At 37.9% G+C, this 144179-nt stretch overlaps 1 protein-coding gene and 1 long non-coding RNA gene across 3 annotated transcripts; one reads left to right on the top strand and one right to left on the bottom strand.

Annotated features, from left to right (window-relative positions):
- The first annotated feature begins 41932 nt into the window (after positions 1–41932).
- On the top strand, positions 41933–56494 carry LOC121036130 (uncharacterized). Its single transcript, XR_005793253.1, has 4 exons — positions 41933–42104; positions 42559–42616; positions 52837–52922; positions 56210–56494. It is a non-coding gene; the product is annotated as an uncharacterized LOC121036130 (long non-coding RNA).
- Positions 56495–80074: 23580 nt separating this feature from the next.
- Positions 80075–140131, bottom strand: NSUN3 (NOP2/Sun RNA methyltransferase 3). 2 transcript variants are annotated; one of them, XM_040484250.1, is made up of 6 exons: positions 139950–140131; positions 139022–139131; positions 127456–127799; positions 113118–113272; positions 112277–112398; positions 80075–81927 (listed from the first exon to the last, which is right to left on the bottom strand). In XM_040484250.1, exons 1-6 carry the CDS (start codon positions 139950–139952, stop codon positions 81657–81659), a joined length of 1005 nt encoding a protein of 334 aa, XP_040340184.1. In that variant the 5' UTR covers positions 139953–140131; the 3' UTR covers positions 80075–81656. The 2 variants fall into 2 exon arrangements, with proteins under 2 accessions (XP_040340184.1, XP_040340183.1); XM_040484249.1 differs by having other exon boundaries at positions 139903–140128.
- Positions 140132–144179: the final 4048 nt, after the last annotated feature.

Genomic DNA, 144179 nt, shown 5'->3' with positions numbered 1-144179 from the left:
GGCACCTGGGTGGCTCAGTCGGTTAAGTGTCCAAGTTCGGCTCACATCATGATCTCATGGTTCATGGGTTAGAGCCCCATGTTGGGCTCTGTGCTGACAGCCCAGATCCTGCAGCCTGCTTCGGATTCTGTGTCTCCCTCTCTCTCTCCCCCTCCCTTTCTTGTGCTTCCTCTCTCTCACAAATAAACTTTAAAAAAAGGTAAAGATAAAAAATAAAAATAGTTATCTTAGCACATAAAGAAGCGTCCAAACGAGTGATAACAAAAGGTAAGTGAGTGTGAACAATCAAAGATGTAGAGGTATTAGCAATGGCGTACTGGTTTAAAACTGGTTCTGGTGGAGTAGTGGATCCTGATTTTTACTGTTCGCCATTTGCTATTGTGCGAAAATTCCCACCACCACCTGTTCCAAACTACTAAGGAGATGTCCCTGAACACAGAGTTGAATACACTTGTTTCAGGCTCCAGCACACCAATGTTGGAATTTGAGGGGTACCGTGAAGGACTGACTGAATTAGAAAAAAAATGTTAGAGAGTAGAAAAAGTTCCAAGTTGAGAGGAACAGCTGCAATATAGCCTCTGAGTCAGGACAATGCATGGAGTATTAAGGGAGATGGTGGGAGATCAGTCTGGTAAGAGTATAAACGGTGAGTTTGGATAAGATTTTGGCAATTTCAAGGAGAGTAGACCGAAGGGTTTGGCCTTCATTCAGCTGCAGATGAGGATTCACCAAAGATTTATGAAGAGACGGTGTACGTCGTGAAAGTATTCATTTAAGAGGAGTGATTGTGTTCTGAGACCTGGAGAACTGGTACAAAACGAGAGCAGCAGGAACCCACTGTCCACGCTGAGTGAAAAGGCAGACAGAACTGGAAGTGATAATGCCGCGAAAAAAATTTTAATGGCATCTTAAGGCTTCTTGGGCATGGAGGATGAGGAGAGAGAAAAGAGAACAGTGGCTAAAATTTCCACTTCTGGGTTTAGAGTAGAATTGCCATCTCAATGAACAACTGAGGAGAAAAAACTGAGCAGAAGCTGGTTTATGGAGGCAGCCCATAACTTCAGCTTCAGACATGTCCACTTTAGATCCTAGTAATGGCTGTTCTATTCCCTGCCCTTCAGAATTCCCCGGGCACGGAGATCTAAGTCCCCTCCTCATCTACCATGCCCTGTCATTCTTGGAGCCCAAGCCCGACATCAGAATTTCTCTCCAATTAAATGATACAGCAGAGAGCTTAAATTCTTTTTCTTGATGAAATAATCTTATCTCCTCCCTTCCCTGTTATCCTTTTTCACCCCTACCCTCTCCATCTACATTTTTTTTTCATCCAATTCTGAGGATCTTTCTTTTATAGTACATATTCTCAGTTTAAAAAAAAAAAAATCCTTTCTGTAGTATATTCCTGTACTAAGACAGTGTTATAGTGTTATAATTTGTATTTTGAATATCTCACTTTAGACATAGTGGTATATTTATTATTCCATCCATTCACCTAAAAAAATCCTCTGGGATAAGTGAGGGTAGCTATAATTAACCTCGTTCTGTAAATGGAGAACCGAGGCATAACAGATAATTAATATAATCAAGTAACTGATTCAGAGGCAATCACTGATTTACAAATTTCTTTTCAATATGCTACCCAAAACAAAATGTTCCTTCCAACCTCTTACTTTCCTTAAAAGATAGGTGCTACATAAATTTAGTTTTGTTGGTTATGGCAATTCTAATTGCATCTCAAAGCAATGTAAGGTAAAATCTAAACAAGAATTAGGAATAAATGCCTCCTAATCAAAATCCCATTGCCTATTTCCAAACTTCACTTGTTTTCTAGGATTATCTATAATAACCAGAGGTGAAGACTACTAAATAAAAATTCTAAAAGAAGATAATCCTAATGCTTTTTGATCTTGCGTGCCATGATTTACTACTCTAATAGGATAAATTAGAAAAAAACGCACTTAGTTTCCATTACCATCTCCAGCCTGGGCATAAAGACCTTATAATTTTTAGTATATTATAAGCAATAGAGTGTGTTTAAATACAAACAAAAGGATATAAAGACAGAAACTCTGCAAGACAGTTTCAGGTCCAAAAGGTGCTTACTCTGTAAGTATCTCAGACTGCAGTCTCCTCACGTCTCAGATCCCTAGCAAAAGGCATGCAATCAAGCCTCCATTGTGAGCAGAATGCTTCTAACTTATTAATTCTAACAGACAAGATAAGGGGAAAGAAACCCTCTGAAGCATGTAAATTCCATTGTTTTAATGTTTAAGTAGGTTTAACCCTAAAGGGTAGCTCACCAACTATTGAGGAGCTCTCAAATGTTGAATGAATGTTCTTCAGTTCTTTAAGTTCAACAGAATTATTCTGTATATGGCAACTGTTCCTGACAACAACGGTTTTAAAACTTAAACCAGTTGTTCTCAATGCTGGGAGGCAGACCTATGAAAAGCAATAGGGTCACAAGATCTGAAACGATAAGGATGCAAATGCATGGAATGCAGACTGGACAGAATATCATTCTGCATTTATAGAATGAGGTTAATGAGAGCTACCCTCACTTAGCTCTTTTTTTTTTTTTTTTTTTAGGATAATGGATGGAATAAAAAATATTCCAGCGTAATTCATAGTAAATTTTCTAATTGCATATTTTCCAATCAACGGACCTAAAAATGCAAATTCCATCTTTTTGGCACATTCATAATACTTTGCTACTGTGCAAGAATTTTCATACTAAAAAAAACCATAAGTTGGGGATCCATTACTTGAATCTTGGAATGTGCAAAGTACTGCACTCCTGGTAGGATTGTTATTATTTAATCTCTTGTGATATTTTCATTTTGTATATTTTGGAAAGTATTTTTTTTTTTTAATATTTACTTATGTTGAGAGAGAGAGAGTGTGCAAGCAGGGGAGGGCAGAGAAAGACAGAGAGACAGAGAGACAGAGAGAATCCCAAGCTGTCAGCACAGAGTCTGATGCAGGGCTCAAATCTCACAAACTGTGAGATCATGACCTGAGCGGAAATCAAGAGTCAGATGCTCAACTGACTGAGCCACCCAGGTGCCACTTATGTTTAATGAGTAAACATAAGAACCATGTATAATAAACAAAACAGGTAAAATATAGAGGGGAAAGGTTATTATTGGGATCCCTCAAATTTGGCTGTTACTGTGAACTATCTCTAGAATATGTCCTACCTGAAAAATGGGAATATAGTTCCTTTATAACTTCCTTATTCATGGAAATGTTTTTGTAACATTTTAAATTTGGGGATTAATAGCAAAGTCATATCTATAAGTACACTCAACTCCTTGGAGAAAGGGACTATGTAAATGCAAAGCATCACTATTATTACTCTGCAATAAATCCCAGCTAACATAGTAGGTAATTAAGGGAGAGAGCTGGGGAGTAATTAAAAGTAATTGATATCTCACTGTCCTTGCAAGGTGCTGTTTTTGCTCCTTCTTGATACCTTCAAAGCGGTGTCAAGTACAAAAAATAAATACATAACTCTTAGATGAAAGAAATCTGTCAACTCCCCTGTTTCCAACCTGGGCATTCTGAGCCACGGTATCACCAACCTGAGAGGGGCTCTCAGGAAAGCATGCCCCCCATTATTAACAGAAAAAAATATAGTTTCACAGTCCACAGTGTCATCTAGGGTCTTTGCACTTCTCACATGAGGGGTCACTGTTAAAGCATTGACAGGAAATAATCTGAAGACTTAAAGGTTTTCTGATTTCTTGCCAGGAATGAAGTAAATTGCTTAGCGCTCAAAAACATGTATTGCTGGGGTGCCTGGCTGACTCAGTTGGTAGAGCTTGCAACTCTTGATCTCAGGGGTATATGTTTGAGTCCCATGTTGCATGTAGAGATTACTTAAAAGTAAAATCATTTTTTTGGGGGGCGCCTGGGTGGCGCAGTCGGTTAAGCGTCCGACTTCAGCCAGGTCACGATCTCGCGGTCCGTGAGTTCGAGCCCCGCGTCAGGCTCTGGGCTGATGGCTCGGAGCCTGGAGCCTGTTTCCGATTCTGTGTCTCCCTCTCTCTCTGCCCCTCCCCCGTTCATGCTCTGTCTCTCTCTGTCCCCAAAAAAATAAATAAACGTTGAAAAAAAAAATTAAAAAAAAAATAAAAGTAAAATCATTTTTTTAAATAAAATCTTAAAAAAAAATACATATTGCCTAATTGTGTCAGGTATGAGGGGCTGAAAAGTTTATGGGTACTAAAAACACCTTCTCACAGAGATTCCTCCTGCCTCCTTCATTTCCCCTGAAACCTCACTACCTGGTGTTTAAACTTTTTGAATTAGCCAAGACCATCCCCGGTGGCACAAGTCTGTTCATTTCTCATCTAAGAATGGCCTGTTCCTTCTTTACTACATGCTCAAATCTTGTCCATCATTCAAGGCCTACCTCCCACAATTCCATTTTTCAGAAAGAATTTAGATATGTCTTCCTAGGGTTATATTTAGAATGTTTTGCTCCAAAACCTTAGTGATTCCTAAAGACAGTAGCCACATGATAAGAGAAAACACAGATATTTAGCAAAGATTTTTCTGACCAAGGTTACAGCTGAATTTCTGGATGAGGGAACCAAAAGAAGATTTGAAAATCCTTTTGTGTTCTTTCAGAGTGTTATAGTGTGAGGTCATTAGCAATCCACATAAAATCATCCTGGAGTAAGGCAGTAGGGAGGGCAAAATTGACCAGGACCAGTAATCCTGTTATGCAGCAGGAGCCTCTTGGCTTCTTTTAGACTTGGGTAAACCCAGGCATTAATAAGGACACCAAACAGTAATTGTTTTGTCCTGACACTGTATCTCCAGACTGGCTTTAGACTTTCCTCCAACTACAGGTAATGCCTACATATTTAGTTATCAACACAGTTCCTTCAGCAATAACCCTTTGGTTTTTTCCCTTCCCCGCTGGAACTCCTTGTGATGGCTATTCCTGAAGTTACCGTTATCAATGAAGCCACCAATTCCACTGGGGACAGCCTCCTCCCCGAGGTATCACCACTGCTAATTATGGCTGGCAGAGACTTCCCAAGTCGGCAGACGTGTCTAGAGATGTCAGAATCTTAAGGAGTTTGTTTCTGTCCAAGTTGAGATTCCCAAATAGTGAACAGCTGAGGTAGATACAAAGAAAAAATAAAGTTCCATTTATAGCATTTGGTATGCCAGGTTATTAATGCTGGTACAGTCAGTCCTTACAATAATCTTATTGAGGACACAGAGACTTGAACAAGTTAAGTAATTTTCCCAAGGTCACATTATTTCAGAGCTAGAATTGCAATTCAGGTCTGTGCAACTTCAAAGTCCTTCTTTCCACTGTGTGCTTGGGCGTGTCTGGCGTCCAAGAAGCACAAAACCCACTGAAAGTGCCACGAAAGGAGCAGCTGAGTGAGCTCAGGCTATTTGCTCCCAGAACTGCTTTTAATGCTGGTCGAGAGAGAGAACTTGGGACTTATCCATGGTGATTATAATCAGATGGCTTCTAGAAACTGTAGGTGAATAAATCTGCCCTCCAGGGATCCTGGGACAAAAAAAAAAAAAGATGGGATTTCCTCTCAAATGTGAATGGAAAGAATAAAATAAGTGAAAGGAAGCCAAAGCTATGCTCCAGTGTTTGGAGAACACTTCCAGGTCTGTAGTTTTATATCAATGGCTGCTGCAGACATAGGGATCTCTGCCATCGTGAGACAGTTACCTGTCTCATCAACAGCACCTCTTAAGTTGAAGTGCCATGAGACACACGACAAATGCATGTTGTCAATCAGATATTGACTTGCTATTTTCTATTAATTTAACGTATGCCGTCTTCCCATATGCCTTGCCTCTTCCTGCTACACATTTCCTTCCCACTCTCCCTCCCCCTCTGCATGTGTCACCTTCTGTTCCCTCCCCTGCTTCTTCTGCTTTCAGTTTAGTGTTGTTAAATGTTTCAAGTGTGAAACAACATGCATAATACTAAGGGTCTTCAAGAGAACAATAGAAATATACGTACCATTACCCTGTATAGGTGTCTGTGTCTCTGTGTGTGCGTGTGTGCGTGTGATTATGGTGTATGACCACAGTAACAATAACCTAGTACGAGATCTGAAAAAAAAAAAGTGATATGGGTGAGTTAAGGTGTTAATAAAAACACAGAGTATGTCTCAGGGCACTCTAACTGTCCTTCTCTGGACCTTGATATCCACTGCTATCCATGTATCATTACAGAAGCACTGGCAAAGGCAAGAAGCTCTGATAATTATTTTGCAGAGTAGTGTAAAGGTCTGTGTGGCTCTGAAATGTTTTGAATATATCAGCATGACAATATAGCATCTACTTGGTAGATGTAGTAAGGATGTGGATAAATTAGAGCATTATATATTTCTTTGATATTAAAGAGCCACAAGGCACTATACAGACGACAACCAAATTTACAGAGATCTCAAGCGCAATAATACATAGGGTCCTCTGTATGAGTAATCTTTAAAAAACTGATGATCTCTGAAACAGAGTTCATAGTTCAGTGATACCTGAATTAACACAAATCTCCCTGAATCAAAGGTTCAAATACGGACATGGTTGGGATAACAGCTACTGTCCTTAGCACAAGGTCAGTAGATGGAACACATGAAGAAGACAGATAGTGATGATTTTTTTCAAGCAAATCATTTCTGGGTGACAAGAAGGCATATTCTGGGCACTGCTGATGGGCTCAGTCATCTAGGAGCTGGGGAGCAGGGGGAAGGCAGGCTGCTGCTGGGTTTGATCTTGTTTTGCCTCCAAGAGAAACTTGAACATCCAAATACTTTAGGATCAAGAATGCATACACACAAATGGAGAAATGAGCAAGGAGCAAAATTCCTTCCCAAGACAATTATAGGAATTAATCTACTTTTCAGAAGTATTTCCCAATCCTTCCTATATTACTTAGTAGCAGGACTTGTAGTGGAGATAGATTCTGCAAGAAAAAACTGCAAGTCAATGAGACAGATGCTATCATGCAGGTATATAAAACCTGCTATGGTGGTAAAAGACAGAATCCTTTCCTTGACTTTGAGATGTAAGGATTTTAGGGAAAGTTCCAGAAAAGAGGTTATGTTAGGACAGATGTTAAATCACGAGTTGGAGTTTGGGCAGAATGCCAGGGTAGAAACCCAGATGGTAGGGAAAGCATATGCAAAAACAAGGAGGGTATTTAGGAAATGATGAGGAAGTCAGTGATGAATAGGACAGGGTGTGTGGTGCGAACTGCTTAGAATAGGGTTCGGAAATATTTGATAGGGTTATGTACTGAGGTATTTTGTCAGCCGGTTTAACGATTTTGGACCTGAGGCTAACCTTAGGCAGGAGTATGACATGGTCAGATTTTTATTTTTAAACGGCAAGTTGGAGAATCATCATGAATCATGATGGTGGTGAGATTTGGGATAACAAATGAAACTACTGACTAGATGCTGAGGAATGAAGACACTAAGACTATAATGATCTAACTTGTACTGGAAGTATAGGGAAAGTGAGGAGGTGAAGATTCCAGGTGGACAGATTAGATATAGAGTGTTAATAAGGAGAAGAGACAAGTAAGATATCAGGTTTTCACTCATATGTGGAATTTGAGAAACTTAACAGAAGACCAGAGGGGAAGGGAAGGAATAAGCTACAAATACAGAGGGAGGCAAACCCATAAGAGTCTCTGAAACATACAGAGAACAAACTCAGGGTTGATGGGGGTGGGAGGTTGTCAGGGGTGGGGAAAATGGGAGATGGGCATTGAGAAGGGCACTTGTCGGAATGAGCACTGGGTGTTGTATGTAAATGATGAATCACGGGACTCTACTCCCAAAGCCAAGACTGCACTGTATGTTAGCTACACTATATGTTAGCAGATTTCTCTGCGTGAGGTGGGGAGGCCTGCATGGCTCAGTCAGTTAAGTGCCCAACTTCAGCTCAGGTCATGATTTCATGGTTCATGAGGTCATGATCTCACGGTGAGTTCAAGTCCCACGTCAGGCTCTCTGCTGTCAGGACAGAGCCTGCTTTGGGCCCTATGCCCTCCTCTCTCTTTGCACCTCCCCCACTTGCACTCTCTCTGTGTGTCTCTCAAAATAAATTTTAAAAAATATATTAAAAAATATTTCTCTGTATGAGGGACAAAGTAGATGACGCTCTTAACCAAGGCAGAAAATATAGCCCAAATGTCAATTTTTCAATAGCCTTCCATCTGATAGCAGCAGATCCTGCTTCCTCCACAAAGCTTTCATTTTTTAATATACCCACAAACCGGTAAGTTGACTAGTCATTATGTTGCACCACCTATGACTGTTTTCTCTTGATTGGGCTCCCACTCACCCACATCTGCTGCCTGCAAAGTAAGTTGGAGCAACTTCTCCGTCACGAGAACATGCCTTGTCAATGACCATATCAAGGACACTATGTCTAAGTGACAGTATGGCTTCCATGTTTACAACCTCCAGAATGGCACTGTGCTCCATGCCAAGGCAGAACACTAGGCAAATTTGGACTCACTGCTAGAATTCCTCCTCCATTAGAACGTATGCTCTATGAGTGCGGAGATTTTTGTTTCATTTACCGCAATATCTTCTGTATCTACAATAGTGCCTGACATATGACAGGGGCTCAATAAATACTTTTTTTTAAAATAAAGCTTGAGATAATTATATCCTCACATGCAATTTTAAGAAATAATACAGAGAGATCCAATGTACCCTTTAGCAATCTTCCCTGTAGTAACATCTGGAAAAACTGTAATACAATAACACAACCAGGATACTGATGTTAAAGTGGTCAAAATACAAAAGAGTTCTGTCACCACCTCAAGTTGTTCCACAATTAATTTAATTTTTACATCAGTTTAAAGAAACTTAAATGTGGGATGCCTGGGTGGCTTAGTCCGTTAAGCGCCAGACTACAGCTCGGGTCATGATGTCACTATTTGTGAGTTCAAGCCCCATGTTGGGCTCGACAGAGTGCTGATAGCTGGGAGTCTGGAGCCTGCTTTGGATTCTGTGTCTCCCTCTCTCTCTGCCTCTCCCCCCCACTCGTGCTCCCCCCACCTCTTAAAAATAAGTAAACATTTAAAAAAATTTTAAAGAAACTTAAACGTGAAAAATTGAGGCTGTGGTTTAAAGAAAAACAAGACAAAAATTTCTAGTTTGTGCAGCTAATTGGATATTGGCTCTAAATCAAAAGATTGGCAAATCGTTTTTACTTATAGTATATGTATTTAGGTTAAAATAGAATTACATATGTATACACTTCTTTTAGGATTATTACTCCATATTTTATAAAACTTTCTCATCAAACAACTACTGATCCCAACCATCTCAAGTGAAAGGCCTTTTGTCCTAGTCCATCACTGGAGTTATGTCTTCCACTTTCAAGATGTGGCTCAAACTCAGTTCAAGGGAACTTTGGGGCACAAATGCCCTCTCTCCTGCTTCGCTATTCTTCTGTTCAGACTTGCTTCTCATCCCAAGTTTTGTTCTTCTCTTCCAATTGCAAAACAAAAACGTCCATGAATATGATTTAAAATACTGATGTGAGATGTCAAGGAGGAGGAAGAATAAAGGTCACCATCTTTAAGCAGCAGCAAGCCACAAATGCTCTCCTATTTAAAAAGAAAAAAAAAAATGAAGCAATGGGAAGTTTAAGGGGAACTGGCCATCAGAAAATGGGTTCAAGATTGAAGATGATATGTTTCAAGACCTGTCCCATTTATATCCATCATCAAAGGAGCCAAACTTGGTCACATGACTCCCCTGCCTGGCTCCCCATTACCTACAGAATGTCCAAAGTCACTCACATGGCCTACTGAGATACTCTGTGTTCTGATCCCTGGTCATTTCTCCAGTCTTTTCACCTATTTCCTGCCACATACTTCCAGTGTCCAACTGACACTTTCCTATACACACACAAAGCTGTGTCTCCCTTCCGAGGAGTGCTAGTTCTTCTACCCTGACTCGCTCCTCATATCCATCTTTTCCCCTTCCTCTGGCTAGAGCCTAATTCTGACTCATTTAATAATTACTCACTTTACTCATTACTTCTTCCACAAAGCTTTCCTGGAAGCCTTCTCTGACAACTACGGAGTTAGATAACTTGAGTCTATTAATCAATATTCTTTGTCTCTGAGCCACAGAAACCCAATTCAAATGAGTTTAGGAGAACAAAGAAAATCTGTCACTCAAGAATAAATTATAGAAAGAGTAGCCCATGGTAAGAGATATCCATTTTACTGTGAAAAATCTCCACTGTTATACTTAATACAGGGTATTATAACCTGTTTATGTTTCTATCTTCCTCAGCCTCCAGGCCTGAAGAAACTAATCTTAGATTTTCTCAATGCCAAATGTGATTTCCAGATGATCAAAGTTAAATACAGGCTGGTTGAGTAAAGGAAATCATTACATTTTGGTTGAAAATTCAGAATTTTGATATCTAGAGGGAACACTTTATGTACAGGAGATCTTGTTTATAAGTACAGATAAAGAACTTGATGGGGGTGCCTGGCTGGCTTAGTCAGTGAAACATTCGACTCTTGATCTTGAGGTTGTAAGTTCAAGCCCCACGTTAGGTACAGTGATTACTCAAAAAAATAAAATCTTTAAAAAAAGAAAAAGAACTTGAATAATTTCAGAATGAAGGAAAAATTTATAAAAAATCTTTAAGGACAGATGATGATTCCAGACTTACATTTTAACCTTAGGGAAAACCCTGGGATGCCTTTCCATTGAGATGGGAGGAAAGGGGGTAAAGTCAGTGATGATGCAAATGAGATCAGAAGTGAGGAGATGATTTGAAAGAGCTTTGCCTACTGGCTACTCTTTTCCCACAAAGATAGTAGATAATGTCACATGCTTCAGAGAGAGCAGTGGTATTTGGAACTGAGGTAGCAGGACTGATTAAAATAGTAACTACTTGGAAAAGCTTCTGAGGAAAATGCGAACAGTTTCTTTTTCAAGGGACAAGGAAAAGTGAAGTGGAGGGATAATTTGATACCCGCTTCACTAAAGACCCCATGACCCACAGCACAGCCACAACAACATGGCCAGGAAATTCCATTAATGTCAATGTGTCACATTACCCACTAAGTTGGCTCTTCTTAGAAAGCAGTTCCTTCTATTTACCTCTATACTTACACCGATATTTTTACCTGTCTTTAATCTCTTTTCCCTCTTCCTGTGAATTTGCTCAAGTCTTACTTACCTTGAAAAAAGAACTTTTTATTTCCAGGTAGCTACAATCTTTTCTCCTCCTCATCCCCTAAATTTTTGAAGAGTAATAATTATTCACTCTCTCCTTTTTTTTTTTTTTTTTTTTTAGTGTTTTTGTTTATTTTTGAGAGAGACAAAGAGACAGAGACAGAGTGTGGGTAGGGAAGGGGCAGAAAGAGAGGAAGGCAGAATCTGAAGCAGGTTCCAGGCTCTGAGCTGTCAGCATAGAGCCGCATGCGGGGCTAGAATTCACAAACCATGAGATCATGACCTAAGCTGATGTTGAAAAGTTAACTGACTGAGCCACCCAGGTGCCCCTCCCCTTTAACTTACTTTCCATTCCCTCTCTCATCCACTGATCTTTGTTTTTGGCTCCAATGCTACTGAAATAGTTTTTACAAAGGTCACTATCATTTAGTTACAAAGAACTGTAGCCTTTTTTCTTACTCTTCCTTCTTTCTGGAATTTCTGAAAGTTTTTGAGCCCACTGACAATTCCCTTCTTTGAAACATTCTCATCCTCTGGATCTGAACATAGCCATCAGAATCACCATACAGAAGAAGACACAATGCAAAATTGTGACCTGAATCCAGACCATGCAGTTTCCCCACTGTGTGGTTTTGGAGAAGTTATTTGCCTTCTCCACACCTCAGTTTATGTAGCTACAAAACAGTTATAATACCACTTAGAGTATTGCCTTCAGAACTCAAGCATTCAAAACTTAAACATCAAATGTCAACTGTGGACCAGCTACTCTCTTGAGAGCCTGGGTACATTAAATGCAAAAAGAAAAAGACAAAATCCCCTGCATTATTCAGCTGGGAAAGGGAGACAATAAATAATAAATGTATTAAATATAATAATAAATATAATAAATATGTACATTCTACATTATGTTAGAGGGTGATGATGATGTAGAAAAATAAAACTAGGGAGGGGATTAAAACAGTCACAGTGGTGAATGGATTGCAATTTTCAATAAGGAAGACAAGGTAGGCCTTATTGAGAAAATGACATTTGAGGGGCCCCTGGGTGGCTCAGTCAGTTAAGCGTTTGATTCTCGGTTTTGGCTCAAGTCATGATCTCATGGTTTATGAGTTCAAGCCCCACACTGGGCTCCATGCTGACAGTGTGGAGCCTGCTTGACATTCTCTCTCTCCCTCTCTCTCTGCCTCTCTCTCTCTCTCTCTCTCTCTCTCTCTCTCTCAAAAATAATAAATAAATAAACTTTATAAAAAAGAAAAGAAAATGACACATTTTGGAGGGGAGGGGATTATGTAGAAATTTGAGGAATAAGTGTTCATGGCAGAGAAACACACTGCATAAAGTTCAGCAGGAGATGAGTTCAGAGAGTTAAGGAAGAGTAGAATGTGCCCGGGTAGGTCATTTGAGGACATTGCCTTTTATTTTGAATGAAATTTGAAAGCCTATCAGGGTCGGGAGTGAGAGGTGACATAATCTCTAAACGCTGGAACAGGCCCACTGCAGCTCATGTGCAAAGAACAGACTACCTGAGCTAAGTACAAAAGCCAGAGTCCAGGGTGCTACTGCAACAATCTTAGTGAAAGATGACGCTAGTACATATCAGAAAGATGGTGACAAGTTGGGGGAAAGTGGTAAGAAGTAATTGGGCTACAGACAGATGTTGAAGGTAGAAATTCAAGTATTTTCTAATGTGATTGTCTGTAAGCAGAACAGAAAAGAAATGTACCATCCCAAGGTTGGGTTGGCCCGAGCAACTGAAAAAGAACTTTTCCTTTTCTGTAATGGAAAAGACTAGCAGAGGGAATGAATGTTACATCATGAAATTTTTATATCAAAATATTCCACTGTGCTTTAAATTTGCCTCTTTGATTCTTAGACAGCATACTAAGCTCCTTCCTTATCACAGTGTTGCAGCATTCTTGAGCAAATTCATATACAAACCTTCGTTTACTTTGATATTTACAACTGGGTTTTTTTTAGAAAGGTAGAAAAGATAGGATTCCCCATGTAACAGATCTGATGGCTAAGGCTTAAAAGAGCTATGCGATTAACCTAGGCTATTAGAATGGATGATACAGTAGAACACAGGGTTTTGTCTCTTTATCTGGTTAACTGTAGATCATATAGTGCTAAGAATTGGGGCACTGCAAGATAACTTCAAGACCATACAGTCCAAACCCTTCTACATTACACCCAAAGAAACTAACTAAGACAATCTATGCAATCTACTTTTTCACCCTGTTTTTGCTTTTGAAACCTCCTAGACATTCCCAAAGACTTGAGATTGAGATTCCATCTTGGTATGTTGAATGACTAATGTACTACATTTTTCAATCAGAAAATGCCCCATCAGAAAATTTCAATCAGAAAATGGTATAGAAACGAAACCAGAGGACAGTAATGTCCTAAATGCCAAATGAAGAAAGTGTGTTGTGTGATGGAGGGCAATCTACTTCACTAAATGCTGCTGAGCAAGAAGGATGAGGCCTGTAATTGGCCAGTGGCTTTAGCAAATGATGATCACTGAGGACCCAGACAAGAGCAGTTGCAGCATACTGGTAGAAGCAAAAGCCTGACTTGACAGGCTAAATGTGAAGAAAGGAGAAAACTTGAAAGCAGCAAGAGGTTTATTACAAACTGGAGCAGACACATTAACAACTCAGGCAACAACAGATGTTGGTGAGGATGCAGAGAAAGAGGATCTCTTTGGCACTGCTGGTGAGAATGCAAGCTGGTGCAGCCACTCTGGAAAACAGTATGGAGGTTCCTCAAAACATTAACAATAGAACTATCCTATGACCCAGCAATTGCACTAGTAGGCATTTATCCAAGGGATACAGGTGTGCTGTTTCGAAGGGACACATGCACCCCAATGTTTATAGCATTACTATCAACAATAGCCAAAGTATGGAAAGAGCCCAAATGTCCATTGACTGATGAATGGATAAAGAAGTGGTATATATATATATATACACACACACATACATACACACAATGGAGTATTACTTGACGATCAAAAAGAATGAAATCTTGCCACTTGCAACTATGTGGACGGAACTGGAGGGTATTATGCTAAGTGAAATTAGTCAGTCAGAGAAAGACAAAAATCATATGACTTCACTCATATGAGAAATTTAAGATACAAAACAGATATACATAAAGGAAGGGAAGCCAAAATAATATAAAAACAAGGAGGGGGAAAACATAAGAGACTCTTAAATATGGAGAACAAACAGAGGGTTACTGAAGGGGTAGTGAGAGGGGGGATGGGCTAAATGGTAAGGGGCATTAAGGAATCTAACTCCTGAGATCATTGTTGCACTATATGATAACTAACTTGGGTGTAAGTTTAAAAAAATTTAAAAAAAATAAAGAAAAAGGAAAAAAACAAATCAGAGCAGAAAAATGAAACCAAAAGGAAAATATTTCTCTCTCTCTCTTATTTAAAAATGGGGATAAGGGGAGCAGGTTTGGGGGCTAATGAAACACCCTAGTAGAAAGGAAAAAAAAAATATTGGTGATATAGGAGATAGAGGTAAAAATCATGGGGCCAATGCCCTTCACTGTGCAAAAGAGATAAAATCCAGTGCCCAAGGAGAGATTGACATTAGAATAAGATGTGTGTAGTTCTTCTCTGTAGCAGGTGAGAAAGTAAAGTATGCAGATACAAAGGCTGCTAGGCGAGTGGATAAGGGAAGTCTACGGACGTTCCTCTGAGTTTCTCTAAGTGCACCGTAAGGTGGGAAATAGGTCATATACAGAAAGTGAGGATAAGGGAGAAGAAATTGGATGTGAGAGGAGAGAGAAAGTGGGAGAGTGAGTGAATTGGGCAAAGACAGCATGATTGTCAGGTAAATCAAAGATGTACTTGATGTGCCTGGTCCAGAGCCATGAGACGTCCACAGTCCAAGCTGGGTACCCCTAGCGGCAGGATCCAAGGTTCCCTGGGTGTTGAACAAGTAGCAGCTATTACTATTGTGTTACTCAAAAGCACCCTCTCCCTTAACAGAGGTATTAGACAACACTGAATTACCTGCCCTAAAATTGCTTGACATGTTTTTAGGGAGAAATTTAAGAATTTCCTCTTTAATGTCCAATTACTTGGCATTTCCACAATCCTTTATACTTGCAAATTGCCCCACAGTCATGCTTATTATATATGCTTCACCATATCCCTGACTTACACGTAGAATAAAATCAAGTTAAGTAAATCAGAGGAGGCACAAGGTTTTGTTCAGTCAGTACTTGGCAGCAGTGAACAGAGAAGAATTACTCATCCTGGAGTCAACAGTTTAGAGCAGCATTTCCTCAAAGTATACTCTGTGGACCATTAATCCCAACTGATGTTCCATGAGCAAGAGTTCTAAGGTCAAATAAGTGTGAGAACTCTACGTGGTATATCTCTTAGATTGTCACAAAGTTCATTAGCATCTTTGCTTACCCCTGGCGTTAAAGAGATCTGATTAACATATTTAACCTTGTACTTCTAAGGCTTGTTTGACCACGAAATTCCTTTTATTTTCTTTAAAGCTGAGCCCAGTTTTATGGGTGTGTGTAGCAGTCATTGATACAGCCAATTCCCATATCCATCCCTCTCTTCTCCTTCTGCAGCCCAATCCAGTTTTAGGTGGGCACACTGATACTTAGACAACAGGTTATATTTCCTGCTTCCCTGGCTGCTAGTCTTGGCCACAAAACTAAGTTTTAACCAATGAGGCAGCCAATGAGAAATGATATGTATAACAACTTATAAATAGCCTTAAAGGCAAGGGGCACACCTTTCTTTGTACCACTCCCTTCCTTCTTTCGGCTGGCCAGAAGGCAGAGTAATAGTTTCAGCCTTAGTATTTAAACCTGTAAAATGCTCATTAAAGAGGAAAAAGCTGCAAGACAGCACGAACCTGGCTACTTTATCATTGTGGAGCCACCACATGGGCCACACAGTGCCTACCTCCAACTCCTTTAAGTGAGAGAGAAATAATTCTTCAGTTTTGTATATAGCACTGTTACCTTGTTCTTCTGTTGCTCAAGGCTGAACCAAGTCCTAACGAATACAGCATAACACGTATCATCATCTCCTAGAACAACGTTCTTCAGAGGACACTCTCAGAAGTACTGGTCAGCCACTGAAACTACATGCCTCCTTCCTCCAACAAATACATTTTTGTCTGAGTCCACACACATGGAATCTTCATTTATGTCTGCCATTTCCATTGTTTCCCCAAATATTTGTGAGCAAAAGGCAGCAGCTAAATGGAAAGAGCAATGGTTATGTCAAACAATAAACAGTCAAGGCCTACCTCTGCTTCTTGACCTTAGGCGAGTACTCTAAAATCTCTGCTCCTCAGTTTCCCTGAAGATGTAGAAGAAATAGTATATTCTCGGCTTCATAGTGTTGTTGCACTAATGAAATATACACTAAAAGAAATCATAATGTAGCCTACTACACAAAAGCTCTTACTGTTACTGTTATTCCACTATACCAGAGGGAGCTCTGGTCCAAACCTACTAATGCATAGGTATGCATACCAGAGTTGTCTCACATCATTTCTATAGATATCACTTCTCTGTGGACAGGTGGAACCAGATAGCCTCCTTGGTCCCATTCAAATGCAAATTCTAAGCACAAATGGCACTCTTAGAATCTTGAGGCTAGGATGGAACCTTTGGGAGACTCTTGAGTCTATGACTCTATATTAAAGTGAGATACACCTAAACCATCTTGGAATTATAAATTTACTAGCTTAGAAAGACCTTGAGAGAATAAATTCTAAATTTTGCCTTCAAGTGAATATCTGAGGGCTTAACAGTTCTCACCATAAGAAAATCACTCCTCAGAATTAAATTTAAATTCCTTACCCTAATTTAAGTCTCCGGTTCTCTTGTGCATACTTTGATAGTCTGCAAAAAGCTGGTACAATTTGTTCAACATTCACCCTTTATGTTTGATGACATTTCCTAAGACAATCTTCGTGTGAATATTGAGTCTAAAACTCACACTTGCCATGGCAACTGTTGTTTCTATATTTAAAAAAATAAATCATGCAAGATAATCCAACTCACTGATGAGGACTTTCATGAACATAATACAAGTACTTTATTTCTAAAGTTATGGATATTTAGAAATCTATTTATAAGCAAAGAGATTGGGTAACAAATTTGCAAATCAAAACATGCTTTAAAGCTAAAATTATCATTTCTAAACTAAGTAGCTGAAAAAAAATAAGACTATTAGTTAAAATAGGTACATACATTATTCAAATGATACAGCTAACATTTTTTAAGCTTAAAATAACTGAAAAACAAACATCTAATTGATATTCATTTATTCTTGTCACTATATAACCAGAACAGTGCAAACTAGTTTTGTATGGCATCATTCACAGAAAGAGTATTCCAACATCCTTTACAAAATTAAAATAACTCATAATATTAATTTTGTTTGTTTTCAGTTTCTAGGACATGTCTGACATATATTACCAGATATACTCAGTCTCAGTTTGCTATTTTTATTGTAAATCCTGATGAAGGGTGTTAGCACTGCACTCAACAAAATCCATTAAATGATTGATTTTCTTAAGCCAATATGAAATTAGCCTAGTAAAATGGAGTTACTAAAAAACATTAATTAAATGTCTGTGTTTGCTTATCAACCCCTATCCCCTGTACACTATTTAACTGCATAACTCTACAGAACTGGTAGTTTCCATTTGTCTCTATTGACAAATTTACCTTTATAAGATCTGAAATGCCAAGAAAGTAGTTGAAGTTAGAAGTAGGAAAAGGGAAGCTATAAGGGGGAGTGTCTCTTTGGTAACCAACAAAAGTCAATTTTTATATATAAAGGTATTGTGGAAATAAGAGTGAGTTTTCTCACTGTGGTAGATTAGAATCCAAATGCCTTATCAGTTTTAATATAAATATGAATAGATAGATACAGAAATAAATACAAAATACAGATATGCCTATATGCATAGGTGAGTTTACGTATGTATATTGCTCAGGTATGTCCACCGAGAAAGTCTAAGTAGCAATACTGCTCCAGTAGGAATATAAATATCTAGCACCCATATTTTAGTTTCTAAATACTTTCCTCCAATAAAAACAAAAAACGAAAAACAAAAAAACAAAGCAGAGCTCCTAGAGGAGTAGTGAGTGGATTCCAGGGCCGAAAATATGTAGGAATGTAGGAATGTAGGAAAAATATCAGACAATCCTGGAATATGTTGTTGTACCAAAAAGAAGGAAATACTAGAAAATGATGAGAACACATTAAAGAACAACTTGAAGAATTTCAATGGCCAAATTTGAGTAAATCTGAACAATTAACTAACTGATATATTTGATTTTAATCCATATGCCATCGTGATATAAATAAGTAATTGAGTAAATATATAATGAGAAGGGATGGCTTTTATTATAGTCAAATTCTAATTATAAATGCAGATGGAATGATGAAAATAGAAAATCACTATTAGGCAAATACCACAGTAATGGTTATTACAGGCAAGAGTCACAGATGGATGTTAAAATTAGTAGGTAAAAATATGATAAGAAACAGGATATTTGCACATTCAAAATATCTCCTCACAAGACATTTATTATTAATTACAAATGAAAAAATAACCATACAGTGGAGAAACATGGCAGATCCTACCTTAAGCAAGTGAAAAAAATTGGAATTGCATAAGGTACCATGAATTCTTAATACCATACCTCCTGATATGATACACTGAGAAGGTTATAACATTACTTCTGTGATATTCTTGGCAAAAAATGCATAAGTTGAATTTAATCATGAGGAAACATCAGATAAACCCAAATCAAGTGACATTCTACAAAATAACGGGTCCCTGCTCTTCAAAATGTCAAGGTCATAAAAGACAAACTAAGACAGAAAAATTATAATATATTTGAGAAGGCTAATAAAATGTAACAACTTAAGGTAAAGTGGGATTCTGGATTAAATCTTGGACTAGAAAAGTGGCATTAGTGGTACACCTGGGAAAATTCGAAATCTCTAGGTTAGTTAATGATATTATTCTGTAAATGTTTATTTTTTGCAGTCATTAATTTTGTCATGAGTAGGCAAGATGTTAACATCAGGGGAAGTTGGGTTAATAGTATATAAAAGCTGTCTCTTTTTGCAACTTTTAGTAAGTGCAAGATGATTTCAAATTAAAAGTTAATTTAAAAAAGTGCAATCTCCACCCCCATCTCTATGAGCTTCAGGGGACAATATTTTACCTCAGTGTTGTGATGTGATTGTCTATTGCTGTGAAATAAACTACTCCAATCTTAGTGACATAAAACAACATTGCGTCTCATTTTCAGGGGTTTTAATCTGAAATCACCTGATACTTGCTAAAGTTGCAAAAATGGCACAGAGAGCTTTTATATATCATTCACCAAACTTCTCTTAATGTTAATTTGTTATATAACCATAATATAATTAATGAGCTAAAAACGAACAGTGATACAATAATACTACTGTTCTTAGGTGTCATGGTTCTAGTGGCTGATTGGACTGAACTGGTTGGTTCTCACTCAGAGTCCTTCATGTGGCTAAGATCAGGCAAAGTGACACTGGTAGAGTCATCTGAAGACTGCAATTACCATACTTTGCATACTGGGAAACATTGATCTACCTGAGCTCCCTCCAACATGAGCATTCTTGATCACTTATATTCTCTTGCTGTAATCATTGTTCTCTCTCTAATAGTGACACACTCTTGAGGATTTATGAAATATTTGCAAGAGACACATTTAATAAAAGACTGCTACACAAAATATACAAAGAACTCTTAAAACTCAACAACAAGAAAACAGCCCAATTAAAAACGGTCAACAGGGGTGCCCGGGGTGGCTCAGTCGGTTAAGTTTCCGACTTCAGCTCAAGTCATGATCTCACCGTTCGTGGGTTTGAGCCCCCCATTGGGCTCTGTGCTGAGGGCTCAGAGCCTAGAGCCTGCTTCAGATTCTGTGTCTCCCTCTCTCTCTGCCCTTCCCCTGCTCACACTCTGTCTCTCTCTCTCTCTCTCTCTCAAAACTAAATAAACATTTAAAAAAAAATTTTTTTAAAAAGGTCAACAGTCCTGAACAGACATCTCATTAAAGAAGAGACACAGATGAAAAGTAACCATATGAAAAGATGTTCAATGGCATATGTTATTAGGCAATTACATACAAAAACAACAATAACATACCATTACACACCTGTTTGAATGGCCAGAATCCAAAACATTAACAACACCGAATGCTTGTGAGGACATGCAGCAACATTCACTACTGGTGGGAATGCAAAATGGTACAGCCCCTTTGGAAGACATTTTGGTGGTTTCTGATAAAAGTAAACATCCTCTTACCATATAATCCTGCAAACACACTCCTCAGTATTTACCTAAATGAGTTGAAAACTTATATGCACATGAAAATGCGCACATAGATTTTCGTAGCAACTCTATCCATATTTATTCATAACTGCCAAAACTTGAAAGCAACTAAGATGTCCTTCAGTAAGTGGATGAATAAACTGTAGTACAACCAGACAACAGAATATTAATCAATGCTAAAAAGGCATGAGCTATCCAGCCATGAAAAGACACATGTAACTAAGTGAAAGAAACCAATCTGAAAAGGCGACATACTGAATGATTCTAACTAGGTAACCTTCTGGAAAAGATAAAACAATGGAGACAGTAAAAAGATCAGTGGTTGCCAGGATTAGAGTGGAGGGAGGTATGAATAGGCTGAGTGCAGAGGATTTTTAAGGCAGTGAAAACTATTCTGCAGATAGTCCACTGGTTGATACATGTTATTATATATTTGTCACCCATAAAATGTACAACACCAAGTGAACCTTAATGAAAAGAAGAAGAGCAAACTCTAATGTAAACTAAGGACCCTGGGTAATTGTAATGTTTGTACCACTTATTGATTGTAATAAATGTACCACCCTAGGGCAGGATGTCAATAGTCGGGGAGGTTGTACGTGTGTGAGGACAAGGGGTACCTATGGGGAATTTGGGGCACTTCCCACTCAATTTTTCTGTGAACCTTAAAACTGCTATTAAAAAAATAAAGTCTATTAATTTAAATTTTTAAAAAATAAAAATGGGCATAGATGACATTTTATAGAAATTCTTAAGGAAAATACAAAAAGTGCCAGCCACAAATGAAAAGACTGATACATCTGACTCATTAAAATAGAAACTTCTGTCAACAAAAGACACCATAAACAAAAAATTACTTTAAAGCTTCAATCTGCGAAAAGATATTTGTAACTCATGCAGGTCCAGACCATATGTAGAGAAAAATACAAATTATTCGGTAGAAAAGCAGTAAAGAAAATGAATAAGAATTCACAAAGGAAGGAACCCAAATGGCCAACAGAAATAAAATGGGTGCATAACCTCACTAGTAATCAGGAAAACACAAGCTAAAAACGTCAGTGAGATATCATTTCACAATTGCCAATTCGGTAAAAAATTTCAAAAGCCTAATATCTGTTGTGGAAGTGGAGACATACAAAACTTACATCCAGTGATGGGAGGATAAATTGGCATATCCACTTTACAGAACAAATGAGCAGTATCTTATAAAGTTAAAATGAAAATGCTCAGCCATTCCTAGAGATACTTTTTCCCAGGGGACTGAAAAAATATGTACTTGAAATGCTGATTACAACTTTATTTAACCTAAATGTCTCCCCGAAAGAAATGATAAAGTAAATCATGATATATTTATTCAATGAAGCGCTATACAACTGTTAAAAAGATTGAACTAGAATCACGTGTATCATCATGGACTGATTTCAGAACCAGAATTGAATGAAAAGAGTGAGTTATTGTATGATGTATAAAATAATGTATTTGTTTAAATCTAGAAGATACACAGAATAGTGCTATGTATTGTTTATGAATACATGCAGTTTTAGTTGCTGTGTAGAAATCCGGAATGATAAATACTAACTTGGGCTTATTTATCTCAAGAAAGGAAGGGAGAGTAAATGGATAGGAGAAAGGTACCCAAGGTAGTATCAACTTTATCTATAAACTTTTATTTCATTTTTTAAATTTAAAGCAAGTAAAACAAAAGGGCTACATTTTATATAACATTCTTTGAAATGTTCTGGGTGTTTGGGGTGCCTGGGTGGCTTATTCAGTTAAGCGTCGGACTTAGGCTCATGATCTCACGGTTCGTGGGTTCAACCCCTGCGTTGGGCTCTGTGCTGACAGCTCAGAGCCTGGAGCCTGTTTCAGATTCTGTGTCTCCCTCTCTCTCTGCCCCTCCCCCACTGGCACTCTGTCTCTCTCTCTTAAAAATAAATAACAAAATTTTAAAAAAGAGAGAAATGTTTTGTATGTTTGAAATAGGTCTTAATTATGGAGAAATGTGATAAAAATCAAATAATTTGAAAGTCTATTTTCTCTCTGCTCATTATTACCTATCCCAGCATTAGTGGGACATCGTTCCTGAATTTCACAGTTGGAATAGGGGAAATTTTGTAATAATCTGATTTTGACCAAAAGAAACGGACTAGGAACTAAAACCAGGACAAAAATTGTTCAGAAAAGTCAAGGGCCAGGAATCCCCCAAAACCACCATGAAATTGAAAGAATGCCTCAGGCATTACCTTTCACTGTTCAGTAAGAGCACTGTTCACTGACAGAGCACGAGTATGCCAGCACTATAGTTTATTTGGTTCTCTTCCTCAAACTAGTCAGTAGAGGAAACTTCCCTCAGGAAGTGAAAGGCAAAATTATAGAGATGTCATTTTAGTAAGCAAAAGGCTAGCCTTTCATCCTGAAAGGAGAAGTTAACAGGAAGCATACCTAAGTGAGAGCCTGAATTAGCATGCAGTAATTTTGTGCCTTGTGGCTGATGGCGGAAGTCCGCAGAAGTGGCAGTGGCAGGATGAACAGCGTCACCACACCATCATCCCAGAATGGGATCGCCACCAGGGAAAAGGAAGAGCCACGTATATTCCAAAGAGAAACGCGTTTGAGAAAAACTCAAAAACCCTTTGATTAGCTTCCCTATTCCTTCTACTTTTATGCTTTTGTTCATTCCCCGCAGATTGGTTTATAGATATTCCGAAGCTGAAAAAGCTTCGCGCATCCTGGTGCTGGAATGAAAAGGTGGAAAAGCCACAATGACTTCAAACGCTATCGTTGCAAACTGCGCAGACCCCCTACTCCCTGCAGAGTGAGGCCCAAGAAGGAAAGATACATGGTGTTCTACATCCTTGAGGTTTTGCACAATTTCATTTAAATTACATTTTAGGTTTTATCTTTATGTTTCATCAGGTCCTAAAAAGTCACTCTCATTTTATCAGCTTTCAATTCTAGGGCTAAAGAAAAAAATTCTAAACTACTAAATTATTCCCTGCTTTAAAACCTGGGCTGTCACTTATCTGGGCTCCTGCATTGGTGGTATAATCCCTCTTAGGGAGCAGCTAATGCCGTCTCCAGACATCCAGATTAAAAATGTAAAGATTCATGAAAAATCCAGGTATTATATGCTTTAATCATAGAAAATATTATATATTAGGGAGGGCTTCTAGATAAACAATTGGGTTTTTTTTCATTCCATGTTTGTTTGTTTGTTGGTTTGTTTGTTTTACCTTACCCTATACAACAGATACAGTTTTGCAATGAGAAAATGGATAGCATGGCAGAGAGTGAGTTACTAAATACTTATAAGATTATGGGCAGTTTCCCAGAGTTTCACATGTTAAAGAAAAAGTTTACAAAGGTGTGGGAAAGAGTATATTAAGGAATTGAAACATAAAACTTATTCATATTCAATTAGCCAGTTTTTTTCATATTAGTGATTATGATTCAAAGGATTTTATTTACGTAAAATCATAGGAAACAATTTCCCGTGTTTGATTTTTTTAAAGGAGAGGTTTTATACGTGTGAGTTCATTTACTCAACAATTTTACCTTAAATACTTTCTAGTGATTTACCAAGATAAAAAATGAGAAGAAATGAACTTTAAAAAAAAAAGATTATAGGCAGTTAATTTTCCCAACAGCTCATTTCTTGAGATGTCTGCTACAAGCTGAAAGCATGTTGGGTGCATCATGAAATTCACAAGAAGCCTTTATATCTGAAACAATGGAAACCTTACAGCATGCTGTCTTATATTGTTGGTTACTTTACAGCTTCCACAGGAAAAGCATAGAGTCTGCAATACTGATGTTTGAACTACTTGAGCCCTTCTCATTCACAACCCTGAAGAATGAACTAAGGAAATATACTTATGATCCCTATATTCCCTGTCTCATACTACCTTCTGATTGTTATAGATCATAAGAAGACAGACCAGGGGCACCTGGGTGGCCCAGCCAGTTAAGTGTTGGACTCTTGATTTCGGCTTAGGCCATGATGTCACAGTTTGTGAGATCAAGCCCTGCATCAGGCTCTGTGCTGATGGCGTGGAGCCTGTTTGGGATTCTCCCTCTGCCCCTCCTGCCTGCTCTCTCTCTCTCTCTCTCTCTCTCTCTCTCTCTCACTCTCTCGCTCTCTCGCTCTCTCTCTCTCAAAATAAATATACAAACTTAAAAAAAAAAGAATACAGACTATATCATTGCATTAGTTTTCTGTTCTTAGTGGAGTGCCTGGTGTCTACAAATAAATTCTCCACGTTTCACAAATGCAAAAAGTAAGATTCAAAGGAGTATGCACAAGGTAGAAAAGCAAATCCCAAGCCTGGTGACTGTAGCAGTGCCCTGGCCCTCACCCTGGCCCGCGTTGAGGTGTGGAGAGCCCCTAACACAAGACTCTTCTAGGCAGCTTCCTATGAAGACTGCAGATATCTCATGTTCCTCAAAACAAAGATGGCTCAGAGAGAGGGAAACTTAATTTATAGGATACAATGTGGCAAAATACCATTTACTGATAGTGATAACATCCTGATGAGGTAAACTAATGATGACATATCTGACTGATGCCTTACTTCCCAAAACTGCTAAAAAGGATAATTTTCTGTTCGTACATGATTAAAATCCCTTGAGATCCATTTATGCTTAATGCAATCTAAGACCAAAAATGAACATTTCTCCCGACCACATGTACTTTGATGCATTTGCCCTTCAGGAGGATTATGTAACAGACACCTTTCAGGAGATTCTGTGTCAATTAAGAGAAAGCAACTTTAATTGTGATTACGAATATTTAAACCAGGTGTGATTTCCTGGCTGCGTTTAGCCAAATCTCCTGCACACCCTTTCCATACAGCACCTCTCGGTTCACCCTAGGTAGACTGGCATACATTACAGTTAACTGTGGCTCAGCAAGCTTCCAATAGAATCTTGTCAGTGCAATTTCACACAATGGGTGGGCATGTGTGTTCTGCATATTAGGAAAGCTCTTTGCCAATGCAACAAGCTTTTTATTCTGAATTCATTTAAAGCTTCAAATGAGGTTCCAATGGCAGCATCAGAGAGGGAGAAGTTAACAATGACAGTCACGGTTCTCAGAACACCTTGGCTTTGTCAACCAAACCATTTAGGCAGTAAACTGCCTCTACTATGCTCTATTTCTGCTTCTTGCTCTCATGATGACGTCTTATATTAGTAAGGGTCTGATTATTTTTATTAACAGGAAAAAAATTTATTGTTTTTTTACGGCATATAAATGAAACACATAGGGGTGGTAGAATTAATTTGCATTTCTTACTTTATATATTTTGCATTGTTTGAACTTTTAAATAGCATGTGCTACCTGAATAATTTTATATATTAATGAAATGATTTTTAAAATAATGGACATTTTCCCAAGTAAGCAAACACAAGCAATACTTGCTTGTTTTTCAATATACAGACAATAAGAAAATATACAAAATAGAAAGCAACCATCGTCTACAGATATCAACTGATATATTACATATTTATTTATTTACTTATTTATTTTTAATTTTCCTAATGTTTATTTATTTTTGAGAGAGAGAGAGTGCAAATAGGAGAGGGGCAGAGATAAAGGGAGACACAGAATCTGAGGCAGGCTCCAGGTTCTGAGTTGTCAGCACAGAACCCGACGCAGGGCTCGAACCCACGAACCGTGAGATCATGACCTGAGCCGAAGTCAGATGCTTAACCAACTGAGCCAGTTAGATATTTATTTATATTAAATTGTGAAAATACTTTTAATTTGGTTAATACAGTTTTGTTACATATTTCTTTCTCTTAATAATATAGAATGATCATCTTTCCATATGAATGTATAAGTTTCTGCAACATTATTTTTTTTAATTTTTTAATGTTTTATTTATTTTTGAGACAGAGAAAGATAGAGCATGAGCGGGGTAGGGGCAAAGAGAGAGGGAGACACAGAATCCGAAGCAGGCTCCAGGCTCTGAGCTGTTGGCACAGAGCCCGATGCGAGGCTCAAACCCAAGAACTGTGAGATCATGACCTGAACCGAAGTCAGACACTTATTAACCAACCAAACCACCCAGGTGCCCCTGTGACATTATTTTTAATAGCTTCAACATATTCCATTATGGGCATATCCTAAATATTCTTTACCCCTAATTATATACATTTAGTTTGCTTCCAATTCCTCAGCATTATAAACAATACTACATAAACATTTCTAACATTTATATTACATATAATATGCATTTATATTACAGGAGTATCATGTAAAAGGTTGAACCCATTTGTATTCCTACCCACCATAGAGCAAAGTTACCATCCATTTATAATGGTTCTCCTATTTCACCATAAAAGAAAAGAAAAATAATTAGTTTTAAATTAATGAAAACAGAAGCTAGGGAATCGAGGGTACTAACACCAGCAGTAGCCTTATACAAATTCCTTTCCTTAGGAGGAAGGAAAGAACTAACTACAATGTTTTGAGAACCCACGATGAACTAGTCACTATGCAAAACGTTGACATAAGCCATTCCATCCAGTCTTTCATAACGACCCTAGGAAACAGGTACACATGTATTATTATCTCCATGTTACAGAGAAGGCAACTGAGGTTCATGAAGGCTAAGTATATTGACCAAGGTTACCTAGACAGTAAGTTTCAGCCCTGATATACAAGCATATTTGTCTGACATCATGTTCTTTTGCCAGTCAGATTCGATGTTCTCCACCAGGTTTCCCACTCTTTAACATGTTTGTGACACATGACCCTGCTGAGTTGCATGTAATGTAAGGTAGTCCTGGTCTCGGGATGAGCACTAGGTGTTACATGTAGGGGATGAATAACTGGATTCTACTCTTGAAATCATTATTGAACTAACTTGGATACTTACTTACTAAATAAATAAATAAATAAATAAATAAATAAATAAATAAATAAATAAATAAATAAATAAAGTACTCCTGGTCTCAACTCTGGAAGAATTACCTACTTTAACATTTACATCTTTTATAGGAAAACACAAAAAGCAATTTGAGGGGAGATAAGTATATTATTTTGTAACATTTTCACAGAATCTTCAGCTCGGGTCATTCATACTTTATAAAACTTGTCAAAGTTTCAGACATAAAAACTTTGAGAAATAAGTTTTAGGAAAGTTATTTTCAGCTACACACATTTGCCTTAAATTAAAACAAAACACAACAAAACAAAAAAACAACTTTAACTTACTAATGAGTACACACCTTGAGAAATAAATGGCAGAGAAAAATAAAAAGCCCAAATGAGAGCGATGTCAGATGCTGGGGAATATGCACTTAAGAACAATAATGACAACTTCTAATGCATAACTCACATCCCACACGCCCATATGAAAGGCGACATCTTAAGTAATAGACTTAACTGTCAATTACACTATCTGTTCTCACATTTAGTGTGAATGAAACTGGAGCTGCAGGAGGAGAATGCACATAATTTTCGTTAGAAACAAATGGGTGACTTCATTTGTTCCAACTTGTAAAATTCCTTTTGTTGACTACACTTTCAGATTTTTTTGACATCGGAATTTAACCATAAGGCCGTCATTTCTTCAAAGAAAATTATCCCCTGAAAATAGTGCAGTATCATGGCAAAATGTATAACTTTAAAGTTTCCTACAAAAATAATTACTCCTTAACTTGGCATTTTCATGAGGCAGGCAGAGCAACCAAGATTCTGTAAGATTTTCCTAGACCCCAAAAGTAAGGCAGTTACCCAATCCTAAATTTTAAATCAGCTGATTATGAAATCTTATATTTCTCTTTATTTCAATAATATATTTCCTTCTCCTCCAGTGTTGCAACATCCTAATATATTGTATATATTGAAATATATGAAGTACCCTCATTATTATGGGAAATTCTGGAAATTCATAAAATGCTAATCTTGCTTTTTTTTTTTTTTTCTCACAACTTCAATTTGTAAAGTGGCAAAATTAAAGTCAGAAAGGAAGGAAACTAGGAAAATCCTAGCTGATTTACCCTTGGGAAAGAGGAATGTTTGTTCTTTTTCTGTTTGCACATATAAGCCTAAAGAGAAAAAAAATTAGGAGCAGAATGATGCTGGCATTCTCATCTAATCTGATATTTGAAAAGCAAATCTTCATTCTTATTTATCTGGTTGCGGGAAATCGTTTTTCCCCATGCTTTGACAAAAGGCATCCTCCAGGATGCTGACATCGATGCACACAGGACGGCTATCCTCAATCTGAGACCAAGTTCAGAGTGCCCCTCTGCCCCCCCCCCCCATCCCGCCGCAACACACATACACACAGTACCCGCTTTCCTCACCGAAAACCCCTGGGGGGGGGGGGGCTCCAAAGCATTCACCCTGTGTTCTCACAATACTCCTCTCAACGGAAGCACTTCCTATATAAAATCAATTGCTTCAATCCTCAAAAAGAAATCTCTCTAAATCAACAAATAACTTGGAGAGTATGACATTATTTTTACTGAGGAATCAGGAGTTTTAGATTCATCAATGTGCGGAATGGTGAGTAAAATGAATGACTTCCTTGCAGATATAAGACATTGGCATTCATTGTCCATAGGATTAAAATATAAAAGGTTATGATTATACAGTAGTTGATTAATCTCAATTTTAAAAAGCCACAGATAAGCTCGGTTTAACATAATTTGTATGGGTCTGAAAGCATCCCTCAGTTTTCTTAGACATACTGGGAATATAGCCTCATCCGGCTCCCATGTCTCTGCCTCTGCAGAAGCAGTGTTTCCACGTGTAAGAAGTCTGCCATTAGAGGAATATGTAAGAGCAAGGACACCTGTGCTCTCATTGGCATTTAGCGTTCATTAGAACTCTGAGAGCTGAGGTCTCTCACCAACTCGATTTAAGCAACTTTTATTTATGTAACACTTAGAAAATCCATAAAGAAAGAATAGGTGGCCTTCAGGCTATTCCTAAATGACCCCAGGGTGATACAACTCCTAATTTCTGCTGGGTAGGGAATCCACTTACTTTTCTAAAGAGGGGCTTAATTTTCCCTTTCACTTTTATTGACAGCAGCATGGGTCTACTCCTACTGTGATTCAGTCCCAGAGGCATTTTCAATTATGGCAAACAGAAGCTTCTTAACATTCTTTCCATATCATGATCCAAATGTCCTAAAATCCAGTGTGGGACAATGCACGGGTTGGAAGCTGGTGTTCACATACGATTTATATAAGCTTCTTTGCAGCACTCCAAAGATGTAGGATTGGAGTATTGAAAATCATGGAGACGGTACACTTAAGAATCATCTGGTTGCTTTCCAGGCCGTGAAAACTACCTGTGAGCTAGACCAGACATTAACCTTCAAAATGCATGTTCAGTGTCGGATGGTGGGGAAGAGCAGAGGAGGAGGCTGGGGACTTGTAGATTAGGGAAGGGAAGGTAGTCAAATGCATACCTCACTTTGTGGACAGTTGTTGCGTCTTGTAAGAAGTATTTGAAATATTTTTAAGGTTTACATTCAATGTTTTATATACTTTAGGAAAGACCATTTCAAAGTGTCTGTGCTACACCTATATTATTTTTTAAACTTTTTTTTTCAACGTTTTTATTTATTTTTTTTTGGGACAGAGAGAGACAGAGCATGAACGGGGGAGGGGCAAGAGAGAGAGGGAGACACAGTATCGGAAACAGGCTCCAGGCTCTGAGCCATCAACCCAGAGCCCGACGCGGGGCTCGAACTCACGGACCGCGAGATCGTGACCTGGCTGAAGTCGGACGCTTAACCGACTGCGCCACCCAGGCGCCCCTGTGCTACGCCTATATTAATGAGAAAATAGGAAGAGCAAACCTAAGGTAGGTACTATTGTTATCATGCTGTTTACAGATGAGGGAACTGAAAGTTTAGGTAGTTTACCCAAGGTCACACAGCTAGTAAACTACTGGTAGAGCTGGGTTCATACCCAGGCATTCTGGCTCCAGAATGCACTGTTTATCACCGCATTATACAACTTTCGGTTTTCAGAAAATTTATTTTTGAAGTTTTTAAAATCTTATTTCCCTTTTAAATCATCATACAGAGATATTAACCTGATTATTCTCAGCTATCCAATCCCCCCCCTCCACCTCCATGTTCCCTGACTAGGTTTACCCTAAAGGAACGCACCTTTAAGCTTTTATTTTCTCAGATGATTTTGTAAAGAGTGTAAAGTTCTTTGAAATTCCCAAATAAATGCAAACAAAGTTCTGAGCCAATATTTGATGCACTAGCAATCTGTGCCAAAGCAATTTTTATCACTATAAAAAGCAAATTCCAGTGGCCCAATGATTCTTTTATTTATTTATTCAATTATTTATTTATAACATCTAGAGCTTATGATCTTTTGGGTTAATCTCACAGTTGAAAAATCTCATAGAGAGTGGAGAAATGAACAGATGGCATAATTCCAGGAAAGGCCAGGAAACTTCATAGGTTTCTGCATAGCAATTTAAAATTCACATCAAAACTGAAGCGCATGCCTAGTTAAAGCAGGCAATCTGTTGTCTGGGTTAGAGTTTACAGGAAAAAGCATAAGTACCACCAATAAGCATATCATCTCTGACTCCAGGGATGTTTCCATACCCTCTAATTGGTGCCATTCTGTACTAATCAATACATTACAAGCACCTAATAGTCACTCCCGCAAATCCTGGCAAAACAACTCACACCATAGAAAGCACTGTAGCCCTGAATATTCATACCCAAGTGCAAATGTTAATTCATGCAGTGCTTGCGTTAAACTGGTCTAATTATCTACTGAAGGAATCTATTAAGGGCATGCTGTCAATCCTAAAGATTGGGTTCAGCAAAGTGAAACTGAATTGGGTGCCTTTTCAACTAATTACAAAATTCTGCCTGACATGCTTTAAGAACGGTCAAAAAAAAAGTACACATGGCCAACACACAGCTCCCCAACACCCACGGCAGCTCCTCTTGTCAATCAAGAAAATACAGAACACAATCTTAGTCAGAGAAGCACAGCCTAGGAGACCATGTGTCCTTTCATTACACCTCTCATTGTCTCATAAGAAATGTGGCATGCCACACATAACCAGATTTTTTATAAATCTCAGGCTGCCCATAAATGGATTTTCATTGTACAGTTTAAGCCAATAACCAGTAACTTTCGAACAAGTAGAGATATTCCTCATTGACTATGTTTTAGTATTCTACACATTTAGCTTTAGAAAAATCTGTTTATAGAATTGTTTTTTTCTTTTGTCTCCAATGTTAACCTAAAAATGGAAAGGAAAGTATGATTCTTCCCCTTCTGCCCCTCCTGTTTTCTCTAGGTCTTAAGTTTCGCTAAGTTTCAAATTTCTACAGCTCATCCCACACTCATAGAGCACTGAGTAGTCCTTATAAGGATGACAGTTTGCAATATAACATCTCGATAATGTTCTAAAATATTTGGTGGTGTGGAGCCAACTTACTGTCAAAATCAGACATTCTTTTCCTTTACCAGAAAATGTCCATCATTGCCTGGCCAGATTTCCCATATCCTTTCTCCTGACATACTCACACCTTAGGTTTTATACCATCCACATCTCTATTTAGGACACCTATACAACAACTGAAGTTCAAATAATAACACTAAGCCATCAACTAAGCTGATTTGGCATCGGCACACTTTTATAGAAGCCATGCAGCATTTATAGAGATTTTACAAAGATTATCCTCAATGATGAATAAGGGATTGGTGATTAAATGATTCAAACAATTCACTATATAATAATTCATAGCCTTTCCTCTTTCTGTCACATCGCATGTCCAAAACATCAGTAAATCTCATTAGCATTACCTTAAAAATCTATCCAGAGTCTCTCTACCTCTACTGGTACAGCCATGTTCAAGGTACCATCATCTCTTACCTATAGTTACTGCAATGGCTTCAAAACTTGAACCTCTGCTTCCACCTTTGCCCCTCTCTTCGTGTATATATCCCCTCCACATAGAAGCTATAATATAAAGAAAACATAACAATGAAGTCAAAAATATAAAAGTCATATCAAAGTGAAATAAATCAATCACAAAATGACAAATACTGTATGATTCCATTTAGATGAGGTATCTAAAATATTCAAACTCATAGAAACAGAAAGTAGAACAGTGGGTGACAAGGGTTGGGGGAGGGGAAAATGGGGGGTTTTCGTTCAATGGGTATAAGGTTTCAATTGTGCAAGATGAAAAAGAGTTAGAGATCTGTTGCACAGCGATATAAATATAGTTAATGTTACCGAACAGTATATAGAGAACTGGTACTTGATTTTTTTTTTTTTTTTGAATCACGGTAGAGCTTATTTTTCCTCAACTCAAAATCCTCCCATAACTTCACATGTTATTCGCAAAATCCTGAACTTTTTCCTTGGCCCAGAGGGCTAAGCGTGATTGCCCCCACCACCACTCTCTACAGTGTCTACGCCAACCCCCACACCCACCTGCCTGACCTCATCTCCCACTTTCCCATCACTCATTCCCTGCAGTTGAACTGGCCCTCTCCCCTTGTCTTTAACACACCCAGCAAACATCTTTGTGAGGTAAACTCTTTCCTTCAGAGATTCACACTATTCACTTGTTTATTTCACATAGGGCTTGGATCAAAAATCACCTGCCAGTGATGATGCAACCGAACGAAATACCTAAAATTCATTGGTGCCTTTCTCCTGGTTTATTTTTCGTTCTAGCATTTATTAGCACCTAGTCTAGTCAACTTTCTAATTCTTTCCTGTCTCAACTAAAAATAGGAACTCCAAGAGATCAACACTTTTGTTTTGTTCACTGTTCTATCAGTACCCAATAAATATTTATTGAATAACTGAATGAATAAAGAGCATGAGTTAATGTGATTGGAGGTAACTGAACAATAAAGGGAAATAAATTTCATTAATTGTTTTTGGTCTTTACCCCATTCCTGACCCCATTTCCTAAGGATGCTCAGCTTAACTCAAAATTATTTTATTAAAGTGGAAAAATTATTTATGGAGATTAAGAAATATGTTAATATGGAAGTACCAAAGGTGTTTTGTCTAGCTTTTGATGTTGTATATTTCTTTTCATTCTTCTGAGATTACAATACACCCAAAAGACGCCACATGACAGGAGCAGTGTGCTTATCAAAGCTGTCCTGTAGCACAAGAATTCATTGGTCTCATTTCTATGAAGTAGTCATAAATTACAGGCTGATTCACACACACACACACACACACACACACACACACACACACACACAAAACATGTGTGTTGTCTAAAGCCAAACTTATTAACATAGGCCTATAATCCTGACTGTTGATATGAACTAGTGCCAAGAGACCTGTAAGGATGAAGAAAAAAAAAGGAAGGTAAACAAAGAGGCGAAACTGTTCAGAAAACTGGAGCAAAATGTAGAGACAAAAGAACACTAAATCTGTAGCAGGAAGGTAAATCAGAGCCTCTTTAAATTGTTATAAGAAAAGTCAGAAATGCAATATCAGAAGTTAAATAAGGTCATTCATAAGAGAATATCTGTAGCATATTTCCAACCTACTGTGGAGTAAAATTCATGAATAATATTAAAGGTATTTACATGATCCACTGTTCTCCTGAATAGTGTTTGCCTAATGTAATAAGATCCGGATTGCTTGAGCAAAATACAAATTTGGGGTTGTAAGACTTAAACCTGACTGCCCATGTTATTCAAAAAAGATGAACTTTCTCTTAATATAATAGTTTACATCAATATTATTACTTTATTCCATATATGTTACAGGCTATTGTGATTAAATTAGTACTCTGTAGTAATTATACTACATGACCCCTAACAGAGATTCTATTCTCCTTTTTGAGTATACTTTGGTGTTAGTTTTATTTAAAACAAAGTCTTAAAATTCAAATTTCACTTAAACAATTCCAAACTTCCTTTCAAAAGTAAATATCATATGAAATAATACAGTCTATCCTAAAGAAAACAGAATAGTCTTTAATAAATGAAAATCTAAAAATTACTCCTCTTTCCAATTTTTCTAAAGTCATTTTTAAAAACATATATCTATCTCATTTCCTTCCAACTCTTAAAAGTTGACAGAATTACATTTACAAATGCAAAAAGCAAATTTTTTTAATAAGGTTTTTTGTGGTTTTTTAACGTTTATTTATTTTGAGAGAGAGAGAGAGAGAGACAGAGAGAGAACAAGCAGGAGAGGGGCAGAGAAAGAGGAGACAGAAAACCCCAAGCAGGCTCCATGCTGTCAGCACAGAGCCCAATGCAGGGCTCAGTCTCACAGACTGTAAGATTACGACCTGAGCCAAAATCAAGAGTTAGATGCTTAACCAACTCTTAGTCACCCGGGCGCCCCCAAAATGCAAATTCTTAAAGCTAAGGAACTTTCTTCTTCTTCTTTTATTTTTGTCCCCATCTTCTCTCAGCATCATATAGTTATATGAGACATCCTGGAGGAAAAATGAAAAAAACAAAAACAAAAATAAAAACTCTGTTATTAATATCAGAGCTTTCTAGCAGTAACATATCTCTCAAACACTACGAATGAGGATAGTTTGCCTTTATAATTTACCTGTATTTTATCTTTTACATGGACCTTATCTCCAGATAGGGTCTCCTGGGAGTAATTTAGATGCTTTCCCTGGAAGGTTTATTTCACTTTATTAACCTCATTAGCCTTGGCTCAACTAAGGCAAGAGTTTGATAGACTTTTTTTTTTTTTTTAACCACACCTTCCTACTTCCCCCAAACACAGGATGATAGGGCTTTAGCTCTACCCAGTTTAACTTCACTGTGGCATATGGCAGGACCTCTGATCTCTCTGCTTCCCTTCCTGGTTGTTTTGTTGTTGTTGTTGTTGTTGTTGTTGTTGTTGTTGTTGTTGTTGTTGTTGTTATTGTTAGCCAGCACTTTAACTATCTGAAGAAATCAATCCTTATCTCTTCTCAGAAGTATCACATGACTGTTGGTGAGTCAAAAATAATGGATTTCAGCTCTTTCCCCCCATCAAATAGGAAAGTATTTTAGCTAGCCAAATAATATTGGGAAAGTACTTTGAATTAGTGTTTTCACGTTCCATTTAAGTCAAGTATATGTGAAGGGACATCTCACTATGGCACTCTCCTACTCTTTATTGCAGGTTCATATGACTGATTTCGTGAATAACTGATTCAGCAAATATTTTGAGAGTTTATTCTGTGCAATGTGCTGTGCTAGGTCCCACAGAAGATGAGATGAATTAGGTATGTTCCTTGTCCTCAAGAAGCTCACAAAAACTTAAGGGTTTAACATTTTAGTTTTATGTATCACAGGAAGTTCTGAACCATATACAGAAATAAGCTAATTGTGTACAATGACTGACAAGCAAAAACCTCTCTAAGCATTCTGTCACGTACTGAATCTGCAAAGAAGGAAACTGTTGTAGATTGATTGCCAAAATGTCCTCAATCCTTCACCCACTTTGCAATGTGACCGTTTCCTCCTTCCGAAGGTAGAACCCATTCCTCTACCCCTTGAATCTGGACTGGCCTTATAACTTGTTCTGGCCAACAGATGAGTCCATGTGCCAGTTCTGACCTAAGGTTCCAAGAGGCCTGATCTATTCTGTTCTCTCTCCTGGGACCTTGTAACCAGAATGTGAACAAGCCCAAGCTAGATGGCTAGATGGTGAGACATATCTGGCCTGGTCATTTCCATCACCCCAACCAGCAACCAGCACACAGCCAGACATGAGTAAGACTATTTTATTTTTTTTATTTATTTATTTTTTTAAATTTTTTTTTCAACGTTTATTTATTTTTGGGACAGAGAGAGACAGAGCATGAACGGGGGAGGGGCAGAGAGAGAGGGAGACACAGAATCGGAAACAGGCTCCAGGCTCCGAGCCATCAGCCCAGAGCCCGACGCGGGGCTTGAACTCACGGACCGCGAGATCGTGACCTGGCTGAAGTCGGAAGCTTAACCGACTGCGCCACCCAGACGCCCCAAGTAAGACTATTTTAGATGAAGCAGCCTCTAGCTGATCCGCCCGATTTCCACAGATGTGTGAGCTAACCCAGCTGAGAGCAGCTGAGCCTGGTCCAGATCAGCAGAACTGTCAAGCTGACTCACAGACTCATGAGAAATAACACAAGTGTATTCTTTTGAGGCACTGAGATTGAGATGGTTTACTGCACAGTAATAAATACACTGTTGTGTGATATATAACCGATATAGGGTAGTGGATGCAACATTTGCAAATGCATAAGGAGCCATGGCTTTCTTTACTTGTAATATGCAACTACATCTATATAATTCGAGCTGTAGATACATTTCAGTGGTTAAAACAAATGTCATCATCAAAAATGTAATAAAATAAATGCAAGTTCCCAAGACTATGTTTTGTTTCGTTTCTATTTTGTTTCCGAGGATGTAGCCCAAGCATCAAGAAGAGTGACTGGCACAGAGTAGGTACTCAAAATTTTTTTTTGGTTGAAAAACGAAATGCCTTTAACCAAATATTTATTATCACTGAATGCATAGTTAAAGACTCTGAAAAGGCATTTAAATGGATTCCCAAAAAGTGAGGAGAAGGCTATAGTGATACTCCAGATATGCCATGATGAGATCTTGAACCAGGGTGGTGACAGCAAGAACTGGAGAAGAAGGATAGATCAATTTGACCTCATTAAAGGGAGCTGAGCTTGCCCCCAAAATGTGCGTAAAAACCCGTTCTCTAGAATCTATTCATATATCCATTTCAAAATGTCAGTGAAAATGTGATGGAATTTCTAAATTCAAGTATTCACAGTCTAATGATGGAAAATATTCCAGCCATTTCCTTTCTGTATTACAGCCAAATTTGACAGTGCTATAAAGTGACCATAAAGGCAGACACTGACAGGGACTGGGGATGCAGCATGGAAGTTTTCCTGGAAAAAACCAAAAACAAAACAAACAAACAAACAAAAACCCTGATCCAATGTTGAGGCCACAAGAAGTACTCAAATAAAGGATCAAGTGAAAGATGTGTCAGGGAGGAAATTCAGCAAACATACAAAACTGACGCAAGAAAGAGCATAGCAAATCCTAGGTATTGAAAATAACTCAGTGTGGTTGGGATAAAGTTTCAGAGAGGAAGTCAGGCAAGAGAAGATGTAATCAGGAATCAGTCTATTAAAAAAAAAAAAATAGACCTTGATAGATTTTCAGGTCTTTTGGTAGGTGAGCTGTTAGGAACCTCTGAGGAGGGATCCTTAGCAAAACAATGACATAATGAGATTTAGAGTTTAGAAAGATCTTCTTTAGGGCCACCTGGGTGGCTCAGTCGGTGGAGCATCCGACTTTGGTTCAGGTCATGATCTCATGGTTCATGAGTTCAGGCCCCACGTCGGGCTCTGTGCTGACAGCTTACAGCCTGAGCCTGCTTTAGATTCTGTGTCTCCCTCTCTCTCTGCCCCTCCCCTGCTCTCACTCTGCCTCTCTCTCTCAAAAATAAATAAACATTTAAAAAATTAAAAGAAAAAGAAAGATCCTCTTGAATGTACTGTGGCAGCTGAATGGAGAGAAGTGAGAATGATGTCAAGGAGAGCACTGGTCCCAATGGGAAATGTTGGGTGTCTGAACCAATGTAGGAGTACTGGAGATACATGTCAATAGATACATTTGAAATCCTGGAAAGAAAACATGAGGGAGTAAAGAGTAAATAAGTAAAATTCTGACTTTGGCAATTTGTGGATGGAAGTGGAAAGCACAAACCAGGTTGTGGAGAGCAGCAGGAACCAGCACAAGTTAGAGGAACCAGGACTTTCCAGGGAGGTGACGGGAGCTACCAAAGAGTTTACAAAGAAAGAGAGACAATCAATCTGTGTTTAGAAAGAAGTGTGAGGCCGAACTGGAGGAGGGTCAAAGTAGATTAAAAGAGCCAGAGAAGAGGTGGTGGCCCAGACAGCTGGGTGGAATGGAGGAGTGTCAGTGGGAGAACTGACAAGGACTGAAGGCTAGATATAAAGAGTGAGAGCAAGGAGAGAGAACGGCACTCTAGTCTCTTGTTTGGGGACTTTTTCTTTCTTTTTTTTTTTTTTTGGAGTTTTGTGCATGTTGTTCAACAAATTTAGGCCAGAAAAAATTTGTAATTTAAATCTCTTCTATATACTTTATTCATGTATCCCAGAGGAAATGGACACAAATGCTTGATGGGAAATGTTTGTCTGTGGCTTCTTTATAAAATCTTCAGCTATCTTCTCCTCTTTACATTAGGATTGTATCTAAAGAGATCATCACCAAGAGACTCTTCTTTTGCATGTTGATTCCGCACCTTATTTCCTGCCTTAACAATTCTTCCAATTCTATATTCTTCCAAGTATGATGAGCTATTAGATCTGATCCTCCAATGATGTGTGAATGTTTTCCTACTCCAGGAAATGTGACCGTTTTGAAATCCTTGAAATTCTTTAGTTGACCATAATCACTGTTTACACTGGATGCATTTCTGGAGGTAAAGTTACTAATCACCAGTGATCTAAATTCAGTCAGTAACACCTTCCTTGGAAGCATACCACCATCATCCTGAAGTCTATCTTTGATAGATAGTTCTTCTTCAGTGGACCATAGTGAATCTTTCTTGAGCTTATGTTTCTACCCAATTTCATTTTCATGAGATATTCTGTTACCTTCTGGTATTGCTTCATCAGTCAAGGTGCCATTTGTTTCTATATCCAATCTTGGCCTTTTTCTAATATTGACATCTTCCTCTTGTTTTTGAACTTTCACTCCAATTTCTAACTCTGATTTTGTGTTCTTGAATAACTGTTCCAAGATTTCATCTTCTATGGGTAAATCATCAATTTCTTTTCTTTTTTTCTGATCTTAGTTTTTCTGTAGAAAGAGATTTATTGGCAGAATTTTTCACAGTGCATTTTAAATCTGTATCTGGAAGTAAGTAATCTGGTTTCTTTTTCACAGTTTCTGTGAAGCTAGAAGACACAGTAGGGGTAGCAGGCGACAGGGAAGATGGTAAGTTTACTCTTCAAAGTTCGTGCATGCTGTGTTTGAGATCATTTGAATCCTAAAGTAAAGATGTGTAAAGAGAAGCCATCAATTTAGCTAGCATTTTGTCTCATGCTGCATGGTGCCTGACCAACAGTAAGTGCTCAGTAATTCATTTGTGAATAAATAAACAAAAATGTTCAGAAAAGAGATCTAGACTTGAATCTAGAAAAGGGAATTAATGTATACCCAGGAGAATTTATGCTGTGGGAGTGCATTAAATCAGTCCTGCTCAGAGTATGGACTGTAGACAATGCTGTTCCTCAAACAGTCATGTGTCCTTGAGATAAAAAACAAACAAACAAAAGTATATTAAAAATAAGCATTTAGAAACTTTTATAGAAATTTAACAGAGTGATTTTATGTCTGTTTTATCTATAAAAATTTGGACTCACATTTTATATGTTTTTGTTTTCTTTTTTATTTCATTTTGTATACACACACACACACACACACACATATTTACTTTTACAAAAATTCTGGTGTGTAATAGATTGGATATGTTACAAACAAACACAGAAACACACAAATAAAAATCTTGATCTATTACCACAGGTAGCTTAAGCACTGACTTAGACCATCTGGGGAAGATGTTAATGGCAGCTGTTTGACCCATCTTATCTGTTTTCTAAACCCAATTTGATTCCTTCCCTGGAATCTCAGGGATTTAGTAGTTAACAAAATGTCTTTTGTGCATTTTCTATGCTTATGCAATTTGGCTCCCAAATTGTTCCAGAAGCATGGATAAGAGGCACTTCTTTCCCTTGCCTGAGTCCTGTAGAAAATAGGCAAAATTCTAAGATAGCTCCTTGGCGTTATGCCGGGTATCATCCCTCTCCTTTGACTGTAGGCAGGACCTATGACTTGCCTGTAGCCAAAAAACAAAGAACAAGAACAACAACAAAATGAAAACAAAAACAAAAAAAACATGGTAAGAGTGATTGGCTACCACTCTCTTGTTTAACATAGATGGTCAGATAGGCAGCAGATCTCCTATCAATTTTGATCTCACAACAGCACTGAAGAAGCAAGCCACCCTTGGTTTTAAAACTACATACCTCTTCTCCACAAACAAAAAAAAAAAAAAAAAAAAAAAAAAAAAAAAGGAAAATAATTCTACCAACAACTTGTGGGAGCTTAGAAATGGATCATTTCCCAGTTGAGACTTCACATGAGACCTCATTCTCAGCTAGTATCTTTACTGTAGTCTCATAAGACCCTAAGCAGAGGACCTAGCTAAGCCATGCTTAGAATCCTGACCAAGAGAAAATACGACATAATAAATGTATTTTAAGCTGCTAAATGTGTGGTAAGTTATTATATAGCATAGAAAACTAATACGGCTAGATGATAATTGTGTGGATTCAGGTGAAGAGAAACTTGGATAAATGGGGAACTGGCAGTACTATTTCTATCACTCAAGACATGATGAAAAGAGCAAAAAATTATGGGGGAAACAAAAATTATTTTAGAGCGAACACTAAAACTAATAGAATATCTAAATACTGAGGATTGGAACTTAGAAGAGATACGAGTTTGTTGTCAGGTATTTCAGAGACTCATTATGAAATGAAACATCATGTAACAGAAGAACATATAGAAGCTGGAAAGAAGAGCCATGGGGGAGCCAGAAGAGTCATGAAAAGGTCTTAGGAATGAGGAAAAAAATCATGACAAAGAGATTAAAAATCCAGTACTTAAAGAGATGTCAAAAAAACTATAAAAAAGTCATTATATTTCTTAAGAAAATGGAAAATGGTCCCTGGGCTCTGTTGAGAGAGTAGCTTCACTGGACTATGGAGCTTCAAAATAAATATTTTAAGGAAATGGAGAGGGGATAGATAATGCAAACTTGGAGATGCTGAATATAGATAAATAGAACAGCTTCGGAAATTAAAGGAAGATGTTTAACGAAAGTTGAGTGATGCAGAGTGTAGGGTTAAGGAATGTATATTTCAACATGGTCGAAGTAAGAGAAGAAAAGATTAATGATGCTGGAGGGAGAGGTGATTAAGCCATGGCACCTGGGACTCAAGTGGAAGCATTAACTCTAAAGAAAAGCTCTTCTTATGCTCAACTGTAAAAAAAAAAAAAAAAAAAAAAAAGGCTCCCATAGTCTCTAACTTCTTGATAAAGAAGGGAAGCTGTCCACTTCAAAATGAGATGGAGGGATGGGACCCTGAATTGAAAGTGAGCGAAGGTTTGGAATAGCTCTTGTGCAGTCTGTGTTAGAGGATCAACAAGAGATTAATGAAAGGATTAAGAAGCAATTAAAGTCAGGCAGCGTGAATTGGTTGTAGGCCAAGTCTGCAGAGTTTTGCTTGAAATCTGTCACTGATGCTGGGTAACAGCTAGTAGAGAAGCTGGATTGATGGCGGATCGGTGGCTCATAGAAAGCACAGCATACATCACTAAGGAGGAGACGTGCATACACTACTCTATTTGAAAAGGACAGCCAGAAGATTGGAGATTTTAACAACAGATGGTGAGTGTACTTTCAGCCAGCTATGACATTGGTAAAGTTTAAAATTCAACCACTAGAAAACAGAAAATACCCTAAAGCATTTTAATCACAGCCTATATTAGCATCGTCCCTAGGTCAGGCTAACTTCCTTAGACCAATCTTTTTTTTTTTTTATTCCCCAATTCCTTGTATATTAAAATATTATAAACAGAAGCAGCATGGCCTACTAGGAATGTGTATGTAGAGCTTAGCATCTTGATTCTCTAACTTAACTAGTTGCATTGGGAAAGCTATTTCATCTCTCTGCCCTTAGGTTCCTTATCGTAAGTAGAGATAATTAACTCAGTGCAGACGTAATAACTAAATGAGAGATAATTTACTTACTGGTATCGTGGTATGTATAACGGATACTTAAATAATGCTATTTAGTTGTTTTAGAGGCAGTGTAATTCCATACATTATTTTCATTTTCTAGAACAAGCCAGTAAAAAATACTGAGAAGAACAGAAACCACAGAAAAGTAGAAAAGAAAGGTAAATGTGATCACAAATCTATCATCCAAGCATTAAAGCTTTTAGCAGTGTTCAGTACCAAATATAACTTTGGTTTCAAGACTATAAAGTTGAACCCTTACATTTCACAGATGAGAAAACTGAGGCCCAAAGAATACCCTGGGCTCTTCTAAGAGCACAAACCTTATTAGCTATACAGAGTGGGGCTGGAATGAGGCCTATCTCTGGCACATTTCCACTCATCGTGATGGGAGAGGTAAAATATCGCACTGTCAACAACCAACACCTATTGGGTCCACACATACTCGGGGCACTCAACACTCTGGGTATATAATCGTTATTTCTTAAAATTTGACACCTATTAAGAAACCAATTGAAAGTGTCCATGTAGATCAGCAAAAAGACAATCCTTCCACATAAAATAGGGGGAAAAACCCCCCACCTATACCTATGCCTACAGTATAAACTGTACAAAATTCTTTCTTCCAGTATCATAGTTTGCAAAAAGTCTATTTTTGTAAGAGAAAGACATCAATTTTTCAACTATCCTCGATTCCGAGGAAAGCATAATGGCTATACGTCATCCGTTCTGTAAGCTCTTAAAACTACCGAGGGCTCTTGTGTGTCTTATCCACAAGCTAGTCCATGGACTCCGCACTTAGCCTGCAATATGGTAAGATTCAAACTAGTTTTTGTAAGTGACCAGGACAAAGAAACAAGGAGATACAATACATCGATCTCAAAATGACATTTCCTGGAGGTTCATGGTTGAGTTTAACTTGCAGATGGTAATTCAGCAAAGAAATAACTATAGTATATCCTCTTGTAATGATTTAATTAAAAAAATTTTTTTTAATGTTTATCCATCTTTGGTGGGGGGTGGGGCAGAGAGAGACGTAGACACAATCAAAAGCAGGCTCCAGGCTCCGAGTTGTCAGCAGGAAACCCAACACGGGGCTCAAACCCATCAATTGTGAGATGATGACCTGACCCAAAGTCAGATGCTTAACCAAATGAGCCACACAGACACCCTTATCCTCTTGCAATGATTTAGACATTAGTCTCCAAAATCTTGTTTACATAATTTTAAAAAAGTATTTGTAAAAATAACACTTCTGTCTGCTTCTTTAAAAACAGAAGTATTATTAATTGGACAGCGTAACAAGTATTACCCAGGCCACCAGCCCAGGGGTATCCCTCCAGCTCAAAGTACGTTTATGGCATGTGAAACTGTGTCTGTGATGAATGCAAACTGCAAACTTTGGTCAATGTAAGAGAATTTTCATTGGGTTTATTAAACATTTATTATCTGCCTACTATGTCTATTATTTAGATGACTGAACATACAAAGCTAAGCAAGTCTCAAGGTCCTGCCATCTAGACTTCTATGATCTTCTGAGGGAGGCAGATACCTAGACAGAAAATGTCTATATGTTAAATTAGGGATCTAATGAGGGCTCTATTTGGAGCACAGAAGCGAAGGGGGGCAGGGAGGGGGTGGTACTTAGCCTCACCTTTGGTTCAGGATTCCTGAAGAAGGTGACTAATGTACTGGACAGGATGATTAAGGAGTTAGCAAGGTGGTGAAAGATGACAAAGACATCCAGACATGAACAAAGACCTAAGGCATGAACCAGTATGGTATGTTCTGAGAACTATAAACTGTTAGATATTGCTAAATAATAAAGCTCAAAACAAATCATAGGAAGAGACAAAGATTAAGAAGTACTTAACACTAGTTATTGGAGAGACTCATGTACTACAATGAGTAGCCAAAGAGCTTGTGCTTGATGCTGTAACTCACCAAGAGCTAATCATAGCAAGGGAGTATGGTAGAAACTTCACTCTGGGCAGTGTGGGGAGTGAACTGAAAAGGGACTGGATGAGAAGGGCAGGAACAGCTAGAAGAATCCAGATACGGTATGGTGAGGATCTGGTGCAGGGCAATGATAACTGTGTGTGGAAGGAGTTAACAGAGGAAGGGTGATTGAAGAGAGAAGTTGGAGGGACCTGGGATGTGTCAGAGGAGGAGAGGGAAGAGTCTAGAATGATACCATGGTTTCTGGCATGAGTGTCTTGATGCTATGACGTGTGGTTACAAAGACAGAAAGAGCAGGGTTAGAAAAAAGAAAATGAGCTTGGTTTGGGACATGCTGGAAGTAAGGTATCTGTGAAACCTGGCATATAGAGGTGATATGAGATTGATGCTCTGGGGTTTCTTTTGATGGCCATCTTCCTCCTGATCTGGTAACTTGTGGTAACTCTTCCTGGCTACCCTCCCCAGGAAGAACTAACCCAGAAAATCCAAGCACAAGCATATTCTCGTGGCACTTGGGATACATCCCTCTTAGGAAGCCTATTCTAACGTGGATAGAAAGCTGGACTGTTGTTAGGGACAACGAGAAGCCAATAGGACTATGTTGCAGATAAAAACCGTGGTGCCTCACAGGACCACTACCAAACCCAACCAATTACTTCTCTGTCTCCCTATCTTTCCCTTTCAACTGACCATGTGGGACAGCTCCAGGCACCAAGTAAATAGCTTGGCTTACCATACCTCTATACCCCCAGTCCCAGTTTGTCTTGTGTCCTCTTCTGTTGTTCTATCTCCCTACCTCATGGAAGAACCCCTCCCAATGAAATCGCATCACTCAAGACCACTTCATGTCCATTCAGCATCTCCCAGAAACCTACCTTTCCCTCTCCCCGCACTTCATGCCAGACACCTAGCTTTCCCACTACTTAGATCAGTCAGCTCATTTGGTCTTGTGTTGACTCACAACTTGAAGGGTTCCACATGTGAATATCTAAGGCAGACTTAATTTTTTTCTTCCCATCTTACAGCCCTTGCACTTGTAAATTCAAAGACTTTTAATTTGTGGCAGTGTGACAGGCTGGACCTGAATGTGAATCCCAACCCAATCACCTAGATGAGCAAGTCACATAAGCTTACTGTCTGAGTTTCTGTATCTGTAAAATGGAGGTAAAAATAGTTTCTTTTCAAGATTGTTGTGCAAATTAAATGAGGAGGCATGATGACCAACGTGGCACACGGTAGGTAGGCAGTGAACACAGCTGCCCTCCCTGGCTTCTCTTATCAATTCCGTCTCTCATCTCTTCGTCCCAGTGCATCATTTTGCTTTGCGTGTTTTCAGATTTTCCTGATTTGTGTTTCCCTCAACCAGTGCTCTAGCTTCTTTTCCCTCCCATTTGTAACTTCCTCTCTGGTTTCACACTCCCAGTGCAGAGATGGAATAGAGCTGTGGAGAAAAGCCCAGCCTGTACAACCTATACAGTTATGATGTCATGGTTTTCGTCTCATACCTCTAATTTCTCTTAAAAATAAAGACTCCATGGGGCACCCGGGTGGCTCAGTCAGTTGAGCGTCCAATTTCAGTTCAGGTCATGACCTCACAGTTCGTGGGTTCGAGCCCTGCATCGGGCTCTCTACTTTCAGCGCAGAGCCAGCTATGGATCCTCTCTCTCTGTCTCTCTCTCTCTCTGCCCCTCTCCCACTAGTGCTCTCTCTTTCTCTCTCTCAAAAATAAATAATCATTAAAAAAATAATAAAGTCTCCAGAGCAAGACATGTCTTCTCGGTTTATTTCTATAGATAGGTAGCCATCAGCCCATCAACTTTTCTAAATCATCACTGATGTGTATCTCAGTCGATTAAAAGTAAGTGAGCCTTTTTCTCCACCAATTTTCTTGGATGCTCTTCTTGTTCTCGTAGTAAAAACCAGAGGTACTCTGCTTATTAGTACCTGTGTTTCTCACCCTGGTGTCCTGAGATGCCATCTCTGTAACCAGAGGTTGCAGAATCTTTTCTGCATTCATTAATACATAGCCTGTGGCTATACAGCTCACTCCACAAATTAAATTACATGGATTCATAAGATCTCAGGTCTCATAAGTTGTTTGCTGTTTCTTTAGCCATGCTTGAAATGAAAGGAGATATTTTGTACGCTGTTTAATTAAAGCATGAAGGAAGTGCAGTCTCCCCCATCAGCAAGCTCTCTTTCTGCAAATTCAAACTATTCGGTCTGAATACATACACTTTCAGCTTCAATTAACAGAAACTTGACTAGAAGCGGCTTAAAACTCTATCTCATATTTTAAGAGTCCAGAGGTAGCACTCGTTTGCGGTTAATTCTGTGACTCAGCCTTGTCATTAAGGACCCAGGTGCTTGACATCGCTTTCATCTGCCATCTCCAGCATGTCAGCGATCCACCCCTCATGGTTGTAAATGGTTGTAGCAGGCCTAGGCAGCATTTGCAAAGAAGACCATGTTTAGCAAGGAACAGAGGCTTCCCTCCGGTGCATTTCTTTTGATTAAGGAGGATACCTTTCCCAGAAGCACCACAGCAGGTTTTCCTCAGGTCCCATTCTCTAAGATTAAACCCCACTCGTGGAGAGCAATCACTGGCAAGGGGTGTGGGGAACCATGCATACCTTAGACTTACCCTGATCGCCTCCTGGGGTAGGTCAGGAGCCCATTAATGCATAAACACAAAGCTCTGTGAAGGCACCTGCACAAAACTCAGTCTGTATCAGCACAACAAAAAAGAGAGGGGCACCTGGATGGCTCAGTCAGTTAAGCATCTGGCTCTTGATTTTGGCTCAGATCATGATCTCGAGGTCATGAGATTGGGCCCCACGTTGGGCTCCATGCTGAGTGTGGAGCCTGCTGAAGATTGTCTCCCTCTCCATTTGCCTCTCTCTTTCTCTCCCTGAAAAAAAAGGAAAGGGGCGCCTAGGTGACTCAGTCAGTTAAGTGTTTGACTTCAGCTCAGGTCATGATCTCTTGGTCCGTGGGTTCGTGTCCTGTGTCGGGCTCTGTGCTGACAGCTCAGAGCCTGGAGCCTGCTTCAGATTCTGTGTCTCCCTCTCTCTCTGCCTCTCCCCCACTCATTCTGTCTCTTTCCATGTCTTAAAAATGAATAAATAAAAAAAAAAAAAAACAGAGAAAGAAAAGGAGAGAAATAGCTGTTACGGTTACAACCAACAGTGTCCTGCCACAGTGAGAGCAAATATTGGTAAGTACAATGCTCTGCAGAAGACTGCAGAGCGGACAGGGCTGAGATTGGGGCACCTGGGGCACCAAATTTAGGGACGCATTCACTCTGTACACTTGGGGGGCCCTGAGAATAAACACCTTCTCAAATTTTGTGTCCTACAAACATTGCTGGCTTTACCCTAGTCCTAGCCCTGGCTACAGATATGGTATAATAAGTTCAGTAAATGCGTTTATTTCATTTTAAAATGTGTTAGGAAACCTATTTTGCCTATAAATATCTCAATTGATTCCTAAAATTCTTTCTCTTTCTTTCTTGCTTTCTTCTTTCTTTCTTTCTTTCTTTCTTTCTTTCTTTCTCTCTTCTTTCTTTCTTTCTTTCTTTCTTTCTTTCTTTCTTTCTTTCTATTTATTTAGAGAAAGAGGAGGGGAAGGCAGAGGTAGTGGGGGAAAGAGAATCTTAGGCAGGCTCTATGCCCAGTGCAGAGCATGAGGCAGGGCTCAGTCTCAGGACGTGAGCTGAAATCAGCAGTGGACACTTAACCAACTGAGCCACCCAGGCACCCGATTCCTAAAATTCTATCACTAGCAGTTTATTCCTTTTTTCAAAGCCTTGCCTTCTCTCTGTGATATATCCTACATTCAAATGCCCCTAAAGATGAGTTTATTATACTGTCATGCTCCTTCCTTGTCACAGAAGAGATACCCTTTGGAATCAAACCAGTGAGTTATTTCCACAAGATATCTGTGTTACATTTGGGGTGCTTGAGCCAACTTGTCTAGGATCTCAGTGGGAGAATGTAACACTGAGGAATGGTGGGCGAAGGTTGGGAAGAAATGTTGTACTTCAGCAGAGTGCCTTTGGAGCACAGTGGCATCTCCTTAAGCTTTGAAGACAGCGTGCTGGAAAGGGATGGAGTTGGAGGGCAAAGGGAACGGTGCTGTCAGCAGTTGGCTTTTGCTTCACAACAACGTATCATGCAATACGGAGGCTTGAAACAGCAAACATTTATTATTGCTCTGGAATCCATGCATTGGCTGCGAGAGCCTGTAGATTTGGGACGTATTTAACTGGTATCTCTTCTCGTCACTTGCGGGATTTGGAAAGGAGCTGCAAGGCGTAGAAGGGTCATGTTGTTATGAGCCACGTGTCTTCAGTCACCAAGCCAGTGAGCCCTGACTTTCTCATGTAGGGTTTCTAGGTTTCAAGAACAGAGGAGCAAACCCGTAAGTGCAAGTGCTCTTCATGACCCTGCTGTGTCATTTTGCTCATGTCCCATCGGCCAAAGCATACCATACAGTCGAGCTAAGAAGTGGTGTGGGAGGCAGGGTATCAATAGTATTAATAGTATAGGGGCGCCTGGGTGGCTGAGTCGGTTGGGCGTCCGACTTCGGCTCAGGTCATGATCTCACAGCTCGTGAGTTCAAGCCCCACGTCGGGCTCTGTGCTGATGGCTCAGAGCCTGGAGCCTGCTTCAGATTCTGTGTCTCCCTCTCCCTCTGCCCCTCCCCTGCTTGTGCTCTGTCTCTGTCTCTCAAAAATGAATAAATGTAAAATTAAAATTTAAAAAAAAGTATTAATAGTATAGATAGAAGGGGTGTGAGTGAGTGTATGTGTGCGTGTATGGCCATTTTGGAAATGTAATGCAGGAAGAGTTCTTGTTGGGAGCATATGTAAGGTACCTACTAAGGGACTCCACATATGATTGGGAAGCTTGCTCAGCAGATGAACTAGAGAAAAGCCTGTTACATAAAGAATGTGTCCTTCAGAGTCACTGTTTCAAAGGGACACAGAACAAAGCTGCCACCATAGGAAGTACTGGCAGTATCTAGCCAAGTACTCTGCAGGGGAGGACACTGCCAAGTAGACCTTGTTTTCTCCATGACTCTCCACTGTGGGGGTGGAGGAATCAATTTACTTGAATCAAAACCACCTTTGCTCTATACTTCTCTGCTCATAAAGCAACCTCCCTGTGCTTTAACTTCTTATGCATTTGGCCTATAGAGGGAACAATACAGTAAAGACAGTAGGAAGACTCGGTCTCCTTCGTATTTATACTTCTTACTGAAAACTAATACGTTAGCATTCTTGTTAATATACTTCACTATGTTATGAGATTTTAACAGGACTTAAGGCTTCATTTCCAACATAAATCACAAATCTTTTCAGATCACATTGTGACACGAAATATTGTTTGCAAAATATCATGTGTGTTCATCCCTTCTTCACTAAATCTTGTTGAGTTAAAAACAAGCATACCATAAACAATAAACAACCATTACCATAGCACAATTCATTTGTAATTTTACAACTGCATTTTAACATAATTTGTGTCATTATAAACAATCACTGCCAAGTGCATTTTATTTTATGCTTTTAAAAAGCTTTTCTGAGATGAGATCCTTGGGCTTCGTGATATCGCAAAAGGAAAAGGGGCTTTAAGAGGTTAATTACTCATGATGAATTACCATGAGCCAGCCTCACCTAGTCTAAGGAAATCTAAAGTACTGACAAGTGTTATTGGACTTGCAAAGCCAAAAAGCAGATCCTAAACCAAGCCAAATCATCGACGATACGATACTCTTTGTACCATACTATCTATATTCTACCATACTGAACGGTGAACTAGAAATGCTAAGGATGATCATTAAAGTGAGCATGTTGGACTGGACAATCTTTAAAGGCCACTCGGATCTAACATTCTAGAATTTTATAACTCTATGTCCTACCTCAAGCCCTGGACACAGTCACTTCGTAATTAAATGGAGAAACCTAATTCAGTCTTCCAGCGTGAGACTGTAAACTACCACTCACAGGGGCGCTGACAGTTTGTCCTGCTTGTGAGCTAAGCATATCTTCTACATTTTTGCTGATTGAAAAAAGTCAAGAGAAGAATATTTTGTGACGGTTCGTATTATATGAAATTCAGATTTAATGCCAATAAATGATGCTTTGCTATAATGCCACCACGTCTATTCGTTTACATACTGTCTATGGCTGCTTTTGTGCTGCTTTGGAACAGCTGAGGAGACACAGCAGAGACCAAATAGTTTGCAGAGCCTAAAATATTTAGTATCTGGCCCTTTACTAAAAAAAGACTGTAGACCCCTGCCCTGGAGGAAGAAAATTGAGTTTATGATCCTCTGCTTCTTCATTCCCTTTAATGTCTCATCCTTTCACTAAATGTTCCTTCCCAGAGTCACCAGACCTAAAATAACTTGCTCTCTTCTCTACCAGTGCAGAGAGGTTTTTGTGTGTGTTCCACTTCGCAAGTAGCATGTCAGGCAAATCATGCATATAATTCACATTTTAAATGAGTTAATTATTTAAGTGCTCAATCTTTTAGTCAGTCTATCAACTAGCATTACAAGGAGGAAATGAATAAACATGAGGGCACTTCATACTCCTCCCCCCATCATTCATTAGAAACATTTCAGAGACTCATTAGTCAGGAGCTTAAGCAGCCTTTATAGTAGCCTGATAAGATGCCAGACATTACTCTCCAAACTACATGAGTATCACCTAAATGGAGGGAGTGAGATTCCTATCAGCTCAGTAGAAATTAACTGTGACTCAGCCTCTCACTGCCTTTCTCCAGCTCTTCAGGAACATCTAATTCCATCTCTGTGATTTATTTAAATTGCTGGAAAAGATGGTTAAGCGAAGAAAGCACTTGGATGCATAAAATGATGTGTCACTTGCATACCATGGAGTGCTTTCTGTTCTATTGTCAGGAAATGAGAAAGAGTAAGAAAAAATGGGCAGTCTTTAAAAGGATTTTAAATCAGAACACTGCATGCCCCAACTCTCTCATGATTCCTAACAGCCCGTTGTGTACTTTCTCCCTTTTATGGCGTTAAGGTGGCAAAAGTATTCTCGTCCTTTAAATTTACTTTCCAAAACATGTTGTCACTTTTCCACCGCCACACAGGCACTGCCTCTTGAGTAACTTGCCTGGAAAGGCACACGGTTTCCACGTCTTATTCTCCTCTGTCTGGTGGTTCTCCCTCTATCCTCACCATGCATGTATTGTAGCAGTACTGTGGGCAGTGACCTTAAGAAAAAGTCCCTTGGGTCCTAAAGCGTTTGATGGCATTTTATGATAATTAGTTTGTATGGTTTCATGCAGTTTTTCTGGTCACATCTGGTTGTTGTGCTTATTGGGGGGCTTATTAAAAAGAGCCCTGTTTTTCAATAAAGGAGAAATTACTTGGGAGGGGGTAATGAGAAAGGGGTTTGTACTTTCATTTTTTAATAAAATGCCAAGGCCTGGCGAATTAAACAAAATAAGTGCCTTTCGAATGCTTATAGTTTTCGCACTTACTCTTAATGTTACGAATCCCTTGAGTTCAGCCCATGTGCCCGGTGCCAGTGCGGCATCTGTTAGCAAAGGCAGAACAGATTAATTTGTAGACTCCTGATAGCTGCTTCAAGTTCCAAGGATTGAAAATGTACGCGGTGGGGGGAAATGTTTATTTTGGCAGGGAGGGGCAAGGACAGAGGACTGGGGCCAATATGAACAGAAAAGCATAATGGAGCCTTGTGCTGCCGCTTAAATTAAAGTCTGCCTACCTCCTACGAAATGGTAGCACTTGGCAGGAAGTACTTCCACTGCAAGATAATGAGCTCTCTCATTAAAAAGTAATAGTTTGTAAAGTAAAATTTCAAAGCATAATTAATGAGCTCACGAAAAGTGCCAAGAAAACAGTAGCTTACGTGTCAGCACTGAGAGTTACATAAGTTCAAAATGGCAAAGGATATTTGCTGGCAAGGTTTGAGGGCTTACCAAAATCCTCAAATAATTTTTTTTTTCTTTTATAAGAGTATTTGGCTACATCTTTTACAACCTTTTGTTGATTATGTTCCCCTTGAATGTATACTCCAGTCCATTAATAATTAAAGCTCTTTTAAAACCATGTAGATGGTCATGTATAAAGCTATCAAAATGTTCTGCTGTGAGAGCCAATCACTGTATGCCTTAGAGCAGAATGATGTAATTTTCCAATTCAAAACTTTGAACACATGGCCACTCAGTGGGAGAGAGTATTCAAAATCGGGACTGTTCCAGAAGATCCAGAATGTTTGGCTAACCATAATGAAAAGTTAAATATAAAACTGCAAATGACTTTATTCTTAGATGCTATAGTAAACCAGGGTAGCTACTGTGTTTGCCTGTTTAACACGAATGCACACTTTCCCTTTTTTCTGTTGACAAATACTACCCAGTCCCCCACCTCCTGCCAAAAGAATAACCAAAGATTGGCATGGGAGCACACAACCCCATTGTGATCTCCAGGATTCATTCACTGGTGGTAAGTGACTAACCAAAACCCAACGGAGTCCTCTCCCGAGACTGCAATATGGACACTGGGGAAAAGAGTTGGTGCTCACTCCCATCTTCGAAGGTGCTAAGCTGGTTTCTTACAGGCCTGAAGTTTCCAGCAAAAGAAAGCTGAAAAGCAACAGGAGGGATTGAGACTAACACACCGAGACAGAAAGAGCTAAACAGTAGAGAGAAAGAGATTCTGAAAATATCCCTACATGCTGGATCTGGCCGTAGCTGGCGCCATTTCCTTTTCTTTTCCCCCAGGTGGTGAATCAATAAAATCCACTGTTTTGCTTAGCTAGTCTGAGTGGAGTTTCTGCCCCTTATAACTTAAAAAGATCTGGCAATCTGTTAATAGGCAAGATAATCTCTCATAAAAAGTGCAAGGTCTAGCTATAATGGGAAAGTTATTGAAACTGTATTTAATCAATTCCACAGCAACTATATACCAGGGAATGATGTAATTTGCCCTTTCCTAGTTAAAATAGAGAGGATATTGAGCAGGAAGAAATGGAAGATTAATGATAGCAATTTTCAGAATAGAAATACCATAGAATAGTGTTAAATATATAGACCACCTTAGATATTCCACAGAATTCATATAAGAAACGGAGTTTGAAACTATAAAACAGACAATAATTGGTATAATAATTTTGTTGGGTTTTTAGAACATGGAGGCTTTTGTAACCTTCCACTGTTTACTGTCTATGTGCTCCGTAGATATTCCTCCATATTGATTAAAAGAAAAATCCTCTAAAATGTCCCCGTCAACATAGGATATATGAGAAAACTGAGGATATTTACGTAAAAGCACGGCAATAACCTAGGGCTGGGTGGTGAAAACTTAAAGAAAAAAAAAAACTTCTAAAGTAATGATTTGAAGGTTGTGCAGTCTTAAAATTTGTTATATATACATGTTGACAGCACGTGAACTTCCTCAGCAGCATAGACCATAACTGAGCCTAGTTAGCAAGACAAATTAGTCAAAAAGAGGAAGCTGCCAGATGGTGCACATTGTTAATAACGCCCATCTGTGAATTATGAAGCTGATTTGCGGGTGCATTTGGTGCTTCTTTTCTTGGACAGCAAAGTTGCTAGTAACAGCTTTGTAGAGGTGCCTGGGTGCTCTAGTGGCTTCACAGGTAACTTTAATTTATTCTCAGCCTGAGATTTTTAAGGAAAAGTTGCTTCTTCTAGCCAAACAGGACCAAAGGAGCAAATTGTGTTACCAATACTGGCAGGTCAATGGTGAATTGCTCCCCTCTTTCAAAAACTAGGATATTGATAAAAAGAAAAAGACTTTAGGGCATTAAACTATAACCTGGATGAAACAGATATGCAAAGTAACCTAAAGAAGCCAGTCCTCCAGAGAAAGAAGTTTGGGCCCAGCCAGGAAACAAGGAAGAAAAGGTATAGGTTTCTCGGTCGGGACAGAGCCTAACTTTGGCAATGCGCCAAAAGAGAGAGCCTTCAACATTTCAACAGATTTCAAGGACAACTAGTCTCATTAGAAAGGATGGGTGGGGGTGGCATATGGCAGTTATAGGCAACAGATTTTGAGTCTCCAGGTGGATACATAGATGTTTCAGACTATCTTACGCTGATGGCATTAGACAGCTTGATTCTTCTAATACCTTACTCTGATTCCATACTCACCAAGCAAACTTCAGACTCCAAGGCTGGTCAGTCTATATTGCAAAATTTTCTAACTATTGGAACCTCCAGTATCTCTATGCATGTGATAGTAACTTCAAATTTAATCAACAAAGTGGCTGATTGCTGTGTCTTTCCATGTATTAAGTTAAACATTATCAATTTGTTACTATTTGCCTATTGTTTTGATCTTCAAAACAGTAACTTGGCTATATGAAGAAAATGAATTAATAATACAGACTTCCAAGGTTTTTGTCCACATGCCACATAATTCATTTTACAAGCTAATAAAGACATTGGTATTCCAATGGTATTCCAATGTCTACTTCAGAATAATTTGCCTTTTGGTTAAGATAAGAACGTGAAACTCACAAAGAATCAAGGCAAGTCAGAAATGAAAGGGACCAGATACGCAAGAGTCCAGTTGCCTAATTTCACAAAAGAGTTAACTGAAGCACAGACTGGTTAAGCAACTTGTTTGAAGGTGCAGAGGCTATTAGAGTCAGAAGTAGGACTGGAGTCTAGCTTCCAGTAAAATCATCTCTCTACCATAGTATGTTAATATACTATGTAAAAGAAACACAGCTAAGGGTGGAAAAAAATTAACTAAATAAGGGAGACCAAAGTCTTGTTCCAGCTCTGCCCTCAAACTCTGTTTATGCTTTTATTATCATAAGCATCATAAGTACTGTAAAAGGCATTACACTATAAAATATATGTAATATTCTAGTCATAATTTTAAATATCTTTATTATAGAAAATTTAAAAAAGCACAAACCTACGCAAAATAATGAGTATTATCTATAATTCCACCCACACAGAAAAATCAATATTAACATCTGGCATGTATCTTTCCAGAATTTTTTCTAGGCATATATTTATGTGTCTTACTCTCTCCCCAACATGCAAACAGTGCCCAGCAAAGAGAAGACAGAATCACATGGATTAAGAAAACAGACTGAGGGGCGGCTGGGTGGCTGAGTCGATTAAGCATCCGACTTCTTCTGCTCAGGTCATGATCTCACATTTTATGAGTTTGAGCCCTCCATTGGCCTCTGTGTTGACAGCTTGGAGCCTGGAGCCTGCTTTGGATTCTGTGTCTCCCTCTCTCTCTCTGCCCCTCCCTGCTCATGCTCTGTATCTCTCTCCTTCAAAAATAAATAAACACTAAAAAAGGGGGGAAAAAAGAAAAAAAAAAAGAAAACAGACTCAGAGCAAAACTGCAGTCTGCTTTTATTGACAATGTGACCTTAGGTAATTAATTAATTAGAATCTTTTCCATTCGTGAGGTCAAAATAGTCCTTGTTCATAACAATGTTTGGAAGATTCAATGTCATTAATATTTGGAAATGCTTAGAATAGGGCCTGGAATATAGTAAGTGCTCTATAAATGTTTATAAAATAAATAGGTATTCAATAAATATTTATGGAATAAATGAATATATACACATGTACATAATGAAAAACTGCAATACTGAATATACAACTTATACCCTGCTTATTTCACTGAATACTATATTGTTACCATTGCCTATTTTAATGAAAGAAATCCTATTTCATCAGATTTTCACTTCCTACTGAGGCATTCTTATTAGTTTACATACTGTTATTTCTCTCCAGATATCTGCACAGCTACCAGCATCACCAAGTCTTTGGACATCCTGCCTCCTCAATGAGACCTACCCTTGTCAGTCTGCAGCCACCCATCCCAACATCGGCTGCTTTCTCTGCTTTTCGGTTGCCCCATAGCATTGGTTCCCTTCTACCATTATATAAATATTATATAAATATTATTATATAAATATTTGTTTACTGTATTTATATTTACTTTTACCTTCCCTGTTGGACCATAAACTCCTTGAGAGCAGGAAACTATTTTGCTCATTGATACAGCCCAAGCACCTACAAAATATCTGTAACAGAGCAGGTGTTCAGTAAATATTTGCTAAGTTGAAAAGATCCCACACTTTTTTCTTTTTTACTATTATAATGTTGTGATGAGTATTCTTTTTTTTTTTTTTAATGTTTATTTTTGAGAGAGAAAGAGCATGAGCATGAGCGGAGGAGGGGCAGAGAGAGGCAGGACAAAGGATCCAAAGCAAGCTGACAGCACAGAGCCCGATGCAGGGCTCGAACCCATGAACCATGAGATCGTGACTTGAGCTGAAATCAGACACTCAACCAACTGAGCCACCCTGGCGCCCTGAGCATTTCTGTATACAAAGTTTTCTCACAACATCCATTAATATCTTTCATACTCTGGAAGTGAAATTGTTAGATCAAATGACACGAGCATCTTTAAAGTTCCTACTCTTTATTGCCAAACAGTTTTCTAGTTCTTTTCCAGGGAAGATAAATTTACTAATATTGTTGTGTGTGTGTGTGTGTGTGTGTGTGTGTGTGTGTGTGTGTGTGTATGTGTGTAGCAGGAGAAATAATAGCAACTAGTCCTCCTCCAGGCTTCTGCTGCTCTGCCCACCACTAAGCAGTGAGGATTTGCCAATCTGATTGGTCTAAATCCTGGACATTGATTGGGCAAAACATGAGACAACTTTATATTAAGAGATGATGCATCTATGTATACATTCTCTCACAAGTAGTTTTCTACATTTGAGCACCTTTAATAACCAAAAATACACACCTCCTAAAGCAGCTACTTATCTCCTTAATTCTTTTGATTCAGCCTATTTTCTTCTATGCATAGGCTCAGGTCCATAATTTGAAAACTTAATTAAAAATATGAAACTTAAGGGGCGCCTGGGTGGCGCAGTCGATTAAGCGTCCGACTTCAGCCAGGTCACGATCTCGCGGTCCGTGAGTTCGAGCCCCGCGTCAGGCTCTGAGCTGATGGCTCGGAGCCTGGAGCCTGTTTCCGATTCTGTGTCTCCCTCTCTCTCTGCCCCTCCCCCGTTCATGCTCTGTCTCTCTCTGTCCCAAAAATAAATAAAAAACGTTGAAAAAAAAATTTAAAAAAAATATGAAACTTAAGGAACATAGCTCAACATAATAAAGGCCATACATGAAAAACCCACAACTAATATCCTAAATGGGAAAAAACTTAGACCTTTCCTCCATGGTCAGGAACAAGACAGGATGTCCACTCTCATCACTGTTATTTAACATATAATGAAAGTTACAGCCACATCAATCAGACATAACAAAGAAATAAAAGGCATCCCAATTGGCAAGTAAAATGTAAAACTTTCACTATTTGCAGATGACATATATTATAGAAAACCCAAAAAATTCCACCAAAAAAACCGTTAGAACTGATAAATGCAGTAAAGTCGCAGGATACAATATCAATGTACAGAAATATGTTACATTTCTATACACCAATAATAAAGCAGCAGAAAACAAAATTAAGGAATCAATACCACTTATAATTAGACCAAAAACAATAAGATACCTAGAAATAAACCTATCAAAGCAGGTAAAATATCTGTATTCAGAAAACTATAAAGCACTGATAAAAGAAATTAAAGATGACACAAAGAAATGGAAAGACACTCCATGTTCATGGATTAGAAGAATAGATATTATTAAAATGTCTATATTACCCAAAGCGATCTACACATTTAGTGCAATTCCTATTAAAATACCAATTGCATTTTTCACACAGCTAAAACAAACAAATTTGTATGGAACCATGAAAGATCCTGAATAGCTAATGCAAACTTGAAAAAGAAAAGCGAAGCTGGAGGCATCACAATTCTGGACCTCAAGTTATATTACAAAGCTGTAGTAATCAAAACAATATTGTGCCAGCTGTACTGGCACAAAAATAGACATATAGATCAATGGAACATAATGGAGAACCCAGAAATGAACCCACAACAATATGGTCAATTAACCTTTCACAAAACAGGAAATACTACCTAATGGGAAAAAGATAGTCTCTTCAACAAATGCTGTTGGGGAATATGGAGAGCAACGTGTGAACGAATGAAATGGAACCACTTTCTTACACCATACACAAAAATAAATTCAAAATGGATTAAAGACCTAAATGTGAGACAGGAAACCATAAAGTTCTAGAAGAGAACACAGGCAGTAACTTTTCTTTGACATCGGCTGTAGCAATTTCTAATTCCAAGATACGTCTCCTGAGGCAAGGGAAATAAAAGCAAAAATAAACTATCGGGGCTTCATCAAAATAAAAAGTTTCAGCATAGTAAACAAGCAACAAAACTAAAAGGCAACCTACTGAATGGGAGAAGATATTTGTAAATGACATATCTGATAAAGGGTTAGTATCCAAAATATATAAATAAATTAAACAACTCAACACCCCAAACCTGAATAATCCAATTAAGAAATGGGCAGAAAACATGAATAGACATTTTTCCAAAGACATACAGATGGCCAACAGACACGTGAAAAGATACTCAACATAACTGATCATTTGGGAAATGCAAATCAAAACTGCAATGAGACACCATCTCCTACTTGTCAGAATGGCTAAAATCAACAATACAAGAAAAAACAGGTATTGACGAGGATGTGGAGAAAGGGGAACTCTCTTGCACTATTGGTGGGAATGCAAACTGGTGCAGCCACTGTGGAAAACTATGGAGTTTCCTCAAAAAAAACTAAAAAAAGAACTATTCTACAATCCAGCAATTGCACTACTAGGTATTTACCCAAGAATACAAAAATACTAATTCAAAGGGATATATGCACCTTGATATTTATTGCAGCATTATCTACAATAGACAAATTATAGAAACAGCCGAAGTGTCTATTGACTGATGAATGGGTAAAGAAGAGGTAGTAGATACATATACATAATGGAATATTACTCAGCCATCAAAAAGAATGGAATCTTGTCATTTGCAATGACATGGATGGAGCTAGAATGTATTATGCTAAGTGAAATAAGTCAGAGAAAAACAAATACCATATGATTTCACTCATATGTGGAATTTAAGAAGCAAAACAAGCAAAAGGAAAAAAAGAGAGAGAGAAAGAGAGGCAAACCAAGAAACAGACTCTTAACTATGGAGAGCAAACTGAGGGTTACCAGAAGGGGCAGGGGGGAATGGGTTAAATAGGTGATGGGTATTAAGAAGAGCACTTGCTGCGATGAGCACCGGGTGTTGTATGGAAGTGTTGAATCACCAAATTCTACACCTGAAACTAATATTACATTGTATGTTAACTGGCATTTAAGTAAAAACTTAAAAAATGTTAACATAAAATTAAATATATACATTAACCTTGATTCCACAGAGCTCATTAAACATTTGAATACGTTTCTCATAAGACATAGATTTGAAATAATCCAACATTTTAAATTTTCTTCTCTGAATATAGCTTAGTTTGTTTCTATTTATTTAACAGTTTGCTATTCAGAATATAATGCAATCTCCCAACAAACGTCTGAGCAGAGTACGGTTATCATCTTCTTCATTCTAAACTGCATTCTTCTGTTAAACGCCCGTTAGCTTTACTGGCTGCCACAATACCCCACTGGTTCAGTAAGTTTCCTGCTGAATCCAGTTCCCATTTGGCTATTTGTATGGACGCCCAATCTCCTCTTTTCTATATTGTGTCCTTGTATTTTTGGAGTTAGGTTCAAGGTCTTATACAGTATGGGTCTGCCATACACCCATATCAACCATTTGTTCATTTCTAGATAGTTTCCCCAACTCCATTGTAATTTCATGTTTCTAAGAACCACTATTCAAAAACAAAATGAGATATGGTGTATTTTATGTGGGGTATATGCCATACACAATCAGCAAGGGATTTTTTCAGCATTTTCTGTAGCAAAATTCTAAGCCAATTTTAAAGGACGCTGACTGTGGAAAACTGACACAGGAAATAAGTCAGCAAAAGAATTTAAAACACAAAGGACAAGGGGAGTACTGAGCACAAAAATGGCATTATGAGGTGGTTTATATATTTGGGGAAATTAGACTGTCATCTTTAAGTACTCATCAATTAGACTTTTAAGCCTGCACCTGTTTCACAGACATAAGCTTTGTGTCTTAATTTCATGTAAACATTTTAAACAATCAGAATATATAATTCACATTACTTTGCTGGGAAAATTACTTTAATTACATTTAATTCTATTTCAGACTGATAGGAAATAGGAGTGGATGTGAATAAAGTTCAGGTTGGGGATTTCTTATGTTCTCCCCTCCCTATTGGATATAACCATTTCTAAGATGAAATACTAGAGTAGTGAACCAAGGAAAACAAGGGAAGCTACTAGTCATTTACTAATAGTAAAGAAGTATACCTTTCTTTGAAGGCCAGACTTGGCCGATGATTTATGAAATGAAAGATTATCACATTTTAAAATCAAGATTTCTATGTATCTCTCTCATCTCTCAATGTCACTATTCCTGATCCCCTTCTACCATCCAAACTTCCCTCTTGTGTTCAATTCCATTGGGAACGGACTAGCTAGTTAATTAAAAACTTAGCATGAGACAAAAATTGTTACTATATAGAACCTATGCATTACCTTAGAAGATTCTGGGAAGCTTCGAATAATTCCTGAAACTCAAAGTACCTAGGGATCCCAACCTTGTGCCTTAAGAGGAACATTACTGACAGTGGTTTGTGGCACCAAATTCCCCAGGTATCATGTTCAGACATTGCCAGCAACAGCCTTATACTCTGAAGATTATACTACTCAGAATAGAACACTGAACACTGGTTAAAAATAAAGTCGGTGTTCAAATTTTAGCTCATCCACTCACTACATGTGTGGCACAACCTCTCTGGGCCTCCATTTGCTCACATGTATAGTGAGGATATGACTACAAACTCAGAGGATTAGTACAAGAATGAACTGATAGACTTGCTTGTATATGGAAGGCATTCAGGGAGTGCAGTGATGATTATATTAGCTATCTGCTGCTGTGTAACAATTACTTCAACACTTAGTAGCTTAAAACAACAACAAAAAAAGGTTTCATCTCATAGTTCTTATGGGTCAGGAGTTTGGGAGCAGCTTAACAGGATGGTTCTGGCTCAGAGTCTCTCATGAAAGCACAGACAAAATTTGGCCAGGACTGCAGTTCTGGCTCGGGCTGGAGGAGGCACTTGCAAGATGGTTTATTCACAGGTGTCACTTCCTTGCCATGCAGTCTTCTCTGGAGATTTCTTCGATGTCCTCTAACATGATACCAGGCTTCCCCCCAAAGCAAATGATCCAAGAGAAAAAGGCTGAACCTGCAGTGTTCTTTATGACCTACGCTCAGCAATTACACATAATCATCCCCACAATATCTTATTGGTTGCACAGATCATCCCTATTCAACACTGAGGAGGAGTGCAAAGGAGTATGAATTCCAGGAGGCAAGGATCAGGAAGAGCCATCTTAGAGAGTAGCCGTCATGATGACAATGCAGACGGTGGAGGAACAGCCCCCAGGACTTCAAGAGGTCACATGGAACCCACAGGAAAATCTCACACGTAATCACATTCATGATTATTATTTAGTGAAGACAGACGAGGTGATTTACAATTCTTATTTTTGGTACACAAATACCTTGACTGCTAAAATAGCACGCCTTTCTGGGGAGAGAAATAGGGAGAACTGAATATAAATTTCCAAAGAATTTCTAAAAGCTAGTGGTCGTTATATGAAATTCCCACCTGCCTGAGGGAAAAGACCACTCTTTGTAGCATTAATAGACAAAAGGGAGAGACAGAGCTGACAGCTACAGAAATCACACTCCTAGGAACAAAATGAATGGTTTAGACACATCACAACATAGAGAGATCTCATCCCATGGAATTCTTTGGAGACTTCCTGCAATGGTCTGGTGGATGAGTGCCTGCCCTAGTTTTGAGCATGAACAGTCATGTCCTTGCTGTATGATATTGAATAAGTGTACATGACACATAAAACGCATGCTAATGGCTTAAAGGTAAAAGAAGCCAATGTTAGCTTGCCAAATAAATACAATTTCAACCTCATCTTGCTCTTGATTAAAAAACTAAGTATCCCTATACATCAATCATAAGCTCACTAAGCACAACCTCATAATTTGACACCAATCTTTTCTCTTGAGAATCATTACTCACATTCTCATCTTTGCAAGAGAATGGTGACATTTTTACTTAAAAAAAGAACTCATTTTAATTTTAATTTCTACCCACCGTGCATTTTAAATGAGGCAGTGTGAGCTGTGGAATGTTTGCTTCTGCCTCTCTGAGGCCTATGGCAGCCAGTTCAGGGGAAGGGAAGGGGAAAAAGGGAAACGCCTGTCAAGCTCACAAGAGTCCGAGGGTGCACGGGTAGGCAGAGAGGCTTCCCTGATCAACATGAGTTTCTGACAGATGCCACATCACTGCTGTCATCTCCCCTTTGCCAATTTTTAGCTCTTACCATATTCAAGAATTAAATTCTCAACTTTGAGGAGGAAAAAAAGAATGGAGACAATGTTTATTCCCCATACTCTTAGTTGTGGTTTGCCAAGCTGATCTCTGAATATGTAAATACTCTGCACATGGATATGCAAAGACTGTCTTCTAGGTCCTGTTAAAGGTAGGAATTAAGCCAGAATGTTCTCAGGGTAGGCTGGCAGAGAAGCCAGGGAGGTATATTCCACTTATGTAGCTCTATAAGCTAATTTATCTAGAAATCCTGACAAACTAGCTAAGTACTTTATGATTGCTGCTTTAATTTTTTTTATGTTTATGTATTTTTGAGAGGAAGAGAGAGAGAAAGAGAGAGAGAGAGAAAGCACGAGCGGGGGAAGGGCAGAGAGAGAGGGAGACGCAGAGTCCAAAGCAGGCTCCAGGCTCTGAGCTGTTAGTACAGCCCAGTGGGGCTTGAACTCACGGACCGAACCGTGAGATCATGACCTGAGCCGAAGTCAGATACTTAACCGACTGAGCCGCCCAGGCGCCCCTATGATCGTGGCTTTAAAATACAGGTTGACCTAGCTGGGGGAGGGGAGTGGGGAATACATAAAAGGTTTTACAGAAAAAAAGAGTGTCCCACTGTCGACAAAGCTTTTGTTCCAAGGTAACTCACTAGTGAGGCAGACTGCCAGCATAATACATGGGTCCTTGGGCAAAGTACAGGCATTTTAGTGAGACCGGGCCTATTGTGAGATCCTTGGGAATCAGGCCTCTGAGGAATTTTAATTTGGCAGTGCTAGAAATCTGTGACACTACATGTTATAAGTTGAAAATCCATCACACTCAGAGAAGAAAAAAAAAATTCTTAAAGTACAGTGTGAAATATATGACGAGTACTTTTCACATGTCTTGAAATGAGGCCTATTTGTGCACTAAACTTGGCAAAGTGGTGAGTATTGATAAGCCATTTTTGAAAGAGACCTTCCAAAAAAGGCTGGACTTTCTGGTATAACTTTTTGGTCTCTAGGCTGCATGTCAGAAGAAACAAGAAGCCCAAATAGACACTGAGTAGCAAAGAAATATATAACCAGAATGTTAGAGGGCCAGGATCAATGCGTTCTACCACCATCCCCGTGACCCACCCTCCTCAAGTCCCAAATCTTTATTCAGGGTTACTGGCACCCAAAGAAGTAAATCTGTTAACAATAATTCTGAGGGACGATTCAGATCTGATGCTTTGACTGAGGGCTACTGTTGTACTTACAAATATGCTGAGGGCCATTTCTATTGGAGTTGAGTGAGAAAAAAAACAGGCACAAGCTAGGTCAGGAGATTGAACCAAGTATCTTTTCTCACCACGGTCTCTGGACGAGGTTTACTGACCGTTACATTCCTTCCTTCCTTCATTTGTTTCTTTGCCCATTCATTCATTCATTCATTCATTCAACAAGCATTTATTGAATATATACTGTATCCTGGACATTGTTCTAGGATGCCACAGACAGAAGATAAGTAAGATAAAGTCCCTGCCTTTAAAAACTCACTATGCTGTGGCGCTCCTCTCAAAGCTGTTGGGATTCTGCAAGTTATAGAGATTAAGCCAAAGAAAAATGAAACTCCTGAGAGAGTTTATGGACAGAGTGACTGATCTCCTGTCATGGACACTGATACAAAGGAACGGTTCTCTGGGCGCACTGGAAGTTAAAATATATGAATGTGTGAGATTTTCAATTTTCCATAAAATACCAATTGTGTGAGAGGCAAATTAGCGTGAAGAAAAATGCTTTGTAATAGAAACCACCATATATACATATATATGGACACATATAGGCAAGATATATGTAGCCTATATACAGCCTTTTTATACTTGAGCTGGTTGGTGGAGGACTAGCTTTGCTTCTGTGCTAAGGATATCTACAGGCAGCATTCAAACAGCACCCGTAGCAGAGTCTCCTGCTTGGACACCTAAGGCATAACACAAATAGCACTACATTGGGAGTCTTAGTACTCATGGTCTAGTCTTAGCTCTGCCACTAACTCAGCAGTATCAGAATCTTAACTACTCTGGGGATATTAGCAGCCTTAACTGCAAAGCACGAGGGCTGGAATACATGATCAGATTTAGCCTGGAAATTCTATGATCCTTTGAATTCTTTGTTCTTGGATAAAGTAGGGATGGGTATAATTAAGGAAAAAAAAAGAAGAAGTAATAAAATCTAGACGGGTCATTGCCATTCCCCCGGCTGAAATCCTGAGGCTTCTCTTCTCACCTCCCTGCTAGCAGTTCAGCATACACCGTCACCACCTCTGAACCTTCAAAATTACCAAATCCAATCTGTTGTTCTTGTTCCCCGTTCCCTGACCTCTCTGTCACACCTGACTCTAGTGATCAGCTGCTCCTTCTTAAAATTAGTTCCTTCCTTGCCAACTCTGGAGCCATCCCACACCTTTCCCATTTCAAACTATTCCTACTGACTCAGCTTCCACCCTGACCAAGCATCTGCACTGTGGTAGCTTAGCCTGGGCTTTTCATTACATGCATGGTGTGCACACCCCAGGTTTCAGTAATCCCTCAGTACTCGTTTCCTCCCTCCTCAAAGTCTTTCTAGAAGATCCCATCCTACTCACAGCTTAAAAATTCACTGAGATATTGCTCTCACTCATTTGCCTGAAATTCCAACCATGCATCTCCAATTTCCTGAAAAAGTGTTTCATTTGGATGAGAAAAACCACCTCCAACCCAACGTATCCAGATCAACTATTTGTCCCTTTAACGTAGCTCTGTTTCTCTTTTCCCATCAACAGCATTACAGGTTCACTATCCTGTAAGTAACACCCTTGAGCTACATGGAACTTGAAATTAGATATTTTCAAACATTAGAAGAGCAACATATTCTATTTACCACATATTTTTAACAGTCCCAGGAGTATCTCAGTCAGAATCCAAATCTGTTCCTTTCATTGAGCTAGATAACAACATGAATGCTACTGTCATAATTATGCTGAAAGAGTTGAGTCAGGGAAACAGGCAAAGGTAGGTCACAAAGCTTGAACCAAACATCTTCTCTCACTATAAATATGTTAATATTTAGGGAGCAAAAGATACCGTTACTGACATAGTAAATAAAGATACAAATAACTTCTCAGTTCAAGTAAGGTTTTGCTGTCAAAGGACTTCAGGTTACTGAATGCATTATCAACAAGTTTTTTTCCAGAGCTTTTTGGATTCAGGGATTGTGAATTAAAGAATATTAATGATGAGGGCACCTGGGTGGCTCAGTTGGTTAACTGTCTGACTCTTGATTTCAGCTCAGGTCAGATCTCACAGTTTGCGGGTCTGGGCCCACATCGGGCTCCGTGCCGACAGCATGGAGCCTGCGTGGGATCCTCTCTCTGTCCCCGCCTCACTCACACTCTCTCTCAAAGTAAATGAACTTAAAAAAAAAAAAGTTAAAAAAATAATATTAATGATGACAACAGTATTACAATAACAATTATTTAATGAAAGCTAACAATCGCTCAAGCAATGTGTTAGATATTTTAGGTACATAACAATAATAACAGAAATGTGCTTACTATGAGGTAAATACTGTTTATTTTCTTCATTGTATATACAGAAACAGTGTAAAGTGCTACCATCATTTTTTTTAATTTTCGAGGCTAGAAATCCAGAGGTATTTTCAGTCCTCTCCCTTTCCCTTACCCCTATATTAAATTTGTCTTCAAATCCTATTAATTCTTCCTTTCCATCTATACCTGCCTTTGAAATCTCACTATTATGATATGACCTCAGATCCTATGACTGCACAGGCCATGTCTCAGATCCTTCGAATAATACAGACCAGACCAATATTCTATTTCCTCCAGTTTAACCTTCCCCAAACTAGTATTCTTCTGAAAATAACATATGCATTATGTATTCATTTATTCTGCAAATGCTTAGTCAATATTTACTCTGTGCAACATCCCTCTTTGAAAAAGGTTCAATGGACTGCCATTGCCTATTTAATTAAGTCCAAACTCTTTGGCTTTGCACTTGAAGTTCCAAAGAATATCTACATTTTCAATTTGATCTCTTCCTGTTCACTGAGATGGACTGTGGATTCCAGGCTGACTGCCACTCCATGAATGTCTTTCATTGTATGTGCCTCTGCATTTCTGTTCATACTGCTCCACCCACTTGAAATGTCCTCTTCCATTCTATCTGGTGACACCCTTCCCATCTCTGTACGTTGAGCTGTGGTCCCCTACTTCCCTTAGCAATCCTCAACATCCCCAGTTTTTAATTATGACTATCATTTAACGGTCACTATTCATTGACTTATAATTACATACTGCCTTCTACCATGACTTAGCTCTTCATATTTGTGTCTTACGTTTGCAGCGAGGTTGAAAATCTGTTGACTATATAGGTAGCTTCTTATTACTTTGTACTCCCTACAACACTGAATGTAATTCATACAATGGAAAATCATAAAAAATTTTCTGTTTAAACCACTTGATACAGGAGGGATATGATAGAGGACCTGTACCTTCCTAACTCATCCTTTCAATCATTTTTCTCTCATCAGTTACCTCAAGGGGTCCTAGATGACAATAACAATAAGAAAAATATAGTAGAGCTGTTTCTTTATTGAATTTGGGTTCTAGAAACAGAGTATTAAGTGCAAATATTATATAACCAAAATTCCTTTAAAAATCTCTTAGGGAAGTGCTATATTGGAGATCTACCTGGTGTCAAAAAATTTATCAAAGCCAGTTTTTCTTCCATTCTAAAAAAAAAAATGTTGTTTCTTCAATTTATCCCCTGATTAAATAGCTAAGAGCCATGCTGTATAATGTATATGTATATACAAGTAGTAAAATCATACTCAGAATGGCAAGATGCTCACAGTACAAAGGCATGCAGCGAGGGAACATGTTTCTCATACTTATTACAGTGTATGGACTTAGTGAATGTGGAATGGTGGAATGAAATGTAGATTCTCTCTCTCTTTAGTCATTTGTTTCCCAAAACTTAAATGCTTGTTCAGAGGGGATCTGAAACTACTTCTTATGTTATGAAGAATTCTAAGATGGTCCTTAAGATTCCCACTCCCCTATGACCCACACACCCTCCTCCTACTGCATGTGGGCCAGACCTCTGAATATGATGAAGTTCACTCCCAAGACTGAGTTACCGATCAGTTGACTATGAGTTCATCAAAAGGGAGATTACCCTAAGTGGGCTTGACTTAATGAGGTGAGTGCTTAAAGTGACTTGGAGCCTTTTCTGAAGAAAGAAATAAAGAGACTTAAGAGATTCATAGAGTGAGAGGGCCTATGACATATGGAGAAGGCCATAGGACAAGGACCTGCCAATTGCTTCCAATTGCTGAGAATGATTTCAGCTGACAGTTAATATCAAAATTGGGCCAACAAGTCGAGAGAGCTTGGAAACATATCTCCCTTAGTCTCATCTCTGGATGAGGGTATACTTGGCTTACATTTTGATTTTAGCTTTTTGAAACCATAAACAGAAGGCCCACTTAAAACGTTCTGAACTATGGACCCATGAAAACTGTAAAATAATAGATTTTAAACTGGCAAGTTTGTGGTAATTTATGACACAGCAAAAGAAAACCTAATACACATCAGCTTCCTATGTGTCTGACACATAGGAATAATGTGTGCTAAATACTTTAAATATGATTTTTTATATTACCTTTACTGTAGAGCTAAGGGTTCTGAAGTTTAGAGAGGGTACATACTCTGCCCAAGTTTGCATAACTAGGAAGTGACAGAGACAAGACTTTATATCCACATTTACCAACAAAGCCCATGTTCTTAACTGCCACTGATAGGAAAGCTGGGCATTCTTAATAGGCCTTACTGCCTCTGCTAACACCTCAAACTCTCTCTGTGCTTTCATCAAGCTCTGCATGGTTGTTCACTCCTTGCTGAGAACTTCCTCACTTTATTGACATTGCAAAGAACCAGTTAAATTTTTTCGTTAAACATCTGTGAAATGCCTACCGTAACAAAGCACTGAAGGAAGTGTTGGGGGAATTCAAAGACTGATCAGACTGAGCCTGACCCTTAAGCTTCTTGCGTCGCAGTGGGAAAAGGAATTCATACATAAATATCACAAAGGAGTAACTAAGGAGGCAGGGTGGAACTAACTACCCAGCCTGAAGCTTCCAAGAGAAAACATTTGTCTGTTAATGCACCTGAGAAAGGGGTATTTATAGAGTAAGATGCAGAGACATGTTTTCATGCTCACGTCAGACAAGATTTTATATTTATGGGGGTTTCCTCATTCTGTAAGATTGGGAAATAAATAACAAGTAATTGCATGTTTGCTTCCAAAACTTTAGATGATACCAGTAATAACTTCATTTATTGTTCCCTCACTGTAAGCTAAGCAATGTTCAAAGTACTTACAAGTTATTATCCTATTTAGTTCTCAAAAACCCAACAAAATAGAAATTATTATTATTGTTACTGTAATTTTGCTGATGAGGAAACTCAGATACAAAGAGGTTAAGTAACTTGACTAACATCACAAACTCTGAAGTTTGACTCTGGTACGTACACTAGGACACAGTCCACAACACGACCATTATATTTGAAAAGGAGAATAACAGCCATGCATAAAATGAGGTAGGTGAAGGCAGACAGATATTTGCTGCAATTGGTCACAGAATTCATCTATGTTTCTCAGCATCCAAGGCAAAATGGGAGATAACTTGATGTACACAGCCTTCCTAATCTGAAAACATTTACTGAAATCTAAGAAAAATTCATAACTAGGGTCCTTACATGGGGAGGATTTTGAATGACATTGTACACTGTATCATATATAAGATTTTGACATGTTCTGAGATTATTATAAACCAAGAACAAAATAGTATAGTGAAGTTCTGTGAAAGCATGTAGAAATTAATTAATAAAGTACAATATATACTTTTTTACTTGACACAGTGGGAATGGCTGGTTAGCAGTCCTTTCAAACTGCAGATCATGAACCATTATGATCATGAAATTAGCTAAGTGAGTCACAGGCAGTTTTTAAAAAATTATACAGACATATATTTATGTTGAAGAGAGGGAATACATCACAAGTTCAAAAATAAATATAGACATACCTTGGAGATATTGTGGGTTTGGTTCTACGCCACTAAAATCAAAAGAATATCAAATGAATTTTTTGGTTTCCTGGTGCATATAAAAGTTATGTTTACACTCTACTGTAGTAAATCAACCATGCAATAGTATTACATTTTTAAAAACAATGTATATGTGGAATACACACACACACACACACACACACTGGAATATTACTCAGCCATAAAAAAAAATGAAATCTTGGTTTTTGCAGTAACATGGACGAAGCTAGAGAGTATAATGCTAAACAACGTAAGTCAGTCAAAGAACGGCAAATACCACATGACTTGACTCATATGTGGAATTTAAGAAACAAAACAAATGAGCAAAGGGGGAAAAAAGACAAACAATAAAACAGACTCTAGTTAACTATAGAGAACAAATTCATGGTTACCAGAGGTGGGTGGGGGGCGGCCCGCGACGGGTTAAATAGGTGATGGGAATTAAGGAGAGCACTTGTAATGAGCATTGGGTGTTGTATGGAAGTCTCAAATTGCTACACTGTACATCCAAAACTAATACGACACTGTATGTTAACCATACTAGAATTTAAAAAACTTAATAAAAAATGTACATATCAGGGTGCCTGGGTGGCTCAGTCAATTAAGTATCTGACCCTTGATTTTGGCTTAGGTCATGATCTCATGGTTTGTGAGTTCAAGCCCCGCATCAGGCTCTGTGCTGACCGTGTGGAGCCTCCATGGGATTCTGTCTGCCTCTATCTGCCCCTCACCCACTCAATTTCTCTCTCAAAAATAAATAAAATTAGACTTTAAAAAATGTACTTACCTGAAGGAATATTTTATTACTAAACAATGTTGTCATCTGAGCTTTCAGCGAGTTGCTATCCCTCATCACAGATGACTATGACAAATATAATAATGATGAAAAACTTTGAAATACTGAGAGAATTTAGAAAGTGTGACACAGAGACACGAAGCGAGCAAATACTGTTGGAAAAATTACACCAACAGACTTGGTCCATGCAGCGTTGCCACAAAACTTAAATTTGTAAAAACTGCAATATCTATGAAGTGTAATAAACTGCAATAAAGGGGCATGTCTGTATTGTATAATAAAAATTTTGGTATGTTAGTGGGTTTATATGTACATATCATCTTATAAATATGATTTACATTTTTTTTAAGTTTAAAGGACACTCGTTAATTTATGCTATTCACCCTGTCAGACTATCAGTTATTCAGCTGGGATACTGTCAAAGCTTCAGTTTCATAAAATATCACCTAAACTGAAGTCATTACAAAGTGTTTGGAGTTAGCATTTTGAGTTGCTGACTAAAAGGAGACCCTCGTGCTTCAGATTTAAGGCAAAGAAGTGGAAAGGAAGTCATTTTTGAATTAAAGACGTTTCTATTTGTGCTGAGATGGAGAACTGCAGGAAAGTGTACAGGAGGGACATTTTTCTCATGAAGCCTGAGATGTATTTGATCTATTTTTTTTTTCTTTTTTTGAGAGAGAGAGAGGGCAAGTGGGAAAGGGAGAGAGAGAGAATATTAAGCAGGCTCTAAACTCAGCCAAGAGCCTGATGTGGGACTTGGATCTCACGACTGTGAGATCATGACCTAAGAGGAAATCAAGAGTTGAACATTTAACCAAGGAGCCCCATATTTGAAATATTCAAATGCATGAGTACTCCCCTCACCCTGCCCCATGCACAATTAGGTTGACCAAATGACCTATGGGTCCATGATAGTTGTGGTTTCATCACTTGTCTGGCTGAAATAATTAATAGCTTGCCCTTCCACTCTCAAAAATGTCCTGGATGGATGACAAATTATGTGACCACCCTTTCCACAAGCAAGGAAAAATGTCCCTGGCCTGGAAATATTCTGTAGGGACAACCTGGCTACCAAAGATGTTCTATCCTTTTATTCAAATTAGGATTTTCTCATGCTTCTCTTTCTCCTGGTAAGCCCTCTGAGAGATACCTGTCAGAGGAAACTCCATGTTTTCCTATTCAGAAGTGTCAATAAAGAGCAGAGAAACTTTTCTCAGACCAAAGTTCATCAAAGTTACTCTAAATTAAAAAAAAAAAAAGAATGTAGGCATACTCTCTATCATTTGGATGGTCACAATTAAGACTGCTGTGCTCAAGGTGTTTCTGTTATCCAGTTAAGATTAAGCGGTACTGTTATAATATCTGGGACATAATAACTTAAGAACACTAAAGGTGTTCTTAGTATATATGTCCTGTATTCGTGAAAAGTTGGAGACAGAATGGCATCATAGCACGCCACAAAAATGAAGGCTTTACTTTAGTACAAATAGAGAAAATTAGTGGAAGGATTGAGAAATTAAGTGATGCATGACAGCCAAGACAGTCTGAAATCTAAAGCCCTATACCTTACCAGTTAATAGCATGCTCAGTTTTCAAGTGGCAACAGTTTCAATAGAACAGTGTCATCTGTGATATTAACTAATGCTATTTATTTCAACTTTACTTTTCAATTTTGAAAATATAGGGTTTTGTGGATTTGAGAGTTGTGTAAAACCATATGTATATAGAATTTTATACACTGTTCTGTTTCTTTTTAAATAAATAATAAAACACTGGAGCTTCAGAAAATGTTCTTGCTCCTTAAAAGGGGGTTCCCATATTACCAAAGTTTGAGATACATTACAGTGAAAAATATCATGCTTGGAAACAAAAAGTTGTTTTCTAAGAAAAAGAAATGGAAACAACCAGGCTTTCTGGCATACTGGCCTAAAAGAAATGTCAGTTTAGCAAAATGAATGTAATTGTCAAGAGTATGAAGTAACACAGGCATGTGCTCTCTTCAACCAGGCTCTCTCCTGTCTGCTTCTCCCTTGTCGGACACACTGCCTACTCAGACCTTACTCTTCTATTTATCAACTCTTCTTACACGTATTTTGGTTCACTATTGTCTATTTTCTTTCTTTAATATACACGGTGTTAGTAGCCCTTTACCTCAATCTGTTTCAGCTCAGAAACTTTTCAAAAGAGAAGAGAATGGATTAAATAAAATAACGAGTATGTAAATACTTAGAACAATGCCTGAAATATAGTAATGGCTCAAAACATATTTAGAGACAATTTGTTTTACTCTAAAAATTAGGCAACCAAGATTTAGAAAGTTAGAGACCTATTTAATGTTACAGATAGAGTTAAAGGCAGAAGTGGCTCCAAATCACATTTAAAAAAAAGAAAAAAGAAAAACTCTGGAGTAACTGATAAGTTTATGGAGAATAAGATTTTTCTATAGTTTCTGCAAGTGCCACTTTAATAATCTATTTTTTGACTGTCCTTGATATGCTGAAGTACAATTTCTTTTTCTATTTTAAGACATTCTCATCTGCTGTTCTGCCCTTGGATATTCCTTGTAGGTTTGAAGTATCCTCTAGAAGACAATTATGGATTTATCCATTGGCATTCCAACCTTATTATTGAGCCTATTTCATTTTAAAATTTTCCCACACTGTATGCATGCCTAAGCATGCTCATAATACAGTGGGTTCTCTATTTAATTTACATCTCTCAGTCCAATGCACAAGCTTTTGAAAATGATTTGACTATTCTTCCAATTCATTATGGAAAACTTAAGTATTGCAGCCTAAAATATGCCTGTATTGTTTTCATGTAAGAGTGTAAGAACAACAAGACTATATTCTTAAAAATCTAGATCAACTTTGAAAAAAATAACAAGTCCTCTAGTAGAACTTCAGCTAATTCTAGAGTGGAAGTGCTGGCAAGTTATTTAAGGATATCCCAACCAATAAGCTGGGACACTTCATACATTGTGATGTTAGGTTTCCTCAACCTGAGTATTCAAATTTTGATGAAGTTAAAGAGGATGTAATTGTGTGTCTGTGTGTGTGAAAGAGAGTGACAGTGAGAAAGATACAGATTTCAAAGCAAGAGGACCTAGCATGAAATGCTAAGGGCTCAGGTTTCATCCTGTAGGCAACAGGGAGACACTGAAGAATTTTAAACAGGGTAATGACATGATGGGATTTTGTTGTCGGAAGAGAACTTCAGCAGCAAAGAAGAGTGGACTGTGTTCCCACCAACAGTGCAAGAGGGTTCCCGTTTCTCCACATCCTCTCCAGCATCTATAGTCTCCTGATTTGTTCATTTTAGCCACTCTGACTGGAGTGAGGTGATATCTGAGTGTAGTTTTGATTTGTCTTTCCCTGATAAGCAACAACGTTAAGCATCTTTTCATGTGTCTGTTGACCATCCAGATGTCTTCTTCAGAGAAGCGTCTATTCATGTTTTCTGCCCATTTCTTCACTGGGTTATTTGTTTTTCAGGTGTGGAGTTTGGTGAGCTCTTTATAGATTTTGGACACTAGCCCTTTGTCCGATATGTCATTTGCAAATATCTTTTCCCATTCCGTTGGTTGCCTTTTAGTTTTGTTGATTGTTTCCTTTGCTGTGCAGAAGCTTTTTATCTTCATGAGGTCCCAATAGCTCCTTTTTCCTTTTAATTCCCTTGCCTTTGGGGATGTGTCAAGTAAGAAATTGCTGCGGCTGAGGTCAGAGAGGTTTTTTCCTGTTTTCTCCTATAGGGTTTTGATGGTTTCCTGTCTCACATTCAGGTCCTTTATCCATTTTGAGTTTGTTTTTGTGAATGGTGTGAGAAAGTGGTCTAGTTTCCCCTTCTGCATGTTGCTGTCCAGTTCTCCCAGCACCATTTGCAAACTGGTGCAGCCGCCCTGGAAAACAGAAAACTACCTCTGTGTCTCCCTCTCTCTGTGACCCTCCCCCGTTCATGCTCTGTCTTTGTCTCAAAAATGAATAAACGTTAAAAAAAATTTTTTTTTTGAAAGAATAGCCAAAGTTATTGAGCAGTGTAAAAGTCTTAGGGGAGGCAGGTGAACATGAATCTGTAATGAAATTAATCTGCACACTTGTGTGAATATGTAATGAGATCAATCTGCACTACTATATGGTTTTCTTTTTTCCCAAATAATGCTTGGCCATCTAGGTATGACAGAGGCAGATTCAGGGACTACTGGACTAATCCAGAGTTGCAATTTGAAATATCAGAGGCAGTTGAATCCAAAAGTAAGGGGAGATAAAAGCACTGTTCGAAAAAATTTTTAAGGCATCAATCTTAGTGTTTAGTATGATAGATAAGGAAAGGAGAACAAAAGAGGAATGAATAGTCTTAAGGGAATGAAGCTTTAAAAACTACAGGTGTCAAGGAAACTGGATTATAGGTGTTCTTTTAGTGTTTATTTATTTCTTCAGAGAGATAGAGGGACAGAATCCCAGCAGGGGAAGGACAGAAAGAGAGGGGGACACAGAATCTGAAGCAGGCTCCAGGCTCCGAGCTGTCAGCACAGAGCCTGACATGGGGCCTGAACCCATGCACCATGAGATCATGACCTGAGCCTAAGCTGGACGCTTAACCGACTGAGTCACTCAGGCACCCCAGAAATTGAATTATAGTCTTAATGAGAATAAGAGAGTAAAAAAGTTGGAAGGACAGGGGGTACTGAGATTAAATTTTCCTAACTACAGAAATTCTAGATCTGTGCTGTCAAGTATGGTTAGCCAAGAGCCACAGTGGCTACTTATATTTAAAATAATTAAAAAATAGATTATGTTCCTCTGAAGGAAGATACCATATGTTTTCACTCTTATGTGGATCCTGAGAAACTTAACAGAAGACCATGGGGGAGAGAAAGAGGGAAATAAAAGTTAGAGAGGGAAGGAGGCAAACCATAAGAGACTCTTAAAAACTGAGAATAAACTGAGGGTTGATGAGGGGTGGGGAGGAGGGGAAAGTGGGTGATGGGCATTGAGGAGGGCACCTATTGGGATGAGCACTGGATATTGTATGGAAACCAATTTGACAATAAATTTCATATTAAAAAAAATTATGTTCCTCTGTCACATTAGTTACATTTCAAGTGCTCGGTAGCCATGCACGGCTACCATACTGTCCATATTGCACAGGTCAGGTAAAATACTGCCATCATATAGAAAGCTCCATTGGAGAGTGTGTCCCTAGATAATGCCAAGTTTTAGAAAATGCCCAAGAGTGTGAGCCTCTGAAGACAATGAAGACAAAAGGCATTGAGAGAGAGGCAGTAAAGGAACCAGAAAGGCAGGATATTGGATGGGCTTTCCATAAAGGTGTTGAATTCAGCCTTTGTCAGGAGTTCCAATGGAGAAGATATGAGCCAAACACTAAAGTCCTCAGTGAATGCAGAGTGTTAGCAGGTAGACGAACACAAAACCTTTGTATGGAGTTGCAATGTGCTTCCTAATGACAGTATATCCTAAAACCCTTTAGGCCTAGTGTAGTGTCTTTTATTTGTGAAACACACTTGACTGACTCAATCTAGACCCTATCCCAGAGTGATATTCCAGATCCTACTTAAACCTCTCCTGAACCATTCTCCTCATTCAAAAATCACCTCTTCTGAAACTCCATCAACTTACTTTGGCCAACTCAACACTGTGGGGTGGAAAAGAAACCTGTTAACCCTATATAGTCAGGTTAACTAGGTAGTTGAAAATAATGTGCCTTTGGGCAGAGCTCTAGTTTCATATAAAACATTTAACAGAGATTAGCTATAGAATATAGACAAAAGCAATCTTTCTTAATTGAAGAGCACAGGTAGTTTGTGTATGTCTATTCTGCTTATTAAACACATTTGTTATAATTTAGGACTTACACTGAGGTTTTTTATAATTGAGTCAAGAGGCATATCTATCTCTCTTGGGATAATGTGCAGAAATGTATGGGGCGCCTGGGTGGCTCAGCCGATTAAGCGGCCGACTTCGGCTCAGGTCATGATCTCGCGGTCCGTGAGTTTGAGCCCCGCGTCGGGCTCTGTGCTGACAGCTCAGAGCCTGGAGCCTGTTCCAGATTCTGTGTCTCCCTCTCTCTGACCCTCTCCCGTTCATGCTCTGTCTCTCTCTGTCTCAAAAATAAATAAACGTTAAAAAAAAAAAAATTAAGAAATGTGGTACAGCTAGTTGGCTATCATACCGAACGATTTCCAGTAGCATCAGAGGTAAATGCCACCACCATGTTCTCTTTTTTCTTACAAGTTGGCAGTTATGGGGGCGCCTGGGTGGCTCAGTCAGTTGGGCATCTGACTCTTGATTTAGGCTCAGATCGTGATCTCACAGTTTGTGGGATCAAGCTCCACATTGGGTTCTGCACTGTGGGGAGGCTGCTTGGCTCTCTCGCCTCTCACTCTGCCTCTCCCCTGCTTGCATGTGTGTTCTCGCTCTCTCTTAAAATAAGTAAACTTGAAAGAAAAAAAGTTGGCAGTTATGAGCTATAAGTCCACAGTAATCCATGCCTACTCACACCAGTTCATGAGTCAGCACTGGTTCCTTAGTCTTCTCATGTCTCTATCCCTCACCCCCATGATTAATGTAACAGTGGGAGAAAAATACTTACTGTTTTGGAAAGGCTATTACACCTTGTTTGGATTAGTAACTATTAGTCTTTCTCTAACTTAATAATTGTAAGTTGAAATAAGTTCAGTCCCCCTTTTCTATCACCAACATTAATCTCTCTTACTTCGTCCATTCATGTTAACACCTGCAATTTTACTCCTACTTGTTTTTAAAAACTAGAAAGAAGCTGGGTCCTGCTTATTTTTCACTAGGCTATACGTTTTTAGTCTCTGTTGATTCTCCTAGGTTGTACAGTTATTTGTGTGTAATAGGCTCTTCCATAGCAATATGCAGCAGAAAATTCCTTTTGACAAGCCATAGCAAGCTTAATTGAGTCATGACGTATGCCATCAAATAGCTTCCAGGGAGGCAAAAAGCCCTTTTTCTAAGGTAGCATACGACTTCACCGAGTTTCAACATGACTATATGATCTCACATAACTAAGGAAATTGCTTTTTTTCATTTGTGAAGTTACAGGAATGTATGGAGTTAACATTTGATTGAGCTAATTAAATTTTAAAGAGCTCTCTGGTCTACCAGGCTTTCTTCCTCCTTAGACTTAGAGAAACCTATTTTTAAAAAATCTTAGCATTAAATTACAGGTCAATTTTTTTTTTTTTTAATTTTTTTTTTCAACGTTTATTTATTTTTGGGATAGAGACAGAGCATGAACGGGGGAGGGGCAGAGAGAGAGGGAGACACAGAATCAGAAACAGGCTCCAGGCTCTGAGCCATCAGCCCCAGAGCCCGACGCGGGGCTCGAACTCACGGACCGCGAGATCGTGACCTGGCTGAAGTCGGACGCTTAACCGACTGCGCCACCCAGGCGCCCCTACAGGTCAATTTTTTAAAGTTGGTTTGGTTTTTTGTTTTTACTCTATTGTTTAATCAGCCCCTAATGAGAATCTCAAATCAATTCTTGTTAAATTTTCATCTTATTTTAAATGTCACACAGTAAGTAATATTAATAGAAACTATTCTGTTAAGATAGCGTTTCTGATTCTCTCCCATTGACTTTGCAGCCTGAAGCCAATCCAAATTCTGAAATTACTTGTAATGTTTTCAGGACAGATGCTGTTAGGGCTTTCAGCACAACTGGTAGGATATCAGCAGACATTAGTTAACTTGTGAACCTTCATCTGAATATCCTTCAGATACCCATGGGATCTGGGTGATATTATAGCTCCAATGTCAGCCTGAAAAGTAACATCAGTAATGGGTACCATCCTTACTTCCTCCCCACTGCAGCAATAAGGCAAGGAAGGGAGATTGTAAACCACTGGTTTGAACCATACAAATGGGTTGTGCTATCTGTTATATTTGTCCCCAAAGCCAAATTTACCTAGCACATAATATAAGTAGTCCCATTCAATTGCATCAAAGGACTTCTTTGCATCTAATAAAACTGTTGCTATTGGTTCCAATTTTCTCTTTGTATTCCAGGAGAGTTGCATTAGCCTATGCAGATCATCTGATGCTTATCTTCTAGGTATAAAGCCTTCTTGAATAGGGCCTATTAGATTTGTGATTACTTTATTTAGTCATGTAGCAAGTGTTCTGGTACCTATTATGTTACACCTACTCACATTGTAGGAAAGGATATTTTTTACAATACTGCTAAGGGGGTAACATGCAATCTTGAATATGAGGCTATATGGATACATATAATGGGATAAAGGACTGTATGCCGCCTTGATTCCAAACCATAGATAATATCCAATGCTTTAAAAATTCAGTATAAACCATTTAAATGCATTACATTTATTCACAGTCTATTTCTGAAACTAGTGGCTATTCAGTGTGCTGAAGGCAGAGAGAAGTTAATGTGTTGGTAAGCAACCTAAATTTTTATAAAGCTATTTTGAAAGTAACTCAATGCCACAGAAAGTAATATCAATTACTCCTTGCTTTTCAATTGACATTGCAGGGCTGCTCCAAATTTCTATTCTTCAGTTCAGCATCTGCAAAGAAAAGGAAGGCACAGAGCACTTCCATGGGAGATTTCTGGGTATGACAATCAGAAGTATTTTAGAACACACCCTGAAAGACTCTAGTTTTTTTCCAAGTACTGATGAACCTTTGATGCTCTGTGACTAAAGAACTGCATACAAGTGAAAAACTAAGTGATGGAGAGTAAGGGAAGGCCAGCTGATAAATTTGGGGGTTCCTATAACCTATGTCTTGTGAGACAGCATAGTGTAGGGAGAAGGGCCTGGGCCTTTGGATCTAGTTTTCACCTTGGCTCCATTCTTTACTTACCAGAATAGTACAAACGGCACTGAGCTAGGGTTTTCTCATTCACATAAGGCAATTACAATACTCACTCCTCAAGTTGTTTTGAAGATCAAAAAAGATAACATGTATATAGAGAACTTAATAATATTTGATGCTCCACAAATGCCAGCTGCTTCATTATAATTAATGTTAATAATAACATAAGTTATACACACACACACACACACACACACACACACACACACACACACACCTACCTCTATTTGCATTTTTCAGTAATCACAGGAAGGTCAAATCCAATGGCACACTGAGTATTCAGATTAGGCTTCATGGCAGCATAATGGAAAAATAATGACATTCAACAAAGTGCACTGTGAAAATGTACTTTGTGATTAACCTACACAGAATAAATGCACTTTTAAATCTATAATAACTGAAGACAGGGTTTCAAACTGAAAAAAAAAAAAAAAAAACAAGCACAAACTTAAATAAATAAATAATAAGTTTTCCATTATCATTAATTTTCTGTATTAATCCAGTATATTTCATTGAGTCCAAGAGATCTGGTTTTTCTTTCCCAGCTATAGGAAACTCGTTATAAATGCTTGCAAATTAAAAAAAACAAAAACAAAGAAACATACCAAAAAAAACCAGTTAATGAGCAGTCTGTAGTTTAAATGCATAGAATATAGTAAACAAATTCAAAAAGATTCAGCTTCAGCAGAATTTTCTATTTCTATAGTCAGTTTATTTTTTTAAGTTAATTTCCAAATAGATATTCTCTTTTGAAGTATGCTGCAGAATTTTTCTTAATAGTTGGAAAAGTACATTTGGACTCTAAGTGAAGTAATTTCTAGAGAAAACACATGATCCAAACCTGAAGCTAAAACCCTAAGTTCATATACAGAAATGTATACAAGATTCCCAGATATATGTAAACAGAAAGAGTCACTCAGTAAATGGTATTGGGCTCTGGTAATTGTATAATCCACTCTCATTAGGCATCTCCCTCTTGTGCATTAATATGTGACATCATACTCTCATATAACATTTCATAGCAGAGTGAAATAAAAAGCCCCTCCAGATTGCAACGGTAAGATAATCAGATTCTGTAGTGCTCATTATGACTGCAATTATGTAACAAAACTCTCCAAATATAGTTCAGTTATTGTAGTTATTAATCATTCTGGTTTTGTTTCAAGTACTTGCTTTATAGCCTGCTGGATAGACTCCATTATTCTACAACCTGAATGTCGAAAGTCAAACTTGCGCATGTGAATCTGCTGTTCTAACAGCCTTTCAACATAATTTACCCTTTCAATTTGTATTTGTGAATACAAAAAAAAGTGGAGAAATAAAGCTGGTGTCAATAGAGTCACTGACCTTTGCAGTAAACAGAAGATAGTCCTTAGCAGAAAACAACGTGGCAAATAAGAAACCTATTTTCTAGAACTAGAAATAGTGCTGCTTAAGAAGTTAGTCTCAGAATTCTAATCAGTTCTTACAGAAAAAGGATAGGGGTTGGGACTTCTAAAGAATCTGTATATTTGATAAGGAGAAAAATTATGAAAGGGCCAGGAAATGTGCATTTTTAAAGGTTCAAAGCACCAACATCATGGATAGAATGTATTCCTAAACACATTATGCATAAAACCATGTATTCTGACTAATTTAACTACAAAATGCCAACGAAAAGACAGGAGATATATTATACAGAACAAACACCATCTGCAACACCTTAAACCAGTGCTATAGATGTATTTTCAGGAAAAAAATACACCTGGAAAATTCTCAAGCCTAAATTCTGAGATGCCAAGTATTAACTAAATAGGATTCCAAACAGACCCAGGGAAAATGACTCCATAATTATTTAAATGTTAAAACAGAAAGAGCTCAGGAAAACATAAAATAACACATTGACATGGTTTACAAAATGCAAGTCACCAATTTCACATAGTCCATGATTTTTTCAATTTGGCCACATACATTGGGCCCCAGGCTTTGCCCTTATCTGGTATCACCAAGAGTCCACATTCCTGGCCAGTGGGAGCAAATGTGAAGTCTTGGGAGCAAGTCCTTGCCATTTCCTTAATGTCCACGGGCATGATGTTACTGTAGGAGTTTAAAATTTCACTGATGACATCTTGATTTTCTGCCTTGGAAAGTGTGCATGTAGAGTACACAAGTAACCCTCCAGGACGTAAGGCCTTAATTGCAGACCTGTGTGTCATCAGGAAAATGGAGAAGTTTGGTTAGATTCATTAAAAGAAACAGATGAAGTCACAGGTCAAGGAAGCTTATATACTTGAAACTACCCTTACTCTGATTCAGGCTGCAAGAACTTTGGATATTTTCTAGCCTTACAACTATTTCTTTCTAATGTATCCCTGGATGACTTGAGAAAAATGATAATCAGGTTAATCAACATGGGAAAAACAGGCAGTGTGTTTGACAGGTTCCTTGCTTTGTTTTTTCTTTTTCTTTTTTTTTTTAAGAATAGGAAGATGGGTGGGGCACCTGGGTGGCTCAGTGGGTTAAGCATCTGACTTCAGCTCAGGTCATGATCTCATGGTTTGTAAGTTTGAACCCCACATCGGGCTCTGTGAAGACAGCTCAGAGCTGTTAATGTAATGGGTTTGTCTTTGAATATACTGAGTGGTACTAATAGGTAGGTGGGAAGAAAACATCTGAACTTCAGGAAAGGAGTTAAGGTTCAGTGATAGCTGAAGTCATAGTAGTAAATAGGATTTCCCAGGAAAAGAGAAGAAAATAAGTGGTCTGGGGTGTGTAAGTAGCTCAGTTAAGCGTCTGACTCTTGATTTTGGCTCAGGCCATGATCTCACGGTTCAGGAGTTCGAGCCCCAAATCAGGCTTTACACTGATGGTGTGGAGCCTGCTTGGGATTCTCTCTCTCTCCCTATCTGCCCCTCCCTGACTCGCTCGCTCTCTCTCTCTCTCTCTCTCTCTCTCTCAAAATAAACAGACTTAAAAAAAAAAGAAAGAAAGAAAATAAGTAAACTAAAGACAGACACTAAGAGAATACCTACATTTAAAGGGAAGCAAAACTTAGAAAGGAAATAAAGGCAGCTTCAGCAAATGAATATGTAGCTTTGAGAAAAGATGGAAAGGAAGGTGGTTTTTGTTTGTTTTTTATTTCTTTTAGGGGAAGACTTAAACATAATGGTAAATGCAGATCCAGGAGAACAGTCCCAGGACTTCACACTGCAAATGAAAAAGTTATTAGCTTCAGAAAAGAGGGGTTACAGCTCTTCATCTAAAACAATGTGGGAGCATGAACAGGGAACTAGGATGCTGGAAGGTAAACAAAAGTTCATGACACAAAGCCTTGATAATAAGAGGGGAGTGGGAAGTAAGGTAATCTCCTGAGAGAAAACTAGAAAGTCTTAGTTCTGCTGCTGTGGTGATAACCTCTGAGCAATTACTACTCACAATTTTTTTTTTTTTTTTTAAGAAATCTATGTTCTAGAATCTGTACCAGATTTAAGTCTACAGAAGGCCCCATGTCTCACATCTGTATTTAAAAAACTAGAGCACAGGCCAATAAATGAGGTTACCCACATGATCAAAACTAGTTCAAATTCTATTCCCTATTTTCAATTATTAAAGGATTGAAGAATTCTAATTCAAAACAAAGAAACTGATGACAAGGTTTTCTTTCCTCAAACCTCCTAGACACACTTAAACAGTAAGGTAAAAAATATATACATATGTATATTTTTAAGTGCAGACTCAAAACAATAAAATAAATAGGACAGAATTACTAACAAAAGATTTCAACACATTTCTGAAATATGATATGCAGACAGGGGAGTGGCAGCAGTTCACCAGAGTGGAGAGAGCCTCTCATGGTGAGGACAGCAGCCACAGAGGGCATAATTTGACCTGTTGAACTACAGAAGAGTTTGGGACCAGGAAATACCAGAGGTAATGTGATGGGAGTAAAGAGTGAAAACAAAGATACTGATTCAAAGCATATGTAAGAAACCGTGGAGGGGCACGTGGGTGGCTCAGTTGGTTAAGCATCTGACACTTGATCTTTGCTCCGGTCATGATTCTCTCTGTCTCTGCTCCTCGCCAGCGCACGTGCGCTCTCTCTCCCTCTCTCTCAAAATGAATAAGAAAACTTAAAAAATTACATCACCATTAAAAAAAGAAAAAAAGAGAAAGAAACCATACTCCCATACTTAGCAAGTCAGGAAGCCAAGAAAAAGTTGCAAAGTTTTTGTCTAAGGAAGTTGAATAAATTGTTTCGGGAGACTTAAGACAGTCACTGTAAGTGTTTGTCCCCGAAACCAAAGACCTCTACATTCTACCTTGAGGAGAACCTCCAGGGTAACTGCCAGCTTCTGATAAAGTGACATCACGAGGCAAAAAATTCCACCCCTGTAATAAACTTCCTAGTACTTTATTGTCCCATTAAATAAAAAAGTACAACCTGCCAGATAATTTCAGTTGAAAAATGCTTAAGCAATGTGTAAGAGCAAGAACAAAATAAACAAACGAACAACAACAAAATGGCCTAGGAAAAAAACAGAAAATTCAGAAAACGAGACATAATAAGACCTAATAAATGCAGAAAGATCAGTAAAGATACAGCACCCACAGAACAGTAACACAATGCCATGGAACAGGACCAAGGAAAAGGCTCATAGGTATTAAATATATGTTCATCATGATAAAGAATATTTTGTAGAAGTGTTTGGAAGTTAAGGTTGAAGAAATCTTCTAAAAAAGTAGAACAGATTGACTGAAAATGAGACAAGTAAGGTCAAGCAGATCCAAATTTCAATTAACAGGAATACCAGAAAGATAATACAGAGAACGGGTAGTGAGGGACATTAAATCAATGAAATAATAAGAGTAATTTCCAGAGATAAAAGGAGTGTTCATCAGTAGGCTAGAAAGAACTCATCAGCAGGTTAGAATTATTATTTATTGAGCATCTATTATGTTGTGCTTTGTTCTAGAAGTTAGGTATATATTAAAATAGAACAACAACAACTGCAACAACAATACCCTTTGCTTTCATGAAGCTAACATTCTAGCTGGGGGAGATAGAATATTAAAAAAATAATATCAATAGTAAGTCTGTCATGAGCTAAACTGTGTCCCCCCCCAAATTCATTTGAAGTCCTAACCCCCAGTACCTCAGAATCTTACTGTACTTGGAGATTGGGTCTTTGAAGAGGTAATTAATTTAAAATGAGATCTTTAGGGTGGGCCCTACTCCAATGTAACTGGTGTCCTTATAAGGAGAGGAAATTTGGACACAGAGTTACAGAGAGAAGACCACGTGAAGACGCAAGGAAAAGACAGATAATCTACAAGCCAACCAGAAAGGATTCAGAAGAAACCAACCCTGAGGACCCTGATCTCAGACTTCTATCCTCCAGAACCATGAGAAAATAAACTTCTGTTGTTTAAGCCACACAGTCTATGGTACTTTATAGTAGTCCTAGAAAACTAATACAAAGTATATACTCACCAAAAAACAACTTGTGTGTGTGTAAACAAATACATATATACACACACACATACATATAAACCATAAACCTAAACCATATATATGTATGTATATGTGTATATGTATATATATACACACACACATTTTCTCTCTCTGTATATGTGTATGTACATATATATGTATATATTTATATACACACACAAGATATACAGTAAAACCTTGATTGCAAGTAACTTGTTCTGCGAGTTTTCCATGAGACAAGCAAACATTTCTAATAAATTTTAACTTGATAAATGAGCAATGTTTTGCAATACAAGTAGTACAGGATGCTGAATGTCACATGATCACAACTGAGCCAACGGTTCTCGAAATTCGCTTTGACATACAAGTGTTTTGGATTACAAGCATGTTTCCAGAAAGAATTATGCCTATAAACCAAGGTTTTACTGTATATGGGTGTATGTGTGTTTGTGAATTTTTTCCTCACCAGACAATCCTCTAAGTCTCTCAAAACAGTGACTGCATGTCTAACAACTTAACTCAGTTCTGACACTATTCACCTGGAGTTAGCGTCAGATCCCACAGGTTAAGGGCTAAGCCCTACAAGGGTGCCCTTCAGATGACAACCAGAAATCCAGGCCACTTCTGACTAACCTGCCACATGTTAAAGGTTCCCACAACCCCTGTCCAACAATTTGGTGGAATGGCTCACAGAACTCAGGAAAGGAGTTTACTTACTAGATTACTGTTTTATTATAAAAAGATACAATTCAGGAACAGCCAGATGGTAGAGTTGCAGAGATGGAAGAGTATGAGTTTTAAAAGGGGTGCAGATTTACTGTGGGCTTTCCAGGCATGCCACCCTCCCAGCACCTCTTCCTCACCAACCTGGAAGCCCTCCAAATCCCTTCAGTGTTTTTTATGGAGACTTCATTAAGGAGGTGTAATTGATTGAAACATTAGCCACTGGTGATTTTACCCAATCTCTCTGGCAGGGGAGGCAGATGGGAGGGAAGCTGAAAGTTCCAACCCTCTAAACACACGGGTGGTTCCCAGAAAGTCCTTAGAAACTTTCCAAAAGCCACCTCATTAACATAAACCAAGGTGTGGTTGACAAAAGTTTATCAATAACAAAAGTTCCTTTCATCTTTACAAAATGCAAACATTATAACAATAGATGTTCCTATCCCTCTACCATTGAGGAACTTTCAAAAGTTTTAGGAGCTCTGGCCAGGATCCAGGAACAAAGACCAAATATATTTTCACAATATCACAGTTTGCCTATTTTTTTTTAACGTTTATTTTTGAAGGGGAGAGAGACAGAGCATGAGTCGGGGAGGGGCAGAGAGAGAGGGAGACACAGAATCCGAAGCGGGCTCCAGGCTCCAGGCTGTCAGCACAGAGTCTGATGCGGGCCTCAAACTCACCAACTGTGAGATCATGACCTGAGCCGAAGTCAGACGCTCAACCAACTGAGCCACCCAGGAGCCCCTATTTTTTTTTTTTTTTTAATCTAGCAATAGGTTCTATGTAGAAAATTCAAACAGGATAAGAGGGTTAGAAGAGTTTGGATGGAGGAGACGATTGCAACTTTAAATGGGGTAATTGGAACAAGATGACATTCAAATGAAGTGACATTTGAACAAAGATCTGAGGAGGTAAGGAAGTGGCCATGCAAATATCTGAGGGAAGAGCATTCCACACAAAAGGAATAGCCAGTGCAAAGACCCTATAGCATACTTGAGGAAAGAGGAAAGAGGGGCTAGAGTGGCTAAAGCAAGGTGGGCAAGGGGGTGGCAGGACGAGATGAGATCAGAAAGCCAAGAGGGGAGGGGTGCAGAAGGTCTTAGATTACTGTAAAAGCTTCAGTCTTATAATGAACAACAAAAAAAAAATCCATACTTAGGTGCATTAATGTTAAACTTTAGAATTTCAAGAACAAAAGATGCTAAATGCCTCCAGAAAGAAAAATGGGTCACCAATAAGGGTTCATGAAACTGACTGGCATCAATGGTGTCGCTCACCCCAAATCCTGGAAAAAAAGCAATTTAAAGTGGATGCTACTTACTGCCAAACTGTCAAATAAATATAGAGGAGAAATACAGAAACTTTCCAGATATCTGATGACTCAAAAATTTTACCTCTAGCAAAATGAGGAGCTCAATCAAGAAAGGGGAGAAATGGGCACTCCTGGGTGGCTCAGTCGGTTGAGCGTCCGACTTCGGCTCAGGTCATGATCTCACGGTTCGTGAGTTCGAGCCCCGTGTCAGGCTCTGTGCTGACAGCCTGGAGCCTGGAGCCCACTTCATATACTGTGTCTCCCTCTCTCTCTGTCCCTCTCCTACTCTCACTCTGTCTCTCTCTCAAAAGTAAACAAACATTAAAAAAAATATTTAAAAAAAAAAGGGGGAGAAATGTACTGAAAATAGTAAATGTAACACAGAAAAGCAGTGAGGGGAGTGAAGCCCAGAATGATGACTACTCAGGAGCCCTAGAGGTAACTACTCCAGGCTAGAATGACAGGGAGATCATTAGAGGGAAGTGAGAAGGGATGAAGAGATGAAATGACTGAAAACTAAGAAAACCGTGAAGATCTGGTATATGCAACTAGACTGGGGCTGGGGGGAGGGAGGAAAAGAAGAGAGAGAGAGATTTTCCCAGCAAACTGGACTGTAGGAAAATTTTCCTTTCAGTGGCACTTGATCATTACACTGAAGCAATAGAAAAGAAAACTTAATTCCAAAGTATCTGTCCATTCTGCAATGAACAATATTTACAGAATTAACATACACTGATTATGGGTCTTCAATGTTCAGAATCATTGCATAGACTGATCTTAGTAATGCTTCAGAACAGATTTTTACGTCCCTGAAAGAATACTGTCCAACCCAAACATAAAGCTACAGACATTGGGAAGAAGGGAGGGAGAAATGGAAGGCAGAATGGGAGTACAAATATTCTTGTAACACAAAGAGAGATTATGGCCTGATTATTGCAAAAAAGAATAAAGCTTGAAGTATGCCAGAGACACATTCCAATACTAATAGAACAAGAAGCATAAGTATAAGCATGCAGTGTACTAAGTTTCTGGGCTGAACGAAGAAGAAATGAGAACAGGGTAAGAACTCAGGGTGTAGAGTGTGGTGTGAAGAGGTAAGGGTGGCGTAAGTGAGACAAACCTGAGCAAGAAGTCAGTAGTCAACGTCCAAGGCTGTTAGGTTAAGAAATGACAGCTAAACATACTAGTCAGAGGTTTGGGAGTTATGTACAGAATAAGTAAAGAACAGAAATAATTAGAAGTGTTGCCTATGAGGAATAAGACTAGGGAAAGAGGGAGGAGGGGTAGGAGTAAATTTCCTTTAAGTAAAAGCTCATTTTTATTTTCAATTTTTACCCATATGTGTATTTCTATGATAATACAAATTAAAGGAGCTGTGACAGTAGGATAAATATCAAAAATGTTCCTACAGATGTCAGTTATTTTTTTTTCTTTTTTTACTTTTAAGGAATTAAGTCTCTAGAAAACTTATTCCCTGAGGTTCCAGATAACTAAAATTTTATGATATTCAGAATTTCTAGGCTCTTCATGTATTCGTTTACTGATTAAAAAATATTTCGGGAATTTCTTACCACTGAAAGCCTATTTAACCTTCAGTGTTTGTTGGCAGTGTCTAAAAAATTTCTTATATTTACCTTTTAACTGTTCACTGTACCCTAAATATCCCCCCCCCGCCCACCACACACACAAAAGGCTCCTATCTAGACACCAGACATGTGAACCATTGTGTTCACATTTGTGTAGAGCCTGTAGTAGGAAGAATAATGGCCACATGGCAAAGTTGTCCATATCCTAATCCTCAGAACCTTTAAACACCTCACGTTAAGTGGCAAAAGGGTATTTGTGGATGTGATTAAATGAAGGAACTAGAGATGGGAAGATTATTTTGGATTATCTGAGTATGCCCAATGTAATCCCCCAAATCCTTAGAAATCAAAAAGAAGGCAGGAGAGTCAGAGGAAGAGTTGATAACCATAGCTAAGGCAGGAGTGACAGGATTGCTGGCCAAAGACCATAAACCAAGGAATGTGAGCTGCTTCTGGAAACTGTAAAGGTAAAGAAGCAATCCTCCATCTTAGTCTGTTTAGGCTACTATAACAAAAATAACAGACTGGGTGGCTTAAACAATAAACATTTGTTCCTCACAGTTCTGACAGTAGGAAGTCCAAGATCAAGGTACCAGCAGGTTCGGTGTCTGGTGAGGACCTGCTTTCTGGTTCACTGATGGCCCTTGTATCCTCACATGGCAGAAGGGCTAAGGGAACTCTCTGGGGTCTCTTTTATAAGGACACAAAACCCATTCATGAGGGCTCCACCCTTATAACCTAATCACCTCCCAAAGCCCTACCACCTAAAACCATCACCTTTAGGATTAGGATTTTAACACCAATTTTGGGAGGACACAAATGTTCAGTCTACAGCACTCACCTAGAGCACCCAGAAGGAATTGCAGCTTTGCCAGCACCTTCATTGTGAACTCAGAACCCTCAGAAGTGTAAGATAATAAACTTGTGTTACTTTAAGCCACTAACTTTGTTGTAATTTGTTATAGCAATAAAAAATTAATACACACCTAGTGACAGGTTTTTTTTTTAATTTTTCTTTTACAGTAACCTACTAAGGCATTAGCAGATTTTTCTAAAACTGCATAAATTACAACTACACTCATTTTGGATCATTTTCTGATTATAGCAATGGGTATAAGATTTTCTTTAAAAAACTCAGATTACTGTGTAAGGGATATATACACAGTTTGAATGGAGATCTTTTAAACCCCCACTAAAAGGACTTTGTTCCTAGTTCCACAATTAGCAAAGCCAATGCCTAATCAAGTAAGTATGATTCTTTCTTATTACAATTATACAAAAGTACACAGAAGCCTCATCATCTACAAACAATATGTTCCTGGCCTAATGGAAATTTAATTAATTTCTACAATGTTGGCAACGTTGGCTAATTCTTCTGTTTTTTTTTTTTTTTTCCAACATTCATAACTTATGTTTCTAAAATTAGGTTGGTATAAATTAACTGGTCACATTAATTTCTACAGAAGGAAATTGTATGTGGCAACACAAAGGCCTTTTTACAAATTGGGTTAATCTCAACACCATAGGGCAAACTGTTAGGGATTTCTGTAAAATGGTTGTTGTTATTTTGCTGCTGATGATGGTTGTTTGTATACCATTTTTGTCCTTTTGCTTGTAGTAGTTATAGATTTCAAGAGTACCATGATTTTGTATTAAAAGATCAAGGAAGGGGTGCCTGGGTGGCTCAATTGGTTAATCATCTGACTTTGGCTCAGGTCACGATCTCATGACTGGTGAGTTCGTGCACCGTGCCGGTCTCTGTGCTGACAGCTCAGAGCCTGGAGCCTGCTTCGGATTCTGTGTCTCCTTCTCTCTCTGACCCACCCTTGCTCATGCTCTGTCTCTCTCTCTTTCAAAAATAAATAAACATTAAAAAAAAAAAAATCAAGGAAAATAGATAATGTGAAAAAACTCACTCCCAAGGTTCAGACAGCTGGGAATTATTGTAAAGTATAAAGATATCTTTATAATGAGCATTTATCAAAACATATAATAGTTTCTTCAGTTTGACACATAAATGGCAACAGGTACTTAATTTTAGTTAAGGCTACAGTATATAACAATTGCATAATCAGATTAGTTCAATGGTTTAAAAACCAATACTTCTGGTATTGGCATCTTGATAAATTAATTTAGTATGTGTTTCATAATATACTAAGTGAAAATTAACACACTTCTAAAATATAAGTACTTAAATATGCACTACTTTGCCTACTATAGTTGTGTCTAGGATAAATCATCTGCTTCTATAATAATTCACACTTTGAAAAAGTCCATAAGAACCAAGTAATTATTACTTCATCCCAATCATAAAAAGACTATATATTATTTTTTAGACAGTATGGTGGGAGAAGGGTGTGATGCTTCAAGACAGAAATGATTACAATCAGAATGGAAGAAAGATACTGCTTAGTAGATCTTAACAAGCCCAGTAAGAAATTTAAAATTCCAGAGAGAGGGAAAACACATTTAGAAGTCAGAGAGACTTGAATAATACAAGTAAACTGGCAAAGCTGTGGTCATGACCATATAAATACGTTAAGTCAGGACTAGAGAAGAAAAATAAGACATGTTGGTTCTGGGGTCTGGTAGAAGGCAAAAAGGTTCTCTATGATTGTGTAAATTTCTGTCCATGAAAAGTTCTTTTTCTTTTTTTGGTTTTTAATAATAGGAAAGAAAACTAAGTTAACTAAGCAACATCCATTTTGGCATAATGGTATCCTCTGCTAACCTTTTCCAGATGAGCTGTGGCCCTGTGGTTTCTCAATGACTAAATTTCACAGCTTAACAAGAACCTGAGTAATGGGATATTTTTCATCTATGACAGAACACTAACTCTACTGCATCGAATTACTACAAACCAAGTTGTGTTAAGACTGCCATTATTTACCACTGAATTATAACAGATGCTAGAGAGATGGTCAGCAGAGCTAATTATACTTGCCAGCAGAAGGCAGAAAAAGATGTCATGACTGACTATAATAGATGGAGTGGAAGTATTATTTTGATCAGATTAGGTAGAAGGCTAACCTAATACCTTAAGGTGAAATAGAAACTAGTAGACATTATCTTGGGTTAGCTATATTACTGAATACACAATGCCTAACTATAATGCAGAACTGGGGGAAGTACTTCTAAAGGAAGCAGATATGCCACATAATATAATTCCTCTATCATATCCCTGAAACATATATATTGTCTTCAGAAACCTCCAATCTAAGTGGTTATCACGCTTAATCCTACTTGAAATAAGAAATTAAGATTCTACCTCACAACACTGCTGTAGGAAATAAAGCTGGTATTAATACTATAGCACAGAATAAAGTGGGAAATGCTTTTACCTCAAGCACTCCTAATAGAAAAAGAATGATGGCTTTCTTGCCACAGAACCTATGCTAGATAGCCCGTTGCTTTATGGCAGGTATTGGCTATACTACTGTCTCCAAATCTTTGGTTGTCTTTCAGTATATTATGAAATAAGCTGAAAAGCATTTTGTGCTTGAAGCACCTAGTTAATGAAGCAACTAAAAACAAAATAAAAAATATTCTTAAAAAAGCCATGAAATTAAGAATAAAATGTTAAACTAAATTCTCCCATTTACAAACAGAAAACCTTAGCTGATTTTTGGCACTTCACAGAGCATACCCGAATGATACTTCAGGTCTACTATCTCTTGTACATGCCTTTGTGAAATCCAAACGCTCTGCAACCTACAGTTGTTCTAAGTTTGTGGCAGACTCATTTGGCTTCAAAATCTGACCTAAATTGATGTGAGGCTATTTATGGTCAAGACTTAGCCCATGTGACATAACTATTCCTAGGTTTTGTTGAAAACATATTAATGTTTGATGACAGGGTGTGGCCTCAGACCCTACTGGGGGCAGTGGGTGACATACCAAATATCTACTACATTACCTTTTTAAAATCCAAAAAAAATCAGAATTCTGAAACATATCTGGCCTCAATGATTTTGACTAAGGTTTCAGACTTGTATTTTAGATTCAAATGAGTTACAGTGCAAAGTTACATAAATATCTTCTGTACTATATCTACATGATAAATTAGCCACATCGTTAACTGATGAAAGCTTAATTAGTTTTAAAAGTAAACCATTAAAATCTTAACTTTAAAAAGCATCAGATAAGTACGTCTGCAGTCTGTATACAAGAGTCCATCAGTGTTTTCCTATTCTAACATCAAGTAAGAAAAAAAATTGGTTTTGTGTTCTCTCAATACACCAAAGATTCCCCCTTGTCCCCAAAAAAGTGTTTTGATTTGTACATGTGTATTTTTTTATTTTTTGTATTTCTTTTTGTATTTTTTGTATTTTTAAAGAACACTTTGTACAATCAATAATAAAGCCTTTTTATCAGGAGTTTATTTTGTCATTTTGTTCACTGCTTTTCACTGAATCTCTTTATCCTTGAAAGATCTGCTTAAAGAAAAAACAGAGACTTAAGCCCCAAGAGCCATGTAAGGTACTGGCTTAGACATAAGATGAGAATGGGGCACCTAGGTGGCTCAGTCAGTTAAGCATCTGACTTCAGTTCAGGTCATGATCTCACAGTTCATGAGTTCAGGCCCCATGTCGGGCTGTGCTGACAGCTCAGAGCCTGGATCCTGCTTCAGATTCTGTCTGTCTCTCTGTCTCTCTCTCTCTCTCTCTCTCTCTCTCTCTCTCTCTCTCGTGCTCTGTCTCTCAAAAATAAATAAACATTAAAATATTTTTAAATAAAATAACATTAAAAAAAAGAAATAAGATGAGAGGACATTGCATTCCCAGCACAAGAAGGGAGATCACCTTTATATTTACAGACTGGTCCACATAGTCTTCCAGCTACCAAGAAGTAAAGTATGTAATGGCTGAGTGGGGGAAAAAAAATCATTACCTGACTGTCATACCTTGAAAATAAAATGTGTTATTTCCTTAATCAAAGCATCAGTTCAATGACCTTGAAAAGCTAAACGTACACACACATACATACACACACATACACACACACACACCCCTAACTAACATGTCTTGGAACCCTGGCAGCTATCAAAGTTCCAAACTGAAAGTATTTATTTAACTTAACCAAAATTGAAAACATGATGTAGGGTGTTCTGTTGTTCCTAAGGCAAATCTCTGAATCTCAGAGAATGTTATTTGAATAGCTCCTAAAACAACCTAACACATTTTTAAAATACAAATTCCATTTTTCTGGTCTATTCTTTTGGTCCTTGATTAGAAATCTGGCATTCTGTTGGGAGGGTCAGTGTTAATTAGATCACTACATTTAACTGTTTTCTGCATTTAAAAAGACTGAATCAAACTGCAGAAGAAAATAATCAGCGCGGCAATAGTGCCATCTTTTGACCAAAGCAGAAAGTGATTCTCTCCCCCTTTCATTAATTCCTCATGATTTACTATCAGGAGATAAACAACATCTTTGTATGTCTTCCTTGTAACGTGTTTGAAGTGACAGTCACTGACCCTCTTACAACAATTTCTGGTGTAGAAGTAAAGCAATCATAGATGTCTGTACTTTTGAAAAATTGAGAATACAGCTAAACATTACTGTGATTAATATATTTATTCTTCATCTTTCCTCTCTTCCCTTCTACCAACATTAAAGCATCAAGGCAATAGCTACCATCCGTTCAGATGTAAATACAGGGAAGCAATCAAGTAAAATGGACTTAAAGATTCCTTTATTGCCACAATATTATCAAGCTTATTCCCTTCCTCTTAGAAACTCTAGTATTAAACATTTTTTTTAAACCAGCTAAGAATGTAGTTAATTTTAAAAATTTTAAATGAGCATAGGAGCATCAATCTTGAAATGGGTTCCCTGTAACCATTTAATATTTAATTCATATTTCAGAGATTCTATTTAAGACTACTTTATAAGGTTACTAGCAACTTGTACAGAAAAGAAAAACATTTGTATAATTAATACTGTGAGAAACGTATGAATACTACTGGCAGTCTTTGTATCTTACTACTCAAATGACAAACTAAATCCAAAACTGAAAAGGTTAAATGCTTCCAGAGGACACTGCACACACAGCACATGTTCCTCTGTGAAGAAATTTTTACTTTTTTTTTTTTTTTAGAATAAAAGAGAATATTCCTGAATCAATGGGAATATGGATTTGATCCAGAAATCAAATGAGATGTTGATTCCTATGTTAGCCAAGTGAAGGACAAGTGATCAGTCTAATTAGTAATGTTTCCTTATGTGTATTTGGTACTTAATTTAAAGAGCACCTCACACATGGAGTCTTAATAAAACCTTATGAGATGCACAGGGTAAACAGTCTGGCCCAATTTATCAAATGGAGGGTCACAAAGACTCAGTGACTTGCTCAAAGTTACACAGTTAATTAATGCAGCACAAAGAGTGTTATCCTAATCTAATACCAGGAAAAGGACTGCAAGCCTTACCACTGCTATATACCCTGAAGCAAATGTTACCACTGCTAAAATAAGTATGGAATCTAGGGCAATAAGACAGAGCATGCCACATGCATACATTTTGTCATCTCAACTGTCCCAAATGCTCACCTTCAGTGAGGAATAATCATATACTTCCAGGTACTTTTAACAAAAAGAAACTAAGAATTAATAGGTCTGGCACTATGACCTGCAACTCTTGGCTACCTGTTCCTTTTATAGAATATACAACCTTCACCTATTCAAGTGCTATAGCACAGAATTTATGATGAGGTAAATGAAAGCAATTACTTCATGTTGACACATAATTTGAACCTCTTTGCCACAGTCTGACATCTAAATCATAGTTGTAAAGAATTTTCACAAACTACACTCAACTGTTAGAACCTCTGAGTTAGTCACTCCATTAAAATTCCAAATAATTTGGAATAATTCATAAGTACTCCAAATTCCAAAGAATCTGGAAATTAATTTAGCCAAATATTATTTACACAGCTTTAAATAAAAATATGTTTTCCTGGGGCACCTGGGTGGCTCAGTTGGTTCAGCATTCGACTCTTGATTTCCGCTTAAGTCATGGTCTAGAGGTTTGTGGGCTCAAGCCCCCCATCAAGCTCTGCATTGGTGGCACAGAGCCTGCTTGGGATTATCTCTCTTTCCCCCTCTGCTCCTCCCCCGCTCGCACACATGCACTTTTGCCCCCTTCTCTCGCAAAAATAAACATTAAAAAATAATATTTTCCTCAGAAGTTTATTGATAAAATGATTACAAAACCAGACTAAAAGGTTCATTTTCAGCTTTGATCTTACCATACTATTTGATTCTGTCATTCATCCTCAACCTCAAGAAACATTCCCCAACTTTGGTTTCCTGGACACTTTGTTCACTCCTCCTTCTACAAAAGTCTAAAGTTCCCTTTCAGCCTCCTTATCCACCTTTCCTCTACTTCCTATCCATTAAATATAAGTCTTCCCTAGAATTTTATCCTTGGTTTAATTTAATTTAATTTAATTTAATTTAATTTAATTTAATGTTTATTTATTTATTTAAAGAGAGAGAAAGCAGGGGAGGGGCAGAGAGAGAGGGAAAATGAGAATCCCAAGCAGGCTCCAGGCTGTCAGTGCAGAGCTCGACGACATGGGGCTGGATCCATGTGAAATCATAATCTGAGCTGAAATCAAAAGCTGGATGCTTCACCGACTGAGCCACTCAGGTGTCCCTAAAGATTTTAAAGTAATCTCTCCACCCAACATGGAGCTTGAACCTACAATCCTCAGATCAAGAGTCACATGCTCTACCGACTGGGCCAGCCAGGCTCCCTTCTTCCTAAAGTTGGATGTGTTACATGTTATCTCATTCAATCTTTCAATTAAGTTTTGAGACATGAATTCTTATTCTCACTTTGCAGATGAGAAGACCAAGGCAAGATAGCTAAGCAACTTGTACAAGGCCACTCAGTAAATACACAAACCAAGATTCAAATCCAGGCAATAGAGCTCTACAGTTCATGCTGTTAACCGAGGTGTTACCCTTGACACCTTCTTTTCTTTCCCACTCCAGAGCCAATCAATCACCAAGTTCTACTAATTTTCCATTGAAATTATCTTGCAAATATAACCACACATCTCCCTACTATTCAGTTAGTTAAGGCCTTTGTCATCTAATTCTTGACTACTGTAAAATTCTTTCAAATTGGTTTTCTTGTTAAAGGGTATTCTTGTAAATCTTTGTAGCCTCCCAATGTTATTGTTATCTGATCAAGGGATTTCCAACTTGTGACAAACACTTTTAACTGTTCCCTAATACCAGTTCTCACTTTCTTCTGTAGTAATGCAATTTTTAATTAGGTACAGTTAAGGCTAGTTTCCTAAATTGCCTTTCACTAAAGGTAGGCATAGGACTAAGTATGACCCAGGAGATGTGAGTAGAAGTAATGTGAAGTATGTTCTTTTGTTCCTTCCTACTAGTTGCAATGCAGATTAAACAGCAAGAGCTGGAATAGCCACCTTGGAGCATGAGACAGAAGAAAGATGAGGCCTGGATCTCTGATGATTATGGACTCTGGCAATCAACTGATTGCTGGAACAACCCTGAGAAGCCTACTCAGGCTTTTACTCACTTAAGTCACTATTATTTTGAGTCTTTCCCTTTGTCTATTTCTTTCTCCATCGGTTAGATTACAAGAAAAAATGATCTTATACCGAATTTGGCACCAAACGTGGACTTGCTTTAGCAGAATCTAAAATGTAGAACTGGCTTAGTAAGAAGGCAATAGGGGGCATGTTCAAACAATACTACCGGCTGGAAAGCCAGTGACTATTAATTTTATATGTGAATTTGACTACACCATTGTGCCTAGGTATCTGGTTAAACATTATTCTGGGTATTTGGGGGTAAAATCAACATTAAATTGGTGGTCTTTGAGTAAAGCAGAATGCACTCCATAATGAGGTCAGACCTCAACCAGTCACAGAAGGCCTGAACAGAAGACTGACACCTCTCTTGAGCAGGAAGGAATTCTACCAGGTGGTAGCATTCAAACTTGAACCACAACATCAACTTTTCTTTAGATCTCCAGTCTGCTGACTCATCCTGCAGAGTTTGAACTTGCCAGCCTCCATAATCATGTGAGCCAATTCCTTAAAAAAAAAACTCCTTCTCTCTGTATATATACACACATCCTATGTTTCTCTGGAGAACCCAGAATAATACAGCCAGTAACCCTTATTATGCCATAGAAAAACATTTAATAAAATCATTGTTTATCATATCTTGGAAGATAGACCATATGCTAAACAAAGCTTATAAAACTCTAGGGTGACTAGAACAAAATCTCAAAATGTTACTCTAGGTTAATGAAAGAAAGCTCTGAAAAGATCGCAGTAATTTGGAAGGAGCGCTGGAAGGAATACAGCTCTCCTAAGGAAGGCTCTCTGCCCATGGGTTATAATCTAAATCAACAAAGAAATTCGATAATTTGGGCCTTGCTAGGGTTGAAAGAGTCGACAGATTCCATGCCCCAAAGTAAAGCAGTGATCAAAAGGTATTCCTGAAGAGGCAGCTCTTGCAGAGATAAGACAGTGGCCCCAAGCCTCGCTCTAGCACTTCTGAGCAAATGTTCTTATTGGGACAGTGGGATTTAGTCCAAAAACAAAGATGTTTGTTTCACACCTCATCCAATAAAATGGAACATACTCTGATATACACAACATGAATAAATATCAAAAACATGCTGAGAGAAAAATTCCAGATAATAAAGAATACATACTGTTTGATTACATTTTATATAGTTTGAGAACAGGCAAAGCTAATCTACAGTAAGAGATGTCAGAACAACGTTTGCCTTTGGTGAGTGGAGCAAATGGATTCTGAAAAAGCACCAGGGATCTTTCTGGGCGATGGAAATATTCTATATCTTGATAAGGTTGTGGGTTACACATGCCTATGTAACTGTCAAAATTCCTTGAACGCACATACAGCCTCGTGTATGCACACATTACAGATCCACTGGCTCAACTTGTAGGTGGGGTAGGGGGTAGCTCCTCCAGCAATTGTGGGTTCTTCCTTCAGCTTCCCTGAATTCTAGACCATGTTCCTGTGCAGTTCCATAATGAAATGCATGTGCTAGTCTGCAGATCACCCATATCATTATAAGAAGATGCTTAGAGGTGATAAGAGACCTATGAAGGTTCTGGTGCTAGAAAAACGTGGCTACTCTGTCCTTCTGGGTTCTAGTGTGTCTTTGTACTCTGGGCCCCCCCCCCCCCCCACTTTGTGTGCTGGTTACTAGCCCTGGTTAACTTCAGGTTCCACACCAGAAGTAGAGGCACAATTATACACAACTTCTACAGACTGTTTAACCAGCTTCTATGGATTCAGTAAGATCTAATTCCTAGAAGATCCCTTACTTCACTTACAGAGATTCTTCTCTGACCAAACCCTAACTAACAGTCAGTCAGGAATACCTTGTTCCCTATAGAATGAGACAATATTGTGTAAGTAACTATCAAGTCAGTAAAGGAGTTAAAATTCATTCTTTGCCTCATCTTTCTAGGTGTTTAGTAAATTCTAATGCTTACATAATTATTTTCCAGTTTCCTTTCGATCGAACTTTTATTCATCCTTCTAGACCTATTTCAAAGTTCACATAATCTCCGAAACTTCCACTGACTTCCCATGAAATTCCTTCGTCTTCTATTTTTCCCAAGCAAGAAGTTTTCAGCTCCTTGAAAACAGGGTTTATATGATATGCATTGTTGCCTTTTTCATGTATAGCACAACTGGAAAGTATGTCCTCAAAATATATTCATTAAATAAATGAATGAATGAATGAATGAATGAATGCCACCTCAATTAAGAGGCAGGTCAGGCAGAGAACTTTTCAGTGTAAAACAAAAGAAATACGCTTCATTGCAACTAACACTCAAAAATTCTGAATAGGGAACAAACAGCTCAAGCAAACTACAACTCTCATGTTGTAGAACAGATGGAAATGTTAGAGGCCAGAGGCTTTATTTGGAAAAAAAAATAATAAAGCTTTTGCCAAAAAGTAATTTATAAAAATGAGATATTTATAAAAATGGAAGGTTTTTTCCCTTGCTAACAGGGGTAGACAAACTCCTAAAAAAAGTAAAAAAATCTATTAAGGAAGGTTACTACATAACAATTGTGGTCTCAATTCTGATTGAATGGAATAGTTTGGTAAATTTTAGTAAATGAACTTGACTTTCCATAGGGAAAACCATGGCCACTACTTTAAAACTGAGATATGTGGTATTGTGATCTTGTGATATATAATAAGATCTTGTGATCTTGGTCTTCATTCCTTTTTCTGACACAGAGCTCCTAAAACCTTGAAATTTCCTAAGAGTGATTGTAACAAAGGTTTCTTTTGTTACACTAATGAGATGACTTTGGACCTCAGCTAAAGAAGGCTACTGGTTTCCAGGGAAACCAGTCATATGACCAGGGGATTGGAACTTTCAGCCTCACCCTCGAATCCCTAGGGAAGGATGATGAGCTGAAGATTTAACAACTGCCAATGGCCAACAATTTAATCAACAACCATGCCTACATAATAAAGGCTCCATAAAAACCCAGCAGTTTAGGTCAGAGAGCTTCTGGGTTGGTGAACATGTAGAGAAGCTGGGAGAGAACGACATGCACAGAGAGTGCATGGAAGCTCTTGCTCTTTCCCATATACCTTACATTCTGCATCTCTTCCATCTGGATGTCCATCTGTATCCTTTATCATTTTCTTTAATAGAATTGGTAATAAAATATTACCAATATCTATCTTCTCTTGTTAGAAGATATCTCTAATATTACCAGTATCTACTAATTCTGTCTTCTTTAATAGAATTGGTATTCTCTGAGTTCCATGAGCTGCTCTAGCAAACGGAACCAACAAGGGGGTCATGGGAACCTGTGATTTATAGCCCATTGTTTAAAAGCAGGGTGACAGGGGCGCCTGGGTGGCGCAGTCGGTTAAGCGTCCGACTTCAGCCAGGTCACGATCTCGCGGTCCGTGAGTTCGAGCCCCGCGTCGGGCTCTGGGCTGATGGCTCAGAGCCTGGACCCTGTTTCTGATTCTGTGTCTCCCTCTCTCTCTGCCCCTCCCCCGTTCATGCTCTGTCTCTCTCTGTGCCAAAAAAAAAATAAACGTTAAAAAAAAAAAAAAAAATCCATTAAAAAAAAAAAAAAAAAAAAAGCAGGGTGACAAACCTGGACCTGTAAGTGGCATCTGAAATGTGGGTGGGGGCAGCCTTGTGGGACTGAACCTGTGGGATGTGACACCGCAGGTAGAGAGTGTCAGACGAGTTAAACTGTAGGACACCTAGCTGATATCACAGAGAATTCCTTAGTGGTGTGGATAAGAACTTCCCCCCGCAACCACCACATTGGAATTAATACCAGAACCCTTTTAGACACCAAAAATACCATTAACCTTCATACTTAAAAATGAAGGTTATCCCTGACGCTGTCTTTCTGGACACATAAGGGAAATTTACCAGAGAAAGTTAGTGTGGGGGGCAGACAATTGGATTTAAAAGGAAGAAAATAAATCTAGTCTTAAAAAAAATTATTAGCCTAATTTGATATACTAAATATTTTAATTACTACAAGGTAATTTAACAAATAATAAAACCACAACTTTAGCCAACTGTTAGGAGCTCACAAAGCTTTTATGTTTAAGTTGTTCCTTTTCTGTCCCCCCCACAATCCTAAAAGTTTAATTCCTCTATTTTTTGTATCATTTTTTCCTCTGAGTATTTCAGGATATTTCCATTTCATTTATTTTTCCTTATCATCCCATATTTTTTTCCCATGTTACATTGTTGGCTTTTAGTATTCCTTTAGAATTTTTCTATTTTTGTTCCTTATTTCTTTCATTTTTCCATGGCCTGTTTCTCATCATTTCCACTCTGTTTGTATCAGTTTACTATTTCTGCTGGCAAATAGCAGTCTAAGAAAGCAAATACCACTATTATGTACTATGACCAAAGAAAACATTAAGGTGAAAAGTTGAAGCTCGTGTACAATCTATCAAATAAATGCAGATTCAAAATTAAGTTTCAGGTACTTTAAGCATCTAAAACACAGATATTTCTGGGTTGATAGTTACCTAGTGCTATCATCAGTTTTAAAAGTATTATTTTACAAGCCTTGAGGGTACCCTTCACTATGCTCACAGTAAGTAATCAAATTTCTAGATATCAAACTGTTTATTATCAAAGAAGTTCTGCAAATTCAAGATAGAGAAACATGACCAAGCTTGCTATTTTCAGAGATGCCATACCCAGCAGCTATTCCTTTATCAACCTAAGAAACAAAAATAATGCTGATAATTATCTCCTCTCCACTGGCAGAACTTTTTACCTTGAAGAAGGAATATTTTTTATATAGTATTTTTATATGTGGTAGAGTGGTGTGATAAAAGATGCTAGATACTCCTGAAATAAATTATAAACAAGTTTTAATACAGTTCTTATACATTTCTACTTGGAGATCTTTAGTATATTTTCTCAATTGTTAATTACCTCATTAAGATGAACACAGGAGGGTTGGTTAAGTTTGAAAAGCTCTCTGCTGAGACTGAATATAAAGGGAGCCAGTCTTGTGTTAAGTTAGGAAGAGTGACAACAGACCACATTAGGTCTGCCTAACTTTTATGTAGGGTCTTTAATCTACTATCAAATATTGTCTCTTCACTCATACAAAAAAAAGAACTAATGAAAAGCTTTCAAGAAAACCACCAGAACTGACTAAATTTTGGCCCATGGCAAACATGCTTATAAATGAAGACGGATTGCTTCTTACAGATTTAAGTGGTCTTTTAAAGTTTTTCCAAACTTTTTTTTTCTTTAGTGAAAAGAAACTTTCTTCAAATGACAACCTACAAGTTTAACCAGATGAAGATATGCCTCTAGTTGGATCTAGCGTAGTATAAGTCATCCCTCTCCCTCCCCTCAAGATGGCTCCTACAACAGTGCTACAGAATCCCTATGTCTTTATAGAGCAAAGCTTAAAAGCCACTATTGTAAATAATTGTTTAGAGGAAAACAACAGGCTGATATAGCGTATGTTCTCTGATCACAATAAAAATTAAAAAATAATAAGATAACCAAAAAATACCCATATGTTTGGAAACTGGAAACAAACTCACAGTAAAAAAAGATCAACAGGGGTACCTGGGTGGTTCACCTGGTTGAGCGTCTGCCTTTGGCTCAGGTCATAATTTCACAGGTTCATGGGTTGAAGCCCCATGTCAGGTAGTCAGGCTGTGCACTGACAGCACGGAGCCTGCTTCAGATTCTCTTCTCCCTCTCTCTGTGTCCCTCCCCACTCACCTGTGTGCTCTCTCTCTCACAAATATTAAAAAAAAAAAAAAAAAAAAAAAAAAAGATGAACAAATTTAAATACTAGATCCTGAAAAGACATAAAACTTGACAAACCTCAGGCAAGACTGATTAACAAAAATAAAAGAGAACATCATTTTAAATCCTGAAGACACTAAGAAGATAATAAGGAGATACTGTATACAATTTTATGTCAAGAAGTTCATTGACTTGGATAAAATGGAAAATTACTAACAACAAACTCTCATAAAACTGATTAAAAAAGAGAGAGAGAAAACTTAAGAGTCCTGTAACCTTTAAAGAAACTAAATCAATGGTCAAAAATTTTCCCACAGAACTCCAGGCCCATCATGGCTTCCACGGCAATTTCTATCAAATATTCAGGGGGAAAAAATACTTGCAACTTGCCATAAACTGTTCCAGAGAATATAAATGAGAATCTACTCTTCAATTCATTTTATGAAGCTACTATAACCTTAATTCTAAACTCTAAGAATGTTTCAAAAATGAAAACTTATAGTCCAGTTTCACTTATGAACACACATGGAAAAAATCCTAAGCAAAATATCACACAGAATCCAGAAAAAAAAATCACCTATATATATTTCTACATATTACAGAATCATGAGGGTTTTTGTTGAAAATCCAAAAGAATCTATAAATTTTTAGACTTAATAAATTTCTCAATGTCGTGAAATAGCAGGAAAAATGTCAAAACTGTCTGAATTGGTAGACTTAATGTAATTCCAATCAAAATCCCTACAAGTTTTTCATGAAACTTGAAAAGCTGATTCTAAAATGTATATAAAGATGCAATGAACTGAAAATGGTCAGGATACTCTTAACAAAACAGAATGAAACAAACAACAAGGGAATATCTGTGCCTACATATTATGATATTAATGCCATGGTAATTAAGTCAGTGTAGCATTAGCTGTTGGGTCTATAAATAAAGCAATTGAATAGAACAGAAATCAGACTAATGTTAATGTGGACATTTGATTTACAAAAGAAGTAGCACTACAGACTCCTGGCAAATGGACAGACTTTTCAATAAATGCTGTTGGGACAATTAAGTATCCATCCACAAAGTTTAAAAAAATGAAGAATGGAGAAGGAAAAGACGGAAGAAAAGAAAATAAGATTCCTACCTCCCACTACTAAGCAAAAATCAGCTGAGGTGGATTATAGACCTAAGTGTAAAAGTTAAAAAATAAAGCTTCCAGAAAATAACACAGGAAATTATCTGAGGTATGGAAAAGACTTCTTAAAATAGGGCACACAAAAAAGCATTAATCCTAAAAGACATAGATGTAATAAATTATATACAAAAAGCAATAAACTCTTCTTGTAAAACAAAAATAAAAGAACCAAAACACCAAGAAGAGTGAAAGGGTGAGCCGCCATGCCACAATATGGGAGGAGATATTTGTGCCACAAAATTGTGAAGGGACTGATGTTCATCCTTCTTGCAAGTTACACAGGTAGCATGCCAGTTACAGGGATGTAGGTAGAAGACATGAAACTCCTAAATCAGAACTAATGGATGGTTAATTACCTACAAAATAATAGCAGCCAATTCAAATAAAATTTGAATCTGCCCTGTGTTACCACTGGTGCCCAGAACATAAAAGGAACTCAATAAACACTTCTAGAAAGAATATATGGTTAGGGGAGAACTGTCACCATCCTTGCCACATGTTTCTATGAAGAAAGAGGAGATTCTTCCTCCTCCACCTACAAGGCAGGGGTAGGCATTTTGTTGGAGTAAACAATGCAAGACTCTCCACCTACTTACTTGAGCCTCTGCAAACAAGGAGGAGAAGTAGCTAATGTAGTCAATGAATGGTATCCACTGTTATTATTTTTACTAGTGATGGAGCCAAAATGGAAAAATCACTATTCATGGAACATCACAAACTTTCTTGTTCTCTTGGACCTGACTAACCTCTGGCACAAGTCCTACCCTTTCATCTTTTTAATCATGTTTCAATGCACAGGATATAAAGGGGAAGGGGTTTTACTTTTTAACTGTTTGCTGATTAGTTGAATGAATTCTAAGAGTTAGATGTGGGACTGGAATAAGAGGTTTCATCAGAGGCACCGGGTTGGGGTTTAGGGTAAGCTAATACAAAGGACTGGATTGTCAAATCAGATTCTCATGAACCTACCTACTATCAAGATTTATGAATAATTTCAAGTACACAAGTAATCAAAGTGCACAAAAGAAGCAGGGACATCCAAAGTGGCTACCTCAGTCTTGCTTATAGCTCAGAATAGCTCAAACAGAGCTTCTAGCTCAGAATGTTTTCTATCTCAGATAAGAGATGAGTTCTCTAAGCAAAGTTCACAGGTAAGTTCACACAATAGGGAGATGTCATATTTCTAATATATCTTAAGGAGTTGAAAAGCTTGTATGACGTTCTCTAGAAAGCTGTGCCTCACAAATCTACAGATTCTAGGCTGTGTTTACCACAATCCTAATCAGGGATATTCTGCTCAAAAAATGACATAAGTAGGAGTTCTCCTGACAGCAAAATTCATTAGTCTATTCACCAAGGAGGTCAGTTATCAACATGTTTAACTGGGTCACCTGCCTTCTTTCTTTCCATGGGAGTGCCTCCATAGAAATCAAGAGAAATGGATCACAGCCCAGCTGCTAACTCCTTTCCCAGAGAGTTAGCAAGCTCTTCCTGGATCACTGAAAAGGCTGATGTTTTAATCTCCACTAGGATTTCTTTTTTAACGTTTCTTTGTTTTTGAGAGACAGAGAGAGAGAGACAGAACTCAAAGTGGGCTGCAGGCTCTGTGCTGTCAGCACAGAGCCCTACATGGGGCTGAAACCCACGAACTACAGGATCATGACCTGAGCTGGACGCTTTACCAACTGAACCACCCAGGCGCCCCTCCACTAGGATGTTTTGTACCTATACCTATTTCTTGCATTTATGATATCCTATCATAAGAAAGTCTTTGATACTCCTAACTACCTGAATGAATGAATGAATGAATGAGGGATTTAATATGCAGTCATCTCAAAAGTATATTTTCAAAGACTATTTACTAATTAACATGTTCATGGGGCACTCGGGTGGCTCAGTCAGTTGAGCATCTGACTCCTGGTTTTGGCTCAGGTTATGATCGCACAGTTCATGAGATCCAGCCTGGCATCAGGTTCTGTGCTTATGGCATGGAGCCTGCTTGGGATTCTCTGTCTCTCTCTCTGCCCCTCCTGTGCACAGGCACATGCTCACTCTCTCAAATTTTTAAAAATAATAATTAACATGATCATAATAAATTAAAGAGACAAAGATACTGAATTCTATTCTGATTTCTATTATAAATACTATATTCAGTCAAAGAAGTTAAGTCGGTGTAAGTTTCAATGGGTGGCTTATTTTCTGCTTTATATTTCTTTGTATATTTCAAATGTTTTATGAGGCTATACTACTTCCATGTTAGGAAAGGTTATCAGAATAAACCTCTTCAGTTTAAATATTTATCTGTTGCTTATTTTGTAAAATTTGCTTTGTTACACCCATACTCCATCCTTAACATGACCAAAGTTGGGTGTCCCTCCTTTTGTTCCCTCTGTACTCTATTCTACTACCACATTATTGCCGCATTTTAAAACAATTGCCCTGAGGACCTTGAGAACAAGGAGCATTTCATATATATTTTAGTATCTGCAATGCCTAGCAAAGTTCTGATATAAAGTACTTAATAAATGTTGGATAAATTAATAAATGCTGATAAAATCTTATTTTCAAGACTGTATTTCTTTTTTTTTTAATATGAAATTTATCATGTTCCATACAACACCAAGTGCTCATCCCAACAGGTGTCCTCCTCAATGCCCATCACCCACTTTCTCCTCCCTCCCACCCCACCCCCCCCATCAAGCCTCAGTTCATTCTCAGTTTTTAAGAGTCTCTTATGATTTGGCTCCCTCCCTTTCTAACTTGTTTTTTCCCTTCCCCTCCCCCATGGTCTTCTGTTAAGTTTCTCAGGATCCACATAAGAGTGAAAACATATGGTATCTGTCTTTCTCTGTATGACTTATTTCACTTAGCATAACACTCAAGATTGTATTTCATATTGTCAATCTATACTTGAGACATTTTTAGTGTTGAAAATACAATAGCTACAAACTTTGGATGTCTCTTCAACCTTTTACAATTGTATTTAATGTGGAATATTTTGGTCTGTACAATCTTAATAAAAAGAAGTGTGTACTTTGTGCAAATTACAGATTAAAAAAATTTTTTTTAATGTTTATTATTGAAAAAGGAAGAGACAGAGTGTGAGCAGGGGAGGGGCAGAGAGAGAGAGAGAGACACAGAATCCAAAGCAGACTCCAGGCTCTGAGCTATCAGCGCAGAGCCCGATGCAGGGCGCTCAAACCCATGAACCGTGAGATCATGACCTGAGCCAAAGTCGGACGTTCAACTGACTGAGCCACCCAGGTGCCTCAAACAAATAACAGATTTTTAATCTGAGAATCTCTGACTCCTGCCATCTAACTTGAGAAAAAGAAGAAAAAGGAGGAGGTAGGGGAGTAAGAGAAGTATTAGCAGTAGCAATAGTAGCCGTAGGGGTATTAAGGGTTTGCTTGTGTTTTCTGTATTCCAAACATACTACTAAGCATATCATGATAGTATGCAAAGCTAACTGAATTAGTTGACCTTTAAAAAGAAAATATATACATAGCTGAAACACTGGTGGAAATCTTCCATTCTAATAGACCTGTATGTCCAAAGATTATTTTTCCAACATGAATATATCAACGTTTTAGTCACTGCGTTGATGAATGATGAAGACTCAGGCTTCACAGTCACCAGGTATCCCTTATCTCAGCTCAAGAGCATGACAGAGGAATTGTTGGTGATTTTTATTTTTTTAATGTTCCTTTTAAAACACAATTCTTGCTGTCAGAGTACCACTTTTAAGGATAGTTATCTGGATGATTTATACAAATTTTCAAAATGTTACTGAATAATCTAAGCTTCCTTTTTCAATGAGTTCACAAATTGGATTTTACTTGTCAAGTAGTAAGAAAAGAGAACCAGAGGGGGTCAGTATTTTAAATGTGATTGATTTCCTCTGGGTAAATAGATGACATGATACATTACTGCAATAACATACCAATATTTTTGTTATAAATCATACTCTTCAGTTCGTGCTTTCCCACCTAAAAATCATGTAAACTTCTCTTGCACAAACACCATGGTACTTTCTAGAGACAACATGTGTATCATTTTCAGCATATTTTCTCACTCTGTTTATCCTAATACATTTAAATAAAAATGAGGCAAGAGAACCTGATTATGTATGTACATAGTTTGTAACAGAAACGACTGCTCTCAGAAATTGTTTTGAGAAATGATAATAAAGATATACTTTCAAACGGTATTCAATTAATAAAAACGTCTTATGTTCAATTATTCCTTATATCATTGTCCTACATTCTCATCTTCTGAAAATGGTTTGGGGACAGATGTATAAGAGAGTTGTATACAGTTTTATCTTCCTGTATTGTAAATTAAATAGAAGAGTCTAATTTTTCCATTTCTGTATGGATAAATCAAAGGGTCCTCAATAAGTGTACAATGAAGCCATATGCTTTGGTATCTATCTCCTGTCATCATTGTGCCCTCTAATAAGCTTTTCATGCTAAAAAGAAAAATCAGGTTTGATCACTGTTTTCATGATTATATGCATACATTAATCTTTAAAAGAATTTTTTAAAAAAGACTTACATATCTACTAATATTAGTCTTTAAAAAAAGTGTAAATCAAGAAACTTCTATTAAAAAAAGTATCAATTTTAGGGGCACCTGCGTTGCTCAGTCGGTTAAGCATCCGACTCTTGGTTTCAGCTCAGATCATGATCTCGTGGTGGTTCGTGAGTTCAAGCCCCGCTTCCCGCTCCACACTGACAGTGCAGAGCCGGCTTGGGATCTCTCCCTCTTTCTCTGCCCCTCCCCTGCTCACTCTCTCTGTCTCTTTTGAAATAAATAAATAAACTTTAAAAAAGTACCAATTTTAATTTAGGTATCACATTCATAAAAACATGTAAGATTAGTATTTGGCTACAGAGTATTGTGTTTTCAAAAGCTACAACTGTAAACAGTGTGTAGATGGCCTATTTAATATAAATATGAATGATTTCTGATAACGTAAATGAATATACAGCCATAGAGAGCATAAAGTATCTTTGTGTACCATAACCTGTCAGCTGACAAATGCAAATACAAGTCTAGTCTTCAACAAAACAGTACAAAAAGTTTTCCTTATTTGCCTCTCAATTATCCTCTTGTTTTCTCCCTCCTGAGTGCCATCTTCTGTCCACAATATCAGGCCAGGCAATATTTGCTTGCTTGCCTTCTAATTGCTCTTTGCAAATGTAATAAGGATCTACTATCAATCCTTTATACTTTTGACTAAAATTCACACATCAATATATTTACTCTCTTGCATATGTTTGCATTTGAAACCTTTTATTTCTTATTGTGGAATAAAAGGATTACCTTTTGTTAAAGGGAGGTAAGGCAATAATTAGGTGAAAAAGATTTCGAAGAAAGTAGGAAACTTCTTTATATGTGGTATGGTGATAGAGCTATGAGAAAATTACTATATATGTGTGTACACACCCACACACATATTTCATTTTCTGGAGTCGGGGCAGGTGATACAAGAGAAATTGTGGCTAGAGTTATCATTTTTTCCTTTATCTTTTTAACTCCCAGACTTGTAGATGTCAGGGAACTAGAACTGTTTTCTGTGCCTAGAGCTTGGGTATCCCACGCTTTCCCCGGTATCATCATAATCATACAGCAAAGGGACCCAAAGTTTCAACTAGTCTAAGTGGCTCTGAAAACTCTCACACAGACCAAGCATCAGGGACAGGAAGTGCAGAGTAGCTGGTCAAGGAAAAGAACACGAGACAGCTGGTATAATGGTGCTCCCCATGTGATTACATGAAAATCTACACCTGTAGTGATTGAGAGGTCAGTTTTGCACCTGTTCAATATGCTACTAAAATGATGTAGCACTAAAGCCACTCCTTTTGGAGACTAAGACAATGGGGGAGGGGAGGGGCCACTAAGGAAGAGCCTTCGTTGTTAAGGCATAAGAAGGTGCCTATGTGAGGTGTATATAAATGCAGGACCTTCATGATGATGACTGTAACGCTATATGATGTTATATATAACATAATGATCTCGCATTAGACTGTGCTGACAGCTTGGAGCCTGGAGCCTGCTTCAGATTCTGTGTGTCTCTCTCTCTCTCTGCCCCTCCCCTGCTCACCCTCTGTCTCTCTCTCTCTCTCTCTCACTCTCAAAAATAAACATTTTTAAAAAGTAAAAAGAAAAAAAAAGGAATAATGTAGACATCCAAAATTAGAAGATTAAATAGCATAGGATAGACTGACGCTATTTAATATTTCACAAGAGTTGAACAAAGTAAATCTACAAGGAAAAAAAAAAACTAAGAAAAATTAAGTACAAAAAAGCAAGTTTCAGATCAATATATACACAACAATAGCAGTTATTTTTTAATGTATTTCTCTATGAAAATGTAATTGTAAAATGAGCTACAGAACAAGTTTGGAAGAGTGTGCCCCAAACTTAAGTCCAACAGTTAACTCAGTGAAGAAAGCTGGTATTTGGCTGGGTCTATGTTCAAGGGGGCTTTTTGCTTTATTTTCATTATCTGAGTTTGTTTACAATGAAAATGTTTGCATTTAATAGTTGTATAATAAAATATATTTTTTAAATGCTATCAAGAGATCAAGTAAAATTAAAATTGAAAAATATCTATTTATCCATTTAATGGATCTTTAGTATTTTTAACAAGCATAGATTTGGAAGAATAAAGGGAACAGAAAATAGATTACCATGAATTGAGACAAAATGGGAGGAAAAGCAATCGACAGAATATAAAACACAAAAAGCTTAATAATGAACAGGAAGAAAAAGAAGTATAGGGAGGCTTTTTCATGAGAGAAAGAACAATGATATTCTCAGGAAGCCTGGTTGCTTAATCACACCTTAAAAAAAATTAGAGGTCACAATGGTAACAAGCCATCATAACACTTATTGTCTATTACAAGGCATAAATTATAATAATAGCAAGGCCCAGAGTAGCTGGAATAATTAACCAAGAAGCCAGATCAACATGCCAAAGCTAATAACCCAAGAGGTAGAAGGGGAAAAGTGATATAAAATTCTCAAAATATCTTAGGGTTTAGTAGATGAAAGGCTGACACTGGAATCATATGAACAGTTTAAATGCCAGGTGAGTAACATCTACAAGAACCCTCTAATGGGTACTAACCAGAATAGCCATAATGAGCTGATACTTAATGCGGTACAAGAACAAGACTACATATTAGTTGACTGTAATACTTAGATAATGGCATGTATTCATTGTTGTGTATCAATCAGAAGTTGGAAGCAAACCACATTGTCAGCAGTGCATAAAATGTTAATCAGTCTTATTCCACATGTAAGAGATAATAGGTGATAATGCATCATTTAACCATATTTTAAATATTCCAGAGAATTTTTGTTCAGCATTAAACAACAGGAATTGCTTGAGAGTGGAGTATAAGTAGAAATCTCTTTTAAAACCAGCACAGTATGTCCCACAGTGTCTCTTTTTAGAGGAAAGCCAAGTATCTCTTGGTGGTCACATGCTTCTAGAAAACTCTTAAAGGGTAGATAAGTGCTAACAATAAACTACAACTTCCTAGGAGGCTGACTCATCCAGAACAATGTGTCCATTACCAACAAAATACAACCTGGTCCAAAGCTACTATTATGGGGGTGCTTTTCAGGTCCTGAAGAATAGGGTGCCGAACCCTAGATCTGAGACAGTCCAGATATGCAAACAATTTTAAATGACAATACACAGCAATACCAAATTTCATTGAGTGGATAGGAGTAGTGAGTCCTTAGAGCAGGAGAGCTGAAAGGAAAAAGGTTAAGAATTTTCTGGATACAGCCTTTGGAGGAATAATTACCAACACCTACACAGGAAACCCTCCATTTGGGGACTTCTCTGTGTCATGATTTGTCATGCCTATTTAAATCACATTAGAAGCCGGAATAAACTTTTGTATTAATAGCCCTCACCTCAAGAGTTCTATCTGCAGAACAGGCAAATTGCTCCTTTGGCTTATCCTCCAGGCTGCCTTCTGAGAATCAGAAGAGAACAACCAATTTCGATCATTTGAACACGGAGCATCAACTAACACCTAGAGAAAAAAAGGATATATGATGCAAATACGTAGTACATGGAGAAGCTATGTAAAATGTGACAAAAAAAAGAGCTAATAAATAAATTCATTTCTTTTAAAGCCAAAAATATATCATGCTAAATTCTTCATGACCTTTCTTCAGTAATACTTTACACTTCCAGTGTTTGTTTTTCCGGGGGGGGGGTGGGGGAGGTAACAGGAGAACTAAAAGTCTACTAACGTATAATCACATTTCATACTCTTGACAACTACAGCAAAATTTTTTTACAGAAGTTACTCATTTTAAACAGACATAACTATATTTCTGAATTCTCAGCATGTATTCTTAAGAACTAATATTTCAATTTTGGTTTATTGAAATGTTCTCTTTTTCTTCAACTGTCATACGCTGATATGAAATATTACCAAATTAAAGCAATACAGTGCACATGTTTGTACACTGACCCAAATAACATCTGATCTTTTTCTGAGTATCTTTGAGGCACTTGGAAATGAAAAACATTCAATAATCTCCAATCCCAATGTTACCGCTTCCTTTGAACCATGCTGGCCATCAAATAAAAACTGCTTCCTTGTTCACTTTATCAAAATTTCCCAGAGTACTGAGAAACTGTATCAGGCTATGTCTGGAAGCAGATGGAAAACAACAACAACAAAGCAGCATAACAGCGGTATCATTGGGAGTCCATCAGTTTGTCACAATGTAATAACAGTACCTTGTCAAACATTTCAGGCTGGGCATCTCCCATTTCTCTGCCATCCAATTCAGACACTTTAATTACATTTACCAAAGGCTGCGGGATGAATGATTCTAACGTCTGTCTCAGCCACCTCAATCTCAGACTATCATGTTCATTACAGTGAAGATAACCTAAATATAAAGGATTAAAAAGTTTTAAACTGAATGCAATGGAACTGTTAAATTTCCACTTTTGACCAAATAAATTTCAGAAAGAAATTCATCATAATCATGCAGAAATAGGGCGCAGAGATAAATATTATGATTATGTTTAAAAAATAGCAATACACACACACACACACAAATTTATAATAGTCATGCCTTACACAGCCCATCAGCTCTGACCACACACTCATTCAAATTTAATTATGGATTCCTAAAGATATGCTATGCAACCAATACCTCAAACACAGTTCTCCCCTAAAGCTCTAAAGAGCAAATGATATATTTGGTGTATGATCTTTCTTTTCCTTTTTTTTTTTTTTTGTTTACTTTTGAGACAGAGACAGACAGACAGACAGAGGAGTGAGTGGGGGAGGAGCAGAGAAAGGGAGACACAGAATCTGAAGCAGGTTCCAGGCTCCGAGCCATCAGCACCAAGCCCAAGATGGGGCTCGAATCCATCAACCCTGAGATGATGACCTGAGCCAAAGTTGGACGCTTAACCAACCGAGCCACCCAGGCACCCCAGTTTTCCTTTCTTTTCCTTCCTTCCTTCTCCCCTTTCCTTTCCTTCTTTTCCTTTCCTCCTTCTCTTCCCTTCCCTTCCCTTCCCTTTCCACCTCTCCTCCCCTCCTGTCCCTTCCCCTTTTCTTTCTTCTTTCTCCTTCCAGGAAAGAATATATTAAGTAAAAGAAAGTATATGGTATATGGGAAAAGACACATAAAGTGCTGTTGGCTCTATGGGAAACCATGGGCTCAAGTTATGAGCTATAAGACTCTGGGGAAGTTTCTTAGCTTTCTTTAAGAGTCTCAGTTTCCTTTTGTGTCAAATGGATATTATACTTAGTGAAGGGATTCAGAACATGCATCTCTAAAACATGCCACTTTGCCCTGTTGATTATTTTGAGTTAAAGGAACCTGAATAACAGCAGATGCACAAAGGGCATTTCTGCCTTCCTTTTTCTTCCTGAAAGCCGGAGATGAGATGAACTCTCACATGACAGACACTCTCCCTATACCAGAAGGAAAGAAATATTCTGATCATCAAGAGATGAGGAGTCAGGGCCCAGAGAAATCTGCACAAATAGACCTTGTTAAAAATTCTTCCTGTCTTCTCCCCCACATAGGTTACTTTTCCACAACTGGCACTTTATGTTCAACCTAGTAATATAAGCACTTAGACTTGGCCACTTTTTTGGATCTTTGTTTTCTTGTGGCAACTCCCATATACATGTAAAATTCTATTAAACAAAATTTATATGCTTTACTTCTACTAACCTGTTTTATGTCAGTCTCAGCAAAATTTTATCTCCTCTACACTGGCTGCCTTAAAAACCTGTTCAGTTTAAAACGTGATACTTTAGTAATATTTCTAGCATAGGACTGCAAAAGTAGTAGTAACAAATGTTTATGATTATTAACAATTCTTGAGTCCTTATCAAGCGCTAGGCCTTGCTCTAAAAACTTTACATGTCAGGGGGTGGGCCTGGGTGTCTCAGTTAATCAAGCATCCAACTCTTGATTACAACTCAGGTCATCTCAAGGTTTGTGGGATCAAACCCCACATCTGGCTTCACGCTGACAGCATGGAGCCTGCTTGGGATTCTCTCTCTCTCTCTCTCTCTCTCTCTCTCTCTGCTCCGCCCCGGCTCACATGCTCTTTCCCCCTAAATAAATAAACATTAAAAAAAAAATCAAAAACAAAAACTTCACATGTAGGGTCACATTTAATCCTCACAAACCTGAGGTAGGTACTTTTTTTAAAACTAAAAAAAAATTTTTATTTTATTTTTGAGGAGGAGAGAGAGAGAGAGAAAGAAAGCATGAGCAGGGGAGGGACAGAGATAGAGACACAGAATCCGAAGCAGGCTCCAGGCTCTAAGCTGTCAGCACAAAGCCTGACATGGGACTTGAACTCATGAACCATGAGATCATGACCTGGGCCAAAGTCTGATGCCCAAGGACTGAGCCATCCAGGCTCCCCCTGGTACTTTTATTGTTATTTATATTTTACTAATGAGGAAACTTAGACCATGAGAGGTTAAGTAATATGCCTAAGTTCAGAACCAGAAATCCAGACAGTTCCAGAGCCCTACCTATCATTAAGCACCTCTTAAGCATCATGCTATATACTGTTTCTCACTATAGAAGGCACCTATAAATGGTTTATTCCCTAGTGAAATTGTGATTTGTCTTTCCTTTATTTAAATATATATGTACATATCTTTTTAATGTTTATTTATTTTTGAGAGAGAAAGCACATGCACACAAGTGGGGCAGAGGCAGGCAGAGAGAGAGGCACAGAGAGAGAGAGAGAGAGAGAGAGAGAGAGAGAGACAGAACCTGAAGGCCTCAGACTCTGAGCTGTCAGCACAGAGTCCAACATGGGGCTTGAATTCATGAACCATGAAACCATGACCTAAGCTAAGTTGGAGGCTTAACCAACTGAGCACCCCCAGGCACCCCTAAGTACACATTTTCTTAAAATTAATTTAATCATTTAAAAATTTTATTTATTTAAATTCAAGTTAGTTAACATAGAGTGTAGTATTAGTTTCAGGAGCATTATTTTCTTCTGCTGTGTCTGTTAAGTTCCCCACGAGCGAAATCATACATTTGTCTTTCTCTGACTTATTTTGCTTAGCATAACACACTCTAGTTCCACGCATGTTATTGAAAATGGTAGTATCTCATTTTTTTCAATCACTGAGTACTATTCCATTGTGTATATATACATCTTCTTTATCCATTTATCAGTCGATGGGACACTTGGGCTCTTTCTGTAATTTGGCTATTGTTGATAGCACTGCTATAAACATTGGGGTGCATGTGGACCTTCAAATCAGCACTCCTGTATCCTCTGGATAAATACCAAGTAGTGCAATTGCTGGGTAGTAGGGTAGTTCTATTTTTAATCTTTTGAGAAACCTCCATGCTGTTTTCAAGTGGCTGTGCCAGTTTGAATTCCCATCAACAGTACAAAAGGTTTCCCCTTTCTCCACATCTTCACCAACAGCTATTTTACATGTTTGTATATATTTATATATATCATAGAAGTTATATGATATATATAAATATATAATCTATAAATACAAGCATATGTTCTAAGGTTTATTTATTTATTTACAACGAGCAAGAGAATGTGTAAGTGCAGGGGAGGGGCAGAGAGAGAGGGGGAGAATCCTAAGCAGGCTCCAGACCATCAGCACAGAGCCTGATGTGGGGCTCAAACTCATGAACCAAACCATGAGATCATGACCTGAGCTGAAATCAAGAGTCAGAGGCTAAACTGACTGAGCCACTTAGGCACCCCTACAGGCATATTTTTAAATGCACAAAAGTACAAAAAACATCAAAAATTACCTCAAACCAATTGTCTTCAGGTAACCATTTAACATTTTGATAATCACGCCACATTGCTTTATGTGTATACTCATATAAAACTTACATAAGTGGAATTATATATTATCCTCGAGTTGTTGCATCTCATTTTTCATCTACCCTCTCCACCAGCTGCCCATCAAAAGGAACTTAAATTATCAACCGAATATAAGCCTCGTTTTCCACATATACTATGCCAACACTTTAAAAGAAACACTACCAAGTCAACAGGTAGAAATATAAGTAATTGTTAAAGGCTGCTAAATAGTACATGAGATGGAGACGCCATCCTTTATTCATCCATTACCAACCATTGGGCATTCACATCACTGTCACTAATAAAGCACAGTAAACATCTTTATACAGTTATCCTATTATAATATGATTTTATTATTATGACACAGTTTCAGAGAAATGGATAGGTTAGGGCAGGGGAATTTTTTAGTTTTAGTAAATATTACCCGGTCCTTCCAGCAAACTCCCACAAGAAGTGTTATTATCAAAGTGGTGTTGTAGTATAACACGAGATGGGATGATGTAGTATAATCCTTGATCTATAACACAATTATCTTTTCATTTTCCATTTGCCATTTGGTTTTGTTTTTCTGTCAATGATTATTCTTATTCTTTGTCCTTTTTTTTTTTTTTCCTGTTCCACTATTTGAATTTTTTTCTACTAGGTAAGAGATATTTTCATAGTATAGATACTAACTCTCTATCTGCCATGTGATCTGAAAATCTTTCCTAAATTGCATTCTTAATTTATTTGTAGTATCTTAATTCTAAAATAAGTTTCACAATTTTTTAATAGTCAATCATACCACTTTTATAATTTCTAGGTTTTTTGGTCTTATTCAAGGCAGTCTATTCAGACTAGATTTTCAGGTCTGACTCAGCTCAACATTCATGCAGGCCATGTCTGGCCTCATCCCACAGGAATCACAGCTTGCCAAGAGGGGAGGGTGAGACACTTCTCTTTCATGGAAGACCTTGGGCAATCCTCACAGTTGGTAATTCAGGTGCAAGATGATAAGAATCACACTGGGCAGGTGTAGGAGCTGTCCTGGCTTAAAAGCTTCATATCCCATAGGAGACAAGATCTCCTCTAACAACTCTATAGGCACAGCTTCCAGGATCCCCATGAGGGACATGCCAAGTTACAAGAATCAGTGTACTCAGGAAGGCCCAGTCAGGGCATCCCCATGAGATCTCTGGGGCTTATTTATTCTTTCTCCAAGTGCACATGGATTTTACCCTTCAGGGTCTTTTTTATCATGAGCAATGCTACCTGGAAACATAGTGACAATATGTCTGGTTACCAGGGAAACAAAGCTGGAGTACTAAATGAAGGTGAAATTCTAATGTAGAGGGGAAATATTTTTGTAAACCCTTTGCTCAAATATATATCTGTATAAATATATATGCATTTACAAATCTATATATATCTACACATATGTTGTTGTTTTTTTATTGCCACTCCAGGATTAAAAACTTTTAATGATTTCCTATCATCCATTAAAGTTCAAACTAGTGATTTATTTCAAGGTCTGTGATAATAAGCTCTCACGACAACCTTTCAATTTTGCAACCTCCTGCTATTTTATCAACATACTCTGTGCTCCACCAAATTTGACTGACTTGTCAACTTCTCAAGCATACTTCAAACCTCTCTTACAGTATTTACCATAATTTGTCTTAGGATAGAGGTTTGTGTGTGTTTTGCTTACCTTTCCTACTACCAGTGTGCCTATACGGAAAGTGCTCAGGAGATGGCATCAATTTTGTCAGGAGCAGAAAAGAGTAGAAAATTACCTTAAAGGGGTGCCTGGGTGGCTCGGTCAGTTAGGCATCTGACTTTGGCTCAGGTCATGATCTCACGATTTGTGAGTTCGAGACCCGCGTCAGGCTATGTGCTGACAGCTCAGAGCCTGGAGCCTGCTTTGGATTCTGTGTCTCCCTCTCTCTCTGCCCTTCCCCCTCTCACTGCTCTCTCTTCCTGTCTTAAAAAAATAATAAACATTAAAAAAATTTTTTTTGAAAAGAAAGTCACCTTATTTGCATTTGCATGGGTAGTATACTCTTTTTTAATTTAGTTTATGTGTTTCAAATGAAAGAAGAGAGATCACAACCAACACAACAGAAATACCAACAATGATAAGAGAATATTATGAGCAATTATATGCCAACAAATTGGACAATCTGGAAAAAATAGACAAATTCCTAGAAATATATAAACTACCAAAACTGAAACAGGAATAGAAAATTTGAACAGACTCATAACCAGTAAAGAAATTGAATCAGTAATCAAAAATCTCCCAACAAACAAGAGTCCAGGGCCAGGTGGCTTCCCATGGGAATTCTACCACTCATTTAATAGGTATTAAAGTTAATACCTATTCTTTTGAAGTTGTTCTCAAAAATAGAAATGGAAGGAAAACTTCCAAACTCATTCTATGAAGCCAGCATTACCTTGATTCCAAAACCAGACAGAGATCCCACTAAAAAGGAGAATTACAGGACAATTTCCTGAAAAACATGGATGCAAAAATTCTCAACAAGATACTAGCAAACTGGATCCAACAATCCGTTAAAAGAATTATTCACTATGGTCAGTAGGATTTATTCCTGGGATTCAGGACTGGTTCAATATCTGTAAATCAATCAATGTGATACATCACATTAATAAAAGAAAGGATAAGAACCACATAATACTCTCAATAGATTCTGAAAAAGCATCTGACAAAATACAGCATACTTTCTTGATAAAAACCCTCAAAGTAGGGATAGAGGGATCATACCTCAAGACATAAAGGCCATATATGAAAGACCCACCACTAATATCCTCAATGAGAAAAAACTGAGAGCTTTCCTCCCAACATGACAAGGATGTCCACTCTCACCACTGTTATTCAACACAGCTTGGCAATCAGTCAACAGAAAGAAATAAAAGGCATCCAAATCACAAGGAGGAAGTCAAACTTTCACTCTTTGCAGATGACATGATACTTTGTGTGGAAAACCCAAAAGACTCCACCAAAAATGCTAGAACTGATACATGAATTGAACAAAGTTGCAGGATATAAAATCAATGTACAGAAATTGATTTTATTTCTATACACCAATAATGAAGCAGCAGAAAGAGAAATTAAGGAATCGATCCCATTTACAATTGCACCAAAAAACATAAAATACCTAGGAATAAACCTAATGAAAGAGGTGAAAAATCTATACACTGAAAGCTATAGAGAATTTATGAAAGAAACTGAAGACACAAAGAAGTGAAAAAAACATTCCATGCTCATGGATTGGAAGAACAGATATTGTTAAAATGTCAATTTTACCCAAAACAATCTACACATTCAATGCAATCCCTATCAAAATAATACCAGCATTTTTCACAGAACTAGAACAAACAATCCTAAAATTTGTATGGAATCAGAAAAGACCCCGAATAGCCAAAGCAATCCTGAAAAAGAAAACCAAAGCTGGAACATCACAATCCCGGACTTCAAGCTGTATTACAAAGCTGTAATCAAGACAGTATGGTACTGGCATAAGAACAGACACATAGATCAATGGAACAGAACAGAGAACCCAGAAATGGATCCACAAACGTATGGCCAACTAATCTTTGACAAAGAAGTAAAGAATATTGAATGGAAAAACACAATCTCTTCAGCAAGTGGTGCTGGGAAAAATGGACAGCAACATGCAGAGGAATGAACCTGAACCACGTTCTTACATCATACACAAAAATAAACTCAAAACAGATGAAAGACCTAAACATATGACAGGAAGCCATCAAAATCCTAGAGGAGAAAACAGGCAACAACCTCTTTGACCTCAGCCACAGCAACTTCTTAGTAGACAAGTCTCCAGAGGCAAGGGAAACAAAAGCAAAAATGAACTATTGAGACCTCATTAAGATAAAAAGCCTCTGTACAGTGAAGGAAACAATCAGCAAAACTAGAAGGCAACTGACCATAAGAGGCTCTTAAATACAGAGAACAAACTGAGGGTTGCTGGAAGGGTGTTGGGTGGGGAAAGGGCTAAAGGAGTAAAGCACATTAAGGAGAACACTTGTTGGCATGTGCACTAGATGTTATATGTAAGTGATGAATCACTAAATTCTATTCTTGAAATTATTATATGTTAATGTAATATAATATAAAGGGCTAAAGGGGTAAGGCGCATTAGGGAGAACACTTGTTGGGATGAGCACTAGATGCTATATGTAAGTGATGAATCACTAAATTCTATTCTTGAAATTATTATATGTTAACTAACATAGATTTAAATTTTAAAAAATTAGTTTACGTGTTTATTTTGGGAGGCATTAAAGGATTTGCTAAGGCAGCTTATGGACAGGCTAAAAGCTCTTGTCTAAAAGCTTGAAATCACTAGAAAACAACCTAAGATAAAAGTTTGTTACGGAGGGGATGCAATCCCAAGGAAGTCAGAGTGAGAGAAAAAAGGAAGTAAATCATGCAAAAGGAGAGCACAAATGTAAAAGGGTTTGTAATCAAGCTGGCTACAGCACTGGTCAGTCTCTCAGGATATGTCCACAGTCTGAAAATACTGAGCCTTGGAAGTAACTATGGGGTTTAACAATATAGGGAGGAAGAACAATCAATCTGCTGGCATCTTCCTGCCTCCTGCCTCTCATTGGTTAAAGTCCCTCTCAATAGCTGCTAACTCCCACACACTTCAGGTCTGTGCTACCTGGCCCTAGCCAGAGAGTCCCAAGGCCAGTTACAGCAACCACTAAGTGTGGTGATTTCTGCTGGTCAGCTGGCCGCTATCTGGAGGCTCCTCAGTTTGTGGCAGTAGTAACATCAGCAGCAGATACCCGCAGGAATAGCATGAATCTTTTCTAGGGTTTCTCCAGTCTGGAAACAATTCAGGTGTCTCCAGCCCTGACGTGAGGAATGACAGTAAAGGTGAAGCCAAACATATCTGTGGTGGAGCATAAAATGGGGCCAAGGCAGCTCCCCAAAGTCACACCTTGTCCCCATCAGATACTAAGAGACTCAAAGGAGAAAAACACGTCTCTAATTATTTTTCATTCCACTTCTCCCTTTTTCTGGTTTAAATGTTTTACATTCCATTTCCATTATTTTATTAGTAAACCTAAAGATTTTAACATGCATATGGAAAAAAAAAATCTACATTAAGTCAACTTTTACCATTTTTCCTAAAAGATATAAGAATCTTTTAATTCTCCTTCTCAAACTAGATGCTATTATTACTGTGTATTTGGGTTTTATTTGGGCTTACCTTTTTTAACTGCACAAATTATTATCATTGTCTTCTACAGTCAATGGCAGATTCTTCCCATATATTTCCCATCGTCTTTGTTCTTCATTTTTTCTTGTATGTTTTATCATCCATCTACAATGGCTTTCCTTCTTCCTGAAGCACATCCTTCAGAATCATCGGTAACAAACTTATACTGTCTCTCTGTCTAAAAACCATGTCCATTTCACTTTTGCTCTTCAAAGATATTTTGGTGAATGTATTTCTGGATTTACAGTCATCTTTTCTTAGGACATTGAAAATAGCATTCCTCTGGATGCTAGTTTCCATTGTTACTCTCAAAGGTCAATCCTCAGGTTGTTGTCTTTTGAAGGTAAAATGTCCACTTGACTGCTATTAAGATTTTCTCTTTATTTTCAGTGTTCTACAACTTGACTATAATGGTCTACACTGGCTTAGTTGTGCTTACACAAATTCAGAGAGTTCTTCTGCTCTCATCATCAAAGTTGAAGACAGATGGTTTTCCTTTCAGTCCCTTGGAGAGGACAATTTCTTCCTAGTTTACCTTACATGGAGGGTATACCATTTTGGAATCTCAGCTTTATGTAAGTTAACCTCCTAGCAGATGCTCTCTTGGGGAGGCTCAGTCTTCTATTCTTACATTTTCAGGAAGTAATGAAAAGCAACATGCAAATTTTTCAGGTTAAGCAAATGCTCTCAAGTGAAAAGCTAGCTTCAATGCTTAGTTGATCTCCTAGGTTCCCATTATCTCTTAGATTTTGGTCACTGAGTATTTAGAGATCATTGTGTTTTTCTTTAATATTATATCGTACATTTCTTAGTTGTTTTCAGTGGGAGGCTTGGTTAGGAGATCTAGTTTGTCATTCTGCAAGAACCGAAGTCTTAGTTACTTCTATATCCTTCACATCTCCACACCTTCACATCCAATGCCTTTCACATATAGTATGTGCTCACTAAATGTAGCTAACTTGATTTGAAACATGACATTATAATAAAGAATGAATTGCTAAAACTGAAAATCAGGTCAGTTTTTCATTAAATTATAGCTTTTGTCAAGATTCTCAATATAGCATTTTAAAATACCTCTTAGTTCAAATATAGTTTTATGTTGTATTACTGTTTGGTGTAGATGTAGATTTTATTTTAAAAATCTTAGATTGGTTAAACTTTTTTAAAATATGTAAAATATGACATCACAACCCAAGTCTCATATATATGTACATGTATATATATATATATACACATATATATAATACTATATATTATATATATGTACATATGTGTATATATATGTATATGTATATAATGTGTGTATATATAATATATATATTATATATATAATATATATATAATACTAAGACTTCCTACATTGAAGCAGAATTAACTTCAAGCTTAAATTGTCAAAAATAAACCAACTCTTGGTAATTTTTCATCTAAGCAGGAAAGGAAGTGAATTTAACAAATACTTGCAAAAGTCATTGAAGCTTTACATCTATATATGGTAGCCTTCGTCCATGGAAAGAAACTGAAGCTGATAGTTTCATTTATTAATTTATTTTGGTGCAACCGACTTGAAAAGAAAAAGAACAATTCTGCCTATTTTCATTTCTGTTCATTATTCCTTAGAGCCATAAGCCCTAATTATGATTGTCTGAGGAATTAGATTTTCCTCTCAACACAAATATTGAAATAATAATATTGTCCATGTATTACAAGTGCTATGAAAGCTAATGATAAGGTTCTCCCAGATATCTGAAAGCAATGTTACAAATTCACAAAAGAACAAAAGAACAAAATGGTAACAACAAATTTGTTAAAACATGGTTGACGACAGATTAAAATACACTTGAGAATACACCCACATCAAGATCCTGGTTTACTAAGTACCTGTTACGGAATGGGCGTGGTGCTAGCAGCTGCACACACAAGTGAGAACTTGCGCTATTCTCAAGAAGCTGTCTAATGGAGGATGCTGGTAACATCAGGAGACCTCAAAACAGAGTCAAGTGCACATTCGTGAAAACCTGAGTTCAGAGCACAGCTCTGCCACTTACCTAGGACAATTTAGGTTAACTTCTCTTTGTCTTGGTTTCATCTTTAAAATGGGGATAATAGTGCCCAACTAATGTGGCTGCAGGGTTAAATTAAGATCATGCACACCAGAGATAGTCACACTGTGTTCCTCAGAGCCCTAGGATTTCATAAACGTATTTATACAGAAATTCTGATTTATGCAATGTGATTAACACAGTCCTTGGCACATACTAGGTATTCCAAAATGTTTTTATTACTAACAAAATAAATAAAAAGTGCACCTAATGCAGGGAGTTCTGGAAGGCTTTCTAAGAAAGTTGATTCCTGAGTGAAAATCTGATGAAAAAGCAAGCAGGGCAAGAGGGAGAGAAAAGTGATATCTGTAGGGTGTGTAAAAGGCCTGGAGGCCTAAAAGGAAGCAGGAAGCAGAATAACTTTCTACCACCAAAGGCTAACTTAGATGGCAAAGTTATTACTGACAGCAAAGAGAATTCCATGGAAGGATAGAGCCCTCAGCCAGAAAGTTGATGAAGCCACTCTACCAAGCTAGGTCATTCTTAGTATGTTAATGCCTTCCTATTTAGAGTAGAATTCTTTGCTCTTTTTCTACCAAGACCAGGACATAACAAAGGCTGTGTTGACAAAAACAAAAACAACAACAAAAAAACAATGGCACAATCCATCACTGTGCTAACATGTGGGTGCAGCTGGACCAAAAGAGAAGTACACTAATTTCCTTAATCATCCTAAAATATGAGCTTTTTAATCATTCAAAGCTGTGAGCCTCTTGGCCCAGAATAAAGGCCAGTGCTGATCTAAAGAAATTCATTGTATAAATGCACATTTAGTTGCAGCCATCATTATAGGTTTTGCTTTTAAAAGCTTATTTTAGCATTGCTTCTGCATTCCAAATTCAAGCACTGTAGCTAACCTAATTTGGGCTTTGAGCATCAGCATGAAGACATCTGTACTTCTTACTAAACCATTATCATTAGTCCTACTTAGATGAAAAGCTACTTTACTTGGAACACTGCCTGTAGTTCATTGCCCTTGATGTAAGAACAGGAAGATTCCTTTCCACTTCAAACTCCTAGAATATCAGTTTGCATTCAGATTCCTAATCAAATCACCTTCCCTATCATAAGTATGTAAAATATTTATAGTGTACCTACTAATGAGGATAATTTAGGATTAAAATGCTCTCTTCAAAACGGTACCCAAATTCGACATTTCTCTTCCATTTTTTTTACAATACTAAAAATTTTATATTCAAAACCGATGTAACAGCCAAAATAAGAATACTGCCAAAAGAACACAAAAAGAGTGAAAATAAAAATATTCCTTATAACACATGATTCCATAACCTTCAGGTCATTATTATATTTGTTATAAAAATAATAAAATAACCTTACAAAATGACCTCTTTGGTTGTGATTTCTTACATTAAAAAATATAGCAAGCTTCAATAATGGAGGTTTAACCACAATTCGAAAACACACAGCATGTTTTCTCCTAAATACATATTCGTACCAATGACTAGTACAACTGATTCACAATTCTCGTAAAAGTTTTTGAAATCTATTTCAACAGGGAGTGCCCTCAAAGGAAGATATAAATTAAAAAAAAAAAATAAGGAAGATATAAATTAGTCTTCAAACTGGGATATGTATGCCCTAGGGATATATAACAACTTTCTAAGGGATAAGGAAGCTTGGATAGTTTTAAAGGAAATCGATTTTCAGGGGCGCTTGGGAGGCTCGGTCTGTTAAGCAGTTAAGCGTCTGACTCTAGATTTCAGCTCAGGTCATGATCTCACAATTGTGAGGTTGAACCCTGCCTCAGGCTCTGTGCTGACAGTGTGTGGAGCCCGCTTAGCATTCTCTCTCCCTTTCTCTGCCCACCCATCCCCCTAACTAGTGCACTCACTCTCTCTCTCAAAAAAAAAAAATAAACATAGAAGAAGAAGAAGAAGGAGGAGGAGGAGGAGGAGGAGGAGGAGGAGGAGGAGGAGAACAGGGAAGAGGGAAGAAGGAAAAAGGAAGAAGGAAGAAGAAGAAGAATCAATTTCAGATCATCAACTTCCTAAAGCAGAACACCAGGGCATCTCTTTTCACAACGACCCTTCACCAACCTCATAACTGAGAAGCATGCTTCCCACCCATCCAGAATCTTATTACTGCAAATTGTGCCAGGGTGTAAAAACTTCCAAAGCACCAAAGGCAGTTAAACACATGGGTACCCTGGCTGAGAAAGTTAATGAGTTAAACAACTAGGCGATGTAGCCTTTTGTAATTGAGATGGTTTGTAATCCTTTGCCTTCAACAATATCAAAAGCAGACCAAAGAGTGCTCGCCTAACAGATCATTAAAATAATGCTTGATTAAAAATATCTGTGTGATCTGGGGTCATAACTCTAGAGTTTAAAGAGCTTAGTGAAATTACTGTAACACAATTTCCACCATTTCCATCATCTTATCTCTATGAACAAAGGCATTTACATTTATAAAAATAAAAACATCAAACAAAAACCAGACGTAACTGTTGCTAAACCCTGTCTTCTCAAGCTGTAAGTAATATGTATCCAGGGAAATCTGAAATAATTTTTTGAAACAGTCTCATCATCTAATTAAGAAAAGAATTTTTGATGAATGTTGACTCATTACTTTTAATATTTATAAAAATGTACATTTAAATACATTTCATCATTTTTGTACTCATAATAGTAACAAGTTACTTCCAAAGAACTTTTCAAAATCTTTTAGAACTGCATTGTCTAACACCATCCCCATTTGCCACATGTGACTATAAGCCCTTAGAAGGTGGCAGCTAGTCCAAACTGAAATGTGCTTTAAAATATCCACTTTAAAGACATTCTAAGAAAATTAGAATGCAAAATACTTCATTAATAACTTTTATTTTGATTACATGCTGAAATAATATTTTGGATGTACTGGGCTACAACGTACTACTAAAAGTAATCTCAACTGTGTTTTTCTACCTTTTTTAAATGAGTACCTAAAAATATAAAATTTTATGTACACTTCATATTATATTTCTACTGGACAGAACTTATAACCAATGATACAAAAAAATGGTTTTAAATGTGTATATTTTTGTTGCTTAAAAGTATGACAAGGTATCAATACAAGATTCTTAAGTATGAAAGTAATAATAAAAAATGTTTGTTATTGGCTTATCAGGATTCATGTTATCTGACAGATTTGTATTTATAAAATGCGGCAGCTGTGTTCAAAATTATCTGCTAGTATTTAGCTAGACAAAAAAAAAATGCTATTACATTGATTTCCTCAGCTAAAACTTCCATTATTCTACATACTGTCCTGATTTTCAGGCTTCCAAAGTCTGCAAACTCAATCTTACATTTCTCCTCATGTACTTTAAGTATTTTGTAATACATGGCTATTTCAGAGTTGTCAATTACTGAAAGAAAAGCACACTACCTGGATAAGCGCACTGCAGCAGAGCTATTGATTTGCCTCCAGGAGCTGCACACAGATCCAGAACCTTCTCCCCATCTCTTAACTCCAGAGCCAATACTGGGAGAAGAGAGGCGGCATTCAGGAGATAGTATTTTTTTAGATTTCCAATTTGGTGTCTTTCTGAAGGCATTCTGTCTGGAGTTTTACTAAGGTAACACTTCATTGATTTGGGATAGTAGGGTAAAGATCCTTGAAAAAGTGTGTGATAGCCCTTTAAACGTAAATCTCTTTCCAGTTCAAAAGAATAATTGAATCGGTTAAGAAGGACAGCATATTGCCACCATGATGGTGTTATTAGTATATCCCTAGAAATAGAAAAAGAAAAACAAATAAACATTAGTATTACACACACCAATATAATTTTGTAAGTAATTGAGTGAATGGGGTCTTAGTCTACACTTACCTGTGTTTTTTTTCAGAGTCAGGGTTATTACCATTGACTTTGCCCTTTTGCCTCAGACCATGATATGGCTCAGTCTACTGGTGTTAGGACATCCTGCCTTTATTTAAAACTTTGGCATTTTATTCATCATAGGTTTTCTTTCTTTTGCATCAATTGTGCCCATTAAGGAATCATTTATTTTGATTATTGGGTTTTAGGGGCCCCTTAATATCTGCATCAGAAAGGAATGCCTCCTATGCCTCAGCCTAGTCCCTTCCTGCAGAACATCTTGCCAAAAACATGTGTTTTTACATACCTCTGAACACATCAAAATAGATGTCAGTCTATCACTCTGCACAAGGAAGGGTTTTTCATAAAGACAAAATTTAAAACCTGAGACTGCTAATATTGGAAGGAAAAATACTATCATTAAAGAGTGTTTAAAGGAGTGAGTGTTAAAGTCTTCCTCTCATGAAATCAAAGTATGGAAAACTAACTATAGTCAACTCTATCGTAACAGAGTTAATGAGGCGCTCAATGGCTCAGATGATACAAAACCAAGGATGATTTAAAAATCACTTACGGCTTGATAGTGCCACCCACCCCCCCCCCCCCCCACACACACACACACCTCCACCAGCAGATTTTACCTTCCTAATTTCTTATTCAGTCCAACATCTAGATCTCTTAACAGTCACAAGCTCACATCAACTGACAGATGATACAGCAGGAAATATTTAATTTATTTACAAGCTGACCTTTCTAGCTGAGTTATTTGGGAGCCTCATTAACCATGGTCAATTAAATAAATTCCAGCTGCTACTCACCCTGGAGTTGCCTATGTGAGAAATGGCTGGATTGAAATGTAACACCTGCGACTGGAATTGTGCCATGTGAATTTCAACTGGGGACTAATATGTGAAACTGCTTTCTCCTTCACTGCCTCTTACTATGATGGTGCATCATCATAGGACCCAGTACCTGTTTTAGGAATTCTGGAGGATGACAGCCTCTTTTTTTCTTTTTTTTTAAACATTTTATTTTTTGAGAGAGAGAGAGAGAGGGTGTGTGTGAGTGGGGAGGTGCAGAGAGAGGGAGACACAGAATCTGAAGCAGGCACCAGGCTCTGAGCTGTCAGCAGAGCCTGACGCGGGGCTCGAACCCACGAACCGCGAGATCATGACCTGAGCTGAAGTCGGACACTTAACCGACTGAGCCACCCAGGCGCCCAGCCTCTTTTTTTAAGAACATGCTTTGCAAACTTTAGCATGCATCCAGTGTCTATAAAAGACTGCTGAGCCCTACCCAAGGACTTTCTGATTCAGTGGGTAAGAGATGCGACCTGAGAATTTGCATTTCTAGCAAGCTCTCAAGTGAGAATGATGTTGCCAGTGTGAACGTCACTGCTGTAACTCTTACTTCAATACATCCTAATCTTACCCTCCAAACTGGATGAAAATCTACTCACAATTTTGAATCACACAGTAACAGAGAAATAATGGTCAGAAACATAATTCATACAGATTGGAGTGGCTTGGCTGACATGTGTCCATCCCTTTAGCTAACAAAGGTAGGTCACTTTCAATTGGTTAATATCTGACAGAGCAAATCTCTATTCTCTTTTTTTTCTTAAGAATTTCCAAAGTGATTTTAGAATGTTTATTCTTTCAGATGAACTTCAGAAATCAGTGTGTCAGTTAATAATTTATAAAATATCTGTGAACATAGATAGAAACTTTGACTGGGATCATATTAAATGTACTAAATTTGGGAAGAATTAACACCCTTATTGCAGTTAGTCTCCACACTGAACTATATGTTTATGCATTTATTCACATTTTCTTTTAGGTTATTAATCTTGCATATTTCTTTTCAACCTTATTGTACATAAAAGGACAGTTAGTTTAGGAATGCTAGTTATTTTCATATATCATACGATATGTTAAATCTTGAAGGATAAGGAGGAATTAGTTACAGGACAAAATGAGAAAGAAGTTCAAGGGCAAAGGCTATAGCACATGCACAAGCACATTCCCATTTGGGGAATTAAAAGTAGTCTAGGGGCGCCTGGGTGTATCAGCTGGTTGAGTGTCCAACTTCAGCTCAGGTGGAGATCTCACAGCGTGTAAGTTCAAGGCCCACATCAGGCTCACTGTTGTCAGCGCAGAATCCACTTCGGATCCTCTGTCCCTCTCTTTCTGTGCTCCTTCCCCACTCCCACTCTCTCAAAGATGAATAAACATTAAAAAAAAAAAAACAGTCTAGTGTGGTTTATGGAAGATTATATGGGTCAAGTATAAGATGATAAAGTTTTAAAATTTTATCCTGTATGTGATGGGAAGTTATGGAAGGACTTTGGGAAGACAGCCTCACTGGATTTAAAAACACACACTTACGGCAGGATGAGGCAGGAAATCTTCAGAAATTGTCCTCATTCTTTAACTAGATAAAACAAGAACTTGCTTAAACAAATTTTCTTGGGAATGCAAGCTGGTCAGCCACTCTGGAACAGTATGGAGGTTCCTTCTAAAAATAGAACTACCCTACGACCCAGCAATTGCACTACTAGGCATTTATCCAAGGGATACAGGTGTGCTGTTTCAAAGGGTCACATGTACCCCAATGTTTATAGCATCACTATCAACAATAGCCAAATTATGGAAAGAGCCCAAACGTCCATCGATGGATGAATGGATAAAGACATGGTATATATATGTATATGTGTGTGTGTGTGCGTGTGTGTGTGTGTGTGTCTATACACACACACACATAGATACATACATACATACACATATACATGTGTATATGTATATATACACATATATACATACATACATACATACATACATACATACATAGTGGAGTATTATTCAGCAGTCAAAAAGAATGAAATCTTACCATTTGCAACTACATGGATGGAACTGGAGGATATTATGCTAAGTGAAATTAGAGCAAGACAAAAATCATATGACTTTACTCATATGAGGACTTTAAGAGACAAAACAGATGAACATAATGGAAGGGAAACAAAAATAACATAAAAGCAGGGAGGGGGACAAAACAGAAGAGACTCATAAATATGGAGGACAAACTGAGGGTTACTGGAGGGGTTGTGGGAAGGGGGATGGGCTAAATGGGTAAGGGGCACTAAGGAATCTACTCCTGAAATCATGTATGCTAACTGATTTGGATGCAAATTTTAAAAAAATAAAAAATAAAACAAGTTTAAAAGTAAATAAATATTCTGATTTCTCCTAACATATACCCTGCCCTACTGAACTACTTGAAGTTCCTGGAACATGTAGTCTTTAGCCTTTACTGGTCTCAGTATAAACTGCTCCTTCTGCCTAGAATGACCCTTCCTCTGACCTACAATGACCCACCTGTAGCCTGGTTGACTCCCCTACTCTCTACTGAGGGGGGTGGTTTAGGATTTCTCTCCCCAGGGAAGCCTTTCTACCCACAACCCAACTAACCTGCTCCACCTCACCCTGATACTAATAATAAAAATACTGATTATATACTTACAATATGCATTTTGCATGCTTACCCCATGTAACTATCACTACCGTGAAGAGGAGCTATGATACCCATTTTAGAACTTATGTAACTAAAACTTTCAGAAATTCGGCAACTTATCCAAAGCTACATCACTACTAACCAGAAGTACCTGGTTCAAAAATCTGGCTGACATAGTGTGAGATCTGGTACTGTAGCATTAGTGGCATACCACAGGGAGAGACAGAGAATTTGCACCTAACCCTCACTTAGTGTCAGCGCCCTGGCCTGCCATCACTTCTAACACTGGGGAATAGCCTGACGCACACTGCCCTGAGGACCCGACATGTGACCACTCGATGAACGGGCTACTCAGGCTGGTGCTTCCTAGCCCTGAGAAAACAAAACTGCCTATTAATGTAGATCTCAGCTCCCCCTGCACCCAGCTACCAGTGGCGTTCCTCCCTCCAGCATGGGCATGTGCGTGCGCACACATACACACACACACAAACAATTCTCCAGTGCTTGTGATGGCAGGATGATGCCCCTGAGGCTGGCATGCCAATGGTTACTCAAGTCCAAAGCTCTGACTGGATGGGCAAGTAACCTGTCAGACAGTGGAGGGGGTGTACATTAGAGGACTCAAGAAGACATTCTCCACTCTCAAGATTCATGAGGAGTCTGAAGCTGTTCCACTTACTGGTCTTCAATGACAGAAATTCAAGTACATCAGCAGCCAGATGAACTGGGACCCACAAGATGAGTGACCTGCAAATGTTTTGCTAGTACCTCCAACTGACACCATTTTGAAAAAAACTATGTACCCTCTGGCACATTTTGACATCAAAATCTTCACCATATGTTTAAGAATGTAATTTCCAGCATACTATAAAAATTGACATTTTAAAATATAAATTATACCACTTTTTAAAATGTATCCAATGGAACCTAAATACCAGAGTGATTTTGAAACCCATCATTGTCCATTTAAAAATTCATGGACTGACTCTTCTTAAACAGGTGAAAATTTTACAGCTCCTTTTTCTATTTACATTCTATTTCCCCATATCAATTTATCCTAATACATTTTCGTGCTTGAAATCTTTTATTACCTTATTGTACTTCTCTGCTACACACAAGCACACACAAAGTGTATATATACTAAATTTGTTTTCCTTGTGGCCTAAATCTCTGTTAAAATGCAAACTTGTTAGAGCTGTCATTACAAAATTGATGAAAATAACCTATTACTGATTTGATAATAATTAAACATAAAAAGAAAAGGTGAGGGGTGCCTGGGAGGCTCAGTTGGTTAAGCATCCGACTCTGGATCTCAATTCAGATCATAGTCTCACGGTTTATGAGCCCTGCATAGGGCTCTGGCACTGACAGCATGGGGCCTGCTTGGAATTCTCTCTTCCTCTTTCTCTGATGCTACCCCACTCATGCTCTCTCTAAATAAATAAACTTAAAAAAAAAAAACTTAAAGAAAGGAAAAGTGATAGGAAATGGATCTCAATGAAATGAGTTTCACCTGCCCCCATACATCCACAGATGAATATTACCTAGTGCTATACTGAGTCAGGGTTCAAATCAATTTTATTCCTATTTTGTTTTCACAAAGGTTGATAAAAAAACTTCACTTACATAAATGGGTGGGAATTTAATGTTTTCCTATAGCAGTATCTCCCCTTTTGACTTGTATTTCTTCCTGAGTAATTTTCCCAAATTATTTAATGACCTATCTTCAAAAATACTTTAAATGATCTGTTAATTGACAACTCAATTGGAGCTCCTTACTTTTGTTAAAAGCCAACCTTGGAAACCACATGACCTGTCAAAGATTTGTTAGTCATTAGTCATTTACTTTCTAAACCCTTACAATGACATTCCAACAGCCTCTGGCATGTGGAGGTGTTGACACCCTGGAAAAATGCAATGTGCAAGAGTCAGGATGGTTAAAGTGTGTCTTTTTTTTGTAAAGTGGGAGAAAGACAGTAACAGAAAGGCAGGTTTTGAAAAGAGAGTAAATACTCTCTTAGGCACATAAGGAAACTGGTTTTCTGAAAGAGCATACATGAAAACTGAGAATCTAGAAGTTGATTGCTGTAACTTGCCTGTGCCCAAATATCCCTTGAAAAATTATATAATGTATTATTTTATAATTATTTGATTTACACATTATTTGATATTATTTTCATTCAATTTTTTTTGTGAGTTCTTCTTACTGTTCTATTCTCCACTCTACCTTCCTACCTAATGATGAGGATGAAAATCATTTTATCTAGGTATTGCTAAGCAAAATTAGTATAACCCTGCCAATTACAAAATCAATTAAATTTTTATGGTTAAAAAAATTAAAATCCCTTTTATGGGGAGGCTGGGTGGCTCAGTCAGTTAAGCACCAGATTCTTGATTTCAGCTCAGGCCATGATCTCACGGTTGCTAAGATGAGCCCCATTCAGGCTCTGACAGTGCAGAGCCTGCTTGGGATTCTCTCCCCTACTCTCTGCCCCCCCCCCCACCCCACATGCACGTATGCTCTCTCTCAAAATAAAGAAATATTTTTAAACATAAAAAAAAAAACACCTTTTGTTTTATTACTATTGGTATCCACTAGAAGGTGGTCATTCAATCATTTTAAAAGTCTGGTTTAGAAATGAATGAATTCATGGATTCATTTAAGAGCACCTAAGTATGCTTGAGACTTTTATTTTTATTCTTCAGAGATTCTAATGATGAACTGACCACCTACTGTTTCTTGCCATTGTTTCCTTAGTATCTGTCATAGAAGGGTAATCTATGTCCATATTTGTTATCTACAGTACCTCAGATAGGAAGTCCTGAGTGAAGGTTTGTGTTTCTGGTAAAGACCAGCAAAAGGACGAAAATGCTGCATATCTACTCCCTTGTATCAGGAGACGTGTGCACATACTCCCAGGGCTGGGACTCCAGACACTTCACAGCAGCACATGCGGTAGAGGAAAAGGCATGGATTTTAAAATCACAGGCCTGAATTGGCCATTAAAATTGGTACTTTCTAACTTCCGAATTTTAAAGGGGCTAAAAGTTATTACTTCACAGGAATTTGCACAAATTAAAGTTGAATATTTGTGTAAAGCCATAATAAGGAACAAAATAAGAAATACAGACACACTGGGGCGCCTGGGTGGCGCAGTCGGTTAAGCGTCCGACTTCAGCCAGGTCACGATCTCGCGGTCCGGGAGTTCGAGCCCCACGTCAGGCTCTGGGCTGATGGCTCGGAGCCTGGAGCCTGTTTCCGATTCTGTGTCTCCCTCTCTCTCTGCCCCTCCCCCGTTCATGCTCTGTCTCTCTCTGTCCCCAAAATAAATAAACGTTGAAAAAAAAAAATGTTTATAAGAAATACAGACACTAGTTCATTTGTTTTCCCCAACCATCCCACTCTATTCCCTTCACAGATTCTAGTAATGGAATCTGGTTATATAATATCTTTTCCCCCATATGTGAATTATGTGAACTCTGGATTAATGAGAAGAGTGTCTAAATAAAAAAACATATATATTTTACAGACATGCCACTTAACTGAGGCTCTTTTGCTTTGCTTTCTACAAAGCACACACAAAATTTCCAAAGTTCATGTAAAGATTTCCAAGTAATCCTCTCCTCATATATATTTGAAGGCAGAATGAAAATATACATATATATTTCATTCATTCATCCATATTATATATATATGTATATATATATATATATATATATATACATATATATATATATAAAATCCATCTTTGCATCCCAATACTTAGCACAATGCCTGGTTTATTAAACACTAAATTGTGAGTAAGTAGATGAATTGCTCAAGTCTCAAGGTATTGGTTCTTCAAGACCCTCCCTTGTTGGGAGACAACTTAATAAATTATGACAATACAATCTTGAAAGAATTATAATAGCTCCATCAACAAAATGCAATGGAAACACAAAGGCAGAACTAATTTTGTCAACGGTATATGAGACAGCCTGATGGAGGACTGGGTAATAACAGTAATAGTAATAAAAATAATGCTATCACGTATTGAGGGTTTACAGTTTGTCAAACAATATTCTAAGCACTGTGTATGTATATGAAATCATTTTATCTTCCCAAATAATTATTCGAGATAGATCCTATTTTACACATTAGGATAGTGAGGCAGGGATGTTAAGTAACTTACCTAGGTCATATGCTACAAGATGCAGAGGTAGGATTGAAACCCATACTTTAACCACTGTACAGAGGGAAAAAGGAGAGTGTCATTCCTTGCAGAGGGAATAGCATATCCGATCCCAAAGGGATGAAGGAGCCTGTCTACCAGGAGAATGTATTTAGTACAAACAGAATGCTGCAGACAGCAGGGGAGCAGAGGAGGCGTGTACTCCAGGGGTGGCCCAATGGCACACGATGGCAATGAGAAGCAGCACCACACAGAGGGTAAAACTAACTCCCAAGGTTCTTTCAAACGTGAGCTGTGTAGTACTGGGCAAGTTAAGTAACCTCTATCTGTCTCGGCTTTCCTATCTGTAAAATGTCAATAGTAATAACTACCTCAGAAGGCTGTACAGAGGATTATGTTAGTATTTGAAAAGTGATTAGAATATTGCCTGGAGTATCATGCCATAAAGCAGCTGCTACAACAAGCCAACAGATAAATACTAAAGGTAGGAGACTATGGAAAGAAGCTAATGTAATATGCCAAGTAAGAAACGATGAAGGCCTAACTCAACAGTAATAGAGGGGATAAAAATGAAATCCAAATTAAGAAATTTCTCAGGAAGAAGCAAAAGCTGGGCATTTAAATTTTGATGGAGGCAGGGTAGTGGTGTATGGGAGTACATAGTTTGGGAGCCCCCAAGACCGATTAAAGTCAGTCCAGGTAAGAGACACGTGGTGTAGAGTGCAGGAAAGATCAAAGCGTGAAGGTTTCGGTTGTCCTTTCCAGGGGAATCACGGACGAGGACAACTTTTCCCTGCAACAACATGTGTCAATATGTTGTACTGCCAAGTAGGAAGGCTCACCCGAGCCTTGAAGTCTAGATTTTACTGGGGTTCAGTCACACAAACATCATCAATTGGCTAATCGTTTGTCTCCAGCTCCTCTGGAGGTCGCAGGTCAGAGGGCGAGCTGATACCATGGCCCACAGCCGCCACCATAAATCACAGTTAGACTTTCCAGTGTGGCCTAGTCCCCTGGGTATACAAAGACACTCTCAGGCGGGACATTCCATGGGCTTACAGATAACCTCCAAGGAGCTGAGGGCAAATGCCAAACTTATTTTTGATTCAGGTTCATTCTTTACCTTGAAGGTGTGGAGGAGGAGAAGAAACATATTAATGGTGACACCTTCAGTTGAGATAAGATATGCAAGTAGCAAATGACAACACAGATTTGGAAGGGAAAAATAACACGCTTTTGAGATTGCCTAGTATGAAACTAAGTGAAGTCGCCAGAATATACTGAGGACTACGGAACAAAGTTTGTGGAGGACCGCAAAGCTTGAGATGGCAGCATACTGAGGGAAGTTTAAAGTCCTACCATGAATGGGCTTACCTGAAGGGTAACATGTAGGCAACAAACAGAGCAAAACTTGAACACACTGTAAACAACTTTAAAGGATTCTCAAAGGGTGACTTGTTTAAAAAAAAAAAAAAGCTATTACAAAACAATGAAATTTAAATAAATATTAAATCTTCCCCACTATCTAAATCTGTTAGATAAGAAAGGAAACAAAAAATGTTGAGTAAATTTCTAGGCAGAGGACAAAAATGCACTCACCTTTCCCTGGAAGTAAATAGACTCTGCAAGCATGATACCATGTCTTCCGAATAAAAGTTAAAGAAACCAAAAATATTTGTTTTTATTTCCCCATGCCATCTTCCATGCTCAGACCATTTTCTAAACTCAGCCTTTATTTTGCCCATGGCAAATTTAGCACATTTATGCAAAACTTAAATTACCATGAAAACCCAATAAAAAGACAGATGAAGCAGAAGGCACAGCTAATTAGATGGATTTGAGGTTCATTGCTCATTTTGTTTAGGGTCAAACAATAATTTATAAATCTGTCTGAGCACATTAAATAGAAAAATAACTCATTACAGGGTAGGAGTAGCCAGACTACTACAGTCTGAAAACAATATACCTTTCAAAATCTTGATTTTTTTTTTTTAAATCACCCATATATGCTTAATTACACCCCAGGTGTGCAAATAGGGATTAGCAGTGGGAGTTCTTGAACCAGAAAGACTGGACACAAATCCCTGCTCTGGTTTTATCAGGTGGGAAACGGGAAACCTCAGAGCTTTGTTCTAAGGATCACACAGAGTCAATATCATCTGGTACATAATAAATATACAGTAGGTGTGTGGTTATTTGGATATAGTACGTTAAGTAACTTTGCACACCAAAAACATAATGAATTTATTGCACTTCACTCTCGTTCTTTCCTCTTTCTGCTCTGTGCCAGAGGACACCCATTTAAAATCTACTTTTGAAATAAAAACCACAATTATAAACGATTTTTTCATATTCTAGCATTTGCAAGTTTCTAAAACAGCGTAATTTGTCCTAAAACGGTCTCAGAACAGCCTCAGACTTTACCATCAGTCACTGTGTAATCTGTTTTAAAAAACGCTTAAAGCTATCGTTTGTAAATGAGAAATTGTTATTGAGTTGATCCAACAAGAGATTAAGACAACAATGCAACCAAATTCCATTTGTTTACAGCCACAGAACTTTTTCTTTTCCCTGAGCAAAACGTATTGGGCTTTTGCCCCTGGCTTCAGAACTAGCGGATCTTCTTTCAGGCTAAACTGCCTGGTTCTTTTTGGTGAGGTAACTCCTGTGAAGTCCCAAGGCCTGGCTTGTCCTCAGGCCTTTGCTGGCACCCTCAGGCTCTGTTAAATAAGACAAGGTACTCCTGCCTATTTCTATCAGGAATTTACGGAATTAGTAACTTATAAACTATGAACACCAGACTGCAAGCAGATTAGACACGGGGACTGTCTTGCGCTTTGTACACCACAGAGCACAGGATATACTATATAAGAACTCAATGTAAAGAAGCCATGGAGTAACACTCTGACCAAAGGTAAAACTCACTAAACACACAAATCAAACTTCTATCCATGAAATGTTTGTTTTCCGTAATACATTTAAAGAATCTGTGTGTGTATGTGTGTGCACGTGTGTTCAAAACACAGCCAGACATGGACACAGGGAAGACATAGGATTATCAAATAAAGTCACTCTAGCTAAGACAGAGCAGTGCTAGCTGTAAATAGGGTTTTTCTTCTGAATTCAGAAACCAGACAAAAGTTTTCAGATTTTTCTGCTACAGTAGAATTAATTTTGTCAAACTGGTGGGCATTCCTGTTTCAAAGATCAAAACAGTTGCTCAAGCAAGGGCATAACAATTTTTTTCTTACTATCACTACAAAGTTTTCTTTCTCCCCTTTCCATTTTCCTATGATTCCATCTATCTCTTCCTAGTTCTTTCCTTCTCTAGCCCCTGTAGGAAAAGGGAAGCCAGGTTTAGATTCTTTCACCCCTTCTCCTCACAGCACCCCCCCCCCACAAAAGGGGTTATTTGGGTTCTATCTATAGGCATCAAGAGATATATTACACTAACCTTATTGTATTCCAGGCATCTCCAAGTTCTTTGGCATACTGTTTTTCAAAATGATCCAATACAACTTTGCACATTTGTTTTGCAAGCTTCCTCTCTGATTTTGTGTTCAGCTATAACAAGAAAACGTTGCTGACACAATCTAATATTACAAATTTATTCAACTTCAAATTAACACAGTTATTTTCTTAAGAACATGTTTTAAAATCATTACTAGTTCTTGCAAGGGAGCAGTACCTCAAATGCAACAAAACTGTATTATGACATTCTATTTATGAAAAAAGAGGGTGTCTTCAAATAATTATTGGTCAAATGGAAAACAAAGGTTAAAGAATTAGTGGCATTAACAGAAGCTGTGTTAAAGGAACAAAATTAACTTAAATAAGCCAATCTAGGTGTTAACATTAGGGGAAATTGGGTGAAAAGCATATCGAAGTCTGTATTATCTTTGCAACTTTTGTAAAAGTGTTCTAAAATAAAAGAGCTTATTCCAGGGGGGAAAAATAGTCACTCGATTCCTGTGGAAACTTCCTTGCAATTGGATTTCACTTACTCATCCAAACTTAATCGAGGGCTTAATACGTAACATCGTTCTAAGCTCCCAGGACAGAACAGTGATAGTCTCAGTCCTTGAGGAGCTTGCATTGTGTTCAAAGCTGAGGGGTGTAGGTCATAAAGTTTGAAGACTGGATTGCAGACAAGTTACTTGGGGTGCAGGGGAGTCTTGGGAGAAAACGACTGAGAACGCTCACGAGAAGGCATCAGAGCATTCAGCATTATTCTAGGGCTTTGGACAGTGAAGCCAGAGAAACCAACAGCTCGCGAAGTTCCCCCATCCCGACCCCCACCCTCGCCGAGGCGCCCAGCTGGGTCCCAGCCCTCACCCGGGTCAACATTATCCCGCTGGGAGATGCCAAACAAGAGGTCTAACCATCCAGCATCCAAAACCTCCAGGAAACCAAAAAGCACAGCCTCACGCGCGAGCTTCAACTGCATTCGCCTCCAACCCTCACTTTTCCGGTTCAACTTCGCGCGAGATACTGCTTTGCCAGCGCTATAGAAATCTCGCCAAAAAGATCCCGCGAGAGGCACGCGTGACGTTCCTTCCTCGGGAGGCAGGTAGAGGCCTTACTTACTCCCAGGGGCGTGGCTAGATCCTGGGGCGGAGCCTTGAGAGGCCAGAGCTTCAAGTTGAACCTTTCACATGAAACGGATTGCTGTGTGCTTGCCGCTCAGTTAAAAAAAAAAAAAAAAAAAGACGAAAGAAAGAAAAGGAAAAGGTGTCTTTGTTACTGTTAGGATTTGTATAATGACCATTGTTGAAAAATGTTCTCAGGAGCTAAGCTAGTTACTGCATTAATCTACCAAGTTTGATGACCCTCTCACTTAGCTCAGATATTCAGAACTCAGGGTAAAAGGGATGGATATGATGAAGAAATTAAGGCACCTATTTCCTAGAGATGGTCAATTGGGATAATCTCTTTTGACAGGGAGGGTTAAATGATTAACTGAAATACAGTAAAGCATTTAGCACAAAGAGGAGGAAACAGTAAATGCCCAAATGTTAGCTGCTGCTATGTATTATCTTCACTCTCATGATCTTCGAGAGTATTATCATCACGTTCTGATACCAAAAGCCTCAAGACCAAGATGACCCTACACACTAGCCTCCCACCCACTTTTTACTAGGAGCAGTGTTACTGGTTCTGAGGAAGGTTTTACACCCAGTTTATTTGCTCTTTTAGTGTTACTATTCAGTTGCTCCCTTGTAACAGCAATCAACAATTCATCAGGAAATCAGGGCTTCATATGGTCCCTGGTATCTAATGAGCATCATCATTTTGAGACCTTTGATGCTCAAAATGTCAGTATAGGCATGTATCACAGGTATAAATCCTAGAACAGTGTAAAATGAAAATGTTCATCACCTCTAATGTGATTAGAAGCTTAATATATTTACTTATTTACACAAACCCCTTTTTTAAATCTAATAATGCATATGAATTCATATTCTAAAAATACATTTAGATTTGGTGCAAAAGAAAATTATAGTATTAAGGAGCCAAGTGATTAAATGCAGTTTGTTGTGTAGGGAAAAGTCATTAGTCTACCTTTCAGCCTCTATATTTGAGATTTTATATTTTTTCTGTGCTCATTACAGAATCCTGCATTTAATGAATTAATGTGGTAGTATATTTGCAAAATAGACATTGTCAAGACTTTTAAGGAGGTAGCAGAAATCATACTTTATTTCTATTAGGGAAAGGGGATGCGTAACTCATAGAAAGAGGTCATATTGGTTCTATTATATTGTTTTTTACTTTTTTAGCATGTTTCTATTTTCTGATATTAAGTAAGCTAATGATTACCGAAGAAAATGTAAAAACAAAAGCCTATGAGAATGAAAAATGGGCATGATGCCATTAGAGATCATCACTATTGTTATATTGGTGTATTCCTCTAATTTTATGCATTAAAAAAAATTTTTTTTAACTTTTTTTATTTTTGAGACAGAGAGAGACAAAGCATGAGCAGGGGAGGGGCAGAGAGAGAGGGAGACACAGAATCCAAAGCAGGCTCCAGGCTCTGAGCTGTCAGCAGAGCCCAACACGGGGCTGGAACTCACAAACCGCGAGATCATGACATGAGCCAAAGTCGGATGCTGAACCGACTGAGCCACCCAGGCGCCCCTGCATTTTCAAGGTTTATCAAACAATATGTATAATGTATCCTCTGTTCTTATAAGCATTTTCCTATATTAAAATTCTTCATACACATCATTTCTAAAAGTTGCACAGTATTCCAAGGTATGGAAGTTACTACACTAGCTACCCCCTTACTATGGATCAACAGTTTTGTTCATGTTTCTTTGCATGTCTGATAGCCTTATAAATTTTTTTATTATGTCCTTCATTTGAGGTTTTCAAATCTCATTAGTTATTATATTTCTTTTGTAAATATCACCTCATGTCCACTTACCTATAGATGCCTGAATGCTATTTTTATTTAGAGTGTTAACCATATCACATTTTCAAGTACTTTCCCATTTTTTCTTACAATCCTTTGACTTTAAATGTGAAAATACTTTAAAGTTTTATGTAATTGATTTTGTAATTGATTCCATTGCTTTTTGGCTTGGAAATTTCTTCTCACAGAGGCAAGCTATTATTTGTTTCTTCCTCTCTTTTTTTTTTCTTTACAGTTTGATATTTAATATTTAACCCATTACTCTATCTAGAATCAACATTAATGTATCATGAGAATGTTAGTGGACTTCCCCTATCTCACACCAAATAGCTACTGAAGAATAAACAAAGCTCCACACTGAATTTTAAAAATAGAAACTGTTAGCAGACTTGTTTTAAATCACTGCAGATATAACAAATTGAGCTGACACAAATACCAGCAATTATATATTTTATTATTATTACTAAAGAATAAAGCAACTTAATAAGGACCTACACTGGGCAGGAAAGGAATTTTTACATATCTAAGCAATTTTATCACAAAGCCATTTGATATAAGAAATGTTTCAGTGGGCATCTGGGTGGTCCAGTCGATTGAGTGGCTGATTTCGGCTCAGGTCATGATCTCACAGCTCCTGACTTCGAGCCCCACATCGAGCTCAGAGCCTGGAGCCTGCTTTGGATTCTGTGTCTCACTCTCTCTGCCCTCCCCGCTCAGGCTCTGTCTCTCTGTCTCTCTCTCAAAAACAAAGATTTTAAAAAAGTGTTTCAGAATAGGTATACTTTATAGGCTTCTGTATGTTTTACGAATTTTCATATTTACATAAAACATTTCTCAAAACCCTCATGTTTGTAGACGTTTGTGTGTCAAAAAGGTAAAGACAAGCTTTGCAGTAAAACAATCTAATACCAAAAGACCATTAGCTCCTTACAATGAATGGCAGAAAAACAAAACAGAGAAATTCACAATCAAAGCAAGAGAACAAAGCATAGTTAGAGGGAATCTTGAAATTTCACCTCAGGAGAGTAGCTAATTAGCAGAGACTCTCATTTTATTATTTTGGTCCCCAAAGTGGTATGTACAAACAATCCACTGGGACTGGGAAGTAAATATAACTTGTATTTTTATTTAACTTTATCAAAACTTAAACAAAAATTAGGGAGAGGTACATGTACAAAGTATAGCCGAACATGTATATAACTGTTAGGAGCTGAAACTTACCCCCTCAAAATTCATATGTTGAAGCCCTAAGCCCCAGTACCTCAGAATGTGACTAGAAATACTCTTTCCAGAGGTGAGTAAGTTAAAAGAGGCCTTTAGGGTGGGTCCTAATATAATCTGACTGGTATCTTTATAAAAAGAGGAAATTTAAACAGGCTGAGATGCTAAGAATAAACACACACAGTATAAAGACCATGTGAAGAAACAGGGAAAAGGAGGCCATCTAAGCCAAGGAGTTAAGTTTCAGAAGAAACCAATCCTGCCAACAAGGTTCCAGACTGATCTTGGACTTTCAGACTTCAGAACTGTGAGAAAATTAATTTCTGTTGTTTGATCCACCAAGCCTTCGATACATGTTATGGCAGATCTACCAAACAAATACAATAACTTAAATATTTATTGGAAAAGAGGTGTCATAAAAATATGGAGACCACTTACTCATTTACCTAGATCATAAATTCTGTTTCCTCATCAGCACACAGAAAGAATTTACAACTCAGGCTCTAAACAAGCAAATAATTATATTCCTATTTTTCCTTCAATTATAAACAGCTTTCCTTCATGAAAGGAAATTCATTTCTGGGCCACCTGGGTGGTTTACATGGTTGAGTGACCAACTCTTGATTTTGGATCAGGTCCTGATCTCACGGTGGTTCTGAGATCAAGTCTCTCGTCCTCTAGCTCTGAGCTGACAGCAAGGAGCCTGCTTGGGATTCTCTCTCCCTCTCTGCCTCTCCCTCGTGTGCACATGCACTCTCTCTCTCTCTCAAAAATAAACATTTAAAAAATTAAGTAAAAATAAAGGCAATTCATTTCTGATTTCCCATCTCCCCTCTACCCCTGCAAAAGGCTTCCATTAGTGTGTCCACAAAGCCAATGCATTATTGTTATTTTGATAATTTATAATCATACTTTAAAGTAAGTCTTGAAATATCTGAATCTGTTTTTTGGATCAGATGGAATATTTTCTTGA

Source organism: Herpailurus yagouaroundi, unplaced genomic scaffold, assembly GCF_014898765.1.
Source record: "Herpailurus yagouaroundi ecotype Mexico unplaced genomic scaffold, PumYag 162, whole genome shotgun sequence".
NCBI classification, from domain to species: Eukaryota; Metazoa; Chordata; class Mammalia; order Carnivora; family Felidae; genus Herpailurus; species Herpailurus yagouaroundi.
The sequence above is the reverse complement of the archived record's forward strand: the minus strand, read 5'-3'. Positions and strand labels throughout refer to the sequence as shown.

What these genes read in the sequence shown, in the direction of transcription:
- NSUN3 (XM_040484249.1), bottom strand. An exon ending in GATGCCTGGAATACAATAAG is followed by an intron (nt 127,800 to 139,021) that starts GTTAGTGTAATA and finishes TTCTATTTCTAG; the next exon opens with GGATATACTAATAACACCAT. An exon ending in AGCCTGAAATGTTTGACAAG is followed by an intron (nt 112,399 to 113,117) that starts GTACTGTTATTA and finishes TTTTTTCTCTAG; the next exon opens with GTGTTAGTTGATGCTCCGTG.